Source organism: Plecotus auritus (genome assembly GCF_963455305.1).
Source record: "Plecotus auritus genome assembly, chromosome: X".
Lineage (NCBI taxonomy): Eukaryota > Metazoa > Chordata > Mammalia > Chiroptera > Vespertilionidae > Plecotus > Plecotus auritus.
This window is the reverse complement of record NC_137784.1, coordinates 90,966,916-91,111,094: the sequence shown is the minus strand read 5'-3', so window position 1 is coordinate 91,111,094 and position 144,179 is coordinate 90,966,916. Positions and strand designations below refer to the sequence as shown.

The following is a 144,179-nucleotide window of genomic DNA, read 5'->3' as shown; positions in this document are numbered from 1 at the left end:
GAAAGGAAACTTTATTCTGGTCTTCCAATATTGGAAGTGACTTTTTTCTTTTAGAAATGCTATTGTAAGTATTGTAAACACTATTTTACTTCAGGCACATTATGGGTTAAATAACCTTGGGTGGACTGGTTTGGGAATATGCCCATAATTTATAACATTGTTTATATGGGAAAATTGTTTCTGGGTTCAAAAAAATAAACCTTTGGAACTTGGAGACTTCCTGAATTCTTTTTGGAAGTACAGTGAGTATCTCAATAGGAATCTAGAGATATGTGAAAATGAAGAATTTTAATCAGGGGAAAAGTGACCATGGCTATATTTAACTGTGACAGTGTAAGTATTATGACTATATTACACCAATCTTATTCTGTAGTTTTCAAAATATACATTATTGCAACTAGTATATTTGATAACAAGATAATTAAAATAAGGCTGAAAAATGCAGGTGTCCATTTAACCCACACACAATGCCTGCAACTTTGCTTCAGGACACAAACAGCCTGTAAAAGTGACGCACCCTCTCTCAAGCACTTTCACAACAAAATGTCAGACCATGAAAATGACTCACTGACTTAACAGTTCATCATTAGGGTAAAATATTCCCTGAAATAAAAGTATTCTAGGTAGGGACCCTCTGTTCATAAATAGATGCATTTGAAAGCCTATATGACCTAACTGGTTATTTCTGGCCATCCCCCTTCCCACATCCAAATGTTTGTGATATATCACTGTGCAGTTGAAGGCTGCAAGGCACTATGCATGATTTGAGAGGAAACAGTTCATTTACTGACATTACACAGAAGAGTTGAAGAAAGAGGCCTTCTTCTTAAAAAAAAAAAATAGAAGCAGGAATCTAAAACTGCTTTAAAGAATCACCATTTTCTTGTTAGAACAAAACAATCATGGATATCTGTCAAATACTAATGACAGTCTGTCAATCATACCCCAACTCCGCCCCTCCCTGTTTTCAAGAGCTTGCCTTCTTATTGTAAAACTAGCTTTAACTATTTCAAAGCAACATAATTATATTGCTGCTATGTGTGAATGAAATGTGTGACAGGTTGTTTGGATTGTATGACCCTACCAGTGAACACACTCTCCTCATTCAATAGAGCCTTGTGTCTACATAATGTCAAACAAATGGTAGGGCACTAAACAAATAATGAGCTGATTCAGTAACCTGTGGAGTGTCTCAGGTCATGCCTACACCATAGGTTGGCAACTTGAAATAATTATGAGCACAGTCAAGCCTGCCCCATAGCAACGGTGAAGTTGTGAAATTGTCTGGGCCACCCTCTCAAATCCCCTCTGGATACACAGTACCGAACATGTAGAACAGATTCATTCACTAAATATTTAAGTGAATGAACCTTAAGAAAAGGCTCTCAGGTCTTTGTAAGATGGGCTAAAGTCACATGATATTTTTTTCCTATTTTAACCACCTGATTCATAGTTATTTAAAGGAATCACCTACTGAGACATACAATATTTTCTTGTGTTCTCCCAGAGACATTTTAGGCAAATTAAAGGGATTTCTCTGGATTCAAAGGAATACATATATTAAGGGTGGGGCCTTTGGAGGGTGGAAGATGTAGGCAATAGGCTTAAGTGTTCAGGGAAGGTGACAGAAGATATGGGCCTCCGGCCCTGCTTTTTAATAGGAGTAAACTTGGCCTCCTTACCTCTGTTTCTCTCTATCTCTGAATCTGTGATTTCATCATTCCCTCCAATCTCAAAACAATACGTGCACCCAGTCATTGTCCAAGCTCAACCTTCCTGCCTTCCTATGAACATTTCTTGCATTTACTGTCACTTTTTGTATGGACAGCTCTACTAACACAGCCAGTACCATGGCTTGTCCACATAACTGAATTATAAGCTACGAGAAGAGAGGGATCTTGATGTCTACTTCTTAAAATAGCTGTATAATGCTTCTCTTACAGCTCTTGCTAGATGTTTTAACTTGCTTTTTTCTTTGTTTACCAGCAACCATAGGACCTTCTGACTGGCAAAACAATAACCATAAAAACATGACTCTGCCTTTCGTAAGATTTTATCATCAACCTGTTTCTCTTCATACTATGTTCTTGTCCTTAGGTGATATTATCCAACCTCAGGATTTCAACTACCAATTATGAAGACTGTCTTCAGCTCTGATTTTACCCCAGAATACCTGTCATACCTCTCAAAAGTGACTTATGTCTTAGATAACCTGCTGTAGTTTCGTACTTGGCCTAGGAACCAAATCTCCCTATACTTCCCAAATTGACTTTTGCTCCCTGATATACAGATTTCTGCTAATGGGTCAATGGGTCATAAGTCTCCAAATAGTTCTATTAAATGTAGTTTATTTAAACAAATATTAATTGGGTGCTCAACATGAACAATATAATGAGCCCAGAAAGCATGCTGGCATCTTTAAAACTTCCTTCTAAATATCCCCTCTCCTGCCGAAACCGGTTTGGCTCAGTGGATAGAGCGTCGGCCTGCGGACTGAAGGGTCCCGGGTTCGATTCCGGTCAAGGGCATGTACCTTCGTTGCGGGCACATCCCCAGTGGGGGGTGTGCAGGAGGCAGCTGATCGATGCTTCTCTCTCATCGATGTTTCTAGCTTTCTATCCCTCTCCTTTCCTCTCTGTAAAATACCAATAAAATATATTTTAAAAATAAATAAATAAATAAATATCCCCTCTCCTTCTCTGTCTTCAGTCTATCCTGAAGTTCAATAAGTTCTTCCTTTGAAATGTCACCCAAATGCAAACCTTCTTCTCCATGCCCTTTGCCACCCACTCCAGAGTCCCAGAACTCAAGATCATAAGCTTGCTTTGTAATAGCCTTCTAGTTTTCTCATGGTAGTAACTCCTTTCTCCAGTGCAGTGTTTCTCAAACTTTTAGGCATATTAGGAATAACTAGGCATCTTTTTAAAATCCTAAGACACAGGTTGTAGAGAGCACCTGGGAAGGCACATGGGCATTTCTTTAAATTGTCAGCTGAACCCAAGGCGACAGGCAAAGCCAGGCCCTGGGAACAAGCTTTGCCAAAAAGGCAAGGGTGTTATCAGCTTGACCTTCATTTCAGCCCAGGTGTCCGGTAGTGGGTTTTGATATGTAAATCCAGTCAAGCACCAGGAATGCTCAGGCCTACTCAAGAATGCAAATAATCTCCTTTGTCTTGACTTTTGGTGAAACTTCCTGGTATTTGGAGGTATAAAATAAATACTGTGCATGGGCTCTGGGTCTCTCCATCAGAAGAGGGCAGTGGTCCACCCGGCCCCAGCTTTTCTTTCTATCTCTGTGTCTTGTCTCTTTCTTTTATTTCTCGATCCCCAGCTCCTCTACTCAAGAACTGGACCCACTCTAGCCGCGATGGACGCAGAAAAGAGAGAAAACAGTTACAACAGGTAATATCCCATTCCATTAAATCAGAACCTCTGGGGTTATAACCAAGGTATCAGTATTTTGTAAAGCTCCCAGGTGGTTTTATTGTGCATCCAAGTTGTGAACTAGTACTTATTCCATTTTACTCACAACTGCCAGGACTTCTACAAACACTGCTTTGATTCTGTGACATATTGGTTCAAAACATTTTTTTTTTAGTTTGAAAACTACTGGTAGGTCTTTCTTTTTGAAAAAAGTTATCTTTATTGTTGAAAGTATTACAGAAGTCCCCCCCCCATTGACCCTTTCCAGCCCGCACCCACCCCCCACCCCAGGCCTTTACCACACTATTGTCTGAGTCCATGGGTTATAGATATATGCATACAAGTTCTTTGGTTAATCTTTTCCCACCCCCTGCCCTTCACTCTTGGATTCAACAGTCTGTTTCATGCTTCTATGTCTCTGGGTCTCTTTTGTTCATCAGTTTATTTTGTTTTTTTAATAAATGAATTCAGCAATGTAGCAGGATACAAAATTAACACTCAGAAATCAATGGCATTTTTATACACCAATAATGAACTCTCAGAAAGAGAAACTAGCCCTAGCCAGTTTGGCTCAGTGGATAGAGCATCAGCCTGTGGACTGAATGGTCCTTGGTTTGATACTAGTCAAGGGCATGTACCTCAGTTGCAGGCTTGATCCTCAGTGTGGGACATGCAGAAGGAAGCTGATCAATGATTCTCTCTCATCATTGATGTTTCCATCTCTCTCTCCCTCTCCCTTTCTCTCTGAAATCAATAAAAATATATTAAAAAAAGAAAGAGAAACTAAAAAAAATACCATTTACCATTACAACAAAAAATTAAGATATGTAGGAATAAACTTAACCAAGGAGGTAAAAGATCTGTACTCAGAATTGATATACATACACTACATTGTACAGCACTTAGTACATGATAACTGCTCAGTAATGTTAGCTATATCAATTTTCCTATGATATCAATGCCAAATCAAATGTATTTAAATTCACTGTGTACCTTTGACTTGCAAGATATTTTACTAAGATCAAGTCAACACTTAAAGAATCATAAAATATTGCACTCCAAAAGTCCTTAAAGATCATTGCTTCTTTAAAAACTATATGTTTATATTGACTTTTAGAGAGAAAGGAAGAAAGAGGGAGAGAGAGAGAGAGAGAGAGATCTCTGTATCACAGGCCCTTGAAAATCTGGTAAACTCTATGTAACTACCCTCCCCCAGGGGAAAACAATAACAACACTGTCGTGATTTGAAATGTGGCTCCCCGAGATTAAAAATGGCTGCAGAGTAAGTGGATGCTGCATGGACATGCTCCCAGGAACAAACTGGAATTACAACTAAAATACAGAAAAACTTCCTGAATAATCAATGGAAGACTCACAGGAGAGAACCCTGATGACCAAGGACTGAAAGGGAGACCGCATAGAGACTGGTAGGAGGGCGAAGGCACGAAAGGGCTGGCTGGGCACCCACAGACAGCAACTGAAGTCCTGGAGACATATCTCAGCTGTGGGAGGTTACCACTGAGAATTCTGAGATCTAATCCCCAAGGTGTGCCCCCCAGTGGAGAGCACCACAACTGAGAAGCACCACAACATATCATCTGGCTGTGAAAAGCAGCGGGGTTGCTGTCTGCCAGGGAGAGACAGCTGAAAATTCAGTCACCCTCTTAAAGGGCCAACACACAAAATTCCCTGTGGAGCCACCCACCTTGTGTTCTGGCAGAAGGAGGGCAGAGTGGACTGGAGCTATGTGAGCAGAAGCCAGGATTGGGGACTTGGGGATTAGACCTCAGAAGGCAGACACCTCCCAGTTTCCTGTGCTGAGTCATTCCCTCACACAGTGGAAGACATCTTCCCCACACAGACATTTGCCTTGCCTGGGGGGATAAGACAGTTGACCCACCCTAGTGGAAAACACCTTGTCCTGAGGCCACTTAAGAAACTAAAATAATAATTAGCATCCAGGCAGAAGCAACTGCCTCACCCTGTTGAAAATAACTCTCGGGAGACAAAATGGCAGTGGAATAGATGGATGTGTCCTGAGCCTTGTCCCAGAGCAAATAGAGGGAGCAGCTGAAACGAGTGGAATCCAGCCCAAATTGGTGAAGGAGGCACAGCTGGTGAGACAGTTTGCAGCCAGGAAGGGCAGAGATCCCCCAATAAAGGTGCAGCAGTGAAAGCTGAGTCTGCCCACCCCATAACTATAGAAATCTTGGCAACACAGTCACGCCTTTCTAGAGTGCAGGCCCCGTGAGCCACATCACCCTGACAGACAGTTCCTTGGTGCCACTGTGAGTCCCCACTGGGCACGTGTGATTTCAATTAAGGGTGCAAGACGGCAAAAATTGGGATACTCCCCTCCACGGCTGTTGACTTTTAGACACCTCAGTTGTGCCTCTCAAGCTCACAGGCCTACATCAAGAGAACCCAAATAGCTCAAGTAGGGAGCCACACTAGATTACCAAGCCCAAGAGAACTGAGAGATTACACCAGTAGCACCATCACCAAAAGAACCTGGGTAGCAAAGCAACTGGATCTACAATTAAAACATTACAGGAAAACATGGGAAGACAAAAAAGCAATCCCCAAAGGAAAGAAAAAGAGGAATCACCAGAAAGGGAGTTAAATGAAATTGAGGCTAGCACAGCCTTGGGCAAACTACGGCCCGCGGGCTGGATCCGGCCCGTTCGGCTGTTCTATCCGGCCCGTAGAGCCGAAAGAGCAGAGGGTTCTCTTGCTCTCCCCTCCGCTCCTTTACTTTGAATTTATATTAGTTCACACAAACACTCCATCCATGCTTTTGTTCCGGCCCTCTGGTCCAGTTTAAGAACCCATTGTGGCCCTCGAGTCAAAAAGTTTGCCCACCCCTGGGCTAGCAGCTTAACAGAGAAAGAATTCAGAGTAATGGTTATAAGGATATTTAAATGGCTGGATGACAAATACACACAACTCAATGAGAACTATAGGAGCTGAATGAAAATGTCACCAACTTGAAAAGAAACCAAGAGGAGATGAAGAACAACATAGCTGCAATAAAGAACACATTGGAAGGCTTAAACAGTAGAATAGAAGAGGCTGAGGACCACATCAGCGAATTAAAAAACAAGGTAGGAAAAAACACACAAACACAGCAGCAACTGGAAATAAGACTTAAAAAGCAAGAGGAGAGCCTAAGGGAGCTTTGGGACAACACAAAACGAAACAATATTCGAATAATAGGGATACCAGAAGAAGAGGAAGAGAAGAAAGGAATAGAAAACCTGTTTGAAGAAATAATGACAGAAAACTTCCCTGATATTGGCAAGAAAAAAACTATGCAAGTCCAAGAAGTACACAGAGTCCCAAACAAGTTGAACCGCAAAAGACCGACACCAAGACACATCATAATTAAATTGGCGAACACTAACGACAAAGTCAGAATCTTAAAGGCTGCCAGAGAGAGACAGAAAGTTACCTACAAGGGATCTCCTATTAGAATATCAACTGATTTCTCAACAGAAACACACCAGGCCAGAAGGGAATGGAATGAAATATACAAAGTGGTGAAAAGCAAGGGACTGAATCCAAGAATACTATACCCAGCAAGGTTATCATTCAAAATTGCAGGTGGAATCAGGAGCTTCACAGACAAAAAAGGGCTAAGAGAGTTTATCACTACCAAGCCAGCAATGCAAGAAATGCTAAAGGGACTGCTGTAAAAAGAAGAAAGAGAAAGGCAAAAAGAAACACAAACACTAAGGAAAAATATGACAACAAACATATACTTGTCAATAATAGCATTAAACGTGAATGCATTAAATGCTCCAATAAAAAGACATAGGGTAGTGGAATGGATAAGAAAACATGACCCATATATTTGCTGTCCACAAGAGACCCACCTCAGAGCAAAGGATTCACACAGACTGAGAGTGAAGGGATGGAAAAACATTTTTCAGGCAAATGGAAATGAGAAAAAAACTGGGGTTGCGATACTTATCTCTGATAAAATAGACCTCAAAGTAAAGGCCATAACAAGAGATAAGGAAGGCCACTACATAATACTGAAGGAAGCAATTCAACAAGAAGATATAACTCTGGTAAACATATATGCACCCAATGCAGGAGCACCCAAATACATAAAAAATCTCCTGGAAGATATCAAGGGAGAGATGGACAACAATACAATCATAGTAGGAGACTTTAATACACCACTGACATCACTGGATAAATCCTTTAGACAAAAAATCAGCAAAGAAACAGCAATTCTAAATGACGCACTAGATCAAATGGACCTAATGGACATCTTCAGAGCATTTCACCCCAAAGCTACGGAATATACGTTCTTCTCAAGTGCACATGGGACATTTTCAAAAATAGACCACATATTGGGTCACAAGCAAAGTCTCCGCAAATTCAAAAAGATTGAAATCATATCAAGCATTTTCTCAGACCACAATGGCATAATATTAGAAATAAACTATAGTAATAACATTCCAAAACATTCAAACACTTGGAAGCTGAATAGCATGCTATTAAACAATGATTGGGTGATCAACGAGATCAAAGAAGAAATTAAAAACATTCTGGAGACTAATGATAATAAAACACAACAATGGAAATGCTATGGAACACAATGAAAGCAGTCCTGAGAGGGAAGTTTATAGCTCTACAGGCCTACCTCAAAAAACAAGAAAAAATGGTAATAAATGATCTAACTCAACAACTCAAAGAATTAGAAAGAGAGCAACAAGAAAAGACCACAGTGAGCAGAAGGAAGGACATAATAAAGATCAGAGCAGAAATGAATGACATAGAGAACAAACAAAAAAAAATACAAAAGATCAACAAAACCAAGAGTTGGTTCTTCGAAAGGATAAACAAGATTGATGAACCTCTAGCCAGGCTCACCAAGAAGCAAAGAGAGAGGACCCAAATAAACAAAATCAGAAATGAAAGAGGTGAAATAACAACAGACCACACAGAAATACAAAGGATTGTTAAAAAATACTATGAACAACTCTATTCTAACAATCTACACAACCTGGAGGAAATGGACACATTCCTAGAAAAATACAACCTTCCAAAACTCACTCAGGAGATTCTAAAAATCTCAATAGGCTGATAACTATGGAAGAAATTGAAGCAGTCATCAAAAAGCTTCCAGCAAAAAAAAAGCCCAGGGCCAGACAGCTTCACAGGGGAGTTTTCCCAAACATTCAAGGAAGAACTAAAACCTATCCTCCTCAGATTATTCCAGAAAATTCAAGAGGAAGGAACACTTTCAAGCTCCTTCTATGAAGCCAGCATCACGCTAATACCAAAACCAGAGAAAGAAAATACAATGAAAGAGAATTACAGGCCAATATCCCTCATGAATATAGATGCCAAAATCCTCAACAAAATTCTAGCAAATCGAATCCAGCAGTACATCAGAAAGATCATACACCATGACCAAGTAGGATTTATCCCAGGAATGCAAGGATGGTACAATATCCGCAAATCAATTAATGTGATACATCACATAAACAAATTGAGAGATAAAAATCACATAGTCATATCAATTGATGCAGAAAAAGCATTTGACAAAATCCAACACCCTTTCTTGATAAAAACTCTCACAAAGTGGGAATAGAAGGATCATCCTTCAACATAATAAAAGCCATATATGACAAACCCATAGCCAACATCATACTCAATGGGCAAAACCATTTCCCCTAAGAACAGGAACAAGACAGGGATGCCCACTCTCTCTTTTTTTTTTTTTGTCTCTCTCTCTCTCTCTCTCTCTCTCTCTCTATATATATATATATATATATATATATATATATATATATATTAATAAATCTTTATTGTTCAGATTATTACAGGTGTTCCTCTTTTTTTTCCCCCATAGCTCCCTTCCACCTGATTCCCCACACCACCCCATGCCCTTACCCCCTGCCACTGTCTTCATCCATAGGTGTAAGATTTTTGTCCAATCTCTTCCCGCACCCCTCACACCCTCTTTCCCCTGAGAATTGTCAGTCAACTCCCTTTCTATGTCCCTGATTCTATTATATTCACCAGTCCATTCTGTTCTTCAGATTTTTTATTCACTTGATTTTTAGATTCACTTGTTGGTAGGTATGTATTTGATGTCATTTTGTTGTTCATAATTTTTATCTTTACCTTTTTCTTCTTCTTCCTCTTCTTAAAGAATACCCTTCAGCATTTCATGTAATCCTGGTTTGGTGGCGATGAACTCCTTTAGCTTTTTCTTGTCTGTGAAGCTCTTTATCTGACCTTCAACACTGAATGATAGCTTTGCTGGGTAGAGTAATCTTGGTTGTAGGTTCTTGCTGTTCATCACTTTGAATATTTCTTGCCACTCCCTTCTGGCCTGCATAGTTTCTGCCGAGAAATAAGCTGACAGTCGTATGGGTACTCCCTTGTAGGTAACTAACCGTTTTTCTCTTGCTGCTTTCAAGATTCTCTCTTTGTCTTTTGCCATTGGCATTTTAATTATGATGTGTCTTGGTGTGGTCCTCTTTGGATTCCTCTTGTACGGGGTTCTGTGCGCTTTATGAACTTGTAAGTCTGTTTCTTTCACCAGGTAGCGAAAGTTTTCTGTCATTATTTCTTCTAATAGGTTTTCAAAATTTTTCTCTCTCTCTTCTTCTGGCACCCCAAAAATTTGGATGTTGGTACCCTTAAAGTTGTCCCAAAGGCTCCTTACATTATCTTCTTATTTTTTTATTCTTTTTTATTTTTGTTTTTCTTGTTGGGTGTTTTTTGTTTTCTCATATTTCAGATCTTTGGTTTGATTCTTAGGGTAAGTTGATCTACAGTTGAGTTTCTGTATATTCTTTATTTTAGACAGTGTATGCTTAATTTCTGACTGGTCCTTTTCCATTTTTTTTTTTTTTTTGGCATTCTCATTAAGGTCCTTGAAGATCCAAGATGGCGGCGTAGGTAAACACCTAAACTGCTGCCTCGCACAACAATTTTAAAACTACAACTAAAAGACAAAATGTCTATCACCCAGAACCACGGGAAAGCTGGCTGAGTGGAAGTTCTACAACTAGAAGGAAAGAGAAAAGAACATTGAGACGTGCACAAACGCTGAAAAGCTGAGGTACGGAGGCACGCGAATTGGGCTGGCGACTGGCGGCTGGGAGCTATGCTTTTTTCAACCCGAAGGGAGACAAGCTCCCGATTACTCTGAACTCCAGTTTCTGGGGAGATGCGGGGGACCCAAACTCCTAAGGGGAGAAGCTGGACTGTCTGCCATCCGGTCGGTAAGCGAGGGTGGCTTGCTTGCAGGGCTGCGTGCAGGAATAATTGTTTGCTGTGCTGGGGCACGGGATGTGGGGATGCAGTCAGAGACACAGAGCTGGCTAACTGGCAGCCATCGCTGTTTGCCACACCCTAGCCTAATGACACCCTGAGACCCCACCCCGCACAATCTACAAACCCACCCAAGCTCCAAGCAGCGGCTTTAGCATATGAATGGCCTGCCCTATCACAGATTAACCTAGCAAACTTGCAGCCCTGATCAGACAGCTCCAAAACCTCCAAACCCCAAACAAAGAGGAGAAAACTGTAGTTCTCACTGTAGCTCCTGCTGGGTGGCCTCAGATAGTAGCTGACCTGCACCCCAATGGAGATCCAGAAGCCAGTGTACCTAGTGGTCAGTGTGAGACACCAGTTTTCAACTCCTCACATCCATAAGTGACACATCCAAGAGGCAGACTCAGTGAGCACCAAAGCCCCACTGAAACAAGTCCTGCACCATAAGCATGTCTCCAGCACAGCAGTTATTCCATTATAGACACAGCGGGTCCTCACAGCCAATTGGCCTGGAGGTCAATTCCTCCCAGTGTACCAACAGCAATCAAGGCTTAACTACACCAAGACTTTGCACTCAGCCCACAAAGGGGTGTACCAAGAGCACCCACCTCAAGTGATTGGGGAGGCTGAGTTACTGGCCCCTATAGGTTATCTACCACACAAAGCCACGCGTGCACTGCTGGTGGGAATGCAGACTGGTGCAGCCACTGTGGAGAACAGTATGGTGTTTCCTCAAAATACTAAAAATGGAACTCCCATTTGACCCAGTGATCCCACTGGGAATATATCCCAAGAAACTAGAAACACAAATCAGAAAGGATATATGCACCCCTATGTTCATAGCAGCACAATTCACCATAGCTAAGATTTGGAAACAGCCTAAATGCCCATCAGCAGATGAGTGGATTAAAAAACTGTAGTATATCTACACAGTGGAATACTACGCTGTGGTAAAAAAGCAGGAGTTCCTACCATTTGCAACAACATGGATGGAGATGGAGAGAATTATGTTAAGTGAAATAAGCCAGGCAGAGAAAGATAAATATCACATGATCTCACTCATTTGTGGAATATAATGAACGGCATAGACTGATGAACAAGAATAGATCCAGAGACTGAGAAACGTTGATCAGCACATCATACCTCAGGGAAGGTAGGGGAGGGTGGGGGTAAGGTGGAGAGATCAAGCAAGGGACTTGTGTGCATGCATATGAGCCTAATCAATGGACACAGACAACCAGGGGCTGGGGCATAAGTGGGGGGTGGGAGGTTATGGGGGAATAAGGACACATATGTAAAAAATAACAATTAAAAAAAGTTATAAAAAATAAAAATAAAATATTAAATCTAATCCATACTAGTGGTCACCATAACCTTAAGAGAAATTGTTTCATGTGACAAAGATTTTTAAATGAAACTCTCTGTAGCCTGAAAATTATTTTGGAAGGAAACAAAGAGAAGTTTCCTTCAAAAGTCATAAGGATTGTAATTGAAAGTCAATATATTTGGCCTCTTGAACTAAAGTAAGTAATTTGTGTTTTTGCCTCCCTGGCAAAGTTTACATAAAGTTACAAAAAGAAATTGACAGCCAGTTTGAAATTCAATTGCCATGGCCTAGAGCAAAGAATATCCTTAAATGATATTATTCTACAATGTCATTATAATTTTAGATATTTTACAACAGCATATTGTACAATTATCCCAAACAAACTTACAAACTAATTCTTTGAATGTTTGGCAGCAATTTTAAAAAAAGGACATGAAAGGATTTAATCCTTTTCAGAAGGAATTAAGGCACTGGGAAGGCACTTGAGCATTCTATATTGGCCCCTCTTGCCTTTTGTGCCAAGAGGGACCCTCTTCTCACAATCCAGTTGCCCTCAACTGTTGCCTGAGCTTTCTGTTCATGCTGAGCTTGAAGCCTCATGGTGGCTGGTACCATGGATCTGTCTCTCACACAATCATGTGAGCTGGGCCCTCCCTGGAGAAGAAACCTTAGTTCCCTGAGATATGTGATCAGTGCTGGGGCCCTGCCAGCAGGCCAGGGTATCCCAAGGCAGGTGCTGGGCATGGAGGCCACGGGGGCATAGGCTACCAAGGAGACAGAACTGAACCTCACATCACCCTGCTTGGCCCCGGAGGATGGCTGGTTAGCCAGAGATGGGTAAGATTCCTCAGGGAAAGGACAACCTAAGACAGGCACAGCCGCAGAGGGGCCATCAGGAGAGAACTTGGAGATCAACAGAGGTGGGGCACAGACCCTCACCCCCCCAACCGTGCAGGGGCCTGAACCCTCACCCCGTCTGAGGGTGGTCTCCTGCCCCCATGGCTGCTTTGCTTCCCACGCCCAGCTCAGATCGGGACACAGGTGACAGACAGTGACTTGGCCCAGCTCGGATTGGGACCCAGGTAACAGACAGAGACTTGGCCGACAGCAGCTGCCCTATATCTAAATCCGGCCTAGCACCAGGAATGCTCAGGGCCTACTCAAGAATGCAAATAATCCTTTCCACTAATATTTACAGGGTAAACTAAGATTGTTGGTAGAGTATTAAATTTGACAGTAAAATAATAATTAAGTGTTCAGATTAATTTAAATAGGCTAATTGAAATAAGTGAATATTCAAGAAAATTTAATTGTACTGGACAAAAAGCTGTTCCTAAAGTAGTAACTAAAATTTCTATTGGTAGTTCATCTCATGGTAAAATTCCTGAACATGCAATGAACCTAAAGCAGTCATGTTTTTGTGCAAAAAATTAAAATTTAAAGTTATCAAGACTGCATTATAAAATTTACAAAAGCCTCCATTAATCAAAAAAGGGGGGATAGTAGGGTAATATCATGTAAAGAAAAATATCCTATAAGTAAATTACATCTAGAAAATTTTTACTTTACAAAATTAACTTTCATTTGTAATGCTAACAGCAAGACACCCATGAAAAACACACATGGTGTCTAAATAAGACAAAGGAAAATCGTTTGGGCAAAAATAAAAAGGATCCCAAATCAATTATATAGAAAAGATTCCTTTATTAACTTTTGGTCGAGAATATGTTTGTATATTTTCAGAAAACTACTCCAAGACCATGTGGATTCCTGCAACAGAGAGGAATTGACAGGTCTGCTCCAACCACGAAGACAAGAGGAGAAACAGTCCAGAGATGGAAGACGCTGATGACGCCTTGCCATGCTTGCAGTCAGCAGCTGTGTGTCGCAGCAGGTTGCCTAGGACTAAACCAGAGAGGGTCGGATCTGCATTACCACCATGTGCCCACCATCCAGATATCATTGCTGACATGTACACATAAGGACTGTTTGACATTGAAATGGGGACTCAGAACTGTTGGACATGGAAATTGGGACTCAAACATTTTTTGTTATTATATGTTTATTTCTAGTCTGCAGAGGCAAGATTTTTTAAAGGAAAGAAATGGGGAAAAAATAGATACAGAGGCAAAGAAGCATTGAACAGACTGTCAAACTACAGTGGGAAGGCAGGGGAGGTTGTGGGGGGGCTGTAAGAGACCTACCAAAGGACTTGTATGCATGCATATAAGCATAACCAATGGATACAAGACACTGGGGGGTGGGGCAGGTAAAGGCATGTACTGGGGGGTAGGGGAGGCTGGGGGGGAGGTCAATGGGGGAAAAAAAGGGAGACATATGTACTACTATTTGTAATACTTCAAACAATAAAAAAAAAAGAAAATAACTCTCGCCACACTGGAGGGCGATTGCCTGGGGCCATTCAACTTGGAATCCTATTAGTCTGTAGGCAGAGGTAGTCTCTGGGGGTTTGAGTCTTTGCCTGATTTAATCACTCAGAAACAGCATTTGACACTGTCCTGTACTAGAGGTTGAGAGGCATAGAGGATCTACCTAATACGTAGTCACAAACCCAAACAAACAGCCAAAATGAGGAGACAAAGAAACAACCCCCAAATAAAAAACAAGAGAATTCTTCAGAAGAAGAGATAAATGAAGTAGAGATAAGAAATTGATCTGAAACAGGGTTCAGAGTAATGATGGCAGTATAACTCCAATCTCTGCCTTCCTCTTCACATAGCTATCTTTAGTTATGGGAGCAGGAGGGATGTTGGTATGAAAGAAGATATAGTAACTATGAAAGAAGATATAGTAACTATGAAAAAAGAACAGTCTGAGATAAAGAATGATATAACACAAATAAAGAACACATTGGAAGGAATACACAGCAGATTAGGGGAATCTGAGGATCAAATCAGTGAATTAGAAGACAGGGTTGAAAAAAACAATCAGAGAACCAAAAAGAAAAAAAAATCACAATTAAAAACAGGAGGACAGCTTAAGGGAGCTGTGGGACAACGTGAAACGTAACAATATTGTAACAATATTAGAATAGCAGGTGTGCCAGAAGAGGCAGAAAGGGAGAAAGGAATAGAGAACATGTTAGAATAAATAATGGCAGAAAACTTCCCTAACCTGGTAAAGGAAAAAGTCACACAAGTTCAGGAGGCACAGAGAATCCCAAGCAAGAAGAACCCAAACAGGCCCATGGCCAGTCCCATCATAATTAAAATGCCAAATAATTAAAGACAAAGAGAGAATCTTAAAGGCAGCAAGAGAAGAAATGAAATGAGGCTCCCTAAAAAATATGTTCATGTCCTAATCCCCACAACCTGTGAATGTGACATTTTTAAAAAGCATCTTTGCAGCTGTAATTAAATTAAGGAGTTTGAAATAAGGAGATCATCCTGGATTATCCACGTGGGCCCTAAATTCAATGACAGGTGTTCTTATAAGAAACACACAGAGGAAATGGGAGATGAGGAGGAGGCAGAGATGTAGCCAAAAGTCATTTAATGTTGCAAGCCACCAGAAGCTGAAAGAAACTAGGAACAGAATCTCCCCTAGAGACTTTGGAGGGAGCATGGCCCTGCCGACACCTTGATTTCAGACTTCTGGCCTCCAGAACTGTGAGAGTATAAACTTCTGTTGTTTTAACAAAACTGTTGTTTTGAGTCGCTAAGTTTGTGATACTGTGTTTCATCAAACTAACAGAAACACACAATCTTATAGATTTCAATTAATCTGTGAAATCCAGGTTGAGAAACCCTGTTCTTTTATATACTATATATAATTGATTTCAGAGAGGAAGGGAGAGGGAGAGAGAGAGAAACATCAATGAAGAGAGATAATCATTGATTGGCTGCCTCCTGCACGCCTCCTACTTGGGATCGAGCCCACAACCTGGGCATGTGCCCTTGACTGGAATCCAACCTGGAACACTTCAGTCTGCAGGCTGATGCTCTATCCACTGAGCCAAGCCATCTAGGGCGAGAAACCCTGCTCTTATCCTTTCTCATTTATGGATCAGGAACCAGGGACTCAGGTAGGACCCAAAGCAAGGTATTGAAATAGGAGGAGGGAGGGCTGACTCTGGCAACTCAAAGTGTCTGATGTGGGACAGGATATGGAAGGATCTCAAGGAACACAGACATGATATCTGGGCTTAGCAAATCAAGGAGTAGAACTGGTACTTTTTCTGTGTACTTCATTAACATCTTGGTTCTTCCTTCTTCCACAAGAGCCCTCCTTTCCTCACTCCCAATATTTGCAAACTAGAGAAAATAAACATGTGGTCACATTGAAATAATTTGAACAAAGAACACTTAAAAAAAGAAAGTAAGCAAACCTAACACAATGTGGATGGACATACCATTTATCCAAGTAAATTAAGATATTAAAAACATAGCCATTCAAAAAAGATTGTACATATATTCCCCCCCCCCCAAAAAAAAAAAAAGAACATTAGGCAGAGAAAGTGAAAACTTGGCCATGGTAGAGATCAAGCCTGAAGCTAGGTTTAAAGAAAGATTATGTTCTCCAATCTTAATAACCAGGAAATACTTTTAGGGACCTGGGCTTATTTGGACCCTGCTGTGGGTTTAATTGTGTCCCCAAAAAGATAAGTTGAAGTCCTAACCCCCATTACTTGTAAATATGACCTTGGAAATAGTGTCTTTGCAGGTGCAATGAATTTAAGATGAGGTCATTAGAGCCCTGACTGGTTTGGCTCAGTGGATAGAGTGTCAGCATGAGGATTAAAGGGTCCCAGGTTCAATTTCAGTCAAGGGCACATACCTTGGTTACAGGCTTGATTCCCATCCCTGGTTGGGGTGTATACACGAGGCAACCAATTTATGTGGCTCTCTCAGATGGATGTTTCACTCTCTCTTTCTCTCACCCTCCCTTCCACTCTCTCTCTTAAAAAAAATATCAATGGAAAAATATCTTCTGGTGAGGATTAACAACAACAAAAAGAAAGGAGGTCATTAGAGTGAGCCCTAATCTAATATGGTTGTCATTCTTATAAGTGGAGAAGAAATAGCAAGAGATACAAGAGAAAAACACTATGTGGAGACACAGAAATGCACAGAAGAAAGATAGCTATGTGAAGACGGTGGCAGAGATTGGAATTATACTGCCAGAAGTCAAAGAACACCTGTGGCTACCAGAAGCTGGTAATGGCAAAGAAAGATTCTCCCCTAGAAGTTTCAGAGGCAGTGTGGTCCTGTCAACACCTTGATTTTGGACTTCTGGTCTTCAGAAATGTGAGAGAATACATTTCTGTTCTTTTAAGCCATCCAGTTTGTGGCACTTTGTTAAGGCAGATGCTTTCTTGTAACCAAAGTCTGAAAGTCTTCCTTCTATAAGCACTATTTCTCTCTGGGTAAATAGTAGCCTCCTGTTAATCTCCAGTATTCTGCTAACCTCCTGCCTCCTGGAAGTCAGCTGACTCTCCTAAATAGGTTGCACTTTTTCTCTGTTGAAACACAAATTCCTATATCATCAAGGCTTGCTGTCTCCAAGGATGGGCATTTTCTGTGGTACCTTCAGTATAACTTTTCCTCTGCTCATAGAATCCCCTAATGCTCTACATACCAACACCCCCCTTGCTCCCATATTTTCAATCCTCTGTCACCATCATGCTTTCCCTTATCTGTACCTACAAAACCTGCTCTCCAGAAGGGATCAGGTCTCAACCTTTTACATATCATGTGAATATGTTCAAATTCATTCATCCATTCTAGTAACGGATGTACTATATGTAGACATCATTGATAGAAAAAAAAAACACACCAATTTTCCTTAAAGAGCTCATTTTTCTAGTGGAAAAAATAGATCAAGATAATATAGTAGAATAGCATTAGTTTTATATTCAAAGCATAACCATAGTACCATCTAAGTCAGGGAAACATCTAACCCACAGTAGGAGAATTGAAGAATAGTTTCTCAAGACGGTAATGGCTGAGTCTCCAAGAATAAAGTAGTAAATAAATAAGCACACAAGAGGTGAAGATTTTCAGAGAGAGTGAGAATGAAAGAGATTTGTAGGTCTCCTGTGATTTTTGTTTGGGCAATAAGGTAAATGGTGGTGTCATTCATGGAGATGGGTAATAGTAGAAGAGAAGTATGGGTAGGAATGGAGGCAGATGATATGTTTGATTTTATATGCTAATTTTGAGATGCCTATGTAATATTCAGTAGATTTTAGCAGGCAGGTTGATACATGGATCTTAAAAGAATTGTGGCAGGTGGTATTGATTTTGGAATAATCATGGAGTCAACATGCCCCCTTGGTTCTCTGTGATATCATAAAAATGTCTTTGGCTTCTGAATCCTCAATAGCAGATGGAAAAGATATTTTTATTGGGAAAAAAACTTCCAGATATCCTTGAAACACTTTCCTGGCCGTGGCCACTTGCTGGCCTTCCCCTCCCAGCTCAGTCTAGATGCCCTCGAACCAGGATAAGTTTGTGGACTTTGGTTGTGAAATATGATATATGCAATGATTAAGGTATTTTTCAGGGAGTGGTGAAAGACACAATAAAATCAAACTTGGCACCTGACAGTCATGTTCCCTCACTAAATAGCACTTATGCATCAAGGAGAAAAGGATGGAATAAATAAGAGGTTGTATATTCCTGGCTTTAGTCTTCTTTGTTCTTAACGCTTTGTAATGTCTGTCTGACCTTTAGTTTATACACCCTCTAAACCATTCTGTACTACCACCAGGTTATGCTTCATAAAGCAACACTTTCATCAGTCTCCCAAGCCTCCCCCCCAAAAGGTTCTGATTATTCTAGTTGGCATTCAAGTTCCTCAAATATCTCGTCCTACCAAACTGCCATAAAAAGGTTGCTGCCACCAATCCAATGCCAACAAGAGTTGCCAATCTGGGGTGCAGTAAAAGGAGAGACTTTGTTCAGGAGAACAGCTTATAAACTGGGGAAACACAGCCTCCAGTGGAAACTGAAAGTGTGCTCCCAAAGACAAAGGGGTGGGGGGCTACTTATATGTTTACTAGTGGCCTGGTACATGAATTCATGCACATTGAAAGGACATTAATTAGCAGGTGGCTGGTGGGGTGGGACTAGGCAAAAGGGGCCAGACACGCCCTGGAGCCAACCTCCCACGGTCCCTCCCCAGCCTGCTGCACCTGGGGTGGTGCCATGGCTCAAAAGGCCTCTGTGGAGTGAGCAGGGGTCCCTCTGGCAGGTGGTGTCCCTCGGCCTGGCCTGCAGGGATCGGCTAAAACCAGCTCTCTGACATCCCCTGAGGGGTCCCAGAGTGCAAGAGGGCACTTTGCAAAATTGCTGTTGTACAGGGTGTGGAACGCAAATGCAAGTGTGCTGTAAACCAGAATCAGAGCGACAGTGCCCCAGCAACAACATAACCCACGGCTGAGGATGGAATTGCATGGCCCCATGAAGAATCTGGTTCCCTCCTCTCTGGTTTCGGAGTGTGTCACCTGAGAACTTCTGCTGCCAAGTCACTGCAGCTCGGCAGCTCCTGCATTGAGCGTCTGCCCCCTGGTGGTCAGTGTGCATCATAGTGACTGGTCAGACTGAGGAAGGGACACTTAACATATTAACCCTTTATATATATATATAGATATAGAGGAAGTGCCTGCCCTAATCCATGATTGGTCTATTTTTATACAAATGAAGAATCCAAATTTGCACAGTTTGATTAGTCCAAATAGCACTGCCCTGATTGGTCCCTATGAAATTGCTCTGATTGGTTGGTAAAGATGCAAATGAGGATATGGAACTGCACAGCTCCAATTGCATGGGGCATCTCAGCCCTTTGGTAGAAATACAATTCCATGAACTCCTTTATAAAGGTAGGCTCAGCCAGCAGGAACATTTTGTAGGAGGCTTGGCAACCCAGTCTGTGGCTTTTCCCTGAAATGCAACATGAATGAGAGGCCCCCTGAAAACATCCACTGCTAGACTCTGATTATAAATTTGGATCCAGTTAACCATATGAGTCCTTTTTGACAGGTATATTCCTTCTCCAGGTCAACATTAATTACATAGCTGGACTGAACTTTTCCTAGCCTCTACACAAACTGTCTACTGACTCCTTCTGAAAATAAACCAGAGTTTTTCAGATTGTAAACCTTGGTAATTCTATTATTCCTTGAGTTTGGAATGTCCTCTATAACTTGTCTACCTACAGTCATTCAATGAATCTTCATTGAACACATACTATATACCTTTTTTGCCAGTCAAAGTTCACATAGCTCTCTTTCCTATCACAGCAAGCATGGTTACAACAAGCATATATTCAGAATAAAATGACAGTTTGACAAATATATGTGTGCTGTGGGACAATCAGAAGAGACTGTTTAAAATTGAGGTTATTCCCTCATCTGAAATGTATTAGAGAACCTTTGGTATAGTTATTTTAGCATTTGCCTCTCCAGCTACACTGGAGATTTTGGAGACCGAGTCTTAGACTTCTTTGTACCCCAAATGGCACCAGTCACATGCTAGGTATCTAACAGTTGTTCAGTAAGTATTTGTGTTTGGACTAACTTGCTGATGTTCTTTGCTTGAGTCTGACAATAGTCTTTAGGTGTGGCTCACCCTCAGTAACTATGAAGGAAGTGCACAAGGAAAACCAATGAGTAAGATTAAATTCCAGCAAAAAATACATTTTAACACAGGAGATTAGCTCTTTTGCTGAGTAAGCTGAGCCCCAGTAAACTGATCCTGCCTTCTCCAAAGAGCTATGGAAATAAATCACCTGGTGGGTGAAACAGAGTTAGTCTCCATTTGCAGGGGTATTTTAAGTGTCTCCATGGTTTAGTCCTCCACAAAAATCTCTCCTTATTTAACATCTGCTCCGTCTTCAAATTACCTTGCACATTTTTCTAAGACTAGGTCAAAATAAACAAGAATCTTTCACTTTTCAAGTGTCCACCAAAGCCAAAGGGATATTAATTAGAGGCAGAAGGGAAGGGAATGGGAAGCTGGTCTCACCAAAGGAAGTTAGGTTATTCCCTGGGAAAGAAGTGAAATGTGAGTTCATGAGGTACAACAGAAACCTTTTAAACTCTTCGGAGCTAGATTAGAAATTGAATGGAAGAGATAGATGAGATGGTAAAATGTGGCAATAAATAAGTCAGGAATTTCCTATAACGTAGGAGAGAAGGTGATAGGTCAAAAGTGCTTCAAACTCTGTTTTGGAAAATTGCAGACAGTAAATATTTTAGGCTTTGCAGGCTAAAAACCTAGTCTCAGATACACATTCTCCTTTGTTTCTTTGAACAATTCTTTTAAAATGCTAAAAAAAAAAAGTTATTCGTAGAAGTTTATCCACCCCTGCTCTAGAAGATGATGTGTGTATAAATTTCAATTTGATTTCCACTTGAACAATACTTATTGTGGTAAAATCAACTCTGCAAAGTCAGAGGATGAAAACCCCCTAGGATAATGTGAAGAGGATTTTGAATGAGGGAAAGACTAAACTCAAGACTAATTAACCAGGGATCCTCAGCCTGAAAATAGGGCAATTACTCTGAGCATGAACTAACTGGGGGAGGAGGCCTGGTTTGAGTGAATATAAGGGTCTGTGCAAAAGCTATTTAAAGTGAAAAAAAATTGGGGAGTGTGATTTGAGCAGGACATTGAGCATCTGGCCAAATTGAAGCTGGCGGACTCCCCCAGGAGCTTTCAGAGCAGACCCAAATGCAATCTCGAAGCTGGGGTCAAGGAGAGGCAAACCCTGGGGTTGTTTTTTTTTTTTTTTTTTTTTTTTTTTTTTACCACAGAGGCAAGGGGGAAGTCCTGGGCTTTGTAGCAAGCAGTCAAGACTGCACTTTGGGAATAAGTGAAATCTCTGCAAAATGTAACTTACCTGCCTGGGATCAGTCTAAAATACCTTATGGGGTAAGACCCTTAAGGATGTAAAGAAATTATGCCTGAAAAATTGGAGTCTGGGGACCCTGGGAGTTCTGATGCAAGAGAGGAAGAATTTAGAAATGACCCCCTCTCCCTTCCCCCATAGGAACCACTTTTTGCGAGGAAGGGGAAGGCAGGCCTGAAGGTAGAAACTACAAAGTATCTAAAGAGCACCTGACAAATATGCTTTTGAGAAACCAAAGGAGGGGCTCCCCTTGATGCTGACTGAAAAAAACTGAGGGCAATAAGGCTTAAGCTTAGATCAACTTGTCAAAAAGCTAGGAATAACAATGCTTTCCCTCACCCACTGTACTCCGGGGCTAGAGCCTTTAAGACTGAATAAGTGCTTGCTGCCTAATTGAGAGGAGAAAGGGTTAGTGTGGGTGGTAAGCACACTAACCACAGGTCTCCTAAAAATAACCATATATTTCAGTTTCCAAGGTTTTTTTTTCACAAACATTGTTTCATATGAAGCTCACAAAAGGCAGTGTGGTCTTAAAACAGGACAGATTATTCTCTCCATTTTTACAAAGAAATTGAGGATCAAAGGAGTTGAGAGACTTGTCCAAGTTCTCACAGCTTGCAAATAGCAGCATTACACTCAAATTTCTCAAGATTCCAAACCCAATGCTACTTTTACACTACTGCCAGTGAGAAACACTAAGGGGGCAATTGGCTGGCAAAGATGTACATTGCTGGGAGAGGTGACTCAGTTGGGAGCTAGAGCGGGTGGAACAGAAAGAAATTAGAAGGTGAGGAGAGTGGAGTTGTGAAAAATGTAAGGCTTTCAGAAGGCTGGGAATAAAAAAGGCTTTTAAATTGAAACAGTTCTGAATCTTGAGTCTGTGTCCCAAGGAAACGGTTTTTTTTGTTGGTGGTGGTTTTGTTAATCCTCAACCGAGGCTATTTTTTTTCCATTGATTTTTAGAGAGAGTGGAAGAGAAGGAGGGAGGAAGAGAGAGAGAGAGAAAGAGAGAGAGAGAGAGAGAGAGAGAGAGAGAGAGAGAGAGAGAAAGGGAGAGAGAGAAACATCCATGTGAGAGACACACAGTGATTGGTTGCCTCCCGATCACACCCCAACCATGGGGGAATTGAACCTGCAACCCAGGTAGTGTCCTTGACTGGGAATCAAACCTGAGACCCTTTGGTTTGTGGGCCAACGCTCTAACCACTTAACAACACTGGCCAGAGCAGTGTGATGACTTCCTTAAATGTTCATGGTAACCTGGGAAAGCAAGTAAGATGGGATTGGGATGGCTTCAAAGGATTTCTACCTGGGTAGAAAGATACACCAGAGCAATGAGTGTACCTGCCCAGTTGATCACAGATGCTGAGAAAAATAACTTTGATTTTGGATTTAAACAACAAGTAGGATGGGGAATTGAAGAGGATTATAAATGACTCATTTATGCAAAAACCTGTGTTATGAAGTAAATGTTTCTTTCACCTAACAAATATTTCCTGAGCACCAAATTTGTGCCAGATATAGCATGTGTTAGGTGTTGGGACATGATAGCAAATAAGACACTGTCTGTGACCTCTGGGAAACCTAGTCTGGTTGAAAATACAGAGAATAAATAATGACAAAAATAATGTGATAAGTAATTTGATAGAGAGAGGAAACAGGGTGAGAACTAAGGAAAGGGGGAAGAAGAATTGAGGGTGCTGCTAGTCCACAGTGCAACACGTTTCCCTAACACCTGATCAATGCCTGCTGCACTCTACTAGAAATTTGATAGTACATGAAACATGACACCTTGTGAAATGAACTACATACATTGTGAAACAAGGCATGGTTCTATTGTTCTGTAATAAGGTAAAAACTAAACTTTTTATCAAGCTAGAAACTATGAACCATGAAAAACTATGAGCACATTCCCTTTCTTGCTCCCTTCAGATACTATGCTTCTAGAAAGGAGACTATGGGACTAGAGGAGTGGGACATTGAACTTATGTTAAAAGTTGGTTAATGTCACCTGGGTAGCAGCATGACAGGAATGGTTGTAGAAGAATGTCATTATCACAGATTTATGCTCTTTGATCTCCTGGAGATAATGAAGGAGGAAAGTTTATCCAAATGGAGGTTAAACCCACTGCTTAGGGCCACCCTGGGCTAAATTTTGTTGCAGATGGAACTTATACTGAGGAAATCATAGTAGAAAAAATTTACTATGTAGGATGAAAACACTAATACAAGCCACTTGCTATCAGTGTTTTGCAAGAACTTTATTTAAGTCACCTATTATCTCTTGTACAGAAATTACTTGACTTGACCTGAGTTTTCTTCTTTGATTCTATTTAGCAATGCTTTGGATAGAAATTTGAGTTTGTATAGAAATTATCTGGCTTCACAAATAGTGACTGCTTTGTAAAAATGTAATACTACTACTATAGTAATAATAATCATTATTATACATAGATACTATTTATTGAGTATCTACCATGTCCCAGGACTGTGTGGCCAACATCACGAATCCTCAAAGATCCTATATAATAAAAGCCTAATATGCTAAGTGTCTGACCATTCATTCCACTGTTCAACCATTTGCTATGATGCGCGCTGACCACCAGGGGACAGACGCTCCAACCTGTAGGTTAGCTTGCTGCTGGGGTCTGGCAGATTGGGACTGGGCAAGATGGGCCTGACACGCCCTGGAGCTCTCCCATGGTCCCTCCCTGGTCCCGATCATGCACCAGTGGGGTCCCTTGGCCTGGCCTGCACCCTCTCACAATCCGGAACCCCTCGAGGGATGGCAGAGAACCAGTTTCAGCCCGATCCCCACAGGCCAGGCCAAGGGACCCCACCAGTGCACGAATCCATGCACTAGGCCTCTAGTCTTTAAATATCTACCCACTATTACCACATCTCTCCAAAATATAAACTCCATAAGGCAGGGATTTTGCCTATTTTGTTCATCAATTTATCCCAAGTGCTTAGAACAGTGTTGAACACACAGTGACTACTCAATACATATTTGTTCAACCAATAAATTATAAAATTGAGACTTCAGAGGTTAAGTGATTAATCTAAGGCAGGGGCCCTCAAACTTATTAAACAGGGGGCCAGTTCACTGTCCCTCAGACAGTTGGAGGGCCGGACTATAGTTTAAAAAAAAAAACAACTATGAACAAATTCCTATGCGCACTGCGGGCCCGGGACGAGTCGGTTGCTAAGCAGGACAGGCAGCGGCACCTGGGGGGCCGGATAAATGTCCTTGGCGGGCCGCATGTGGCCTGCGGGCCGTAGTTTGAGGACCCCTGATCTAAGGTCACATAACCAGTTGAATGTGTGGATCTTATCCCAGTTCTACTTGAATAAGAAATCTGTGTTTCTGCAACTACACTAGGCTGCCTTTTAATAAGTTGATTTCTGTTTTACAGTTCGGATTGGTGTACAGGAAACAAAATCATCCATAAACTTACCTGGAACCATCTTCTTGCCATCAAAGGCACTGAGCCAGCCAGTCACACTCTAATTAATCTACTCCCTACTGCTCATGCCTACACTGTCTTTCTTCTGATCTCACTTATTTACGAGGCACCAAATAAACATACCACCTTCTGCTTAAACAGTTCACACCCACATTTCTTCACCGCACTTTAAAACTCCCTGTTATATACCAAGATCAAGGAACTGGGAGGCAGGAGGATGTGGCTGACACTTCTGATACAGCTCCCCACTCCAGGATTTTATCAGCATTCTGAAAACTGTCAGCAGTCAAGAGCTACAAGGAACCCTAAAGATTATCTAGTTCAATATTCCCACAAAGGGCAGGAATAACTATAAAAATTACTAGCTCAGACCATCCCATGGTTATCCCTAAGGAAGTAGGCAAGAAGGTGCCATGGCACATAATGCTACAGGATAAGCCTGAAGCTTCTTCCTTGAACAATAATTTTCTATATTGGGAGACAGACTTAAATAACTTACTGATTGAATAATTTAAATATCATTTATATATTAAAACAATTTCTGATATAGTTTATCATAAAAAATATGCAATTCACATGAATGTTTAAAGATAAACATGAGACTGGGATAGAGGTTACTGTTCAGGGGATATCTGCCTGAAGAAGTGACGTTTAAGTTAAGGCCTAAGAAATAAGATTGAGTTAGCAAGTGAAGAATGGGAAAAGAGTGGAATGTGTGTGGGGGTGGTGGGTATGTGTAATGTCACTGTCAGAAAAATAATATATGCAAGGGTTCTAAGGCAGGGGAAAGTGTGAGATTCGAAGAGCTAGGGCCTGAGTATCCCAGGTTCACACTCCACAGTGAGACGGTCCTTTACCCCTAAATCTCTTTAGCAACTCCAAAGGAGTCCCTCTTTTTGCCCACATCCTGCCAAACACTGTGAAAATCTTGGCAGGGGGAGGTTCAACAGGCTGGGGCTGAGATGTCTGCAGATGCTGCAGTACCACCCCAGATTCCTTAACCAAGACCAGGAAACCAGGATCACATAGCTATCATTGCTTAAGGATTTTCAACACTCTTGCTAAAACCATTTACTAGTTTAGAAACTGCTTGGTATAAAAAAGTAAACTCTAGTCAGCCCATTGCACAACACATCACAAATTATAATATCAGATAATATTTGTATATGACTGTTTTATCTTCACCACCACCCTCTAAAATAAGTAATATATTATTGCTTATTTTACAAATGAGGAAACAGACTCCAAATGTGCCCAAATTCACATGGCTTAGTGAGCAACAGAACAAAGATTGTGACACTAGGTCCTTCTGGTACTAAAGCCCCATAAACTTGTGTTAGGGTTGCCAAAGGAGGTACTCACAAGGCCAAAAGTGGTAAGGGATTATAAATTTATTAGGTCATCTGAAGAAATGGGCTGAGCCCCAAAATGGCATCAGCACCCAGGGATGGAGTGTCAGAGGTTTTAAAGGACTCTAGGCAGGCTCTTTTGGTGGGGAACTCTTTGGGCAGGTCTGGATCCTGGGAAAGTCCTGGGGAGAAATGGTCTTAGCAAATGGAATGTGGTCTTAGCAAGTGGAATGTGGTCTTAGCAAGTGGAATGTGGTCTAAGCAAAAGGGAATGTCGGTTGTGAAGTGGTCTAAAAGCCAGTTCTCAGGGGAGGGAATATTGATTCAATTATTTGATCAGGCCTAACACTTAGTATCACATTGCACTACTGAGCAGGGTTAGTAGGGAAGAGTGATTATGTGGGCCTTGATCCACTAAGCAAACCCATTGTCATACACCCTGAAATTCACTAAAAAACAAAAAAACAAAAAAACAAAAAACTGAATGGAGGGTCTTGGCGGCTGTGGCTCAGGGATTAGAGTGTCAGCCCTGGAACCAAAGGTCAAGGGTTCAATTCCCCATCAAGGGTAGGTTTGAACCCCGGTCCTAATCAAGGTTCATGAGGGAGGTAACCAATTGATGTGTCTCTCTCACATTGATGCTTCTCTCTCTTCTTCCCTCCCCTTTCTTCCCTTCCACTCTCTCTAAAATATCAAGGAAAAAATATCCTTGGGTGAGGATTAATAAGAATAAAAAAAGACTGAATGGAGGGGCACACAAAGAAATAAACTGTTAAGTGGCTACTAAATGCCAAGCACCAGGATAGGGTCTCTAAATGTTATTTCAATGAATCCTCACAGCAGTCCCTTATGTAGGAGAAATTATTATTCTAACTTTACAGATGAGGGAACTGTAGTCCAGGGTGGTTAAGTAACTTACCTCATTTGGTAAGTACTGGAGCTGTGACTGGAATCCAGGCTTTAGTGACTCAAAAAGTCTATACCCTTTCCATCAGAGCACACCAAAGATGGTTTAATATTTAACACTTCTCAAGTTATATATTTGCACTTTAACAAGGGTCTTTCTTGTGTGAATATCACAGAACCATGGCAGATCTGAAGAGAAGGCTGATTGGGGTCTGCAAGGTGGGCTTTAAATCACACAGGAATGACATTGACCTACCTTCTGCCTGTAGTTTCTGAAGTTGGGCAGCTTGCCAGAGGAGATAAATCTCTACTCCAGTAACAGCCTTCTTCTCCTCTAGTTGGGATAACAACTGTCAGATACTTTGGAAACTATAGAAACAGAGAGAGCACCAAATCAATCAAGAGTTTATTTGCAGCCGAAACCGGTTTGGCTCAGTGGATAGAGCGTCGGCCTGCGGACTGAAGGGTCCCAGGTTCGATTCCGGTCAGGGGCACGTACCTTGGTTGCGGGCACATCTCCAGTAGGGGGTGTGCAGGAGGCAGCTGATCGATGTTTCTAACTCTCTATCCCTCTCCCTTCCTCTCTGTAAAAAATCAATAAAATATATTTTAAAAAAAAGAGTTTATTTGCAAAGGGTAATGTTGGAGTATGAACTTCCTTTCAATCCTGCCAACTTTGTACATTTACAGTTACTGGCTCAGGAATTTGATTTCTCTTAGACTCACTTTCAGTGATTTCTTTTTTATCATTGATTAAATCATGTTCTCCCTCTCATCCTACCACCTTTTAGAGTGCAGACTTTGATGTGTGTCCTCTGTCTCCCTACCTCCCTCTTGCTCCAGCTAACCTAGGACTTTGCAAACTGAGACTTATGGCCAGTCTGGCCCTTTACAGAAACTCAAGCTTCTGAAGGAGATATGGTATTTAGTTAAGCTGAAGTGGAGCCCTGCATAAATCATAAAGAGGTGAACCCAGGTTACTCAAACAGGACCCTAGGAGGTGCTTGGGGAATAGGCTTGCAGGCAGCTTTATTTTCCTACAGCCGATTTATTTCCAAAATGCTGGGGCCCACAAGTTCCCCAGGAGTAACTTGGCTCCCAAATGCTGCAACAGGTCTTGGCCTTGGAGCACAGTTCTGGTGCTGTTTCCTGAATTCCCACATTGCTGTTTTCCACACATGGATCAGGCTTCAAACTTCCTGTGTCTGGACTCTGTGTGTGTGTGTGTGTGTGTATGTGTGTGTGGTGTGTGTATGTGTGTGTGTGTTTATATGCATGGAAAGGGTGGGGAGAGGGCAGGGGATCCAAAAGGAAGAGCATTTACCTCAATGTTTGTATTGCATATGTATCTCTTTGTTCCTTTCCCATTCAGATAAAACTGCTATTTTCTGATCAACTGGCTTCTGTATGAGCAGGCCTAGTATCCTCCTGAATAAATAGGAGACTGACATTAGGAGGTGTCCTGGAGAAGGCTGCTTGTCAGCATTTGTCTGATATATTTGTAGGGTGCTTTTTTTTTTTTTTTTGGCAGGGGAGGGGAGAATTAGGTAGAGCCATAAATCCTTAGGATTTATTTTCTCTGGTATATGTGCTTGACTCTGCTTTTGTTTCTAAATGCATTTAAATGATTTAGTTGTTCACCAGGCAATTAGAGGAAGATGTGCTCATTTCACACTCACAGTTGACTTGGTGGGTGGGTGAGAATGTCATTCAATACAAAACACTATGATTTTGTGGTCTTTTCTTCTAGATTCTAGAAGAACTTAGCCAGGGATTGAGGAATAGACTGCGAGCTGTGTTCTCCTTCCTATTTTTCCTGTACATTGGGCAAAAATATTGGATGCACAGGGCAAACTTTTAAAATAAAAACATTTATTAGTTGCTAAAATTAAGAACCAGGAGATTTTACATTAAAACATTTGATTTCTGGTTTCTCATGAAAAATCAGAAGTCCTAACCACATTGGGTCTACATCTTCCATGGTGTTGACTATGGGAAAGCTGCCCCTTTTACATGAGTCCTGCCTTCTTCTTGGCAGCCTTCGTCATTGGCCTTGCCTCCTGACACTTTTGAACCATTTTAAGTGTACAATTCAGTGGCATTAAGTACATTCAAAATGTTGTACAACTATCACCACTATTTCCAAAGTTTTTCATCATCCCAAACAGAAACTGTGCTCATTAAATAAGTTCCCATTCCTCTCTCCTCTCAGGTCCTCAGAATCACTCTGCTACTAGTACTTTCTGTCTCTATGAATTTGTCTATTCTAGGTACCTCATACAAGTAGAATCATACAATATTTGTCCTTTTGTGTCTGGCTTCTTTACTTTTCATAAAGTTTTTAAGGGAGACTGATTCTTTTTAGCACATAGATATCGACTTGTATTGCATATTAAAGGAGGAGTTGTGTTTTATTGAAAACACACACACACACACACACACACAAAAAAAAACACAAAAAAAAACAAAAAACTGCAAGGCCAAACGACAGGTTATTGGGGATGGAGACTCTTGACTTTTAAGCTTAAAATGATCATTATATCCATTACCAATATATGGAGGTTCTTAAAATGTTCTTAGGCAAACCAGTCTCTTTACACAGGTGTTTTACAGTTAGTGGCTAATTCTCCTGGTGTCCCCCAGAAGTTTCTCAATATTTTACAGTCACAATATGAAGACATAGGGATGCTCTGGGAATTAGTTAAATGTGTGTAGCATCCTTTGCTGTATAAACTCACTCTCTGGAACTAGTTTTCACTCCCTGCTTTCCACTTCCACAGATTTTACTGTCAATCCCATTCATTTAGCACTTAGCATAGGATTGTTAGTTGTCTTTTTTTGTATATAACCTTGAAGGCAGGAGCCAAGTCTCATCCCTCTTTGTTTTTTCAGTCTTGTCCATAATAGCAACTCGATCAATGTTTGTTGATGTTGGCTTCCCCTCCCCCTTCCTTTTAAGTAGAACTGGCAAAGCTAGCTTTGAATTCAAACTCAGTTAAAACAAACTGAAGGGTTTTCAGGGTAAAAACAAAAGGAAGTCTTGAGTAGCAGGAGACAAGGAACATCTAAGACGCTTAGAGACCTGGGTAAAGCTGAGGTGCTAAAAAACCTGTTGTTGGCCACAAGCTGAGAAATGACTCTCACACAACCTGATACACCATTAATTTCAGAGCTGTGCTCAGTAGTCTACTCTATCAAAATTTAAATTTGGAAAAGAAGAGTAATGCTCAAGGCAGGATTTGAGGAGGGAGTATTAAGGAATTAAGTCTTATAGGAGTTTCCATTGTATTAAGGCCCCTTAGCTGAGGGGAAGGCAGGTTGGAAAAAGTATTTTGAGGTCAACTTCAAGGCTGGGGGCAGGCATCCTACCAGGCCTTTGCTAGGAGTGTTTGTTTCCCAGCATCTTCTGTAATGGCAAAAGATGGGAAATTGCCAAAATCACCTCTCAATAGGGGGATGAGAAAAAGAATTTTGGCACATCTATGCAATGGAACACTGCATCATGACAAAGAATGAGGTAAAGGAAGTTATCCTGAGAAAAGGTTATTTAAAAGACGTAATATATTTTGAAGATTACACGCAGGCATGGAGAGAAAGAGAGAAAAGGACTATGAGAATGGAGTGGTAGAAAGGAACTCTTTACTTCTTTTAGTATAATTTTAATTATACCATGTCCATACTTTTTTTTTTTACTTTTACCATTGTAACAGCATTGTTAATTTTAACAAGTATCCTGTTGTCATTGTGACTAGTAGTAGTCTGTAGGATATACCTACTCTGCCTAGCTCTGCTGCTGTCCATCTCCCCCTTCCCAAATAACCTGGCAGGAATAATGGGTTTTAATGGCCTAATTTTATTTTATGTTTTTATTGTTGACACTAATACATATGTCCCCATTTCCCCTTCCCCCACACTTTACCCACCTTCACCCAAACCCCATCCCCCTTTCCTCTGGCCATCACCATACTATTGTCTGTGTCTATGGATTATATCTATACTAGAGGCCCGGTGCATGAAATTCATGCATGTGTGCAGTCCCTAGGCCTGGCTGGTGATTGAAATGCAAGTGTCTGGCATGGAAGGGCAGGGCAGATCCCAGCTGATCTCTGGGCCCTGGGCAGCACCTGGGCCCCCAGGTCCCCACACATCCCCCTCTGCCTGAGTCATGGTGCCCGAGTCCTCACACAGAGATGCGGTGATCATGGCTGGGCACCGTGGGCCGAGGCACAGTGTGGGCCTCTGGGCCACCCAGCAGTGCCACATGGAAGCTGGGCTATGGCCTGGCTCACCCAGAAGAGACTGCATGAGTGTGGGGTGGGGCTCATCGCAGGTGCCCGGTACCTGAGCGCAGGGGGGGGGGGGGGCTTCCCCAGTGCATGAGCCCTGGTGTCCTGGGGGAGGGTAGAAGGGGGAGTGAGAGTAGCTCGGTGGACACCCCACATTCTCACTGCACCTCCATCCCCATCACCACCGCACCCAGGTAGCCAGCAAGAGGTCACAGCCCCCCACCTGGGCACCGCGTTGCTGACGCCCACCATGTTTCAAGACACCCCCTGGTGGTCAGCGCATGTCATAGTGAATGACTGAACTCTCGGTCTTGCAGTGGAACTCCTGGTCAAAGACCGCCCAAGGGGACAATTTGCATATTAGGCTTTTATTATATAAGATGTTCTTTGGTTAATCCGTTCACCTTCTTTCACCCAGTCCCACCTTCCAAATAACCTTTGACAGCTGTCAGTCTGTTTCCTGTGTCCATACCTCTGTTTCTATTTTGTTTGTCAGTTTTGTTTGTTCATTAGATTCTGTATATAAGTGAGATCATATGGTATTTGTCTTTCTCTGACTAGTTTATTTCAATTAGCATAATACTCTCTAGGTCCATTCATGCTGTCGCAAAGGGTAAGAGTTCCTTCTTTTTTTGGCTGTGTAGTATTCCATGATGTAAATGTTCCACAGCTTTTTTATCCACTCATCTACTGATGGGCACTTGGGCTGTTTCTAGATCTTAGCTATAGTAAATAACGCTGCTATGAACATAAGGGTGCATATATTATTTCTGATTGGTGTTTGGGGATTCTTAGTATATATTCCTAGAAGTGGGATCGCTGGATCAAAATGCAGTTCCATTTTTAAATTTGAGAAAACTCCATACTGTTTTTCCACAGTGGTTGCACCAGTCTGCATTTCTACCAACAGTGCACAAGGGCTCCCTTTTCTCCACATCCTCACCAGAACTTACTGTGTTTTGTTTTGTTTTTATTGGTGGTAACTTTTCTGACAGGTGTGAGGTAACATCTCATTGTGGCTTTAATTTGCAACTCTCTGATGATTAATGACTTTGAGCATTTTTTTGCATGTCTATTGGCCATCTGTATGTCCCCTTTGGAGAAGTGTCTATTTAGGTCCTTTGCCCATTTTGTTATTGGATTGTTTGTCTTCCTGGTGTTGAGTTGTATCAGTTCTTTATATATTTTGGAGATTAACCCCTTATCAGATGTATCATTGGAGAACATGTTCTACCATACAATGGGTTCCTTTTTATTTTGTTGATGTTTTCTTTTGCTGTGCAGAAGCTTTTCAGCTTGATATAGTTCCATTTGCTTATTTTTTCCTTTATTTCTCTTGCTCTATACATATTGGCAAGAATAATGCTACGAGAGGTGTTTGAAATTTTACTGCCTATGTTTTCTTCTAATATTTTTGTGGTTTTGAGACTTACATTTAAGTCTTCTAGTTTAATTTTTTTTTGCATGTACCTGTACAATTTTCCCAACACCATTTATTGAAGAGCATTTCTTTTCCCCGTTCTTGCCTCTTGTCAAATATTACTTGACTATATAGGGGTGGGTTGATTTCTGGGCTTTTTGTTCTGTCCCATTGATCTCTATGCCAGTTTTTATGCCAGTATCAGGCTGTTTTGATTACAATGGCTTTGTAGTACAGTTTGATATCAGGTATTGTGATACCACCAACTTTGTTCTTCTTTCTCAAGATTGCTGAGGCAATTTGGGTCCTTTTTTGGTTTCACATACATTTTTAGAATATTTGTTCCAGATCTGTGGAATATGCCATTGGTATTTTAATACGAATTGCATTGAATATATAGATTGTTTTGGGTAGTATGGGCATTTTCATGATATTAATTCTTTCAATCCATGAGCACAGTATATGCTTCCACTTATGTGTATCTTCCTCAATGAGGCGAGAATAATCTTCCCTTGATTTAAAAACCAGATATCTCCATGTCTTTAACACTCAAAAAAAATTCACCTTGCTCATGAAAAATCATCCAAATAATTTCACCTCACGCATAAACAGAATCATACCAAGAATACATTCTGCCCATGCTTTTGCTTCTGAATCTTTCAGCAGTCCTAGAGGAGTGCTTTGCATACTGAGGCTACCTCACTACGTGGCAGGGGCCCACTAATTTTCCTGCATTCAGTTATATTCTGCGACCCTGTTCATGGTGAGACTGTGTTCCCTAAGTGCACACTTTCTCTTGCATCCCTTGATCTATGGCCCTTCAGAAAGCTCCCAGTTTGACAGGCTTGATTTGGAGGTCAATTTTTCATTAGCATGAATTCATTATAATAGCTTTGTGCTGTCAAGGTCTTTCTTTACATTTAGACTTGCTTCCTCCTTCTAACATTTTCTAGGAAATATGGACCTGTAGAGAATGGTGGTTTCCATGGTAAATGTTCCCTCATGTTTGTTTTCTCAAGTTCACTTCTGATATACACAGCATGATTTCCTTTTTCAGTACCAGCACCACAATAGATTTAGGTTGTGGCACCACTGCAGAGCTGTTTAAAAAATAAATCTCACCCACCCTGGTTAGAAAGGGGTGATTTATTATTCTAACTGCAGGGAGCCAACTTCATATCCACCCTGAAAACTGTAGGAAAAGGGTTGACTTTGAAAAATATAGTCACAATACCTACACACCTTGGATGTAAATGCTTAAAACAGATGAGCAAAATATTTGATTCTCAGACACAGGTGAGACTCTCCACCATGTGACATGCACAAGTTGAAACAGATACAAGTGTGAGGTGCTTTGTGGTTTACAGGGTTTTCACACACAGTTCATTTTACTTTCATATACCAGTGCCATTAAAGTAATAGGGTATGTCTTACAACCTTTATTTAATAGGCAAATTAAGGCTCAGAGATGTTAAGAGACTTAATTCACACAACTAGCAGATACTGGTAAGTGCTAGAGCCAGATGAGTTCTTCCTTTAGTTCCAAATTCCATGTTATTCTGCTACCCCCTACATGGTTTCTTTGTGTTTTCATATCCCAGGTATAAAGTGGTAGATTTTCAGTGCCCCGGGATGCTGTACTGAACCCAGTTTCTTAGGCAATATCAGTTTTTCGCTACTGTGAACACCACATTGACACTTCACGTACCTTCCCTCCTAGTGGCTTAATGAATTAAAGGGGAAGAAAAGTTACCTATTCCCAGAGGGCCAGACAGCGCCATAAAGGTGTACTGAAGCCGGCCAACACACTCTCTTAGGAGACTGAGAAGCCAAGCGTCTCATCTTTCTCTTCTCAGCAGTAGCTGGGGGAGAACGGAGAGCTAGACAATAGCCTCTTGTTTAGTTTTATTAATTTTGTGGGCGGGTGGGGCAAAAGAATCGGATCGACAGCGTAAGTCACCAATCGCAAGCGAGTCCTAGGCCAGGATTCACCAACCGTTAGCTGCAAGAGAATGGTGGGTGGGACTTACATTTCTTCAGCCTCCACCGGGGACGGCCCTCCCATCCCGCCCTAGAGGCGGAGGCTCTATGGAGCTCCTCCCCCGCCGCCCCCCCCCCCCCCCCCCGTCGGTGGAGCGGCTGGCCACAGGGAGCGGGACAGGGACGGGTCTTGGGGTGGTTGGAGGTAGGGGGGTGGCTAGGGGGAGCGTAGGAAGAAAAGAGGGTGCCTCGCAGAGCTGCGACCTGGGTGGGGGCCTGCTGATAACAGGAAACTAGAGGGGCAGGAACACGAAGGAGCGCAGCGCTCTCCTTCCTGCATTATTTTAAGTAGTCTTTGCGAAAAGCTGCTTTTCAGCATTTTTAGTTCTTTTTCTTCCTTTTACTGTGGGGCGGGGAGCTGTACTGGCTCTCCCACGCGACTCCGCTCCGCTGTTGCCGTAAATAATTATTGTAGTCTTTGCAGAACCCTTTCCTTCCTCCCACTCAGTCCTTGCGTAGACTCTTAGGGACACAGTAACCAAATTGTGCCACGTTAATGAGTGAAGGACAGCCAGGGCCCAGAGCTCCGGCCTGTTCAATTGTTTGAAACTTCCCCGCCCTTTGGCCCCGCCTCCCTCCCCCCCCCACCTCCCTCCCTCCCCACCCCTCCCCCCCCACCTCCGCTCCTGGGTCCAGGCAAACTCCCTCCCTTTTCCCCCGCCCTCTACTCCGCCCCCCCCCCCGTAGTCCACCCCGCCCCCCCATCTCCTCCCGCTCCTGGGCGGTCCTAGCCGCTCACCACAAGAAGAAAAGCCACCCATTCGTCCCCCTCCCCTACCTCCCATCTTTTGCCCAGGAGCTGCCTTCATCGCAGTCACGCCCCTTCCTTCCAAGGAGATTTCTGACTGCCCCAGCTGGTAGACCCCTGATTTATTCCTCCATCTCCTCTCTCTTTCGCTTCATCTTCTTTTAGTTCTCACCGCTCCCTCCACCCCCACCTCCAATCTGTCTCGCTTCCGACCATCCGCTGCTCCACCCTCCGGCCCGGTATCCTGCCTGTCCACTGCCACCAAGGAAAACCCAGAGGAAGCAGCGAAGAGGGGAGCAGCCGGGAGTCGGGGCTTCTCCCCTGCCCATCCCTGGCTTTTGGCCCGGGACCGAAGCCACTTGAAGGAGCAGAGAGTCATCACCTTGTCTTCGTTGCATTCAGGGGTAGGAGACGCCTGGTTAATTTTCGCGGGGAACTGGGGCAGAATCCATGGTGGCATGAACTTGATCGAGCCGTCGACATGAGTCGATCTACATGCGTGTGGGGATACCCGTGTGTTCTCCTTTCTTTGCAGCTGGCCATGAGTTTTTCGACATGTGCAGCAAGTTAAATCGGTTAAAAAGTGTGTGCTCCTTTCCCATCCTATGGAGATGCTAGTGGGTACCACAAGTTGATGGTACTTTTACTTCATTGCCTCCTGGGGTCCTTGTAGGTAGGTCTCTAGGTAATTAAGCACAAAAGAAATTAAAGACCTGGGGGAACTTGAGGTCTACATTTAGCTCAGCAGGAAAGTACGTGCTTATCTCAGATTGCTAGATGCATTCCTTCTAAATGCCTAGGGTTGGGGTGGGGGCTTACACTCCCATCCCCTGGGGGCCTTGAATTCTTGAAGTCTTAAAGTCACGGAGTAATCTACAGTGATACCTGTGTGTTGGTGAGGAGGAGTTGCCCCTTATCTGCATTACATATGTCAGTGACTAGTTTTGCAGGATCATACAGGTGTCTTGAGGGTCCCAAGCCTGGGTCACTGTATGTTGCTGTTTCAACAGCAAGATGGACTTACCTAGTTATGAAACTGAAGAGAAAGAAAAGTGAGATAGAAAGTGACAGTCTTTGTAGGCTGTGAGCAATCCCTGGGAAATTAACACTAATAATAATGTAATAATAATTTGTAGCAAGGGACTAAATACAATTAAATGAGAGAGGCAAGGGAAAGTTTTTGAGAAACAGCATTTCTGATCTCTAGCATGTATTTTAGAAAGAATTTTCTGACACCTTGGAATGTCTCATTTAGTTCTTCTTCCTCCTTTTCCCCCTTCCTGAGGAAGAGTGGAAATTGGGAGACATTTTTAAACTTTTTTGAATATAATCCTCTTCCATTCAGAGAGAAAGATAGTCACCATAATCTTCAGTAATGGAGGGCTAAGGTTATTTAAGTCTCCTTGAACTAGGCTTGTGAATACTTCTTTCTCAGGCCAGCCTTTGTGAAGCCTTCTCAGTTAGACCTTTCAGCACCCTCATTTAGTAGCTAAGAATAGTTTGAGATACCATTTTGGATGGGGGATAAATCTTCACCCATCTACTATCTATCTCCAGTTGGCCAAGCACAGCAAATTTACAAGAATGGTGGTGTTCAAAGACCTATTACCAAGATGTCCCAAACTCATTGCTTATTTGGGAACAAACTATTGACATATTTTAAAATAATTTTGTTGGTTGACTTTAATGGGGGAAAGGAAAGCAGGAAAGGAGAGAAGGAACGTTACAGGGTGACAATTTTAAAGGCTATCATGTTTCAGATCAGCTGGGAGGGAAAAGTTGACCTGACTAGACTACATTTTATAACTAGCCTGGGATATTTTAATAGCCAGGTGGTTGTAGAGTAGTTGCATCTATTTACAGATGATAACTCAGGTCCCAGCTATTCTGTATGGGTTTATCTGGTGTCATTTACAGACAGTTTCTGGCACTACATCATACTTAATTTTAAGATACTTCTTTCTTTGGAAAAGTCTGGGTCTGTAAATTGAAAAGTGCTTTTCCTAACTTCATAGTCTAGATATGAAGCAAACTTCTGACCATACTTGTATGTACAGTAACTTTTATGTAGAAGTTGTGGATCTGTTTACCTATTTAAAATGTTTTAGAAGAGAGTTAAAAAATCATATTCAATACTCTTTTGGATTTGGAAGTTGAAATGTCATTTCTGGTTTATGAAGTATGATTTATTAGACTAATGCACAACCAAAGCTTTTTGTGGAGTTGCATTATCTGAAGTTTTATAAAGAACGAATCAGACTTTCTAGAATGGCTTAAGAACAGTCTATTCAGAAAACAGAGAGATAGATGCTATGACCTTGAGGTCCCATTGAGTGCCAGAATTCTAAGTGGGTACATCTGCTTCTGCGCCTCTCCTAAGAGCTCTCCCAGGGCCTGCGTCTTCTTTAAAAGGGTGTCTTTGTAATTAAGCAGCCCTTCTCCCCCATCCCCCTTTCTTCCTTTGATCCAGCTTTTTAAGGCTTTTTTTCCCATTTGGAGACAAGAGGAATTTCCCACACTCTTCTACTCCCCTCTTAAGGTTTCTTTTCCTTTTCCCCCTAAAAAGTCTCCCCGAATTCTCAGGATGGTTAGAAGTTGTTTTGTTGGTGGTGAGGTTACCAATGAGGATGAGTAGAGGATATATTCCCGCTTTGGAAATGCTTGTGACCAGGTAGCCTCCTCCATGGAGACTGAGCATTTGGAATGCATGAGAACAGTGTATTAGGTACTGTCTGGAAGAAATTGTCCTTTGCACACATTAAGCCCAGCTTAAAACCACTGAAAGGAGTGGAGGAGGTGTGTGTATTTGTGGCCAAGCCTTTTAGGATGGTAAATGGGTAAATGTTCCCAAATCTATTACATCACCTCTTACCCCCATTGGATTCAGTGGGTTGGAGATCTGCTTGACAAGTTAATTAGCTTGGGACTAAACCAATTTGTTTAGAATTGTGCTCCATTGATTTCCTGTCCCCAAGAATTTTTGTTGGTGGCTTACTATGACATATTGGCTTTAGTCTTGCTGACTTCTTCATTCCTTGCTGCCTTATGTAGACTTTGGTTCAAAATTTAGAGTCCCATTCCAAGTCAAAGGTTAGAATTTGGTCCCAGGAATGAAGATAGCATTAATCAGGCAGTCCATACTGCATTACTCTGCTCCGTGGTGGGTTTTGTATACCTTTTAACCCAGAGAAAGGAGGGATGTCTCCCCTTCCACTCACAACATACAAATTCTGGACTTTAAAAAAAAGGAAAATGGGAGGTCATTTGCTTTATAAAAGAATCCACTACAGGTGGTTTTTTTTTGTTTTGTTTTGTTTGTTTGTGTTTTTTTTTTTTTTTAAAAGAACTCGCTTTCCTAGTTAGTGCCTTTGAACTATTACTTGATATATAAAAATTCACTATAGCTGAGCCTTCTCTGAAAGATATTTATTGCAGAAAGGAAGACATTACACATCTGTTGTAATTATTATTGTTTGACTTATGTGAGAACATTAGTTGGCCTTTGAAATCTTTTTGTTGTTTAGTATGGAGTTAATTGTCTAAATCATTTTGGCTTGTAATAATGCTGGTCAACTTTAGCTGTAGCCTACAACCACTTGGAGAAGGGAGCCAGTATGACTTGATGGAAATAAATCAGACTTTACAGACTTTGATAATGATAAGGATGGGAGTCTCTATATAGCTGAAATATTTTAATTCCAGTTATTGTATTTGAATACCTCAAAGGCACAGAAAATTACTTCAGGTAAATAGCAGCGAATTTAAGAAGCTATGTATGATAAGCTTTCTTAGTGAGCGTATTGGTGAAAAGGACCTGGGGTCTTGGCCCAAATCTAACTCAGTATACCACCCTTGGCAAGTTTTCTCCTCTGTAAATTGTAAGGGTTGGACAGGGTGATTTTGAGAACCAGTCCTCAAAAGTTTATGGTTCTCAGCCCTAGCCAGTTTGGTTCAGTGGACAGAGCATCAGCCTGCAGACTGAAGGACCCCGCCCCCCCCGGGTTTGATTCCAGTCAAGGTTGCAGGTTCAATCCCTGGCCCTGGTTGGGCACATGTGGGAGGCAACCAATTGATGTCTCGCTTACATCAATGTTTCTCTGTCTCTCCCTTTTCCTTCCACTCTCCCTAAAAATCAATGGAAAAAATATCCTCGGGTGAGGATCCTATATAATAAAAGCCTAATGTGCTAAGTGTCCGACTGTTTGTTCGACCAGTCGCTATGATGTTCACTGACCACCAGGGGGCAGATGCTCTGACCGGTAGGTTAGCTTACTGCTGGGGTCCTGCTGATGGGGACTGGGCAAGATGGGCCGGACATGCCCTGGAGCCCTCCCATGGTCCTTCCTCGGCTGGCCAATCTCCCCAGGAACCTCCCCGGCCTCTAAAATATTTTTTCTAATTAATTTCCTTTCAATGTGCATGAATCCATGCACCAGGCCTCTAGTTTAAAAAATAAATAAAAATAAAAAGTTATGGTTCTTTTCCTAGGCCTCAGTTTCTGGTGTGAACATGAATGAGTCCTACTAGAATGGGGTGCAACAGTTGTTAGAAATACAATCATGTAGTCATCTGGATAATTTTTAAAAGTCTGTAAGGATATATTAATATGAATGCATTCTGTTTTGTATTTTAACAACATATCTCATTTAAAAACTAAGACTCTGCCCAAAACTTGGTTGAGAATCCCATCATCCTAGCACTTCACCTGCTTTCATTTTTTTCTAGTTCCTTTCAGTCCTTGTTTCTCAACTAATATGGATTTTGCAGAGTCATAGAAATGTCCACTGTTGCTTTTAAATAAATTACCCACCTAAGACTTTGTAAACCTATGTGGAGGAATGAAGTCAGAACCTGACTAAATTTACATGAAGAATCCTATAGGTTTGTTTTTTGAGAGAGTAGGTGTGATCTAGGGGTGCTCATGTATTGAGCAAAGCTGTTAATTCTACTTCCTTGACCTTCTGTTACTCCTCCATCATTCATTTTAAGCAAAAATAAAATGAGGGTCCACTATTTTGTCTAAATCACTAATGATCCTCAAATCATTGTATCATGATATCCCACCAAGAAGGTACAAATTTGGGTAGACTATGGAATTCCTGAATGAGAAGGAAAATCAAGAAAGCACAAACATTTTGTTTTATAGCTTTGAAAATAATACATTTAAATTAGAGTAAAAATAGTAAGGAAACTAAGGACTTCAGACAATTAAATATAAGATATGTAGGGGTAGCAAGATAACTCACACATAATGGGTTCTTCGTTTGAGACCTTCACCATATAGTGAAAGTTCAGTTACAGGGTCCTTTAATTTTCCTTTGATAGCAAAGTTGTAATATACATATTATCTCCAATTTTGGATGGACTCATTCCTGAAAACCAGTGGCTCATCATAAATTAGATTAGATTTCTTTAATCAGATCAGGAAGGTAAAGTATGGGTTTTTAATACTTAGTACCAAGTTCAGTGCAGGGTCGTTTTAAAATGATATGTGTTCATTCCCTAACTGGTTTGGCTCAGTGGATGGAGCGTCGGCCTGCGGACTGAAGGTTCCCAGGTTCGATTCTGATCGGGGGCATGTGCCTTGGTTGCAGGCACATCCCCAGTGGGGGGTGTGCAGGAGGCAGCTGATCGATGTTTCTTTCTCATCGATGTTTCTAACTCTCTATCCCTCTCCCTTCCTCTCTCTGAAAAATCAATAAAATATGAAAAGAATAAAAATAAAATGATATGTATTCGTGGGAAAATGCAGATGGATATATTTGCTAAATCTCCTAAGGTAATTTTTGAAAATATTTTTAACTCTATTGACGGTCCTTCACATTTGTAAAGTCACTTTCACTATTGTCCCCACGCCATGAAATATCATTAGACTGTGTGACTTGAAGCTAGGCTCTGTGTTTCTCTGCCCAACCCTCTCTGACTTGCCATGTTACCAAGGGTAAATGAATTAGCTGCTCTGAGCTTCAGTTACCCTTCTGGGAAGCAAGGATATTAATACTTCACAGAGGTTTTTAGGCATGCTTCATATTGGGCACAAGCTTTGAGGTCATTGGAGGAAAGGTGTTTGCATGATGGCAGAGCAGGCTTATTATAGGGTCCTGAGCAGGTGTTGACTTTTAATGAGCTTTGCTCTCTTACAGTGTCCTTTGCTTCATTGCCTTATTGGCTATAATTGATTGTACCATCATTTGTATTATTGACCCTCTTGGCTCTTAAAATAATGAATTAAACATTTTCATTCTATGTGGTAAGTTGAAGTTCTAGTAGGAGGACTGTAGCATCTCACAGGATGATGAAAATAACTTAAAAAAGACACATTAGTTGAAATGTGCCATACACTTTAGTGAGTTCTTCAAAGCTCTTCCAGAAGATTAAAAAGAGTGAAGCAGATTTCTGTTTGTGTGTGTATGTGTGTGTGTGTGTGTGTGTGTGTGTGTGTGTTTTAAAGGAGAAAGGAGAAAGTTTTGAGTAATATTTGCTTGTGACACATACTGATGATAGCCAGTAACTGAAACCCAGCCATTGTAGTGTTTTATACACAGCTGGTTTTTATTAATGATGGAATATTTATGCTTGCTGTACAATTCATGGCTCATTTCCATGTGTATGTCAGGACTTAAATACCCCCAAAAGCAACATTAAGATAGCATTAAATATAAATGTGGCCAAACTGGAAAGGGTCTCTCTTATTCTTATTGGTGTTGCTTCAGATAAAAATAACTACCCCCAACTTTAGGCACTGATGCCAATCTCTTTTTTTCCCTTTATATAACCCATAGCAAACTCTATATTTTTATCCTTTTGATATGGACAAATGATCTCCCCTCCTTTCATAATGCAGATGAAACTGATGTATGTGTTTTTTAAGAGCATATTTTCCTTGCACATGCTTCTCATTATCCTAGAGGCCTGGACTCAATCAGTAAAGGAGCAGAGAAACCACATAATTGAAAGGAGAATGACGGTGGTGCATACTTGGAATATTTGTGGGAAGGGGATTGCTGACATCAGAAAATTTAGTGGCCCGAGTGTTAACAGCATTGAAGAGAAATAAGCTTTCTGTGTTTCTGTGCATTGAGAATTATTTTTGAGGGGATAAAAATATGGGCCAGGTTTGACATCCTTTTATGAAGTTGCCCTGGAATCTTTGATGAAGATTATAGAATAGTTCAATTAAAACCTTCCCCATTAGGAAGCTAATTAGTATATTACCTAATCATTTGGGTTGTTTTCAAGGGGCATAGATTTTCATTGAATTAATGACATTTTTTCATATGATAGGAAACAAAGATAAAAATCACAGATGGGGAAAATTATTTAGATTGCCTATATTGAAGAAATCTAATTTTCTCCTCATTACATTTAGGTTTTCAGTTCAGATTCTTGTTTCACTCTGTTTATATACAGTGATCACATTTTAGTTTAGTAGCCAGTTTTACTTTCTGGATCATGGGATGTAAACCAATGCTTATTAAATTGAGTTTCCCGTATGAATTGGAATAATATGACAAATGACAAGAAAACCATTTTATTAAGTTAACATTTGTTTTTTTCTTCTATAATTAGTTTCTCTTCTCTCTCTCTCTCTCTCTCTCTCTCTCTCTCTCTCTCTCTCTCTCTCTGTGTGTGTGTGTATGTGTTTGGGAGAGGCAAATTGTTTTTTTTAAAGAAAACAATTTTTGGTGCTAAGAAAATTTTGATGACCCCCTCTACCCCCAAGAACATTCTGTCTGCCTCAGGCTCTCAGTTAGGCTTCCATTAGGGCAATGTGATGATTTTTCTGACCTGGTACTTTTTGTGACTAGGCTAGCAGTTCTCCCTTGGCAGCCTGAAGGACAGTGTTTATGATGGGAACTAGAGTTCTGGATTCCTAGCACGTTCTTTCTTCTGTACTCCACCTTTTTAAAGAGAATGAATACTTGATCCTGAGGTTTCAGGGCCATTTGAAATAGAATAAGTGCTCAGTAGCTAAATATGTATTGTGTGTCTGTGTGGCACTCCTTTCCCCCCTAACTAGCAAGGGAAAGTCATTACAAGGTTGGGCAAAAGTAGGTTTACAGTTTGAATGGAAAGTAATACAATCATCTACTAGTATATACACTGAGTGGCCAGATTATTATGATCTCTGAACGCATAATAATCTGGCCACTCAGTGTATATCCTATATAGTAAAAGGCTAATATGCAAATTGTCCCCTTGACCAGGAGTTCGACCAGCAGGCACGCCGGCCAACCGCCCATGTTCCCTCCCCCTAGCCAGGCTGGCTGGACCCCCCGCCACCCATGCACGAATTCATGCACCAGGCCTCTAATATATATACACTGAGTGGCCAGATTATTATGTGTTCAGAGATCATAATAATCTGGCCACTCAGTGTATATAAAAGGCTAATTGCAAAGTGTCCCCTCAGGAGTTTGACCAGGAGACTGGGAGTTCAATCATTCACTATGATGTGCACTGACCAACAGGGGGTGGTGCGGAACAAAGGAAGGCCCCGGCCGGCAGCCAGCAGCCAGGGAAGGCCCTGATAGGCCCTGATGGCTGTGCAGGCCTAGGGACCCTACCCATGTACAAATTTTGTGCACTGGGCCTCTAGTTACTAAATAATAATACAAGAATAAACTGATTCACATGCTCACAACTGTAAACCTACTTTTTCACCACACTGTATTCCCTGATGCTATACCTGCAGCATATGCCTGCCCTAGAGTTTGTTTTTTTTTTAATATATTTTATTGATTTTTTACAGAGAGGAAGGAAGAGAGATAGAGAGTTAGAAACATCGATGAGAGAGAAACATCGATCAGCTGCCTCCTGCACAACCCCCACTGGGGATGTGCCCACAGCCAAGGTACATGCCCTTGACTGGAATCGAACCTGGGACCCTTCAGTCCGCAGGCTGACCCTCTATCCACTGAGCCAAGCCGGTTAGGGCTGCCCTAGAGTTTTGAAGGGTGGGCAAGTTGGCTGGGTTATGTGATTTGTAGTTTAACTGATTTCACCCTACTTCCTGGGAAGGCAGGGATGAGATTTAGTTTCGAAATGGCAACTCAGTCAGAACAGGTTCTTGGGACTTGCAAGTCAGCATGAGGAGGAGGGGCTGACTCTGGGGAGTGACTCAGGCCCTTTGGTATGAAGATATCAAACGCTGGCTCCTGTTCATGCACCTGCTGGATGCCACACTTGTAGTCAGCACCTGAGCCCTACTCAGACACAAGTCAGATGAGGCTCCCTTCCAAAGGGGTACAGCAAAACAGGGAGCTCCTAATTATGTTAGTGGAGCACCACTGCACATTATATTTAGCCGTTCCAGTATTGGTAAGGGGAAACGTCTTAGATATTTTCTTGTAGGTGCAGTGCACTAGCTTGCTCAAGATGCTGTTGGAGCCCTGGGGAATCTGCTTTCCTAATGAATTTCTCTTGTGAACTGTCCTCTTAAAAACTGAAGAGTCAGTTCTGTAAGGGTTTGTGTCTAGTAACCCAGCACAGGGCAGGAAGTCACAGGACCTGGATTCTTATCCTGGTCCAACCAGTGGGCCACAGTGAAACCTTGGTCAAATTAGTTGTCATTAGCTATCTGTCCTGGACCTAAGCTTCTGCAGTTGTAAAATAGAATTAATCACATCTGCCTTTATTTCCTCACAGAGCTGCTGAGAAGGACAAATAAGATAACAGAAGTGAAAGAGCTTTTGTCTCCTTAGAAGAAAGGCTGAGAAACTAAAGGTAATAATATTACTGTTACTGCTAGTATATCTTTCATTCCTTTTCTTTTTTTTTTTATTGTCTCTAGCAAAGTCTTTGGGAAGTTGTTATTTACTCTCTATGCAATTATTAAGCATAATTTATGTACCAATTAAAGTTTTAGGTGTTAGGAATAACACAGAAGAAAAGCTTGCACTCAGCCCGTGCCCTCTAAGATCTTGCAGTCTAACAACTTCCATTTCTGGCTCAACATATTAAGGGATTTCTGTGTGGGTACTTAGAAGCGTAAAGGACAAGAATGAACTTTTTTTTTCCTCTCTGCATTGTAACTGGGGACTTCCATTCCTGGAGCAGTGTATTCCAAGGTCTAGATTGAAGGTGTAAGGGGAAGGAGGGGGAGCCATAAGTAAATAAAGGAATTTCTCTCGCATGCTCACATTTGCCAAGTACCTGACCCTTGCTCACTTTTTTCAGGGACCCAACCTAGTTTCGTTTTTGATTCTAGTCTGCTCCTACTCTATATGTTCCAGCCCACTCTTTGACCTTAGCTGTTATCCATATGCTAATGAATCCCAAAGATATATCTCAACTTATCTTTGACTCCTCCCTTTCCAACTTCTCCATAAGCAAGTCAGTTATCAGATTACATGTCTCCTACTCAGCTCATACTAGTAGGTCTGTTCCTCTGTGAAGCTTTACTCAGGTGGCTCAGAAGTTTTTGCAGAGTCCTCTGTGTTGCCAGAGTTAACTGCTTATATCCCTGATTTCCTGTTGGATTGTGCCCCACTGCTTGATTGGGAGCTCCTTGAGGACTGGACTCTGTTTTCTCTCTCTCTCTCTCTCTCTCTCTCTCTCTCTCTCTCTCTCTCTCTCTCTCTCTCTCTCTCAATTCACCCTAGGACAGCCGTGGGCACACTACGGCCCCGCGCTCCGGATCCGGCCCGTTTGGCTATTCTATCTGGCCCGCAGAGCCAAAAGAGCGGAGGGTTCTCTTGCTCTCCCCTCCGCTCCTTTACTTTGAATTTATATTAGTTCACACAAACACTCCATCCATGCTTTTGTTCCGGCCCTCCTGTCCAGTTTAAGAACCCATTGTGGCCCTCGAGTCAAAAAGTTTGCCCACCCCTGCCCTAGGACCTTTGCAGTTTCTGGCTATAGTTAAGTGCTTAATACATGTTTGTGGAAAATATGGTATGATAACTGTTCTAATAGAGATGTATACAAAGTCCAATAGAAACTGTGAGGAGAGAGAATTAATTTTCCATATTGAGCAGAGTTGGGGGCAAGGGGAAAATGGAAAAAGATTAGGGGAAAACCTCCAAGGAGAAGGTGGAAAGTACTGTTCTCTTCTGAGAATTCTCACTAAGCAGCCCAGGAAAGATGCCTGTTGTGTCTGCTCTTGCTAAGGCATCTCTGGCCTGTTTCCTCCCCTGCCTTAGGACTGAATGACTTTTATGGTCGAGTTTGCAAATAAACCTCTGTCTATAACACCTTGGCCATTAAAGACAGATACCACTTAGCCATATAATATTAAACATGGCTGACCTTAAATGTGCCACCTTAACTGTGGCTGAAAATAGAGTTGCACAGGTACATTGGTTATATATGCTTAGTTCTATATAGCACAATACCCTGTCAAATATATTGAATATTGATATTGGAAAACTAACCAATTTAATTCTGAGAATTTAGCATGTGGGGTCACTAGAACTGAATGTCTTCAAGCTGACTGTCAGATCTTTCCAAGGGCAAAAAATGAAACATGATATAAGCCATTACAGGCCATGAATCTATTCTCATCCACCTGATACTTTTACTAATGAGCTTCTTGACTGGGTGGCAATTTGGGACAAGTGCATGCAAGCTGGATTCACAAGGGAGTCCACATTCCACTCTGCCATTTTGAAAGTCACTGGGATACTACACTGCTTCTCTTGGCTTCATTCCCTCCCAGGAGTCCTGTTCTGCCCTGATGGAGAAATGGGAGCAGGATAACTTTTCGTTAAATGAAGGAGAGATTTCATGGGACTTTGATGTTTTGCTAGTTTTATTTTTTTAGTGGTTTGTCTAAAAACATTCATGCTCCTTGACCATTAATTTTACTTTTGGGATTCTATCATTAGGAAACAATCCAAAATATTGAAAAAGGCCAAATCAAAAGATGTTTTTATAACATTATTTAGACTAGAACAAAATTGAAAGCAATTTAAATGTCCGAATAATTGGAAAATGGGTAAGTGAATCTTGATACACTCATTTAATGGACTATTACACAGTCATTGCAGTATTTGTTATGAAGTCTATGCTTCAACATGGAGAAAGTGCTTTTGATAAAGTGAAATGTAGGATCCAAAGTTACATGTACATTCATATTTCATTGCTTTGCAAAAACACAAGTATACAAAGAAAAAACTAAAGGAAATATTCTATAATATTAACAATGTTTCGGTTGGTTTGCTAGGATTATGATTGATTTTTTTCTGTTATAAATATTTGCATGTTGTGCTTATATTACTTGTAAAATAAGTAAAAATAAAAGTGAGTAGTATGCCATTGAAGATAGGATATTGGTAAAGTAGATAGCTTCTGGGTATATTTTTAACCTTTTCTCAGTTTATACTCAATATGATTTTATGGACTGCTTATATTCTTTCTGAGGCAAGAAGAAATAGGATGTGATGGTGTGATCTATTTATTCCTCCCTTGGAATGAGTATGTGTGGAGCAAAGTGGAGGAGTGGTGGCAACAGTATTTTTCTTGTTACCCAGTATTTCACTGCTCATGTACATTTTAGGGTTAATCACTTTTGTTGTCTGTTAACATGTTCTACTTAATTGATTTATAGTACAGAAAAGTAAAACTGGGACCAAATTGACCACACCTTTGGGTTGCCATCTCAGAAACAGATAACTGATACTGATCCTCAGTAAGATTTGGAAATGCCAAGGTCTTACTGTGGTTCTTAAAATAAATTTCCAACCTAATCTAGATTGAGGTAGAGCTAGGAGCAAAGAAGTGGGGCTGACTCAAAGCCTTTTCTTAAGCTAGTGCTAGACTTAAGTAACAGTAAGTACCAAGTCATTATGATGTTGACAAGACCTACAACAGGGGCCTGGAAATATTGATCAGTGGAGGTTCCTTCTATTCCCCAACCTATCTCCATATCTTGGCCTACAGAGGAGCTATTGTGTAAGGTCCTTCCACATACTTCTAACTAAACACATACCTCTCACCTGTTTGGATCTCCCCATTATCATTTTACTTGTAATGGAATTGAAAAATTGGTGGTAGCATTAAGCCCCATTCATAGTCTTTTAAAACTAGAGTCAATTCAATTTAATAAATATTTATTAAGCATCTTCTATGTATAAACTAATATGCTAGATAATATATTTTAGTGGAAGGACTGTTCCCTTTGGAGTAATAAAACCTGCATTCTGGCCCTGACCCAGACCCCTTTTAAGCTCTGGCCTCTTCATCTATAAAAAAGGAGGGTTGGACCACTGGATGGTCTCCCAAAAGTCTTTCTTCCAACATTCACTGATTTAAGGACCTCTGCATACAAACTGAGTTGCAAATAAAGATTTTACAAAATCAACCTTACTTTATAAAATTGTAGAGCCTTCTAGAAAAAAAAAAAGCCAGTTTGAAATAATAATATTAATAGCTATCTTTTACTGAGTCTTTACTATGTACCAGGATCTGTGTTTATACTTTACATGGATTACCTCCCTTCAGCTTTATGAAACCCTATGAGGCATGAGCACCATTATTCCTATTTTGCAAATGATGAAATTTGAGACTTGGGGAGGTCAAGAGACATGTATGAGGTAAGTTAGTAAACCATAGATCCAGAATTTGAACTTGGATAGAGTAACTCTAGGCTCTGGCTCTTAACCATGGTGTTTATACTGCCTGCCCATTACCCATAGAAAGTTTAGGGCTAACCTGCAAAGGGACCATTGTTTCTTACCTCCCAGAGGAAGTGAATTAGTATCCTGAGTTGCAAGATTATTGGGAAAGGTGTTCCCTAGGACACTTCAGGCCACAATATGGACCAATCTGAGAGGACATGAGAGAATTCAGTGGGCCATTTTGCCTCTCTTTGTGTGGGATGGTGTGTGTGTGTGTGTGTGTGTGTGTGTTATGCACAAATATGTGCATGCAGATACAGGGAAAACTTTGAACTGGCTTATTTCCAGAGAACTGGAGGTAAAATTGTATGAACAAGTTGACCAAGATTTAGCAGAAAAACAGGTTTCCTAGACTTAGATTCTTCATCATGGTTGGTGGAGTGAGGGGTGGGGGTAGAATAGGAGGAGATAGAAGGGACAAAGAGAAGATCTTATAGGCATATTTCAAAATTTATTTGAAGGGGGAGAATTTGGCCACCTTGTCATGTTGATTTTCTGGGACTTGGGTTGGGAAACATCTGGGCTCTCACTAATGTATTTTGGCTCAGTCTCCCAGGTATACTGGGAGAGGCCAACGACTGCAGATGGAGTAAGAATTTAGCTTGGCCTTGCTGACCTGTTATTACTACAGAAGAGTTGAATATATAGATTCAAATTGCATTTTTAAAGAGAGAACCACAGATATCCTTTCTTCCCCTATCAGATATCCTCAGGGACAGTCTGCTTGTCCAGGAGAAACAAGGTTATTTTATTGATTGAAGATGATGTCAGACCCCTGACAGTTGGGGTGATTAAATCTGTGGGAAGATTAAAGGTTTCAGAGTTCATACTATTTTAGTTCTTGCACACGAGACAAGAATATTTTCTTTTCCTTTCTCTAATAAATAAATGGAGTAGTGTTTTCATTTTTATGTGACTCTTAATATGTAGATGAACATAAGTTTTTTAAGAAGCAATCAGCAAGCTGGAGAGAAATCAGCAAAGCTTTTTTCTTAGGCTAAGTTCTTTTCCTCTTCTAAACAGAAACAAAAAAGGCCAGGCGGTGGGGTAATGGGGAGGGACAGTCTGTGTCCGGTTGACTTAAAATGATTTGAGTTTTGAAAAGGATATGTAAGAGAGAGGACAAAATTAAGGAAAGAGAGTAAGACTTTGGACAAGTAAAATTTTTATGGTGAGGAGCTGGGCATTAGAAGCAAGCCAGTCAAGATTGGCATGAAGAATCTAAGTAGTACTGGCAAAGAATTGTATGGTGGTTTCTCTCCAGGGGTCCAAGTTTAGAAGCCTGGGGCTGTTTTCTGCGTGCTTCAGTTTTTAAAAAGACAACTTTTTTTGTTGTTGTTCAGAATTGGACAACAGAAGCACAGTGGTTATTTACCATAGCTCTGTTAATAGTCCAGCTTTGATTCCAATTAGAAGTTGTTCCTCTCTTTGAAATTAGGGGAGACACCCCAAAATAATTACCTTGCAGATGGGAGATGCTTTTGCTTTTGCTTATGATTACACATTGGGCCAAAACAAGATGGAAAGGCAAATTTCCATGTTTTCTCACTCTATATCTGTTCATTTTATTTTTGGCAACATTGCAAGGAAATAATGTTAAATTAATCACTGTGCAGTTTTGTGGATTTTTAAAAAACTCCAGTGTTTTGGACATGCTCCCGAAATGCAGAGATGCTTGTGTGCTTCTTTTGCATTGCCTTGCTCCACAAATGGTGTCTCTGGTGCAGATTAAAGCCTTTCCTTTAAGTGATATGAGTGAGTCATGCCTAAGGCAGGACAGAAAATAAGAATGTGGATCATCTGCATGCCACCTAAACACAAACTCTTCAGATTGATAACCATTTTGGTTGGACCTGCAGGGCCTTTTCTGAGGGTCAAAGCAGTAATTAGAAATGAGGACTATCTCAAACCCATATCTGGTGGGTGTTTGCAGTTAGTCTTGATTGTGTGAGTCTAGCCTTTCCTTTTTAGAGACACCGGGGCTGTGGAAGTGCTGAGAAAGCAAGTGGAGGCATCTTCTTGAGGGAGAGGGGTTGCTGCTATGCACTGAGAAGGGCAGTTGCCTTTGCTGCTCCAGGAAGCATGGATGGGGCATCGATCAGATTGTAAGCTCTGTGAGGGCAGGAAAAATATGTTGTGTGTCTGTTGTATTCCTCTAGCATTAGGCTGGAAAGTATCTGGAATAGCCAGTATGCAATAAATACTTAATGACTTGGGTAAAAAAGAGTTTGGGATTGCTTTTGCCCAGCTGAGGCTGTAGCAGTTGAATTTTTGACCAAAAACCTGCCCTCTGATGACCGCCTTTTCCTCTGGGATGCAGGGCCTCACTCAACTGTCCTGCTACTGATAGCAATTTAAAGGAAACACCCTAAAGGTGACTGTGGTTATGGCTTCTGCCATCACCCATCATTCCAACTCAGAATTGAAGCAGCGGCTTTTGGGGCTGTGAGGCTAGAGCAGAGCAATCTCCCAGTCTCAGACCTGGACATTTCCATGTCCTGGAGACTGGCCGATCTGAACATACTGCTGGATAGTGACATTTCTTTTTGTCTTGGTGGAAATGGATTCTGCCACTCATATAAAAGGCAAGCACATAGGAGGATAAGTCATTCCCTTGGAAGGACTGGTTTGGTTAACAGTTGGCCATTGGTGGCAAAATAGAAACGACGTTTTTATTTCTCCTCCCTCCCCCTCCTGAACATTTCAGAGTGACCACTGGTTGGACTCTTGGCGGCGCTTAACCTGAACCTGAGTGTTAGGGGAGAGGGAATCTGCCGTTGCGGTTTCTGGAGCTGCTCATAAGCAAGAATTCCCTATCCTGATCAAGGCTTTAAGCCTAAAAGAAAGCAGAAATAGGTATGGATCACCAATGTGTGTGTGTGCCTGTGTGTGTGCGAGCCTGTGTGTGTGCAGGATGGGGTGGGTGTGGAATGGGAGGGGGTGGTATACTTACTCTTCAGGGTCTGGGGTAGCTCAATGTCTGGATTTCATTGCCTTGCAAGAGGGGTTTATAAATGATTTTCCTGTGACCATACATACTCCTGTTTCCATTTTTTGAGAAAGGAAAAGTAGTTTTGTAGTCATTTTTCCAGACACTAAAAGAGATTTATATGTTATATTTCTCAGCCTATCAGAAAATCCCAATCTGACAGTTTAAATACAGGACCCCCAGTGGGTCACTGGGAGGGAGGGAGGGAGGCAAAGGGAACTTGAGGGCAGTTTGCTCAGCCCCTTGGTGTGCTCTTCCCCCAAAATACGATTAATGAGATTTAAAAAGGGCCTTTGGAAGGTTAGCTACTCTGTACAATAATTGGAAACCAGGTAGCATAATGATGCAAGAAGTGTGAGAGGAGAGAAGATGACTGTACTTTATCTACCATACACGTCTTTCACGCCCTGTAAGGCTAAAGGAAAGGGGGTCATGTTTTCAGAGGCTATTTAATATAGAAATCAGGTCCTTGTAACCAGGATTCCAGAGTTCTCATCTAGGAACCCAAGGGTGGATTAAGTTGACCTTTATTGTAACTTTTTGTGTGACATCATGTCCATTATCCAACACTACTTAAGATCCTTAGAGTGAAAGTTTCATTATTGAGCATTAGTATTAAATTATAGTACATAACATGAGGCAGAGTCTGTCCAAAGATTTTTTGAGCCTGTAACGAGTTTGTATGTATTACTTACTATACTATGCAGAGAGAGAGACAATGTAAGAGGTCACCTATATTATTTTTTAGGTGGGGGAATAGAAGGTAAGAAAAGAGGAATCCGTTGTTTAGATTACCCTGTAAAACCATGGCATGCTTAGAATTTGAATCTTGAGTTGTCTTACTACTGATGTCTGTTTCACTCAATCCATATTACTTCTTTAAGAAGAATTAGTTGGGGAGGGGGTGTATTATAATTATACCCTTTCCAGGAGGATGACCTTTTAAATTTTCAATTTCTAAATGCTGTCAGAGGCCCTCTTAAATGAAAGAGGGTTTTCCTTTAAGCTCCTCCTACCCAGCAACAACAACAACAAAATATCAAAGACAATTCCTGGATGGCTGAAAGAAAAACTTATCAATAACAATGATTCCAAGCCCTTCTCTTACTAAGCCAGGGAGCATCCAAAATGGACAATACAAAAAAGGATTCCTTTAAAAAAAAATACGTTTCGGAGTTTTATGAGATCACAGAAAATGATATCCATCGAGCAGGGATCATTTCTATCTGGTGCAAGCCAAGCTCTCATCACCTTTTATGTATTTACTTATTATTTGGCATTTTATAACTCCCTTCACATGCTGAACTGCTTTACAGATCCTGTCTACGGGACAACTTCTCTCCACTGTCCTGCCCCCACTGCCACAACTGTATTTTTCATTGAAATAGAATATAGAGAGACGAACCTTGTAAGTAAGGTCCTAGGAAAATTGTCCTCTCTGATCACCCTACTTGACTGCTCCAGATTTGTCCTATTCTCTTCAGAGTTAAGTTAAAATTAAATATTTAACCCATGCTAAAAGTGAAAGAGGAAACAGAGAGCTCTTATGCCTCCAAGTTCCTCATCATATCAAGGCTAGAGTCAGGAGTCACCAACAATTAATCTATTAATTCTTGATTGAATTCTCTACTTTGTATCTGCAATGGAATCCGCACCCCCCAATACCCATTTTTCCCCTTTAGAGGAATGATTTATCCATCAATTGGGTGTTAAGCTTCCTGTTTCCCCTTCCTAGGTCAAGGGCAGCCCAGGTGCCCAATTTCTCTCTCTCTTCACAAGGCACCACCAGCAATAGAGATGAGAAATTCTGAAGAACAGCCAAGTGGAGGAACCACAGTGTTGCAGCGTCTGCTACAAGAGCAGCTTCGCTATGGCAATCCTAATGAGAATCGCAACCTGCTTGCCATACACCAGCAAGCCACAGGGACTGTCCCTCCTTTCCCCAGTGGCAGTGGAAACCCAGGTCCTCAGAATGATGTGTTGAGTCCCCAAGACCATCACCAACAGCTTGTGGCACATGCTGCTAGACAAGAACCCCAAGGGCAGGAAATTCAGTCAGAAAATATCATCATGGAGAAGCAACTTTCCCCTCGAATGCAGAATAATGAAGAACTCCCAACCTATGAAGAAGCCAAGGTCCAGTCCCAGTACTTTCGGGGCCAACAGCATGCCAGTGTTGGAGCTGCCTTCTATGTCACTGGAGTCACCAACCAGAAGATGAGGACGGAGGGACGTCCATCAGTTCAGCGTCTCAATCCTGGGAAGATGCACCAGGATGAAGGACTCAGAGACCTTAAGCAAGGACATGTCCGCTCTTTGAGTGAACGACTAATGCAGATGTCACTGGCCACCAGTGGAGTTAAGGCCCATCCGCCTGTTACCAGCGCTCCACTCTCTCCACCACAACCCAATGACCTCTACAAGAATCCCACAAGTTCCAGTGAATTCTACAAGGCTCAAGGGCCTCCCGGCCAGCATAGCCTGAAGGGCATGGAACACCGAGGCCCCCCACCAGAGTATCCCTTCAAGGGCATGCCACCCCAGTCTGTAGTGTGCAAGCCCCAAGAGCCAGGGCACTTCTATAGTGAGCATCGTCTGAACCAGCCAGGGAGAACAGAGGGGCAACTGATGAGGTATCAGCATCCCCCTGAGTATGGAGCAGCCAGGTAAGAGAGTTCCCTTTCTATGATTTTCTGACCTCCTCCCCCAACCAGCTTCTGCTGTGTGTTAGGAATCTTAAGGGAAGGAATGGGCCTGTCTTTGGTATAACAGACTCTGCAATGAATGACTGGCTCCTGACTTAGTAACTGTCAACCTGAATTTCTAGCCATAATTAGTACTGTATTAATATTCCCTAAACTCTATAGGTTGAATATGGCCTCAACTGCCTAGTGGATGAACGGGAGCACAAATCTTGATTTCAGCAGTTATTTGCTGTCCTGTGTTCTAGGATATTGAAAGAAGTGTCAGTGTTCATCTTATGAGTTTTAAGCCCTTCCTTTAGAAGCAGAAGAAAATTATCTTGGACTTAAATTAGTCTGGAATATCCTATCACTTCTACTTATCCCCCTCTGCAAAACTCTCATCATATATTTTTGTGAACACATCTTTTGGAGGAATTATTGTGATTCTTTTGGACACTAAACAAACACCAAAATGTTATTGTGGGGGAACATGCAGGTTCAGAATATAACTTGTCTTGTATATCCTTTCAGTTTATGAAATCTGGATTGCTTCATCTTTCTTCTGTAGGGACTTTGTTAGTTACCTGTTGTGTTTTTAAGCATGTAATTTAAATTCACATCATATTATATAGAAGCTTTGGTCATACGCTAAAATGTAGAAGGCAAAATACACCCATGACTTCTCTACCATTTGTCCTTAGTTCAGGAGTACTGTTTTATATATTCAGTTCTTCCTAAATACTCAGGTGGGCAAAGATAGGTTTATAGTTGTGAGTACACGAAACACATAGTTTATTCTTTTATTATTATTTATTAATAATTCTATTATTTATTTGTATTATAACTGTAAACCTACTTTTGCCCACCCATATATACTTCTGATTTATTCAAGGGTCCATTGTATCTACCAGATGTTATGATTCCATTATGCAGTTCATTGTTTCTATTATTGCTATTGGGATGATGTCTCTGATTAGTAGATTTCAGTATATGGGCAACAATGATGGAAGTTACACGGTATTCCTGCCCCGTTACCCTGGGTAATTATGGGTGGCCATGAGATTTGAAGTGCCTGGACCTTGGGTGGTCTTTTCCTTAGGAGGCCCTCAGACTAGGTTTGTGAATCTCTTTGATGTCTAACTCTTTGCCTCCTGTCTCCTTCTTACTGCTTTGGGAAAAAGCCTCTTGGCTTAAAGTTCTTCATTGGGCGACTGTGGAGACAAGGCAGTCAAGGGGTGGAGTTAGAGGTGAGGTGAGAGAATGCACCTGGCATTTCCTGATATTTCATTATTTTCCCCTTCCAGGTTCATTTTTTAGCCAGAGACAATTCACTTTGGGCTCCACCCCTAACTTTGCCAGTTTAGGATTTTTTTTTCCCTTAACACTTCCGTGCAGCTTTCAGAGGGCAGGAGCCTAAGTTCTGATAAGTGGCTTGGAACAGGAAATGGGGTAACGGACAGGGCCCTTCCGGTTTAAATGAGATCAAGAACCCAATTCCCATCTGTCCAATGAAGCGGAAGACCCAGGGAGGGGTTGGTCTGTTGGACTGCTTAGCTTAGTGGAAACCCATCCAAGCCAGCAAAATGTCAATGAAGCCAGGGTTTTTGTTTTGTTCTGCCCATTAGTATGGAAAGAGTCTGTGGGACTCCCTACCGTATGTGGATGGGCTGACGTTGGTTGCCTTGTGGGAGGGTAGTGTGTTGGCTGGGGTGTGGAGCAGAATCCAAAGCCCCACTCAGCACATGGCCCGCCTCCCCAGGAAAGCTATTTTCAGAACTCATTCACCAGTATTGTTCGTGATCTGAAATGGCTCCCACAGTGTTTGAAGCTAGTTGGAAAAGTCCTTTGATCTGCCTAAATAAATAACAAGGAACCCAAAGAGGGATTTTTGTTCTTCCCATACTGATTAAACCACCAGAAAAATTTAGCTGCATCTGTTTTACAGGAAGATACTTGTATTTTCTCCTCCCTCCTACATTATCTGTGATTCTATCTTCCTGTCACCAAAAGCAGTAGAGCTCATGCTGCTTACCCTCTCTTGAGCAGCATTTTAATAGACAGGTTTGCTCTAACATTTTTTCTTTTTTTCTATGGGAGAGGAACAGGGTGCTTGATATGCTCGATGAATAACAAAACTTAAAAGATGTTCTGTGTGAAGTTTGGGTCTGCATCAGAAAAATTCAGGCAATAAAATGTTTGCAGGGCATGGGACTGAGGACAAATTGCTGGCAGGGGGAGGTAGTTGAATTGCTTTCCTGAAGTATACACTTTCAAGTGGTGACACATTTGTCCTCCTTATTTGCTTTAACAGTTTGTGAATACCTTTCCAAGGAACTGCTGTTAGCACCAAACAATTATAAGACTAAATTCCTAGTTCTTAATCCACAAATTACAGATAGGGATGCAAAGCAAGCTCTTTGAACAAATTGCTGTTCAAAAAACCTTTGTTTGCCTTTCAAGGTGCAGTGAAATGCTAAAGATTTGCTGTTAAAATGAACAAAATGTTATAAACAATCTTTTTATTACTTCATCTTCCCTATGCCCTCCTCCCCACTTAAAAAAATAAATATCCTGAATGCTCAGAACTCCAGATGGGAAACAAAGCCAGGACATGTGAAGAATCAAAAATTCTCTGAATCTTTTGTCTTTTTAAGTGCTGAGCCTTTTCTGCATTTGGTGTTTATACATTTATCAACTGTTTTTAAAAATTAAATCTTCTCTGTAAAGCAGCCACCTCCTTTCAATTTTTGAAATTGTGCCCAGATCTGAGGTTTCTTCAAATCCTTGTTTAGTGGAATCTAAGGGTGACCTAACTCTGTAGTTCAGAGCAGAGCTGGTTGTGCAAGAGAAACAAGAATTTGCAGCTCAGTCCAGGATTCACAGCTTCACTACCACGGAGCCTGGGAAAGGCACTGTTTCTGTGGGGAGAATAAATTGGGTTCAGGCTGTTGGTGGCACCTGCTCTGGTGAGAGTGTAAGTGTGGGCTTGCACAAGTGTGGACCAGGAGTGTGCACTATGTGTGTGTGGAGTATGTGGCTGGGGAGGGTAGGGGCTTCCAGTCAGTGAGGTAGCAGGGTGGAAGGTGGTATGTCAACTCAACGGACCGGTTTTTGCTTTTCTTTTGTGTCTTTGCAAAGCTGTCTGTCTCTGGGAGGGAGTTCTCTCTGCTTGGGGGGATGCTGCTTTTGGCCATTGGCCTCTGTCCTGCATATATGTCCTTTCCCCTTTTCCACAGAGCACTAGGGAACCAGATTGTCTTAGGAAGGGGCAGAATGAAGGGAGGGAAGGGGCAGGGATGCAGGTCAGGGCTTCCATGGGATCATGTGATTCTATTGTCTGCTGGCAGCTTATTCCTGGTTAATATGTCAGTGGGGAGTGATTCATGCTGCTGTGCTGGGGAGAGTGCCGCTCACCCAACTGCCACCTTTATTATTGCTATTATGCGTATTATTTAGTCTCGAGTGTGCTTTTGCTTCCCCTGACATCCCCCAGCTTTCCCCTATCCCTGTCATTTCTCAGTCCCTTCCTCTCAGTGGAAACTTCACAAGAGTGTTAATACTGCCTTGATTTTTTTGTGGTGGGTGGATGCTGGAGCCCAGATGTAGTTCGTTGGCTAGAGGGCTTTCTCTCTCTTTGCAACTGCCCAAGCCTTGCTTCATGTTTGCAAATCTGCCAGGGATGGACTGCCTTGGTTTTTCCAACATCACAGTGCACTGAAATCTGCTTCCTATTCCAGCCTGGAGAACCTGAGGGGCAATTGCCTTATCTCCTAACAGTGCCCAGAGTCATGATGGCCAGGGCCACTACAGTTCTGGGCTTATTTGACTCTGGTGACCGCTCTTCACAGATCTTGTGGTCTTCTCCTTCCCGAGGTCCCCAGGAGACCATGAGCTGTTCAGGGCAAGGAAGGGCCTTTCAGCCTCCAGACAGGAGGGAGACCAGTGGCCACTCTGGTTGAAGGAGAGGCCTGGGTTGCTGATGGAACCCAGGGGAGCTGGGAGGAGGAAGCCCAGTTTAGAATGGGCATTCAGTCTTTAAAAGAGAACACATCCCAGGCCTTGGGTTTCCAAATCCTGACAATGAGGATGGAGGTTAATATGCTTGTTTTTCCCTTAAATTTTGAGAGATGGATTGGAGAACATGAAATATAAGCCCCTCTTTTCTACCCAGGATATCCAATAGCCCCAACAAATTCCAGGACATTAAATTTATATGTAAATTTAAGATTATCATATATGTGTGTGTGTGTGTATATATATATATATATATATATATATATATATATATATATATACACACACACACACACACATATATATATATATCACATTATCATATACATATACACATATACACATATGCACATATATATTTGTAAACAGCTCCCAGGCCTTTGATTGGGGGAGTGCTTTGAGCTCATGGAAAGAAAGGTTATGTGAAGGTAGTAACTTCCCATTTGTAATCAGGAGAACCATGTAAATTCTTCTATCCACAAATAGTTCTCATGCCCGCTTCAATATTTAGTAATTATTTATAGTGACATATGTATGAAGTTGGAAGAATATGGGTACACCAGAGGCTTCGATGGGGCCGAGAGACAGAAACTAGGGCTGGAGTAGGTTTGAGGGCTCTGGTGAACATCCAGGTAATTGGGTGTCCATGAGCAAGTGGTAGGAATGATTTTGTAGCAGTAAAAATCCCTAATACTGAGGATCTCTTGTCGGGTTATGTAAATGAACAATAATGATAACTGGAGTGTGTGTGGGAGAGATGTGCTTTAGCATCTGGAATACCAGTTAAAAGTTAATTGCTCCTGGTGATTTGTCTCAGTTCCACCATGAATTGCTTGCAATTCAGTGCAAAGATTAAATGAATATCCGATAAGTAAAATCACTAACAGGATCAACCTATCTTTCTGGGAGGTAGATAAGAGACTCTTGTAATTCCTATTGAGAAACCAAGATGGTGGCATAAGGTATACACCTGTACATGCTGCCTCTCACAACCACACCAAAACTACAACTAAAAGACAAAACGTCTATCACCCAGAACCACGGGAAAGCTGGCTGAGTAGAAGTTCTACAACTAGAAGGAAAGAGAAAAGAGCATTGAGACATGCACAAGTGCGGAAAAGCTGAGGTACGCAGGCGCATGAATCGGGCTGACGGTTGGCGACTGGGTGCGCTGTTTCTTTCAACCCGAAGGGAGACACAGCTCCCCATTACTCTGAACTCCAGTATCCGGTGAGACTCTGGGGACCCAGACCCCTACAGGGAGAAGCTGGACTGTCTGCCATCGGGTCAGAAAGCGAGGGTGGCTTTCTTGCAGAGCTGCGCACAGGAATCATTGTTTACTGCACTGGGGCGTGGGACACGGGGGACTTGGAAATGCGGAGACCCAGAGACAACTGACTGGAACCATAGCTGTTTGCCATGCCCTAGTGACTCCCTGAGACCCCGCCCCGCCCAATTTACAAACCCACCCAAACTGTACGCAGCAGCTTTTACATATAAATGGCCTGCCATATCACAGCTTAACCTAACAAACTGCAGCTCTGGTCAGTCCAGGATAAATCTGTAGACCTCGCTGTAGCTCCTGCTGGGTGGCCTCAGACAGTAGCTGACCTGCATGCCATTGGAGATCCAGAAGCCAGTGTACCTAGTGGTCAGTGTGAGAAGACACCAGATTTCAACTTCTCACATCCATAAGTGACACATTCAAGAGGCAGACTCAGTGAGCACCAAAGCCTCACTGAAACAAGTCCTGCTCCATAAGGGTGTCTCCAGCATAGCAGTTCTTCCATTATAGACACAGCGGGTCCTCACAGCCAATTGGCCTGGAGGTAAATTCCTCCCAGTGATACCAATAGCAATCAAGGCTTAACGACAACAAGACTGTGCACTCAGCCTACAAAGGGGTGCACCAAGAGTATCCACCTCAGGTGATTAGGGTGGCTGAACCACTGGGCCCTATACATCACCTACCACACAAAGACACTCCATCAACACAGGGAAGCAGCCAGAATGTGGAGACAAAGAAACATGTCAAAATGAAAGAAATGGAGGAAAGCAAACTACTGGACATACAGTTCAAAACCACATTTATAAGGTTACTCAAGAATCTGCTAAAAACCTCTGAGGAACTTGGTGAGACCTTTAAATATCTTAATGAGAATGCCAAAAAAATGGAAAAGGACCAGTCAGAAATTAAGCATACACTGTCTGAAATAAAGAATATACAGAAATTCAACAGTAGATCAAAGGACCCCAAGAATCAAACCAAAGATTTGAAACATGAGGAAAAAAAAAACACCCAACCAGAAAAACAAAAAGAAAAAAGAATCCAAAAATATGAAGATAGTGTAAGGAGCCTCTGGGAGAACTTTAAGGGTACCAACATCTGAATTATAGGGGTGCCAGAAGAAGAGAGAGAGCAAAATATTGAAAACCTATTAGAAGAAATAATGACAGAAAACTTTCACTACCTGGTGAAAGAAATAGACTTACAAGTTCAGGAAGCACATAGAACCCCAAACAAGAGGAATCCAAAGAGGACCACACCAAGACACATCATAATTAAAATGCCAAGGGCAAAAGACAAAGAGAGAATCTTGAAAGCAGCAAGAGAAAAACAGTTAGTTACCTACAAGGGAGTACCCATACGACTGTCATCTGATTTCTCAACAGAAACTATGCAGGCCAGAAGGGAGTGGCAAGAAATATTCAAAGTGATGAACAGCAAGAACCTACAACCAAGATTACTCTACCCAGCAAAGCTATCATTCAGAATTGAAGGACAGATAAAGAGCTTAACAGACAAGAAAAAGCTAAAGGAGTTCAGCACTACCAAACCAGGATTATATGAAATGCTGAAGGGTATTCTTTAAGAAGAGGAAGAAGAAAAAGGTAAAGACAAAAATTATGAACAACAAAATGACAACAAATACATACTTATCAACAAGTGAATCTAAAAATCAAGTGAATAAAAAATCTGATAAACAGAATAAACTGATGAATATAATAGAATCAGGGGCATAGAAAGGGAGTGGACTGACAATTCTCGGGGAAAGGAGGTGTGAGGGGTATGGGAAGAGACTGGACAAAAATCTTACACCTATGGATGAAGACAGTGGCGGGGGGTAAGGGCATGGGGTGGAGTGGGAAATCAGGTGGAGGGGAGCTATGGGGGAAAAAAAGGAACATATGTAATAATCTGAACAATAAAGATTTATTAAAAAAATGAGAAGAGTCCAGTATTTTTGTAATTAAGTTGCAACTTCAGGAAGCAAACAGGCTCTTGCAGATAAAGTAATTTGAGCGATGTTATATAGCTAGTAAGCAGTAGAAAAGGTCTCTCAACTCTGTTGGGATCCAAATCCCATGCTCTTAGCCATCTGTCTTCCCTGAATTAAGAAATATAAATTGTAGGGTAAGTATCCACAGGATGTGGGAGTATATGAGGTGCATTGGGCATGGACTTGGGGTGGGGTGTATAAGCTTTTTTTGTGTATATTGATAGATGTTCTTCCTTGTGGTGATGATGGTGGAAGTGATCCATTCACATATTCTGATTGTTTCTCTTAATGGACAGTAGTCCAGTTTTAGGTATAAAAATGAGAGAACCACATTAAACAATGTACCAAAGTTCTCTTCCTGGAACTTTCTGGAATCAATAGGCTATGAATCTGAACATCAGCATGAGGAAATCAATATACCATGGTAGCGGATAGAGCCTGGAAATGGGAATTGGGAAACAAGGGTTCTACCCTGGCACCCCCATAACTCACTCTGTAATATCTGGCATATTGCTTCCTTTTTTTGGACCTCATTTTCTCCCTCTCTCCATTGACAGAATTGGACTAAATTATTTCATTGAGGCCTTTCCATTCCTTACATTTTGTGATTCAGTACATCAAAAATCATACAGTAGTGTTGCCTATAATCCCCTTGAGGCCATGGTATTATTACTACTATCCACAAATAGAGTTAGATCCTACTAACTATAGGATCTAATTCTAAATGCCACCTAATAGCTATCAGTCAGTTATTAATAACTATAATCAATAACAATTATTTGGTATCTAAAGAGTATTTACTTATCATTTTTGTGAATATATGTATTATCAAAGAGAGTTACAGATAGCAAGACGAGGGATGTTTTTGACTGCTGTTCACTATTTCCTTTTGGGCAAGTAGAACATATTTTCTAAATTTGACTCTTTACGTGTGCTGGACCACATAGAGAATGTCAGAAAAGGTTTAGTTTAAAATGAGGTGAGGTGAAAAATTAACTTGAAGAAGACTCATTTAAAATGTTTCTACTTGAGCACCAAGTGTACAGGCATACATCACTTTAATTTTCACAAAGTGACCTTTGAGATCAACTGGTTCAATTTTCTATGGGATGATGTCTCTGTCTGTCAGGCAGTCATAGAAGGTCAGACCTAGAAAGGACTGTGGAGGTCTTTGCAGAGATTCCATAGTCTAATACTGCCTGCTTCTCAGGTTGCAGGTGTCCTGGGGGGACTGAAAGCCTCCTCATGTCACTTTCTTGTGCCCTTCTCCCCCAGTGCCTTCAGAGAGAGCTTAACCTTAATATACCCTTCATGTTTTACAGGCCAACACAGGACATCTCATTGCCGTTGTCGGCCAGGAACTCTCAACTTCACAGCCCTACTTCTTCCCTCACGTCTGGGGGTTCCTTGTCCTTGCTGCAGTCTCCACCATCCACTAGATTATCTCCTGCTCAACATCCATTGGTCCCAAACCAAGGAGACCACTCGGCTCACCTACCTAGGCAGCAACAACATTTCCTTCCTAATCAGACTCACCAAAGTGATCTTTACCGTCTCACCCAGCCGGGCCTGAGTCAGCAGCAGCAGCAACACCACCACCACCATCACCAGCAGCAGCAGCAGCCACAGCCAGGAGAAGCCTATTCAGCTATGCCTAGGGCTCAGCAGTCTTCTGCTTCTTATCAGCCAATGCCAGCAGACCCTTTTGCCATTGTTTCCAGAGCCCAGCAGATGGTTGAGATCCTCTCAGATGAGAACCGGAACTTGCGGCAGGAGTTGGAAGGATGCTACGAGAAGGTGGCAAGACTGCAGAAGGTGAGGCCCCAGTATTGGGATATTAGAGGCTCCTTTAAATCTTATATGTTTAATATCAATGTAAAAGTCTCCATTTGTGGGAGCCTGAGTGACTTATGTGCCGGTCTTAAGGATTCTTAAATCTTTTTTTTTGTTTGTTAATCCTCACCAGAGGATATTTTTCCATTGATCTTTTAGAGAGAGTGGAAGAGAGAGGGAAAGACAGAGAGAAACATCAGTGTGAGAGAAACAGATCAATTGGTTGCCTCTGGCATGAGCCCTGATCAGGGCCCAGGCCAGGGAGGAGCCGGCAACCAAAGTCATGCCCTTGACTGAAATCGAACCCGGGACCCTTTGGTCCACAGACCGACTAGGGCAAGGATTCTTATATCTGAAGGTTATATATACTTGAAACTTTAGGAAACGCCTCTACCTTTCTTTCTAGGAGACGTAACATTTTATATTTATGTGAGGAGGAAGTTTTCCTAGACACCATAGCCTTAAGAAAACGTGATTGATTATTTTAGAATCCCAATAGGCAAAGAAACTTCTTCATAAGGTCAAAAACACTGGTGATGTCTGTGGAGGTGAAGAACCTACCAGCATAAAGACATTTTGTCTTGCTTATAGTTAATACTGAACTTGAATCCTAAGTATAAAATCATAGTTTCTAGAAAAATCTCACCACTGAAGTTAGATCCTGCCCTGCCTTGTTCTGGAAAGGGCTTAGAGCACTTTTCCAAGTGGAAGTTTCCATGGTAACTGTTTTTCAACACCCGCTTCCTTATCCTCTTTTTTCCTTTGGTCCTTCCCTGCAGCTCACAGCTCACATTCAACATCTGCACGCATCCTCTCTCTCTCAATCTCTCTCTCTCTCTCTCTCTCTCTCTCTCTCTCTCTCTCTCTCTCTCTCTCTTCTCTCTCTCTCCCCCCTCTCGTGTGTGTGTGTGTGTGTGTGTGTGTGTGTGTGTGTGTGTGTGTGTGTGTAGGAGAGGCTTAGCACCACAGCTAGGTGACAGGTGACAGCCCTAGGCTGAAGAAGTAGAAAAAGGAATGTATGTCCCCAGTTCACATTCTTTCCTGGGCCCTTTGTGTCTCCTGTAGCTGGGACTTGAACTCTTGAGTGCTCTAAACTAGGAACCTTAGCTCTTGGATTCCAGTGGCTGTTGGTGAATAGGATTATGCCTTTGGCAGCCATTTTGCAGCTTTTGTCATTGTAGAGCTCCGGTGGTTTGATCTCCCTACAATGCAAATGGTTTAGGGAGGTGAGGGTGAAAATGGGGGAGGGGATGGAGGTTGCCTGGTATTGTTCAACTCTATCCTTAGGAGACACCTGCAAGTGGAAATTTAAGGGGCCTGGATCAAGCTGAGAATTTGTAAACACCAAATATGGGTTTTAAAGGAGAGAGGAAGACTTACTGTCAGCTAAGTATTTTCATGAATTTAAAAATTCCCCCCTTCATTCATTTAACAATACCCCACCCCATCACATCGGTTCATTAAATGGATCATATTCACACACTAGAGGCAGACTGGCCCAGTTTGGCTGATTAGGTTTAACAGTTGATACCCTTCCCAAACTCTCTATTCAGGGTGGCCCCAGCCACATCTTTGATGTAGTAACTGAAGATTGGACCCAGATCTTCTGTAGTCCCTCTTCACCAATGGATCCATGGTGATTTTTTTTTAGGGGGAGCGTGGGTGGCAGGAAGAGGGGCAGAATAGGATTTGTGATGTTTGTTCCCAAGTATGGGTAAAGATGCCTCAACTGAGTGTGATTGACACACCTTGAGTGCTGGGGGAAGCGAAGCCAACCCAGTGCTGCAATGGACGAGAGGCACAGGTGAGGTAGAAGAGGAAAAGGAAAGTGAGGAGAATGAGGTGTAGATACCAGCTGGTCTAGAACAAATAAGGAGGCCCAAGGTTATGAGGGGTATAAGTAGATAGAATAAGTCTGGAAACTCACCACCACCCTCCCTCTCCCCGGCCACCACCATTGCGTAGATCAGATTAGTGGATATGCCCTCCTGTGACTTCTTTTCCTGGAAGGTTCTGTTTACGGGTGTACAACTTGCCCTTTTGGAGGGTACAGTATCTACACAGGGGGGCAGGGAAAGGATTGGTGTAAGATCTTGAAATAGTACTCTGAACAACTTGAGTAGAGGGACTGCCTTCCAGGTGTGGCATTCTGTGGAGAACTGGAAAGCCTTGTTAAGACTGCCCAGAGCAGACAAACACCAAGCTGCTCTTTCAAATGGAAATGTTTATTTTCTCTACTCAGCACTTGAATTTCACGCAGAAGCTTTATCAGGCCCAAGCCTTGCAGATCATGTCTCTAAATGCCATTCACCAGTTTTTCCCTTCTGTGCTGTTATCTTGGTGCCATCTGCAAGGAGAAAAACATTCTCAAGTCTGCTCTTTTCTGGGGTTTAAGCCTCATTTGTTTGCAGGAAGTCCTGCATCAGGCATAATTTTGGAGCTGGGGCAGGTGGAATCTGAGTTGTTTGGTAACCACACCTTTCCCCCAGGCTTTCAGCCTGAGATTTCTCCCTGTAAAGCACCCTGAACTTTGTTAAGCAGGATAGTGGAAAACTGAGAGGGAGTGCAGAACGGTTGCAAGAATCACATTTATTTTGAAAATTGCTTAATAGACCATGGGGCTTATTTGTCTTATTCAAATTATATGCATAGTCCTGTGGTTATTATATGTGCAATGAAGCTATACTGGTCACAGAAAGACTTTGGAGTCTAATTTCTTATTTTCTTGCTGTTTGGGCTGATTCAGGGCAAAACTCTTTCTCTTTGATGTTTTGTGTTGTTGTTTTTTCCCATTTTATAAGATTTGCCAGAGTGTCATAAAACACAACTCTGATTATGAATTTCTGTTAAAAATCTGCACTGGCTTCCCACTGGCTATGGGATAAAGTCCAAATGCCTGGCATTAAAGCCTGTTTATGATCTGAAACCATTCTATCTTTGCAGCCAGATCTCATCAGCTTCCCTCTGTGTACCCCAAGGTGTCCAGCCAAATAGAACTACTGGTCACTCTGGGAATGCATTCACAAACTCAGAATAGAATACCCTTCCACTCACCTGTGCTCATTGAAATCTGATCCAGCTTTTAGAATCTAACTCTAAATGCCACCTCCTCCCTGAAATTGTCCTCCTCTCCCCTCACCCCCAACCAGGAATAACCTCTTCCTCCCTTACACTTAATAGGACTACTCTTACTGTATCTTTTGTCCCCTATAGTCTTTTACTTGATTAGCTAAAAAGCTTCTTGAGGTCAATGATAATATCCTCACTCATTTTTAGATATCCCATAGTCCCTTATTTGGCCATTGGTAAATATTTGTTAAATTGAACTGAACTACTGCATGAGTGTGAGGCTTAGAGTTTTTACAATTTGCTTCTGCCACTAGTGTCATGTTCGAAAAAGCAATTTCGCTCTTCTCTCTGCTAAAATGGGGAGAGGTGTCCTTGTGAAGGCAGATATTAAGGCGAATCAAAATAAACATGTGAAAGCCCTTTGAGCACTCTAGAGTAACATTACCTACATACTATATACATTATTATTTTCAAATTTAAAAAATTCTTAATTCATATATGAAAATCATTTATATTATTAAATTTATTCTCTCCTACTACCTTCTCTTAAGGCAGAAACTGTATTTTTTTTAACCTGTGGAATTGTCCTGAGCCAGTGAGATAATTGTCCTTCTGCGAAACTTTTATAATCTGTGTTATGCCTCCTGGCCATCAATAAAGCTCTGGGGGAAGTTGTCATTAAGGATTTGCATGTATGTTTTCAGACCATCTTTCCATCAAGCTCCAACCTTCCCCACTATCTTTCCTTTTTTTTTTTTTTTTTTTTGCAGGTGGAGACAGAAATCCAGCGTGTCTCGGAGGCATATGAGAACCTTGTGAAGTCATCCTCCAAAAGAGAAGCCTTGGAGAAAGCCATGAGAAACAAGCTTGAAGGGGAGATTCGAAGGATGCATGATTTTAACAGGGATCTGAGAGGTGAGGGAATCACTTCTGAAACATCACACAAGATGTAGAAGGGAAGGGCTATGGAGCACACATTGAGGCTCTTAGGTTTGTTCAGTCCACTAGTATGATTAATAAATTGCAGGGCATACACCAGGTCAGGTTTTTGTGACTATAATAGTACCTGGTCCCAAGATTGCTTAATCAAAGTGGGATGAGTTGATATGTTAATCAGTTGGTACCTATCCTGGGACTCCTGGACTCACCCAGCTCGCCCCCACAATTGGTGCTGCTTCTCTTCCTTTATAGGTTTTGCAGAGGCCAAGTGTTTTGGCAGAGCAAGCTTGAAATAGTGATATCTTCCATTATTTCTAGGACTCCCTCCTTGTATTTTTACCTTAACATGATAATATTAAAGATGGTGAGAAATAACCACTTTCAACACTTTCAAAATTGATGATCTTAGCAATGTTGTTTTCTGTCTTTGGATTTAGGTTATCTTATCTGTAAAATGAGGGAACTGAACTAGATGCTGCCTATGGTCCCCTTCCAGTTTTGACAGTACAGGGTTTTAAAGACTTTATAATAACTCTGATGCTTTTTCTCTAGGTGAATGAAAGATATATATATGTATACACACACACACACACACACACACACACACACACACACACACACACACACACACATTCAGGGATAGATTCCTTTGTTGAAATGTAGAATTCTGCACTTAGGTTTTGTCAGCATGGACCAAAAGTGTTAAGTATTCAACTCCTCTTTCCCTGCGATGTTCTAGTTTTGTTTGGGGATCTACACTTACAAACGTATGTCTGTGTCACCCATTTTTGTGTAACAAGAAGAAGCCGGCTTGTTTGCCCAAGTTCAATATTGAGAGAGCCAACAGCATGTGCATGGAAGTTTGTGTATGGGACTCTGTTGATTGTGTCCGAATTCCACAGAGCGTCTGGAGACTGCCAACAAACAGCTTGCAGAGAAAGAATACGAGGGGACAGAGGATACCAGAAAAACCATCTCTCAGCTCTTTGCAAAAAGTAGGTCTGAAAGCTTTAGCAGCAGGTAATAATGTGTGGATGGGAATGAGGTGTGGGAAAGGGCACACAGTTCTGTTTAGCCTTGAAAAGTCAGGGCAGAGTGGATGTCATCTAGGAAGTATTTTTTCCTGTTCAAGCATGAAGTTGGGAGAATTTGTGTGTGTGTGTGTGTGTGTGTGTGTGTGTGTGTGTGTTTTCTAGGCCAAGAAGGCTGCTTTCCACAACAATTAGTGATATTCATATGGCTCCTTCTGTATAAAACCAGAAAAGTCCCTTGAAGTCCCTGCATTTGTCGTGGCTATCTAAAAAGAACCTTAGTGACCATAGGGTCTTTTCATGTTGATGGGATTTGTTGTTGAAGGCTCCATGTGCTGGCTCTGGTGGAGATGGGATTAGCTTGCAGGATTGATGATTAGTGTTTGCAATACCACCTGCTCCTGGGGCTCCCTTAGTTAAAACACCTTATATTGTCATATCATCATACCTTGGTGGATTACAAGGGTAGCTAGAGGGGGGCCATTGCTATGGCCTGAACTAGTGACTCTGACTACAGAGTTGGAGGGTATGGGGAAGGGCAGAACTATGTCTTCCTTAAAATAGTGTTTCCTTTGTCTTGAAATACTCCCAAGACCAGGACAATGAATTAATCCTCTTCTTTATCGCTCTCCAATGGACTCCACCCAGCAAGACAATGCCTTATTCTTTCCAATTGCCACAATAAAACCAGCAATAAAAATTACACAGTGGATTGAGTCCATAGGGAGAATGAGTTCGGGGGAAGCATGAACTACCCCCACTTCTGCAGATGTCCTTAGTTGGTGTCCCTACCCCCAGCCTCCCTCAGTTTGGCTCCCAGCTGGAGTAGCACTTGGTGGGACTTGTCAGGCCCCATCTTTGCTGGGCCTGCACGTGACCCTTTCAAGTCATTCCATGCAGCTTCCAGTCAGCTTTTACAAGTGTGTTTGATCTCCTCTTGCAATATCCCCCTCCCTTAATGGTTGCTCCATTGTGCTCTGGCTTCAGAACAGGGAATTTTTCTTCATCATTTCCCTGAATCTGCTGTTCCTTTGTTAGTATGTCTTAGAGTAAGGAATGTGGTTTTTCTGGTGTCATCAGTGCCTACTGTAAATCATTTTGAGGTTGCTTTCCCGGTGTCACGTTTACTCTGGAAGCTAGTTCACTGGTGGACAGGGTGGCAGCCTCCCAGGAAAAAACAAAACAGAAAAATGTATGGTTTCTCACCCTGGTTCTGCTAGTTGGCACTCCTCTCTATGTGGAGTTGGTATTTCGGGTGTCCTAGTAGTTCTGTTACGGATGTAGAAAATGTGATAATTTAGCCGGTTAAACTGTACTAACAGCAGAGTGAAAGACTGTTAAATGGTTCTAGAAGGGAAAAATGGACTCCACCTCATAGGCACGAAGAGGGCATGACTTGTGGCCCTTTAATTTCTTTTGCCTTTGGACTTTGCTTTTGGTTGGAACTGTGGCAGGAGCCAAGAAAGCCCTCTTGAAAAGCCTCCCTGGGGAATGTGCTCAAACTACTGTAGAGGCCAAACCAACTGGACCCTAGTATAAGGTAGTCTGGTATGCTAGAAAGAGCTTAGAACAACTTGACCTTAATTATGATCTCCAGTACTTACGTTACCAATTGTGGGACTTTGTGCAAGTTACTCAACTCCTCTGAGTGTCTGTTTTCTCATATGCAAAATGGAGAAGAGGAGCATAATGCCTTCCTAATATGGTTGTCCTGAGGATAAAGTTCGTGCAGTATTTGGTACACAATAAGTATTCAACAAATATTCATTTCTTTTCAAGGTGCATATCAATAGATTATATATCTATTGATATGCACCTTGAAAAGAAATGAATATGAAAAGTCAGAATAAGAAGGAAGGTGAGGCTGCCCTATTAAAGTTTCTCCTACAAACTTAAGTATTAAAGTCTCGAGAGGAAGAGTACTCTACCTCCAAATGAGAATCAGAACTGCTCATTTGAGTTTCTGGAATGAAGTCTGTCCTAGTTAGAAGGGAAAAGACCTAGAAAGGCATGGAGAATAATTAGATGTGTCACTGTCATCTGTAGATACAGTGCGATTATAGATTGATCTCAGTTAAAAAATAATGTTAGTAAAGGCTGGGATTTGAGTTTTTTGTGCATTTTGTGAAATATAATTTTTAGATTGATTTTATAATGAGGAAACAATGGGGAAAATGAGGGGGGCTGCTTCTTCTTCTTCATTTTTTTTTTTTTACCAATACAAGACCATTTGAAGATATAAAATTGAGGAGTCAAGCCTACTTATTCTTCTGATGTGTGTATGTGTGTGTGTGTGTTCTCCTTTGTGTAATACTTTACATAACAATTTTTGTTTCTACTTTCTCATTGCTTCTGCTCAACAGCCACTGTTAAGTGACTGTTCTTAATTTACACAGCAAGTTAGTGATAGAGCCAGTGATAGAGTCCAGATCTATCTGGTTCATTTATCTGTGTGCTAGAACACTACAATGTTTAGTAATGGGTATGATTGACAGTTATGCTCAGGTAAGGTTTTGAGACAGCTTCAGAATGGTAGTGTTGACATTTCATGTCCTTATAGATAAAGAGAGCCTGCGGGAGAAGGAGAAGCTGGAAGCCGAGCTGGCCACTGCCCGTTCTACCAACGAGGACCAAAGAAGACACATCGAAATCCGAGACCAGGCCCTGAGCAACGCCCAGGCCAAGGTGGTAAAGCTGGAGGAAGAGGTATGTGTAGTTTCCTCAGGTAGCCTAAGGGTGGAAGAACTGGGAGATCAAGGGCACTGGGAGTTCCCATTTTGGTGAACTGGCAGTTGCACCATCTTCCAACAGAAAGGTTCCACCTGCTACTTCTAGTTATAGCTGTGCTGATGTGTGTGGCTTTTGATTTCTTTTCTCTGCAAGTTCCTTCCTTTTGCTCCAGAATAGAAAATCACCAAGGTCAAGGAGCAGTTTCCATTTGCTTATTCATATAGTAAGCTAACACCTTCCACCCAAGTTCTTACTATGCACCTAGCCCTGCCTTAGGTTTGTGACTTGTAACAGATATATATATAATTTTATTTTATTACTAGAGGCCTGGTGCATGAAATTCATGCACGGAGGGTATGTCTCTCAGCCCAGCCTGCACCCTCTCCAATCTGGGACCCCTCGAGAGATGTCCGACTGCCCGTTTAGGCCCAATCCACTGGATTGGGCCTAAACGGGCAGTCGGACATCCCTCTCACAATCCAGGACTGCTGGCTCCCAACTGCTCGCCTGCCTGCCTTCCTGATTGCCCCTTACCGCTTCTGCCTGCCAACCTGATCACCCCCTAACCACTCCCCTGCCAGCCTGATTGATGCCTAACTGCTCCCCTGCCAGCCTGTTTGCCCCTAACTGCCCTCCCCTGCAGGCTTGGTCTCACCCAACTGCTCTCCCCTGCAGGCCTGGATCCCCCCAACTGCCCTTCCCTGCAGGCCTGGTCACCCCTAACTGCCCTACCCTGCAGGCTTGATCACCCCCAACTGCCCTTCCCTGCAGACCCCGTCACCCCCAACTGCCCTCCCCTGCTGGCCATCTTGTGGCGTCCATCTTGTGTCCACATGGGGGCAGTTATCTTTGACCACATGGGGGCAGCCATCTTGTGTGTTTGAGTGATGCTCAATTTGTATATTACTATTTTATTAGATAGCATAGAGGCCTGGTGCATGGGTGGGGGCCAACTGGTTTGCCCTGAAGGGTGTCCTGGATGAGGGTGGGGGTTCCCTTGGGGCGTGGGGCGGCCTGAGTGAGGGGCCTGTGGTGGTTTGCAGGCTGGCCACGCCCCCCGGCGACCCAAGCAGAGGCCCTGGTATCTGAGACTTATTTATCTTCTATAATTTAAACTTTGTAGCCTTGAGTGGTGGCCTGGGCCCACCAGGGCAGGCAGAAAGCTTGGCTTCCTCCATTGCTGGGGGCAACTCAAGCCTCCAGCTCTCTCCAGCTCTGTGGCTGCCGCCATTTTTGTTGGAATTTATTTATCTTCTATAATTGAAACTTTGTAGCCTTGAGCAGAGGCCTGGGTCTGCCAGGGCAGGCATAAAGCTTGGTTTCCTTCATTGCCGGGGGCAACCGAAGCCTCCTGCTCTCTCTGTGGCCTCGGCCATCTTGGTTGAGTTAATTTGCATACTCGCTCCTGATTGACTGGTGGGTGTGGCTTGTGGGTGTAGCAGAGGTATGGTCAATTTGCATATTACTCTTTTATTATATAGGATTATTATTTTATAATTTATATATCTATAAATCATATATCTAAATCATAGCTATAAATAATATATATGTATATATATATCATCTATAGTAATAAAAGCATAATATGCTAATTAGACCAGACGTCCTTCTGGATGTCCTTCCGGATGAACCTGGGGCTGCGAGGGAAGCCTGGGTCCTGGGTGCCAGAGGGAAGCAGGTGCTGGCAGCTGGGGAAGGAAGGCCTATTCTTGCACAAATTTTGTGCATCGGGCTTCTAGTATATGTATAAATTCCTGCCCTTACAGGGCTTTATTTTGGAAGGGTTAGAAAACTATTTCAAATAATTTAAAGTACTCCTAAAATCTTGAAATTGGAATGGTTCTTGTCTCCTTAAGCTCAGTGGGATATTTGTCCCCTCAGGTAAAAAATGAATCTTGATGGCTATGCCACTTGTCCTTGGACTTATTTTTCAGATTTATTTTAGGATAAAAGCAATGTGGGGTGTCTCCAAAAGGATGAGACCCAGGGACAGTTTACATTTTATGGCAGGCCAAAAGTTGTGTCCTTGCTCTTACTGACTAGGTTCTAGAATGTAGGTATGTAGTGGGGTGAAGTTGTCAGTTATTTGTGTGCAAGGATGGAGCCTTCCCTTGACAAATGCAAGGGCCCCCAAAACTACTAAGCATATGATTAATATGTATCTGATTAGTCTTCATGTAGATGTTACTAGATCTCCACACTAAGCTGTGCTCCTGGGAAATAGAGGGAGCTTTGCTGCTGGTTTGTCATTAATTGATCTTGGATGTCAGTTGTCATTGTATTGGAGTAATACTAACTCTTAGATGTTTTGCACTTCTGGGAATTGGTATGTTCCAGCAAAAAATTGGTGCTAAAGTACAACTTTGTAAAGAAAATTGCATGTCTCGCTGACTTATCTATTCTAAAATTAAATTGTTTTAAAAAATATTTTTATTTATTTCAGAGAGAGGGAGAGGGAGAGATAGAAACTTCAATGATGAGAGAGAATCATTGATTGGCTGCATTCTGCATGCCCCCCCCCCACACACACACTGGGGATCAAGCCCACAACCTTGGGCATGTGCTCTGACTGGGAATCGAACCGTGAACCCCTGATTCATAGGTGGATGTTCAACCACTAAGCCATGCTAGTCAGGCTAAAATTAAATTGTTTTAAGAGAAACAGTAGCCCCCATTAAAACAAGCTGAAAGCTTTATAAAATTGAAACCAAAGTATTTAGTGAAGAAGCCCTCAGACACTGCAAACACAGCTTTCTAACTATTGTGAGATATCTTTCCTACCTTCACTCATTGCCTGTTTTTCTCCCTCTCAGTAAGAATGGTTCTGGTTCCTAGAGATCTGATTTACAGGTATACTTTGCTTCCTTTTTTTGGGTATTAAAATGCTTGTTGGAGCTGGATTGTGGGTTTATACTTTTTCAGTAGGTAATAACATCTAACCTTTGATGTCCTTAAACCTGAATTGCTTAATTATTAAACTTCAGGTTGTATAAAATTAGGCTAATGTCCTGCTTCATGGATTGTCTACATCAGAAATACCACTAAGATGCTTTATTGTAAATGAGGAATACTTACATATTCCTGGTGTCCAAGTCTAAGGAGCTTAGCACACCCTTTAGCCTTTTGCTACACTTCATATATACCCTTCCTCCCGCCTCTTGCAAGGAAATCACAGAGTAAATTACAGGATGAGGTTAAGACTGTATCCTTTTAAAGAAGGGAAAACTGAGAGACGCGCTGAGAAGAAGTAGCTTGCTGGTGGTCACATGGCAAGTCTTGGGTAGAGCCAGGAATAAAACTAGAATCTCATGACTCTTCATTCCCTAGACCCTGCTGCCTTTCTCCCTGTCTGAATCATCCTTTGGTTCCACTCCCAAGAAGAAAATGTGGGCGCTTGTTCAGATTTAGTAACCTCTGCATCTTTCACTTTAAAATAATTGCTTTACCCATTGGGCCCCTCTTTTTCAGCAGACTATGAGAAGCTCATCCACACTGCTCTGAGGTTGGGGTGTATAAAACAACCTTGCTCTGCCCCTCCAGGAAGGGTATCCATCTAGCTGGAGATAGATGGGGACAAAGATTCTGCAAGTATCTTGGTTTGCAGTGTCTGAAGGCTTGGTGGTTACTGGTTATTAATTATGTAAATAATATACATGTATGGAGAGCATGTTAATCTGTAGTTCCCACTGGGCAGCCCTTACTGAAACAGTTGCCTGAAATACATTTCTGCTTTCCAACTTCTGAGGCTTTCCTGGGCATTTGTTCCAGAGATTTTTAGTTGTTTTCCAGGGCCCTGCCCCCAAATACATAGATTTACAGTTTATAATTTAAAGGAGAAGTCCTAAATATTGGCCTAGGGTTAAATGATGGCATCTAGTGGCCAGATATCTCAAATGAGCTAATCAATTATTGTTAATTTTTTTTTAGTCCTAAGCTTACTTGTACTTTTTCACAGAGTCTAGTTGTTGGGAAAATGTGAGTTGCTGTTGCTAAAGGAGGTGGAACATTTGATGGGGAGAGCAGGCTGGGAACCTTTTCCCTGACAGAATCCAGAGGCGGAGGCCATGTAATGTCTCCCAGACTCTCAAGTGAGACCACCTCTAGCACACAGAGAGGCTTGAAATCACATCTCAGGGAACATAAGATGTTTCTTATTTCCCTTTTTGTTTTAGCAGCCTATCAGAGCAAGATTTGCTCATAGGTGGTGTTAGTCCTAACTCCTCTATAATATGCAAAGGAAAACATCTCTTCCCTTGTCCTCAAATACAGAAATTGATCATTGAAGTTTTGCTTTTCTACTGTGACTCAACCCCCATTAGGCCTTGTTCTTCTTGGGGTAAAATTTTTAAGTATGGAACATTAGGGAGGTATTTAAGGTGAATAGGTAGCTCTGGAACTAATCTAGTAAGGGATCTTTATTGTGATTCTTTAGTAAAATTAGTAAATATTTTGAAATCAAGAAGGGTATCATGAATAGAAAATATATTCCTCTTTCTGAGATGGCTCAAGTAAGGTCATGTCTGAAGGCAGAGTGATATGTCAGATGCCTACCTATGTCTCATATAAACAAATAATTTGGTTATGGCTTACAAATGATAGCATGGATTTTCCTTAAAAGTTCTTCCAAAGAAAACTTAGTCTACTTGGTAAATGAGAGATAGGGAAATTTACCCAAATTAAGCCTTTTGTCTAAGAAATATTTTTTTAGCCTACTAAGTACAAGGTCACTCAGGTAACAATTTTGCACTGCATCAAGATGGTCAGATCAATATATATGTCGAATCGTTATATCATACACCTAAAACTAATATAATGTTACATGTCTATTATATATCTCAATTTTTAAAAGATGATCAGGGAAAGATCATGACTACTTTAATGGTCTGAGGACCCTTGCATGCATTTATGTCTTTCTCTCTACAAAGTCATCATTTAGATGCTTTTCCTGAAATCCATTCCACCTTTCTAATCCCATTAAGTCTCTTCCCCATGATATTCTAGTCACTGTGTTCTAAGCTCTACACAGAAATGGTGCCTGGGGCTTACAGAGAACTTTCTCTTGCAATCACAACTTCCTCTTTGCATTTCAGCACAGATTCTCTCATGGACCCTGCTCTGCTGACATGGAGGGAGATATCTTGCCAGGAAGGGGATAGCACTCTAGCTAAAGAGCTGACCTTTTCTTTTTGTGAGTCACTATGATCCAGGTCTTGCCACCAATCTTCAGCCTTTGCAGTAGGCAGCCGGCCGAGGCAAAAGGTGCCTTTCCATCCTTGCCCTTATCTTTCAGGACACGTAGGTTCTATTGAAGTGGCAGCTCATTAAACTCTTAAGTCAAAAGAACTTTGTGTTCTACAGCAACCATGGTATTCTCCCATTCATAGAGACCTTCCCCTGCCCCCACTAATTTGACCTCACTGGAGGGTTTCGACAGATGCCTGGCATATTCACTCAGAAGACTCAAGACAGCTCAGGCTTCTGGCTGGCTGCTGTCTTATGATCCAGAGCTGAGCCACCACTTGGGTAATTGTTTTAGGGATGGTGGGAAAGAGGCGCTGGCAAGATCAAAGAGGGAAGATGCTGCGGGTGGGCTGCTTACTGAGCAAAGTGCACAGGAAGAAACAGAGTAGAATGTGGGAGGGCTGGCAGAAAGATCTAGTGAGTCTTATTCTTTAGCTTTAGGCGAGAACGACAGCCACAGAGATTCAGGAAAAAGGGGCCCAAATGTTAACCTTTTCTGAACTGCAATGGCTGGTGATGATTCAGACATCACAGTGATAGCTGTTAGTAGTAGTGCATTTTCCAGGCCCCTTTTGACACTCCATTCAATTCACCAAACTAAATTCATATTGTTTCACTGCATTTCCACCATAACTATATATGGCTAATATTTTCTGTTATTTCCAGATCTCTCGCCACTTATTTGATTTATCTGTTTTGGTTTTAGCATAATTTCCTGCTATTATTCCACACAGCACCATAACTAGTCTCCTCGTTTCTCCATATTAAAAGAGGATGTTATAGGCATAGACATTGATATGTCTAACCCAAAATACTTTTCAAACAATAAGATTTTATTGGTGTAGGTAATACTCATACAATGATTATTATGGATTCTAAATATGGATGGAAGATCCAAGAGTATGGACTATGTATGCATTTAGGGTGTTGATAGGAATTCAGATAAAGTATGTAACTACCAGGAATCTTCCAGAATGTTTGGATGAATTTTTTTAATTACTTGAAGGACATTTCATCTAAGGATGAAATTTCTTATATTTATGGCAGCATATTTTCTTTGAAATAGATCTTGCTTCACCCAATATGTTAAGAAATTATGTACCCACCCCAAATAGAGATGGATTGACTTCTCAGAGCTTGATTTTCGCAGTTTTCCCTGATGATTTTGGCTTTTGAAATTCCCAAATTTGAAGCCTTTTGTATTTTTCTTTTGCCACTTTAACACAATGAACTTCATTCCCTTGGTAGCAAGTTTCTAGAGATGATTTCTACTCTTTAATTCTTTTAATATCCATCAGTGGACCACAGTCTTTTGGCAATGGACAGAGACAGCTTGCTAATACCAGGGTAGTATTTCCAAATTGCTTCAGAGGGAACACTTACTTTGAACCAGGGACTCCTGGATAAGGCTAAATTAAATAAAATGGAAATCACTGAAAGTTCATGGAATAGCATATAACTAGTTGTATAAAGTTCATGGAGTAGCATATGACTAGTTGTATAAATGTCAGTTGTCATATCTGTGATACAGTGAGTGTTTGGAGTTGTAGGTAATAGATGGGAAAATGAAAATCAGACATAATGAACGATGTTCTCTGTGCCACTGGACTTAGTTCTGTGTTATTAGTCTCAATGAAATTTAGCCAATGGAATATTTGTATATGTTGGTGTTCATCCAGCTACTAATAATAGTCCACCCCCTCTACCTATCCATCTATATATTTCTTCATGATTTATTAAGACTTTTTTTAGATCATTTGTAGGTTCACAGCAAAATTAAGGGGTAAGTACAGAGATTTTCCATATTCCCACTGCTTTCCATGCATGGATAACCTCCACCATTGTCAACATTCCCCATCAGAGCAGTACATTTGTTACAATTGAATCTATTTGACACATCACAATCACCCAAAGTTCATAGTTTACATTATGGTTCATCTTGGGGTTGTACATTCTATGGGCTTGAATAAATACAGGGGTTGGCAAAGGTATGTCTACAGTTGTTTGTATGAAAAATAATACAATATTTAACAAATAATACAAGAATAAACTGTTTTGAATACTCACAACTGCAAATCTACTTTTGCCCACCCCTGTATATAATGGCATGTATCCATCAATATGGCATCATACATGGTATTTTCACTGCCCTAAAAATCCTCTGTGTTCTACCTGTTTATTTCTACTCCCAATATACTTTTTAACATTTTGAAAATATTTCCAAATATATTATTGTATCCCACTTTACAAATCTTTCAAGTTTTATCTTCTTTAGACAAATTAAGAAATTAAAGTGGACACCGATTATACAATTAGTGATAAATTTAGTAGAAAACCCAGATCTCTTAATTCCAAAATATCCCACCCTACCCTTTGTTCATTGATGAATAAATGGAGAAAGTTAATTAAATCACTTCCTTGCAAATGGCTGAGACAAATGGGTAACTTTAGGGGCCTTAGAAGTAATTTTGTACATAACCATCCTTTAAAAATTGAATTTGAAAGACATCCATAATTGTTGGAAGGAGGGAAAGATGCCATCACGTGATGCTCATTTGCAGGGATCAGATTTTCCTGAGTCAGAAAGGGGTTAAGGGATTTGCCAGATGCTTGGGAATGGGTTCAAATTGTTTCAGAAGTGCAATGGAAAAGTATGATTGATTGAGCTCAAGAGTATTTGTTCTATTCTTCAATAGGTTGCTTTCCTGCTGTTCTTTCTCCCAGTTTTCCCCTTTAAAAACTTATCTCATAACAAGAATTATTTGAAACCCTTATCTTGACTTGCCAAGCAAAATAAATATATTTAACAGAGTGTTAAATATATTGTTTGTATATTTGCAGTTAACTAAGCTATGCTATGCTCATATTTGTTTTTGTACTTGATAGTTATTTAATATTAACTGGTCACCAAGAGTATAGTGAACAATGAATTAAAAATAGAAGGCCCCTACCCTTAAGTAGTTTATGGAATACTGTCCTCAAATGGGGCAGGGGCTTTGTCTTGCTTCCCATTGAGTCACTACTGCTCTCAGATGTAAAATAGGGCCTGGCATATGATAAGCATTCAGTAAATATTTGTTGAATGAATGACTGAATATATACATGAATGAAATCTTATCAAATGATTGCTAATAGAGTACACATTATGGATGAGAGGCTCTAGGGAAGAATAACAGCCAGGATCAGGTAGGATTATTCAAGGAAGAACTCCTGGAGAGTTTATTGATATGTTAAGGAAAGATGAAGAAGTGATCAGACTGATACAAAAGTTGATCATTTGCATTGTAAGCCTGGTTGAATTTTAAGGCAGTAACAGACTAGAATATTGATAAAGACATTTATAAGAGCCACACTTAGGCTGCACAGGGGACAATTTGACAGTAGACTGTGGGTGAATTGAAAAGCATTAAGTGGTTTGAGATATAGATGAGAGAGAAGAGCTCTTATCTAAAGAAGTAAGAGAGGAGGTGTAAAAGTGTAGGTACCTAATCAATACAGCTTGAATGGCTATGCTAGTAGTAGATTGGTTTTGTTCTTAAATAAGGCAGTTTTATAATGTACTACTTGGGAATGTCTGTTATAGCAAATATATGTAGAATAGACTGATTGTGTGTGTGTGTATTTGTGTGTGGACATGTGTGCTTGTGTATAGATGGGAGAAGGTAACTGCAAGTAAGGAGATAGGTTATTATAATAATTTAGCTGTGAAATAAGGACTTAAACTATATAAGCTATAAAAATATAAAGAAATGAAAGAATCTGAGAGATAATAGTTAGAATTAAGACATAGTGATAGGATGTGGTAGACAAAGGAAAGTGAGAGTAGCAATTCCAAAATTTTGAGACTGGAAAAATAGGATAAGTAATGATAATGACTGAACTATCCAAAGGAAAGCATTTTGGGTGGAGATGAAAGCAGTCTGGGGCTTATTAAGTGTCAAAGTGAGAAATCTTGCAGAGGTCTGTGATGAAAGAGAGCACGATAACCTTAAAAATAGGCATATAAGTAGCTGTTGAAAGTGCGGCATGAAGGAATCTCCAGTAGTGCTGAGGTGTAGAGCAAAGTTTCTCAAGCTCAGTGTTGTTGACATTTGGTGCCAGATAATTCTTTGGTGGTAGTGGTGGAGGAGCTGTCCTGTGCACTGTGGGATATTTAGGAATATCACTGGCTTCTACTTATGAGGTGCCAGTAGCAACCTACCCCCAGCTGTAACTACCCAAAATGTCTCTACCCAAAATGTTCCCATGAGGGAAAATCATCCCCAGATAAGAACCATTGGTACAGAGGCAAAAGAGTAAATTACCGTAAATTGGACCTTGGGGTATAGCAGAAGATGGGAGTTGGGTTTGGAAGGGAAGGTGAGTCTAAATGATTAAGACAGAAAGTAAGGGTGATTAAAGGAATCATATTAAGATAACATATAATTAGGAAAAGCAAGAGAAAGGGGACTTTGACAACTTTTTGAAAATTGGCATTTGGTAAGAAAACGTGAATGGATAGAATGATTTCCCCCATTTGCTGACTATCTGAAGGGAATTTGGTTTAAATGATGGGTTTACCTGGCTTATTCTAGGGACCCATGGGTACTCACCTCTAGACTGGAGTCCCTACCTTGGCTTTGGAAACCTTCCAAATGGACTTTTACTTCCTTGAATACTGAAAACATAGAAAAATAAATCATCTAAGATCCTATGGAGACTATACACATTTATGTTCTGTCTCTGGCATGCATGTACATGCATACAAATTAAGGCAGGACTTGTGTTTTTATCTCCAAGAATGTTCCTGTAAGGAATTCTAGGATCTTATTTTACCTAACCCTCTTACTTATTTGTCAGTATTGAAGGTGAAAAGGGGAAGCTTAGATTCATAAGATATTTGTGAATTAAAAGACTATTAGAGAACATCTGAGAGCATCTGTCTAGCCCAGTATTGTTGTTTTAACCTCATAAGAGCCAGTGCACAAGGTGTTCCTAAGAGATAAAATGATAATATCCCATGGCACTGAGGGGAGAAATACCATGGGATCCTCAGGAATCTTTTTTTGTTTGTTTGTTTGTTAGTCCTCACCTGGGGATTTATTTTCTCATTGATTTTTAGAAAGAGTGGAAGAGAGGGAGGGAGGGAGGGAGGAAGGGAGAGAGAGAGCGAGAAAGAGAAACATCGATGTCAGAGAGACACATCAATTGGTTGCATCTTGCATACGCCCCAATCAGGGTGGCGATAAAACCTGCAACCCAGGTACGTGCCCTTGACTGGGAATTTAACCCATGGTGACCCTTTGGTGCACAGGCCAACACTCTAACCACTGAGAAACACTGTCAAGGACAGCAATCTTTTTTTGAAATGAAGTTTTATGTAAAACGCTAATATATAAAACACGTATCAGAGGAACCATTTGATACAACTCACACATTAGTGGCTTCTGAAACACTCAACAATACACTAGGCCTCTGAAACACGATCTGAAAATCACTCCAGGGGCTGGCACTATATATGTAAAGGACCAGAGAATAAATATTTTCAGTTCTATTGACCATACAGTTTCTTTTGCAACTACACCTGGTCAACTCTGCCATTATTGCAGGAAGGCAGCTATAGCTAATACATAAATGAATGGGCATTTGGCTGGATTTGGCCCACTGCTGACCATTTCAGTTTGCTGACTTCTAAAACCCCCATCATTTTTAAAAAATAAATAGGGACTCTGAGGCTGAAAACAGGTAAGCAAGTTGCCAATAAGAGTAGAGCCAGGACTAGTATACAAGTCTCCTGATTACCACCTTGTTCCTTTCATTAAGTATTTGAGTGCTGATTTTATATGTCCTTCTAGGAAAAATTGCTGCATTTTTAATGTATTAATTAGATATTGATGTGATAATTAGAGCTACTGAGATAATGAGAACCATATCAAGGCTATCTGGAGTGAATGTTCAAAGTTGAAAGGACTAGAGTATGCATGACTTGGCAATAACTTTTCTAAAAAAAGAAAAATAATCCTGAGTACTTTTTGTGCCAGACACTCCACTAAACACTTCATATGTTATCTCCTTTGACCTTTATAAAGGTGTATGGTATTATCATCTCTATATTATTGATGAATGAGTAAAATAGAAGCTTGGGGAGATTAAATAGCTTGCCTAAGGTTGCATGCTTAGTGAGTGAGATAGCCAAGATTTGGACTTGGGCAGTCTGAGGCCAGAGCTCATGACCTTTACCATTTTACTATATGGGCTCTCTCTTTACCTAAGAAGGAACCACTGACACTTCTGATGGCATTGGAAGGTGTATTTGAGGGCCCAGGATGTCCTAGATACTGATGTAACATTTCAGAAGCCTAGCACAAGAGGTGAGTTTGTAGAAGTGAGCCAGAAGAGGGGGTTTATCATGATGAAGGTAAAAGTGAAGCATATAACATCTGGGATAGTAGAGGATTTAATAAACCACATAAGCCTTTGTTTCTTTCTACTTATTGAAGATATCTAGAAAACAGAGTATGTAACTTAGAAGATAGTTGACCTTGTTGTTTGTATTTATAGGGTCTTGCATTGGTAGCATCCAAAAGTTGTCTTTTCCTATCCTTACTTATTTAGAGATTAAGCATTTACTAGGTGATCATATGCTTATGGGTGAGCTGCACTCTTTCTTTTTAAAAAAGAGGTAGAATTATTCCAGCAACAGAGGTCCTTGTACCTTGTGGGAAATCATCCCAGTGACAAAGAAAGCATAATGGGATTTTTCTTGGCCTGCTTTGTGGAAGTTGTCTGATCTGCATGTCTATATTCAGCCAACTGAGAAAACTCTCTGTTTCTTTATTGTTTTTCCATTTCAGAGGGGTGGCTCAGCAATAGAAATTGCTGGGAATCCCTTTGGTAAAATATTGAGGTTTCCTTTCTCAAGAAAGACAGAGCACGGAGAAATTCACCTGTCCATGGAATGCTTATTTTTTAGTTGTCTGAGTTTACATTGCTGTACTTTATCATTAATACAAGAACTGCATGCTATCTAACTTTAATTGCCTTTAAGTATAACTGCTGTAAACCTCAGTAATTATAATTAACACTAGAGGCCTGGTGCACGAAATTCGTGCACTGGGTGTATGTCCCTCTGCCCAGCCTGCACCCTCTCCAATCTGGGACCGCTCGAGGGATGTCCGACTGCCCGTTTAGGCCCAATCCAGTGGATCAGACATCCTCTCACAATCCAGGACTGCTGGCTCCCAACTGCTCGCCTGCCTGCCTTCCTGATTGCCCCTTACCGCTTCTGCCTGCCAACCTGATCACCCCCTAACCACTCCCCTGCCAGCCTGATTGATGCCTAACTGCTCCCCTGCCAGCCTGTTTGCCCCTAACTGCTCTCCCCTGCAGGCCTGGATCCCCCCAACTGCCCTTCCCTGCAGACCCGGTCACCCCCAACTTTCCTCATCTGCTGGCCTGGTCACCCCTAACTGCCCTCCCCTGCAGGCTTGATCACCCCCAACTGCCCTCCCTTGCCGGCCTTGTCCCTCCCAACTGCCCTCCCCTGCTGGCCATCTTGTGTCCACATGGGGGCAGTCATCTTTGACCACATGGGGGCAGCCATCTTGTGTGTTGGAGTGATTGTCAATTTGCATATTATTATTTTATTAGATAGGATTAGATAGGATAGAGGCCTGGTGCACTGGTGGGGGCAGGCTGGTTTGCCCTGAAGGGTGTCTCGGATCAGGGTGGGGGTTCCCTTGGGGCGTGGGGCAGCCTGGGTGAGGGGCCTGTGGTGGTTTGCAGGCCGGCCACGCCCCACAGAGGCCCTGGTATCTGGGATTTATTTATCTTCTACAATTGAAACTTTGAAGCCTGGAGCGGAGGCCAAGGCAGGTCAGGGCTGCAGAAACTTGGCTTCCTCCATCGCCGGGGGCAACTCAAGCCTCCTGCTCTCTTCAGCTCTGAGGCTGCCGCCATTTTTGTTGGGATTTATTTATCTTCTAATAATTGAAACTTTGTAGCCTTAAGCGGAGGCCAAGGCAGGCCAGGGCAGGCGGAAAGATTGTCTTCCTCCATTGCCAGGGAAACCCAAACCTCCTGCTCTCTCCGTAGCTGCAGCCATCTTGGTTGGGTTAATTTGCATACTCGCTCCTGATTGGCTGGTGGGCATGGCTTGTGTGTTGTCGAGGTATGGCTTGTGTGTTGTGGAGGTATGGTCAATTTGCATATTACTCTTTTATTAGATAGGATTCTCTGCATTAACATTGCATTGCTCCCCTAAGGTTTTCAGAGCAGTTCACAAATAAATACATTCAACTTTAAATAGCTCATGAGGATTATAGAACCCAAAAGGTGAAGGATAAAGGATATTTTCTGTTTCCCAATTATTCAAAGCTTAGCAAATAGGAAGGCAGAGGCACCTATGGCCTAAAAGTCTTCATTGCCCTAGTTTAGTCAGTGTTGTTATAAATAGTCATGTATCCAAGGAAAGGAAGGTTTAAGCTTATTGAGGCAAAGAGAATTATGACTTTTATTTGTTTCTTTTATTTCTTAGGTAAAGGTCTAATGGATACACACATCTATATTTATAACTTGTGACATCTGGTTTATAAGGTTAGATTGAACTAGGCCTTGGAATAAAAGGAAATGTCAAGAACGTATAGAAAAAAAATTTAAGTCTTCTTTTTTTATTCACCGAGGCAAAACATACTACAGGTCTGGTAGGAAAATACTAGTATAACGTGGGTTTTTTTCTACCTGGAGAAAGTTCAATTCCAATTTGTGGAAAAGGCTGTTAAAGACAGGAGAGTTTCCCCACTAGCACAAGCCTTTGGCATCTGACTGGACATTTCATATAGCAGTGATTTTGACTCATTACCATTAAGGAGTTACCTAGTTTCTACAATGGGGTAGTCAGGTTATGCTTGCTTGGCCCCTGCTAAGTGGGTATGGGCAATGCTGGTAGAATGGGTAACCTCTTACATTGAAACTATCTGCCTATGTAGCTCAAGGGCTTGGGAATTTGTTGAAAAGTTAGAGTTTAGCTAAATTCTTGAATTTCCTTTTGACCAAGTTATTAATGTTTTCAGAATTAAATCACAATAATAAAAGTAACCCTAACCTTAGCCTCCATGAAAATGATGATGACAATTTGGAAAATTTTCTGCTTTATAGAGAGTCTATGGGTTGATTTTATTAGCAAGAAAGGCATTTTACAAGTAGTATGAAAAGCATAATATGCTCACTTACTAACAACTTTGGAAGGATGTACTTTCCCTATTTTCTTAGTTGTATGCATACCTTCTTTAAAGAGTATTTCCTCATTCTTTCATTCCCATGGAGCCAGGATTTAGCTGGTAAGTTGCAAGGGTATAAGAATTTAAATTTGTTAGTCTCAGCCTACTCCTACTTTTGCTTTGGGATATGGCTCATAGGCTTTCAGGGAAGAAGAGGTGTTTGACTTATTTAGTTTTATATTTGATTCATTAGTTTGAGTCTTTAGGGTTCTTTAAAGGTCTCCCCCCAAAAGCTGAGAGATTACAGTCCAATAGTATCAATTCAGGCTCATGAATGAGGCAGAAATTGCACATACTCTCTGTTGCTTTAATAAAAGGTAATTACCAGGACTGCAGGCTTCAAAAAGACAATTACAAATTCCTTGTACCTTCAGCAATTGATCTGCATAAAGGGAGTCAATTGCATAAAGGGGAGAGGTGGGCTTCCTTTCCATGCCAAATTAAGCTTTTTTCTCTGGAGAGCCCCCCTATTTTTTAGCATTTCTCTATTGTATTGACCAAAGTAAGCTATACCTTCCCCCAGTATATTCCAGATTAGAGTGAAGAAGAGCAGAGGTGAGGACATCCAAACATTTTAAGAGCTTTCCATCTACTATTACTTCCATCGTAGCGTCTGTCTGATTTTACTCGTGGAAATAGATTTGGGATAGGGAAGGAGAAGGAGATTACAAAGGGGCTCCTAATTCCTGTCACTTATTGCATTCTCTGTATGATAAATGCCAGGCAGCCTACTATTCATCATTAAGAACCTTCTCACAATGCACTCATTTTTAAAGTTGGACAGGAAGAGAGCTAAACAGGCATGGGCTGTGGGGGAGTGCATAACTGATCTTGTTATCTTTCCTTCATCCTGTCTCAACCTGATTTTTCAGCTTAAAAAGAAGCAGGTGTATGTAGATAAGGTGGAGAAGATGCAGCAGGCCCTTGTACAGCTCCAGGCAGCATGTGAAAAGCGTGAGCAGCTGGAACACCGTCTTCGGACACGACTGGAGAGAGAACTGGAATCCCTCAGAATTCAACAGGTTTGGGGAACTTAAAGAAAAGGAGTATTCCTGATTGCTTATTTTTCCCTTGGTGTTTGACATGAAGACCAAAACACACTCATGCTCATCTTTAGGATTTTTGCCTCACCCAATCTTACTCCAGAGTACCTCTTAATTGTAAAGGTGAAGCTTGCTTAGTTAGCTTCCTATCACAGCAAAATCCTTAATGCCTATTATCTTGCACCTTTTATTTTTCACATGAACCCCAGAAACAGTAGACCCAACAAGAAGTGAAGATGCTATAAAAGTAGATTCCTAATCATTTTCGAATTGGAAATGGTCTTTAGAATCATCTGACCATACCCCTCATTTTTACATGAAAGTAAATCAAGACCTAGAAAAAGTTGTATGACTCATTGAAAGCCAAACAACAAGTTAAGGGCAAGGTAAAAACCAAAGCCTAGATTTGTAATTCCAATTTTAATCATGTACCATGCAGGCAGGCAGGCATGGTGCTTTGTAAAACATTTATCCACTTTCTGGGCAGCATGACAATTTGATATTGCACGCTCTTTCTTGATCAAGGGAGTCTCAGATTGAAGCCCAAAATAGACAATCCTGTGGTCTTAGGAGAAAATCTGTATTCCCTTTTGCTTCAGAATCAGAATCCAAACTGAAGTGGCTTGGGCAGTAATTCTTTCCAAATATAGAGACTCTTCAAAATGGGACTTGGCCACCACAATTATTTTCCTACTAATCTGAGGGGTGTTGGCATCTCCCCCAACAGCGCCAGGGCAACTCTCAGCCCACCAACGTTTCGGAATACAATGCTGCTGCACTGATGGAGCTCCTTCGTGAAAAGGAGGAAAGGATCCTGGCCCTGGAAGCTGATATGACTAAGTGGGAACAAAAGTACTTAGAGGAGAATGTGATGAGACATTTTGCTCTGGATGCTGCTGCAACTGTAGCTGCACAGAGGTACCTACTTGGCTGGTACAGTCACTCCTTGAAGGGCATGGGGCTGGGGGTAGGAGAAGAACAAAAAGGTGACTAATTAATGGATTTTTCATTGTGTTCTTTTTTCTTCTCTAATGTTCTCACCCCTCCTACTTTCTACTTAAGTGTGTTTTCTTTCATCTGGTTATGCAGGGACTGAATGACTGTGGGGGCAGAGGGTCAGGGATTTGAGAATGAAAGTTACTTATAAACTTATTGGAATCATAGTTCAGCTTTCCTCAGAAGCCAGAACAATCACAGATGGAATCAACTGAACCATTTGCACATCTACATTACCAGAGCCACAGTTTCTTTCAGCCAGATGTGTAGATTTCTTTGTTTAGCCCCCGAACTGGAGTGAAAGACTCTCCAGCGAAATGTACTCTGAAACTAAATGTCACTCAGGAGTGGCTGCTGCCATTTGATACCTCTGGCTTGTCCAAGGTGTGCCAAAGGCTATGCTTAATATGAATCCATCTTGCCCTTTGAGAAAGTCTATATTTGAAGGATACATGCTCTGTGTCCATGAGTCTATCACATGTAAGCAGTCACATTCTATTTGATAAGGGAAAGTGGCTGGAGGATTTTAAAAATATTTCAGCTTATTTGTTCCCCTTTTCACATTATAAATAGTAATTTTTGATCTTTGGAGGAAACTGTTCTTATCCAGTTTGTTTGGCTCTCTGCTAGTCATACTCATCATTTGGGAAAGAATGAAACAATGACAAAACTAAATTCGTGCTCAGCCGGTGTGGTTCAATGGTTGAGTATTGACCCATGAACCAAGAGGTCACTGGTTTGATTCCTGGTCAGAGCACATGCCCAGGTTTTGGGCTCAATACCCAGTAGAGGGCATGCAGAAAGCAGCCGATCAATGATATTTCTCTCTCAAAATCAATAAAAACGTATTTCAAAAGCACACACAGAAAAACTAAATTCAAATAATGAGGTGACATGTGTTGTGGAGATACAGGCAGAGCCTTGATCTGGAGCTGGGTATTCAAGGTGGGCTATATAGCATATTGCACCCCTCACAGTCTCTATCCAGGAAGTTATTAAGAACCGCAGTGTTATTTTTAAGATTCTCCTAAACATGGTGAGCTGGAAGTCTGGAAGCACTTGCCACACTTTGAGCTGGTATGTTTGTGTGGAGGGGGCAGTTGATACATTTAGTTTTGAGTCTTTCTCCTGCTGAATCAGAGGGAGGTCGGTGCTTAAGAGCTGGATTGGTGGTTTCTAAACTTATTTCCAATTCTCCAGGAAGACATCTTATGTTTCTCTGCCTGCCTCCTGGTGTCCTCTATAAACCTTAAAGAGATTAGAATCACCTATGTCTTGACTTTGAATTCCTCATGGGCTTAAGCTTACTTGTTTTTGTTTTCTGAGAAGTGTGCTCAGTACATGTCAATGTAGAGTGCACAGACACTCCAGTTGTGCTACTCAGATGGCCGAGAAGTTTATAGGTAGATTAGAAGCAGAATTAATTCTAATTTTATCTCCTCGCTCCCAAGAAAATACCTGTGCCCAGCACTTGTTCAGAACTTATTCAGGAAACCCTAACACTGAAAAGGAGATGCAAGGTAATTTTGTTGTCTTTGCACATAAACTTAGAAAGATATGGCTCATGAAGGTATGCAGTGTGAGTAAATGTTAGAAAGCCAGGGTTCTTGGTACTGGGAGGTTCATTGCTGAAACTGACTTCAGAATAAGACTCCAGGTCAAGATTCAGGAAAGTGAGGAAGTTGTCATGGGCCTGGTATGAAGAAGCTACCCCCTTTCCTTCCTTCCTGGGAAGTTTTGAGTATTGGGGGAAACCCCTTTCAAATGGATCTCTTTCCAGAATCTGTTGGCTCCACGAGGTAGATTTAATTTAAATAGAATTCCTTTAAATCACCAGGTGTAGAAAGTTTTCACTGTTTGCGGTAAATTGTGTATGCTTATCATTTAATGTGATAAAAAGCAGTCAGTTCCCTCCTGGTAGGACCTTTATTTCAGAACCTGTGGGCTCTTCTGCCTTCCTTCCAACATCTCCTGCTATTCCTTTTCTGTCCAATGGTTTCATTCTCCCTCCTGAAAGCCCTAAATAAAGGTATTGACCAAGGTCTGCTCCTTGACTCTTTTCATAGTAAAAGCTTTGTACACTATCCTATTTTCTTCCAAAATAATTTTAAGTGCCCAAGATATTGGGTGCAGATGGAAACTGTCCAATATATATTTGAGTAAGGATGGAAGTAAAAATGAATAAAGGAAGGAAGGAGAAAAGAAGAATGAAAGAAATAAGGTGATGTCCAACTCTATAATTAAAATGCTGAAATCTAGTGCCCCATTTTAATGGCCTGCTTGGTTTCTTTGTATTCTGCTATTATCTCAAACTTAATATATTCCCATCATAATAGCTTATAGGTAAATAGCAGGTTGCAGATTTAGGACATGTTGTTTGGATGGTATTAATGGTAGTTGTAGTTTTTTTCAATTAAGGTTTATTTTACATATTCAAAATCACCTATTTTAAGTGTATGTTTTGATGAATGTTAGTAATCGTATACAATTATGTAGTCACGACCAAAATCATGATAGTGGACACATTCTAAAGTGTCTTTGTGCCCCTTTAACTTGATCCCTTCCTTCCATGCCTGCCCCCCGCCCCCGACAAGTAATCTGCTTTTTGTCATTATAATTTTGCCTTTTCTAGAATATCATATAAAAGGAGTCATAGAGTATGTACTCTTTGCTTGACTTCTTTCTCTCAGCATAATTATTTTGAGACTCATCCAAGTTGATGCTTGTATTAATGGTTTATTCCTTTTTATTGCTGAGTAGTGTTCCATGATATGGATTTACCATTCACTTGATAATGGATAATTGGATTATTTCCAATGTTTAGCCTTTATGAAAAAAATAAAATACATATTTTTAACATAAGACTAGACAACTATCTCTCCTCAGGTTAGAAGACATATTTAATAAGTAATAATACCTATTTCATCATCTTTGAAATCATGATATCTGGGAGGCAGCAGAGTAGACATTAAGGTATCAAAAATGTAGATTAAATCCTGATTCTTTTACCTATTAGTAGCTGTGTGTGATCTTGGGCAAACTATTTATACTTTGCCTCTATTTATACTCCTTCCAGCATTTTGATTCTCTGAAACACCTCTTGTCAAAGTGAAAGATGTCAGTGCAAGAAATCACATTGAGTATATACTGTATAAGATACTCTTCTAAGCACTTTAAAATTATTGCTCATCCTCACAATAATTCTTTCAGATAAGTACTATTATCCATTATACAGATAAGGAAACTGAGGCACAGTATAAATAGTTAACCCAAGATCACACACAGCTACTATGAGGCAGAAGAATCAGGATTTAAATCTACATTTTTGACACCTAGCCACTATACTCTGCTACCTCCCAGATATCATGATTTCAAAGATGATGAAATAGGGATTACTACCTGTTCAAGAGTTACTACCAGTATTTGAGGCTTATTATTTACTCACTTAGAAATATAAATAACCCTGGCCGGTGTGGCTTAGTTGGTAGAGCGTCATTCCGTGTCCTGAAGGGTCGCTGGTTCAGTTTCCGGTCAGGGCACACACCTGGATTGTGGGTTTGATCCCCGGTTAGGGTGCATACAGGGCAATTGATCAATGTTTCTCTCTCCCTCTCCCTTCCCCTTTCTCTAAAAATCAATAAGAACACATTATCAGGTGAGGATTAAAAAGTATTATAAATAATCACACCATATTATAATTTCATGTTATTGTGTCCCTAAGATTGATTCCTCTCTAGATGCTTAATATAGATGAGGAAAATTATTACCACATAGGAATTCAATCCCAGAAGAACCCAGTTGGCAGTGCAGTTGGTGAATTATTTCTGAAGAGCAGCAAAAGGATAAAAAGATAAAACACCTGATCAGCCTCTCAGAATGTGCAAGTTTCATTGTTATTTGGGGCCAAGTAAATCTTGGAAAGAAGGAAGAAAGAGAAGCAGGAGATAGAAGCTGGTCACACACATTACTTGTATCTACCTTTTCCTTCATCGTAGGCCTTTCTCAGTTTCTATCCTTAGCTTTCTTCCCATTCTACATTGTCTTAGTTATTTTGTTCTGTAGTATAACTTCAAGTAGTAACTCTGACATCTCTAAAATTAAAGTTAGAAATTTCAACAACTTTTTGGATATTGTTATATGGCTATTTGTAAAACACTTTAACTCCAATGTAATTAAAATAAAAACCCATTATATTGTGTTTTCTTGGGGAAAAAAATATCTCCTCCGTTTTCCTGTCTCAGAAAATGAGTGGTATGTCATCTCTTCTAGTAATTTGAATTAGAAATAAAGTTCTCCTTCATTCTTCCCTCACCTTAACACACAAATTTAAGCACTCTCCAAGTTCTAGCAATTCTGCCTTCTGTAGTCTGTTTCTATTTCCCTTACCATTTCACTGGTTCCTGTTTTAATTATATCTTGCTGGGATTATTTCAATATAACCTTTCTGACTGGTCTGCCTGTGTCCAGTATTATTGCTCCTCTAATCCCTCCATCACATTTCAGTAAGAGATAACGCTATCGTCCAATCCTCTCGAAAAGCTCTAATTATTTTCAGTGCCTATTGGAGTAAAGTCCAAACTCATTTCTGTAATCATTAATTATTAACTTTTTTGTTTCCCCTTACAAGTTTCCTACAGTCAGGAACTAGTCTTACTGATATCTAGCCACTCTCCAGCCTCATAGTAACTTCAAACACAGTGCTGTACTCATGTCTGAGTTTACATAATTAATAAAAGGATGCTACCTATATGAAAAGATAGACTTGAAGTTTACAAGGCCACTTGATGTTTTAATTTGGAGGTCACGGATGGTATTCTAGAAGGCAATGTAAGTAATGTGATGGGGATAACTTTGTTGGAGAAAGGAAGGAGAGAGAAGATGGCTAGAGAGACAGTTGCCAGAAACTGTTTACTTAAGAATTGGAGATGGGGCATGGCAAATTCATGGATTTAGGGTTTGGGATTTGCAGGTTGTGTTTTCAAGCTCAGCATCTCCCTATGAGTGTGCTTAAGAATCATTTCACAGTATTGAAAGTTAGCAGGTCAAGGTGCTCCTTCAAACACTGTGCTTGCTTGCTTTTGCCTAAACCATTGGCTTAGTAGCCCATCTTCTAGAAAGAAGATTGATATTGAAAGCCGTCCTGGCAGCTCTGTAGGAATTCACTAAGTGCCCCACATTTTCAAGCTCCATTCCTGAGCAGTTCACAGTGTCCATATCAATTAGCTGGCAGGGTACTGAGTCCCCCAAATGGTCTTTTATGCAGTGGATGTGGCAGTAAGCCAGCACTGGCTCCCCTAGTGACAAACCAATATGCTCAAGTTCCCAGTGTCCATAGATACCATGCACTTTTTAGAGAGGTCTGGCTCTGAAGCCTCAGCCATCACACTGGAACTCTGTACTGCAGGAAATGCCTCCAGGATTATAGCAAGAGCTGGAATTCTTTCTAGTCATAATCTCCTTTATATATTCTCCTTCTACCTATACTTTTCTCTCCTAATAATAGATAACTTTGTTGAGTATTTTTACTGTGTCTGGCACTATGTATTTTACATGCATACTTCGATTTTATCCCCTAAAGATCCCATGAGATATAGGTACAATTATTATTTCCATTTTGCATATTAAGAGACTGAGACCTATAGCAGTTAACTGACTTCTTGAGCTCAGAGAGTTTGTTAGTGGCAGTGAACTTGGGAAGGCTGGGGCTTGACCCTGGTGTGGTCTATATTCAGAGCCCATGCTCTCAACACTATACAGTGCCATTTCTTCTTGGGTACTTTGGAGCACAGGAGCCATTTCCAGTAGGACTTCAAGCAAGTGAACTGCACTAGAGCAAGTGTAGAATTCTGAGATGCTAAAATATTTTGAATTTAGCAAATGATGAGAGCCATTGTAATCCATTAATTCGTTACTCTCCAATTATTTCCCTATTCAAATAAATTGTTTCAGCCTTGTATATAAGGTGCAAGTGTTTTGGGGGACAGTATTTTTGCAAAAGCACACCAAAATTTCCCAACTTTAATACTAACTTTCTGCCTCTTCATTCCATTGCCCCTTTGCTCCCATCTGCACTAGTCACAATCTCTAAGCTAAGAGAACACAGAACTATCTGCCAGCAGAAAATATGTCTGGAGTTCTCCCACAGATCCGTGTTCTCATAGGAAATATAATGAAGCAGTGCCAGTTCATTGTTTTCCCAGCCTATTGTCTGATTTTCTTTAAGAGCAATATAATTACATTAATATTCTTCCTAATCTCTTTTCTTTCCCTCCACATTACTCAAATAAGATCCAGTTTTCTTTGTTCCGTTTCCCTTCTTCTCTACTACTAGTTGTAAATGAACCAAAGAAAGATGCAATGACCTCACTTATCAACAGAATAAAGGAGTCCCTTGTTTTTGACTTGTGCTAATTAGACATCAGCCTTGCCCATGGGCTAGACCCTCTTCTTTTTCTCGTTCTCCTCTCTCTCTCTCTCTCTCTCTCTCTCTCTCTCTCTCTCTCTCTCTCTCTCTCTCTCGTTTCTTATTAAATAGTTGTTGAGTCAATGGCCTGAGCCACTTTTAGATAGAACATGATGGTCCCTCATGCAGTTGGGATTTTGGCAAGAGAACAGTCACTTAGTTGGGGGAGACTCAATGGTTTGGAACCAGAACCTTTCAGATGCAGGTTAGATAGTACTCACGTGGCACTGACACAAAGACCCTGCTTCTCACATGCCCTACCTGTTGACATGTCTATAGTTTGTTTCTAGCACTCAGGTGTAGTTAATGCTGTTCATCTGTCACATTAAAAATCTAGCTTTTTTTCATTTTATGACTCTCATGAGAATAAAATGGAAATATAAAATATCTTATATGTAATATAAATAATATAAAGTGGAAATATAACTATCCTCCTATTGCCTGGCCAAAATGTGAAAATCAGAATGTTTTGGAAGGATGTCCACTTAGTTTTGAAGGCAAACCTGTGCACACCTCTCATAGAATCTCTCACTGACTTTTGCATCTACTTCCAGGCCAATCACCTCTTCTAGCTCTGAAAGTTGGAGATTCTTATCTTGAAAGCTCTTATCAGTTAGCCACCCATAAACTAATCTGGCCTAATAAGTTTGATTTCAGTTTAGGGCTTTCCCAGCAATATCTTCTACTTAGGAAGGGGGTTGGATTTATTGATTTTGCTGTCCTCTCATGATCATACTGCCATTTCCTTCCCAGGGACACAACAGTCATCAGCCACTCTCCTAACACCAGCTATGACACAGCTCTCGAAGCTCGCATCCAGAAGGAGGAGGAAGAAATCTTGATGGCCAACAAGCGTTGCCTTGATATGGAGGGCAGGTAAAATGTTGATCTGGACCCCGGGTTGGTATGGAGACCAGATATGTCAGTAGGGAAGGGTGAGCATCTTCGTTCACAGTTGAGAAACCTGATAATGTAGCCTCCCCGACCCCTACACTCCTGCCAGCCTGTTACTTAGGATATGAGATGCAATGACCTTTACTTTGATCATTCCCACTCACTGTGGAATTCCAAGTAATGTTGCTTTCCCCTTTGGCCTTGGTAATTGCTTTCTATCTGCCTTCTGCCAGAACTGAACCGTTGGTATTTGCACTCTGGGGTATTCTTTCTAGCACTGTACCACAACCCTGTTATACTGCACAGTGCTCAGTAAAAGAACATCTAGTCATGCTATACCTGATGTCTCTTATAAACTCATAATCATTTACTTATTACTTGAATGTTATGGCCCATTTACCAGTATAGAAGTTCCTATCTTCTCACTGACTTCATTTCTGTTCACTCAGATTCTTCACTATAGCACCCACTATATAGGTTCACTCTCATATACGGCCTTTCCCCCCACCAATATTGTACTTTGGCTTCCTAAAATTTAAGCAACAACTCCTGCATGCTCTGTTTTATCCATTTGGGGGTATAGAAAGGCATTTTTTAAAATGTAGCACTGTCCCTTGTCTTACCACTCAGAAATAACTAGACCACCACTTAGTCAAAAAGGTCATGGAAGTTCAAGTCCATGTTGGTAGTGAGAGTAGAACATGAAGATGGCAACAAGATCTTTATATGTTCTTTGTCTTTGGCTCCTAGGATTAAGACCCTCCATGCCCAGATTATTGAGAAGGATGCCATGATCAAAGTACTCCAGCAGCGTTCCCGGAAGGAGCCTAGTAAGACAGAGCAGCTGTCATCCATGCGGCCAGCAAAGTCTCTGATGTCCATTTCCAATGCTGGATCGGGTTTGCTCTCGCACTCTTCCACCCTGACTGGCACCCCCATCATGGAAGAGAAGCGGGATGATAAGAGCTGGAAAGGGAGCCTAGGTAATGACAATAAATAAGGAAGATTAAAGCGACATGTTTAAGAAGAGCCCTGATTTAGATATGTGCCCACACAGCAAGGGAAAAGAGTGATAGTCCAGATTCTAGACAGGAAGATATCGCAGGTTGGGTCCTCCTGAGAGGCTATCAGCCGTGGGCAAACTACGGCCCGCGGGCCGGATCTGGCTGTTCTATCCGGTTCTCTTGCTCTCACCTACGCTCCTTTACTTTGAATTTATATTAGTTCACACAAACACTCCATCCATGCTTTTGTTCCAGCCCTCCGGTCCAGTTTAAGAACCCATTGTGGCCCTCGAGTCAAAAAGTTTGCCCACCCCGCTAGCTGCATATCAGGAGCTCCTCCACACTGTGAGGTCTCATGGAGAAAACATTGGTTGAAGCCATGGCCTTAGAAGATAAGAATCCTGAGTTCTATTTGGTGGGGAGGAAAACAACTTGTTTCCTCTAAAAAATTCTCATATTTGGCCTTTACCATGTGGGACTTTTTGTTCAAAGCCCATGTAGCCTTTGGGCCATTAAAAATTTTAAAATTCCAGCTTTTTCTGTGTTCTTTTATCCCATAAAATTCAAGGACTCAGAGTTCTAGTTAAGCTAAATGGAGCTGGGTGACAAGTTTTTGTTATCAGAATGTTCTGAGATGAGAATAGAATGTACTTTTTCATTTCTTCCCTGTCCATTCCTTCCGTTCTAATCAAAGCCCCAGAAGTATTTGTGATACCACAAGGCACTTTGTTCAAGCCTGAGGAAACAAGCTGTATATATTTTAATTTTAGCTGTTTTTGTTGCTTCTAATAACTTCCTTGGTTCTGTGACACTTGCAGTGCCCTTTAGTTACAGTAGGCACTTTGGGGACCATGGTCATGATTAGAACCTTAGATCACACAATTATTATCACATTCATATGTGACCACAGACTTCTTCCACCGATCCTTTCCAGCTGTCTAGTTTGGATGGTGTCATTTATAGGTGGAAATCAATCACCATTGGACAAATAAATCAAAACACATACCCAGGACACTTAAGGTTTAATACGATGTGCTGGGGCTTGGAAAATGAGAATCAGAAGGGGTCTACCAAGTCTGAAAGAAACTTTTAGATGGGATGAGATGTGCGTGACAAATTGGTTTCTGGGTTTGAATGAGGACAAAGTAAAGAATTAGACCCATTCACATTTCTCCTGAACCTCCTACAAAGAAGAAGAGGTAATGAGATGTCTGCATTTGAAGAAAGTATAGTTTTCTAACCTCTTTCCCATTTTCCTTTGTAGGCATTCTCCTGGGTGGAGACTACCGTGCAGAATCTGTCTCTTCTACACCCTCACCGGTGCCGCCCTCGACTCCCCTGCTTTCAGCTCACTCTAAGACGGGCAGCCGAGACTGCAGCACCCAAACAGAACGGGGAACTGGAACTGAAGCAAACAAAACTGCAGCTGTTACTCCAATCTCTATTCCTGCTACAGTTGCTGCCGCCATCACTGCCAATGCTGCCACCAACACCACCACCATGGTAGCTGCTGCTCCAGTGGCTGTTGCTGCTGCTGCTACTCCATCTCCAGCAACTGCTACTGCTGCTCTTGCTGCTGCTGTTTCTCCAGCTGCTGCTGTTCAGATTCCAGCTGCTGCCTCTGCTGTTTCTGCTTCTATTGTTGCTCCTGCTTCTGCTGCTGCTGCTGTTCAGGTTGCTCCAGCTGCTCCAGCTCCGGTTCCAGCTCGGGCTCCAACTCCAGTTCCAGCTCCAGCAGCAGCTCAGGCTTCTGCTCCAGCTCTGACTCAGACACCGGCTCCATCTCCAGTTGCAGCTGCTACTCCAGCTCCAGCTCCAACTCCATCTTTGGCTCAGGCTGAGGCTCCTGCAACTCCAGCCACTGCTTCTGGACCACGGCGCTTGTCTATACCTAATTTGGCCTGTAATCCAGACAAGACAGGTAATAATGCTCTACCAGGTAGCTTTTTATTCTGCTCTCAATTACAGATTTGTTTTTTGTACCTGCTGTTTGGGCACAGTTGGTCATTTGGAGGGAGGTTTTCCATATTCTAAAAAGGATTAATCAGAGGAGATGAGGGCAAAGAGTCTGTAAATAACTTATCTGACACTAAGATGGGAACAGAAATGAGTCCAGGCCTTTCTCCCAGTAGAAGTAAATAAATGTTCAAGGGAACAAGGCAGGTGACAAGCAAGTCTCACCTGGCCATTGACTTCATAGGGGCTTTAAAAGCTGTCAATTTCTAGAAATTTGTGTTTTTATGTTATCTCTAAGTGTTTTCTAATCCCTTATTTCTACTTAGATGGTCCTGTTTTCCACTCCAGTACTCTGGAAAGAAAAGCTGCTGCTCAGATCCTGGGACAAGAGCCTGATGCAGAAATGGTGGAATATCTCATCTAAATGTCCTAATCAATAGCTGCAGTTTCTCAGCAAGAATGCTCTTAATGATTTTTCCCTTTTGTTGTTGTTATTTTGAGGGTGAGCACAAGGGATTGGGGGAATGTTTTTTAAAGGGACTTTTTAATTGAGACATTATAGTACCTACGTAATGCCATATGAACTCCAGTCTATTTTGGTGCACTTAGAGAGTACCTCTAAAGACAAATCAATCAGAGTGTGCTCTAAAGGTTATTGTTTGGACTTAAAAGAAATACTGGGACTATTAATAGCTGGATATTCACCAATGTTTTGCAATGTGCTTAAATTTTTTTGGCATTTCCATATTCCAGATCATTTTTTTATTGAAGAGCACAGTATGTTTGGAAGACAGTGTGTAAAAGGTAGTTCAGAAATGGGAAGCTGGAGAGAATTTGCACATGTGATGTTTTGCAGAGTTACCATCTAGGCAGCATCCAGAGAGCTCTTGCCTTGGGCTTATGAAAGGGAATAGTTTTTGGAGCCATGTAAACTGGAGGAAAGGTAGGGAGAATTGGGGTGTGGAAGGGTGCTGGAGCTAATTTTCCCTTCCAAATTCCCAGCTGCCCTGTGCCAAGGGATTGTTTTTATCTTCATTTCAGTGGTGCTTTGGAAGTCGATTATTTTGGTTCCCTCTTGGAGATTCATACATTCATATATATACTCTGGAATAATTTATGCATTTGGGTAATTAATATATTGCTTTCAGCCACTAGGAGAGTTAAATTAACTGAAACTTCCTCTCTCTTAGGGAGTTAAACCACCGGAGGCCTTGATGGATAGTTGCATGAGGTGCTTGCACATTCAGAGCCCAAAATGTAGACCTTTGTGGTCTGTGTCTAGCCATGAACAGCTTTCTTGCCTTTCCTGAGACCATTCTGCTTAGTGTATATTTCTTCTTCAGCACAAATTCACTGGCTGTGTCACCAGTCTCAAATTGTCAATTATTTGCAAAACGAGGAAGCACTTTTGGTGACAGGTTGAATGCTTTCAATTTCTGGTGACTACTTTGAAATAAATCATTTTGTTTCCCAAATTCTTAGACATATTTGACTATCAACTCCAAGGGAAAAGCATCAGAAACCCAAAATACTGTGCTGTAGTCAGGGGAGAGGTGGGCTGCAGCAGAGTCCTCAGCTACCTCTTTTCATGGCCAGTGACTCCATCTTGGAATACTTTTGGAGAGCAGCAGGAAATGTACATGGGGGCAGGGACCAAGGAGGCCATGACTCCAAGCTTTGCCTAAGGGCTGCCTCCAGGAACACAGAAGGGCTGCACATTGCCATAGGTCCCTGCTCTGTGTCATTTATCTACCCTTTATTAAGATGATAAATCTACAATCAATGTCATTAATATCAGTTTTCAAGGGTTTGGGGGGAGGTGAGGGGATTGGGGATGTTATATAAGGGTGGGGGGTAGAGGTTTGGGGATATGCTAGTTAGAAAGCAGATTAATAGAAGAGTAGGCCTGATATATTACATTGTGAGGCATAGTGGCTGGGAGGAATTTTAACAATACAATAGCCCAACCCCGTCATTTTAGTGATGAAGATTCTGAGACCTGGAGACTTTAAGTGACTTTTTCAGGATCATACAACACAACTTCCCACTCTGCCAAATACCATGCTTATTTTGGGAAACCCTTATATACAAAAAGCCCCGTTTTAAGAAAAGGTATCTTCACAGTCCAGGGCATATGTATTTTGTAAAGTGGCCCTGGCTTCAGTAGTTTGTACAGGGTTCTGAGTTCCTATCTTGCCTTTCCTGCAGTGCCTTTTGCAAGGTTTTTCCTTTCCTGATTCTGATTTCAGTATGGAGTCACATGGGACATATGCCCTAAAATATCAACTTCACTTCTTCTCTTGCTATGAGATTGGCTGTCTTGGATCATCTTACAGAGTTCCTCTGTAAGTATAGGAATGACCTACTTAACAGTATTCTTGTGTCATTCCCAATGAACTTCCAAAGGAATTATTTTGTGGGGGGGGGGGGGGGAAGGAGGAGATAAGAGGGAAAGTGATGTGGTTTTTCAGGCAGTCTTGACATTTTTAATAATGAAGTGATTATCATACACATTAGTCCTCAGTTATTTAGTGAATCCCAAATAGAAATTAAAAGTGCAGTTGTGTTGATGCTCATTAATATTACCCTTTAGTCAAAGAAAAAAACTCAAATAGTAAAAGCAACAAGTAGCAAACTTCAGGACTGCTACTTTCTGTCTAAATAAATGCATAAATAAATAGAAAAAAAATAAACCTTTCATTTACTCCTTTCATGTTTATAACATATTGCCAGCATTTTTGCTAGCTCTGGGAGCCATGGTTTTATTTACATTCTGTAAGGTGACAAATGTCATACATTCCACACTGTGTGGCAGCCATCTCTTTAGGCTCATGTATTTTGGGAAAGGAGGAAGTTCTTAGCTAAGTATTATTTTGAACTTTCCACAACATCTCTGCCCCCCTCACACCAGAGGGGTTCCCTCTTGGCTCAGTTTTTAATCCCAGGTAACTTGCTCAAATACATTGTACATTTGAGAGATGGAAGAAGTCCATGTCAGTGTATTATGTTTACGAAGAATATTGATTCAGCCTTTTCAGAAGATCCCTAATAGATGACATTTTAAAATTCAGGTTTATGGGGGAAATCTCAAGGTAGCCACCTTTTCACAATTGTGTCAATGTAACACTTGGGGATGTTTCTGGACTCCCACCTATCTATGCATTTTACTGGCACCTCAGAACAGGAGGGTGACATTGTTGTCTTAACTTGTACTGCATGGTGGTCACTGGGGACCTTGTAAGTCAGTTGTACTTCAATGTCCCTTGGACAGAAAAATTTCATTAGAACAAACTTTACTTGATATGAAATTCTTATTACCATTTTTTATTAAATAAAAGTAGCTTGAGCTTTCTTATAAAATCATGTATCTTAATTGTTGTTTTAATGAAGGATTTGTTTTCAGTGCTGCTTTTGAGCTTCAGGTTGAGAGGATAGTAGGAACCTGAAATATTTGCCATCACCTGCCATAGGAAACATACTAAGAGACCCATCACATTCTCTTTTTCTTGTTACACAGTTGGTTGTGCACAATAGTTGGAAAATGAACAACTTTACTGTGCAAACTACTTTTTATGAAGAGCCTAAAAACTAATAATGTAGCAACTTAAAGTGTATTCATATGCACTAACTCTTATAAATTATATTATCATGTCTGTTAGCCATACAATCTCCTGTTATCTCAATTGCTCATTCACATATGGAATTTGTTACTTAAAATGTGTGCAGTCTTACTGAACATGTTTTCAAAGGAAGGCATTAGCTATGGGCTAATTGCCACCAATTCCAGCCTGGCATGATCCTTGGAATATATCTTCCAAGTGCCATCCATCATCAGTCGGACCAGTGTCAGGAGTTTGTTTTTTTCTGGTAGCAACGATGGGTTTTATGAAGCCTTCAAACCTCCTTCTGTGGCCTCCCTTGTGATTAATGGCATGTATTTGTAAAATGAATAGCTGAGGTTGGCAGATGGCTAGAGAAGAATCACCTTTGGTTTGAAATGTATTTGGCCTCATAATGATTAAGACCCCATTCTGTAATCAACAGAGCTAGTTCCAATAAAATTAAGCAGGTGTGAATCCACTCTGTGCCTATCTTTTCACTGACAATAAAGTTAGCTATTTTAAAATGCAGTACTGTGTGGAAAATGCTTTGGTGTTTACCTGACAGATGTTTTAGTTGAGCTTGTACCAGTGATTGCTTTCAATTTAGTATGCAGTGAAATTGCCTTTCAAGGGCAGCGTGCAGAATTTGCATTTGCTTAAAGTATGGAATGTGATTATAAAGTATTAAGATAACACCACTGGCTGCACTGGTTTCTTTATATATTCAGGCAGCATATATTAAAAGCTTTGCATCTTTTTATCTCCTGGTTTCAAGGGATAAAATGATGGCCACCCAAAACAGAGAATTAATCATTTGGTTAGCATGTTGGAAGGCCCCTTGATGTTCCTTTTGTACACTTGTTCTTATGCCAATTCATCAGTTTTGGTTGAGGAAGCTTGTTATTAAAATCAAATCAGTACCACATACAAGTTGGCTCTTTTCACTGAAAATGTTAAAGCTGCCTTTACAATGCCCTCCTTGTGCCTCCTGTTTACCACTGAGGCCCAGCCTCACTGGGAGATAAGATCCCCACAGGCTTGGAAATGACACTTTCACAGTGAAATAAGCTTGATGTGTGTTGCAAAATAAATGGGGAGAGGGTATAGAACTCATTTTAAATTTTACTCTTTAATTAAGGTGGGCTGCATTCCTCTTCATACTTATGAGAAGCACTTTGAAAACTATATGTGTGAAAGCCCACTCCTCTTCTTCAGGACAAAGAGGATGGTCTTAAGTTAACCACACCTTCTTACAAAGTTTTGTGAAGCATTCCTTTCAGATATATATTGTGCCCCGTTCTTAATAAACAGATGTTCCTTCAAAAGATCGCTCTGTATCAGCCTTTCTAGATATTATCTAGCATTATAACTGACGTGATTATCTGTGTGGTACTTCATCTTCCTTCCTGTGGGCCTACTTTACTGTGACAAGTGATTTGCACAGTCTATGATTTGCACAACTGCAGAAACAAACACCTCCTGCTTCCCACCTTCTCCACCTCCATCTTATCCTACAGGAGGGTTTTTATTAGAGGAAAAATACTATAAGTGACTTGGTCTTAGAACACTTTCTACATTTATTGGCATTCATCCTGATATTTGAATGAACACCTCTGAGTGACTTAGTTTCCAAAAAGGAAAATGTTCACAACCCCAGATTTTCATACCACGTCATAAGTACTCACTCCTCAGATGCACAAATAGGCCAAGCCCAGGGCAGTTATTTTGGTTCCTTTTTTTTTTTTTTTTTTTTTTTCATTTGCCTTTGCCTTAGACCAATAGTTTCAGGCATGTGTGAGTTGTTGAATAGCTACATATTACATGTTGTCATTATGTAAAAGGCCCTGAAGTTTAAAAAATAAAGTCCATGATTCTAGTTTATTAGAGAAAATTGCACACACACATGCACTTACACATATTTAAAATTCATTGTAATTGATGAAATGGAAAAAAGTTTGAACAAGATACAGAACAAATGCAAATAAAGGAATGATTGTTGGGATGGCACAGAGAGTATGTGTCAGGGGACTGAGTTGAGCTTTGAAGGATGTGTAGGAGTTAAAATGGTGAACTAGGAGATGGAACAAATATTCCTTGAAAAAGGAATATGTGCAAAGGCAGTCTCATTATGTCAAATGAAGACTATGTTTCCAAAATCAAAGACCCTAGAGAACTACTCTGAATTTTAACATACTCTTCATGGAAACTTACAAACTCAACTCAGGTGGTAGACATACTGGCCCAGAAGTCAAAAGAACATGGAGACCTAGTCCTATGTCAGCCTCTAAGCAGACGTTTACCCCTGAACAAGTTCCTTAAGATCAAAGAGGTTTATCAATAAAATGAGGATAAATACATATCCCTATGGACCTCATGGAGAGTGGACAAGAAGCTTCACAAAGTGAGACTATAAAAAGATGCCAATCCAAACAATGGGCTGCATCTATAAAGATAAACTGGTTTCTTTAATTTTTTATAAAAGAAAACTTCAAACATACACAAAAACAGAATAGTGTAATGCATTCACATGTGTCCATTGCTGGGGTCTTCAAGCTATTATCAATGGATCAATACTTGGCCAATCTTGCTTCATTTATCACTTCTACCCATCCATCCTCTACTATTTTGAGGCACATTTCAGACATCAGAGCATTTCATCCAGAAATATTTCAGTGTTCATGAATATGAATTTCTTTATAATGACAAATTTGAAGTGCTGCTCCTGGAACCAAAATATATATCTCAACAACCAAACAAATAGCATGTCTGTGCTCTGGTGCTTACAAAGATTTTTTTTTAAACCTAACCTTTTGCCTTAAACCAAAACCTACTGTCTCAAATATGGAGGGGTTCATTCTCTCACAATCCACATATCAAAGGGGAAGATATTTTCTTTAAAGGCACTCCAGTACAGGCTCTAAGCTATTTTTCCTCTTACATTTGGTCATCCAACTATTTCTTGTTTTCTCTCATCAACTGATTTGGTCACTATCCCAAACTTTTGGCCTTTGAATCACAGTTGTCCACTCCAGTCCCAAATGACTCAATCAGCATCCTGGCCTATCAAGTTCGTCAACCTCTCCAACTCCACTGACTTCCACATCAGTATGCTGTTCTCATGGCTAACCCAGGCCTGGCCATCACATAGAATTGCTCCACCATGGAAATCAGATATGCCAGTACCTCACTGTCTGGCCACAGTCTGCCATCCTCCCAGTTCTACTCTGACCCTATTTGTCCTTTGATTTCTGAGAGACCTCTAGTCCTTTATGCACCATTTCATCCTAGTATTTTAGCCCTGACCTACCTGATCTGACCTCGTGTTCAAATATCTGAACCCTCAAATCATTATTATCCCTTAAAACCTCAACCATTCATCAGAAGTCATCAATTCACTGATCCTAGCAAAATAAATCTCAAAACCCATTCACTACTTTCTAGTTCTACTGTCAACAACCTATTTTAAGCTAGTATTATCTTTTACCTAGACTATTTCAATAGCATATTCACCTAACTTGATCTGCCCCTAACTTGTTCTACGCTTTTATTATATTTATTCAGCAACAAATATAATTAACAGCATGTCATTCCCTTGCTTAAAATCTTTCAAAAGCTTGCCCTTGCAATGAGGATAAAATGGGAACAGAGGAGGTGAAACAATGAACCCAAAATTTGATAGTTGTGGATTTGAAACTAAAACCCATATATATTGGACTCTTATAGTAGAATCATTATCATGCCTTGTTCTAAGTATTTTTCTTATGCTTACAAGATGTTATTGCTATGAAATCATTTTCTCTGTAATTAACCTAGAATAGTACTTCTTGAAGTCCTATCCAAACCATCTGCATTGATATCACCTCAGGTATTTATACAATATGCACTCTCTTAACTTGCCCCTAGAGAAGTTTATCCTATAATTCTAGAGTAAAACCCAGAAATTTGCATTCTAACAAACTTCCCAGGAGTTTTAATGCAGTTTACTAGTATCCTGAGACTACATACTTTGATAAACATTGACCAAGGATTTCCTGGCATTTATCTTACTTTTTTGTTCTTCACTTCTCATAAAACATAATAGACTCCAAACTGCAAATAGTTAATTTCACAAGTCCCGTTTGAACATTAGCTATCACGCACATCCTTACTTCAGTAGGTAGCCATTTTTATTTTCTTCATTAACACTTAGTACTTTTGGTAAAATAGATGCCTTTTCTCCACAGATAGGACTTTTTCTCCCTTATCCAGCTATGACTCTCAACTGGTTGAATTTAATGCTCTAATCAAACAAGACATGTTGTTGGTTACTTTTGGTTTATAGTCCTTGAGACAACCACAACCACATTTATGATCTTGGCCAGTTCATTTAGCTCCAATGACTGTTCTGTAATATGAGGTCACTGGATTATGATCTCTAATATGCTTTCTGGCTCCTACATTCTCTGATTCCATGAGACTAAATACAACCTCTGAGGTCAGAAATTCTTTCACATGGATCCAAAATTGGCTATGCAGAACAGATAAAATATGTTTTTAAATCTCAATATACTGAACTATTCTACAACCTTAAGATCTATTCATCAAGCTTCAATTATTTTCAAACTGGTTCTGCCCACACTTGACATTTTATTCTCTTGTATTAGCAATACCTACTCCATTCTCCTACTGTGCATGTCATTCTCACCCAAAGAATTCATGTCCACAAGAATAAATTTTCCCCCAAAAATATGAAAGATCAAAATAGAGAAAGGAAGGACAGTTAACATTTCTTTTAAAATATGAATCTATGGTCATTTGCATTTATCCAGTTACTAGAGGCCCGGTGCACAAAATTCATGCACGGAGGGGGGGGGCTGTCCCTCAGCCCAGCCTGCACCCTCTCCAATCTGGGACCCCTCGAGGGATGTCCGACTGCCCGTTTAGGCCCAATCCCAGTGGTATCGGGCCTAAACGGGCAGTTGGACATCCCTCTCACAATCCAGGACTGCTGGCTCCCAGCTGCCTGCCTGCTTGCCTTCCTGATTGCCCCTAACTGCTTCTGCCTGCCAGCCTAATCACCCCCTAACCACTCCCCTGCCAGCCTGATTGATGCCTAACTGCTCCCCTGCCAGCCTGTTTGCCCCTAACTGCCTTCCCCTGCAGGCCTGGTCACCCCTAACTTCCCTCTCCTGCAGGCCTGGGTCCCCCCCAACTGCCCTTCCCTGCAGACCCCGTCACCCCCAACGTCCCTCCTCTGCCGGCTGGGTCACCCCTAACTGCCCTCCCCAGCAGGCTTGATCGCCCCCAACTGCCCTCCCTTGCAGGCCTGGTTCCTCCCAACTGCCCTCCCCTGCTGGCCATCTTGTGGTGGCCATCTTGTGTCCACATGGGGGCAGGATCTTTGACCACATGGGGGCAGCCATTTTCTGTGTTGGAGTGTTGGTCAATCTGCATATTACTCTTTTATTAAATAGGATAGAGGCCTGGTGCATGGGTGGGGGCCAGCTGGTTTGCCCTGAAGGGTGTCCCGGATCAGGGTGGGGGTTCTCTTGTGGTGTGGGGTGGCCTGGGCGAGGGGCCTGTGGTGGTTTGCAGGCAGGCCATGCCCCCCAGCGACCCAAGCAGAGACCCTGGTATCTGGGATTTATTTATCTTCTACAATTGAAACTTTGTAGCCTGGAGTGGAGCCAAGCCTTCTGCTTGCTCTGTGGAGGCAGCCATTTCTGTTGGGATTTATGTATCTTCTATAATTGAAACTTTGTAGCCTTAAGCGGAGGCCAAAGCAGGCCAGGGCGCAGTAGCTTGGCTTCCTCCATCGCCGCGGGCAACCCTAGCCTCCTTCTCTCCAGCTCTGAGGCTGCCGCCATTTCTGTTGGGATTTATTTCATCTTCTATAATTGAAACTTTGTAGCATTGAGTGGAGGCCTGGGCCGGAAAGGGCAGGCGGAAAGCTTGGCTTCCTCCATTGCCAGGGAAACCCAAGCTTCCCTCCTGCTCTCTGTGGCTGCAGCCATCTTGGTTGGGTTTATTTGCATATTCCCTCCTGATTGGCTGGTGGGCATGGCTTGTGGGTGTAGCGAAGTGATGGTTAATTTGCATATTACTCTTTTCTTAGATAGGATAGGGATCTGAGTAGCACCAACAATGGGGGTTAAATGGGAAATAATCAAGATATGTATTATGTTCCAATAGATGGCTAAAGAAGAATGGCAGTCCTTGAGACACCATGATACCTATGGTACTAACTAGAGCTATGAAAAGGGAAATAACATTTTTGCAACCTGCTATGTGTTAGAAACTAGTTATGTGACAAACACATTACATATGTATTCTTCCCAAAAAACAAATTTAAAAGATCAAAAACAAAATGCATATGCTTTTTAAAACTTTTGTTTTTCTCTTACATCCAGGGGCCGATACACATCTTATGAGCCTTGAAGCCTTGACAATTTGGAAGGCTCTCTTTATGAAAAAGAATTTTTAAAAATTATAAATACAAAACCAGAGACAGAGAAACATTGATCAGACCATCAAATCTCAGAGGGAAGGTAGGGGAGGGTGGGGGTAAGGGGGAGAGATCAACCAAAACACTTGTATGCATACATATAAGCCTAACCAATGGACACAGAAAACAGGGGGGTGGGGGCATGAGTGGGGGGAGTAGGGTGATAATGGGGTGATAAGGACACATATGTAACACCCTAATCAATAAAGAAATTAAGAAAACAAAACCATATATTAAACTGTTTATTTAGGATTTACATATCACAACTAACTATGAATTTTGAAAAGCTGACAAATACACAAACATGAAAATAATAGAGAAAGAAACAGAATTTTTTATTAATTAACTGCCCAACACACCTCCATAGTCAGTGCTTTTTCTACATTTCATTTTGGCTTCATATTTTTTGTTTGCTTCTTTTTGTAAAATTATTTATTGTTGAAAGTATTACATATGTCTCCCTTTTCCCCCACTGTCCTCTACCAGCCCTCCCCCACCCCTGCCCCCCAGGCCAGGCATTTACCCCCCTATTGTCTGTGTCCATTGGTTATACTTATATACATGCAAGGTCTTTGGTTAATCTCTTACCCTCTCCCCCTGTCCATGCCCCCCTTTCCTCTGAGGTTTGATGGTCTGTTCAATGCTTCTATGTCTCTACTTTTGTTCATCAGTTTATGATGTTCTTTATATTCACAAATGAGTGAGATCATGTGATATTTATCTTTCTCTGACTGGCTTATTTCACTTAGCATAATGCTTTTCAGGTCCATCCATGCTGTTGTGAGAGGTAAGAGTTCTTTGTTTTTTTTACAGCAGCGTAGTATTCCATTGCATAGATGTACCACAGCTGTTGTTTTTTGTTGTTGTTTTTTACAGTGTAAAATTTTTATATTTAGAATTAGGCAGCTGGACTCAGTTTAGATGATCCCAATTTTGTTGGCAACATCCAAAGCATCATAGTCAGGAGCCAGTCAAACATATGCCTTCTCCTCTCCATCAGGCCTTATCAGGGGGTTGACCTTGGCCACATCAATGGCATAGATCTTCTTCACAGCCTGTTTGATCTGGTGCTTGTTGGCCTTGACACCCACAATGAACACAAGTGTATTGTTGTCTTCTATCATCTTCATGGCTGACTTGGTAGTCAGGAGGAAGTTGATGATGGCATAGTGGTCAAGCTTGTTTCTATTGGGTGCACTATTCCGAGGATATTTAGTCTCCCTTTGGAGCATTGGTGTTTTGGCCATCAGAATGTGGGTGACGTGTGGATCTTCTTCTTCTCCTTTTTTTTTTTGTGGCTGTGGATGCCTTTCAGCACTGCTTTCTTTGCCTTCAAAGCCTTTGCTCTGGTTTTTGCTTTGGGAGAAGCAGGGGCTTTCTTCTTAGTATTGGCAACATCTTGGTAATAAGGTGTACCACAGTTTTTTAATCCACTCATCTTCTGATGGGCACTTAGGCTGTATCAAAATCTTAGCTATTGTAAATTGTGCTGCTATGAACATAGAGGTGCATATATCCTTTCTTACTGGTGCTTCTGATTTGTTCGGATATATTCCTAGAAGTGGGATTACTGGGTCAAATGGGAGCTCCATTTTTAATTTTTTGAGGAAACTCCATACTGTTTTCCACAGAGGCTGTACCAGTCTCCATTCCCACCAGCAGTGCACGAGGGTTCCCTTTTCTCCACATCCTCGCCAGCACTTGTCATTTGTCGATTTGTTGATGGTAGCCATTCTGACAGGTGTGAGATGGTACCTCATTGTTGTTTTGATTTGCATCTGTCAGATAATTAGTGTCTTTGAACATTTTTTATATACCCCTTGGGCTTCTGTATGTCCACTTTTGAGAAGTGTCTATTTAGGTCCTTTGCCCATTTTTTCATTGGATTGTTTATCTTCCTTTTGTTAAGTAGTATGAGTTTTCTATAAATTTTGGAGATTAAACCCTTATCAGATTTAACATTGGCAAATATGTTCTCCCACACAGTGGGCTTTCTTGTTATTTTGTTGGTGGTTTATTTTGCTGTGCAGAAGCTTTTTATTTTTATGTAGTCCCACTTGTTTATTTTCTCCTTAATTTCTATTGTCCTAGGAAATGTATTGGTAAACATATTGCTATGAGATATGTCTAGATTTTGCTGCCTGTGTTTGTTTTTTTTCTAGGATTTTTATGGTTTCACAGCTTACATTTAAATCTTTTATCCATTTTGAGTTTATTTTCATGTATGGTGTAAGTTGGTGGTCTAGTTTCATATTTTTTGCATGTATCTGTCCAATTTTCTCAACACCATTTATTGGAGATACTGTCTTGACTCCATTGTATGTTCTTGCCTCATTTATCAAATATTAATTGAGCATAATGGCTTGTGTCGATTTCTGGGTTCTCCATTCTATTCCATTGATCTATATGTCTGTTCTTGTGCCAGTACCAGGCAGTTTTGAGAACAGTGGCTTTATAATATAGCTTGATATCTGGTATTATGATTCCTCCAATATTGTTCTTCTTTCTCAGAATTGCTGCAACTATTTGGGGTCTTTTTTTATTCCACATAAATTTTTGGAGAGTTTGTTCTAGGTCTGTGAAATATGCCATTGGTATTTTAATGGGGATTACATTGAATCTATAGATTGCTTTGGGTAAGTAGTATGGACATTTTAATGATGTTGATTATACCAAACCATAAACAGGGTTTATTCTTCCATTTGTTTATATCTTCCTCTATTTCATTTTTCAACGTCCTGTAGTTTTCTGAGTACAGGTCTTTTACCTCCTTAGTTAAGTTTATTCCTAGGTCTCTTAATTTTTTTGTTGTTGCAATCATTAATGAGATTGTTCCTTTAGTTTCTCTTTCTGTGAGTTCATTATTGGTGTATAAAAAAGTCATAGATTTTTGGGTGTTAATTTTGTATCCTGCTACCTTGCCGAATTTATTTATTAAATCTAGTTGTTTTTTGATGGAGTCCTTAGGGTTTTCTATGTACAATATCATGTCATCTATGAATAATGACTATTTTACTTCTTCTTTTCCAATTTTATTTATTCATCTTGCATGATCATATGGCTAGTACTTCCAGTACTATGTTGAACAGGAGTGGTGAAAGTGGACATCTCTGTCTTGTTCCTGTTCTTAGAGAAAATGGTTTTAGTTTTTGCCAATTGAGTATGATGTTGGCTATAGGTTTTTCATATAAGGCTTTTATTATTCTGAGGTGTGATCCCTCTATTCCCACTTTGCTGAGAGTTTTTATCAAAAAAAGGTGTTGTATTTTGTCACATTCTTTTTCTGCATCAATTGATATGATCATGTGATTTTTGTCTTTCAACTTGTTTATGTGAAATATCATGTTTATTGATTTGCAGATATTGTACCAGCCTTGTATCCCCGGAATAAATCTCACTTTGTCATGGTGTATGATCTTTTTAATGTTTTGCTGGATGTGATTTGCTAATAATTTGTGGATGATTTTAGCATCTATGTTCATCAGGGATATTGGCCTGTAATTCTCTTTCTTGGTAGTGTCTTTATCTGGTTTTGGGATTAGGGTAATGCTGTCTTCACAGAAAGAGCTTGGAAGTGCTCCTTCCTCCTCAATTTTTTGGAATAGTCTGAGGAGGGTAGGTTTTAGTTCTTTGGATGCTTGGTAAACTCCTCTGTGAAGCCTCCAGTCAGTCCAGGACTTTTGTTTGCTGGACATTTTTAAATTACTGCTTCAATTTTATCAGTAGTTACCAGCCTATTCAAGTTTTCTGATTCTTCCTGATTGAGTTTTGGAAGATTGTATTTTTCTAGGCATATGTCCATTTCATCTAGGTTGTCCAGTTTGTTGGAATAGAGTTGTTCGTAGTATTTTTTTTTTTTTACAATCCTTTTTATTTCTGTGGGGTCAGTTGTTACTTCACCTCTTTCATTTCTGATTTTGTTTATTTGGGTCCGCTCTCTTTGCTTCTTGGTGAGCCTGGCTAGAGGTTCATCAATCTTGTTTATTCTTTCAAAGAACCAGCTCTTGGTTTTATTGATCTTTTGTATTGTGTTTTTGGTCTCTATGTCATTTATTTCCACCCTGATCTTTATTATTTCCTTCCTTCTACTTACTCTGGGCTTTTCATGTTGCTCTCTTTCTAATTCTTTAAGTTGTAGGGTTAGATAACTTATTACCAGCTTTTATTGTTTTATTATCTTATTATATTTTTTCTATTTTTTTAGGTAGGCCTATAGTGCTATTACCTTCCCTCTCAGGATTGCTTTCACTGTGTCCCATAGATTTTGGATTGTTGTGTTTTCATTGTCATTTGTTTCCAGAATGTTTTTTATTTCTTCTTTGATCTCTTTGGTAACCCAATCATAGTTTAATAGCATGCTATTTAGTCTCCAAGTGTTTGATTGTTTTTATTGTAGTTGGTTTCTAATTTCATACCATTGTGATCTGAGAAGATGCTTGATATGATTTCAATCTTCTTAAATTTGTAGAGACTTAGCTTGTGTCCTAATATGTGGTTTGCTTGCTTTTTTAAATGAAAAATGTTTTGTCTTTCCACTAGCATGAGTGATTAAAATGTAGTTTTTCTTATTGATAGTAGAAAGCCAAAGCATGCAACTTCACACACTTGTAGTAGTACTGATATTTGTAGAACTTATTCAGGTTTGTGCTATACAAACACAAGAATTCTGATAAATTATATTTTATGGAATTCCCATCACCAAATAAATAAAAGTGTATGCATAGTTGAGTATTTTTGAGTTATTATGTATTACTGAGTATATTACTAGCCAAGGAAAACTTTGTCTATGTTTAGGCATTAGGGAGAACTGAATACTCTGCATAACATTTTGCACATCAGGTTATTGAAGGAATTTTCCGCAGATTAGCTTCTGGTCTCAAACATTTCAAACCTTATTTCAATACCCACATACTTTCAGTGCCAAGTAACATAAGACACATTCATATAGTGATAGGACCTCTGGCTTTGCACATTTGCATAGCCATGTTGAATAAGCCAGAAGAATGAGCAGTAGGTGTACTTCTGGAAGTCATTTCTTTAACAGAACAGTTTAGCAATGATTTTTCTATACACAGAACTGACTGCAAACCACATATATATATGTTACTAAATACAAACAAAATATACACTGAGTGGCCAGATTATTATGATCTCTGAACGCATAATAATCTGGCCACTCAGTGTGTGTGTGTGTGTGTGTGTGTGTGTGTGTACACTGAGTGGCCAGATTATTATGACCTCCTGATGTTTGTAGGCAAATTAGCCGTACACTGCATTGTATGGGATATGGAAGCCGAAGGCCTGTTCAGACACCTTTGCTGTCTGCAGTTACCAAAATAAAATGTCTCCAATTTGCACAGGAATACAAGGATTGGACAGTCGAGCACTGGATAAAAGTCATGTGGTACGATGAATCACGTTTCCAGTTGCATCATGCAGATGGCAGAGTGAGAATTTGGCGGAAACAGCATGAAAGCATGTACCCCACATGCATGAGTACAACCCTTCAAGCTGGTGGGGGCAGTGTTATGGTTGGGGGCATGTTTTCCTGGCATGATTTGGGCCCTTTAATTCATGTGGAACAACGTCTGAATAGTACAACATACCTAAGTATCATTGCTGATCAAGTTCATCCTATCATGTTGATGGTGTATCCCAGTGGAGATGGCTTCTTCCAACAAGACAATGCACCATGCCATGGTGCTCATATTGTGCAGGAGTGGTTTCAAGAACATGAGGGAGACTTTACCTTGCTTAGGTGGCCCCCACAATCACCAGATCTCAATCCAATTGAGCATTTGTGGGACGAAGTTAAAAGAGCCATCAGGCAACTGGTTCCACAACCATCAAATCTCACAGAACTGGACATTGCTATTCATCAGGCATGGGGTCAGATTCCTCGCATCACCTTTCAACATCTAGTGGAGTCAATGCCAAGAAGAATCGCTGCAGTATTGAAGGCAAAAGATGGCCCAACGAAGTACTGATGGGGTGGTCATAATAATCTGGCCACTCAGTATATATATATTAGAGGCCTGGTGCATGAATTTGTGCATGGGTGGAGTCTGGCCAGGGGGAGGGGACATGGGCGGTTGGCCGACCTGCTGGTCAAACTCCTGGTCAAGGGGACAATTTGCATATTAGCCTTTTATTATATAAGATATACACTGAGTGGCCAGATTATTATGCATTCAGAGATCATAATAATCTGGCCACTCAGTGTATATCCTATTGAACTCTCCCTTTGCTGGATCTCAAATATCAGAGAAAGTGTAATGGAGAGAAATCAGATTGGAAAGAGATAGCAATTACATTAATTAGGGTTCCACAGAGAAACAATAATTAGATAGGTGGTAGACAGATACCAGTAGACTGATGGAGAGAGGTGGGATAGAAGTTGGCATGTCTGACATATTGAGACAGTATTTCTTTTACTCTGTGAATCCTCAGTGTTAGCTCTTATAACCTTTAACTGATGATGTAGAGCCCACCCATACTATGAAGGGTTATCTGCTTTACACAGAGTCTACTGATTTAAATGTTCATCACATCTAAAACATATCTCCTTAGCCACAACTAGACTGGTGTTTGACCAAACAACTGGGTCCCAAAGCCTACCAGTGATCGGCAAACTCATTAGTCAACAGAGCCAAATATCAACAGTACAACGATTGAAATTTATTTTGAGAGCCAAATTTTTAAAACTTAAACTTCTTCTAACACTACTTCTTCAAAATAGACTCGCCCAGGCCGTGGTATTTCGTGGAAGAGCCACACGCAAGGGGCCAAAGAGCCACATGTGACCATGGGCCTAGCCAATTTGGCACATAAAGCTAGCAATCACAGTAGTCTTAACCAATTTTATTTTTATTTTTAAAAAATATATTTTTAATGATTTCAGAGAGGAAGGCAGAGGGAGAGAGAGATAGAAAGATCAACAATGAGAGAGAATCATTGATCAGCTGCCTCCTGCATGCCCCACACTGTGGATCGAGCCCTTAACCCCAGCATGTGCCCTCACAGGGAATTGAACCATGACCTCCAGGTTCATCGGTTGATGCTCAATCACTGAGCCACATTGGTGGGCTAATATTAACCAATTTTAACCAGTAAGTTAAGCTCTTTTATTTTTGTAAATATGATAGAAATACAATACTACTAGGCGTACCGGTTAATAATGAAGATTTTTTTCAATATATGGAGTTACACATATGTTGATATATATGCAATTTGATATGTATGCTATTTTGTTGTATTGACAGCAAGCTTCAAAACTTCATATGTCAAATTTTCTGAGGGTGTTAACATCATAGATATTTTTACGCTTAAAAATGTCAAACTTCGTGCCCAAAAAAAGAGCATTTGCGGGAAGTTTAAATTCATTACTTTATTTTAAAGAAAAGTGCTGCTGAAAGTTATTATATACTTTGGGAAGCTTATGGTGAACATGCTCCATCTCAAGATACTTGTGAACGTGGGTTTAAACACTTTAAAAGTGATGATTTCTATGTGAAAGACAAAGAACGTCCAGGTCAACCGAAAAAGGTTGAAGGCCAACAATTACAAGCATTATTGGATGAAGGAAGATGCATGTCAAACTCAAAAACAACTTGCAGAAAGATTAAACGTTGCTCAGCAAACAATTTCCGATTGTTTACAAGCAATGGGAAAGATTTTAAAGAAAGGAAAATGGGTGCCACATCAACTGAACAAAAGACAAATGGAAAACCGAAAAGTCATCAGTAAAATGTTGCTTTAACGGCACGAAAGAAAGTCTTTTTTTGCATCAAATTGTTACTGGCGATGAAAAGTGGATTTATTTTGAGAATCCCAAATGCACAAAATCATGGGTTGGTCCAGGTCAACCATCAACTGCAAGGCCAAATCACTTCAGAAAGAAGACAACGCTCTGCGTTTGGTGGGATCAGGAAGGTGTGGTGTATTATGAGCCTCAAAAACCAGGTGAAACCATTAATACTGATTGATACTGACAACAAATTATCAATTTGAACCAGGCTTCGATCGTAAAATGACCATAATGGGCCAGAAGACATGGCAAAGTAATTTTGCTTCATGATGACGCACCATCACACACTTCAAAACCAGTTAAAGACACATTAAAAGATCTTGCCTGGGAAGTATTAACCCACCTGCCTTATTCACCAGACCTTGCTCCTTCAGATTACCACTTGTTCTGATAGATGGCACTCGCACTTTCTGAGCAGCACTTCAAAATGTTTGAAGAAGTGGAAAATTGGGTCTCTGAATGGTCTGCCTCAAAACAAGAAAAGTTCTTGCCGAAACTGGTTTGGCTCAATGGATAGAGCATCAGCCTGCGGACTGAAAGGTCCCAGGTTCGATTCCGGTCAGGGGCATGTACCTTGGTTGCGGGCACGTCCCCAGTGGGGGGTGTGCAGGAGGCAGCTGATCGATGTTTCTCTCTCATCGATGTTTCTAATTCTCTATCTCTCTCCCTTCCTCTCTGTAAAAAATCAATAAAATATATTAAAAAAAAAAAAAAAAACAAGAAAAGTTCTCGCCCTGACTGGTTTGGTTCAGTGGATAGGGCGTCGGCCTGCGGTCTCAAGGGTCCCAGGTTCAATTCCAATCAAGGGCATATACCTTGGTTGCGAGCACATCCTCAGTAGGGGGCGTGCAGGAGGCAGCTGATCCATGTTTCTCTTTCATCGATATTTCTAATTCTCTATCCCTCTCCCTTCCTCTCTGTAAAAAATCAATAAAATATATTTAAAAAAAAACAACCAAGAAAAGTTCTATTGGGACGGTATCCACAAATTACCTGAAAGATGGGGGAAATGTGTAGCTAGCGATGGACAGTACTTTGAATAAGCACTTTTGATGTTTCTCTTGAAATTATTGTGTTTTCTTTGATTACAAAATTCGCATTATTAACTGGTTAACAGCTAATCTGCATTATTAACCAATTAACAATGAATCCAAATTATTAACCAGTTAACAGTTAATCTGTATTATTAACCAGTTAATAGCTAACCCACATTATTAACTGGTTAATAGTTAGACCTCATTATTAACCGGTTAACAATTAATCTCTATTATTAAATAGTTAACAGTTAATTCTCATTATTATCTGGTTAACAATTAATTACAAAATCTGCATTACTACCATATTATTAACCAGTTAATAGTTAATCCGCATTACTAACCAATTAATGATGCGGTAATAATGTGAATTTTGTAATCAAAGAAAACACGATAATTTCAAGAGAAACATCAAAAGTGTTTTATTCAAAGTAATGTCCATCGCTAGCTACACATTTCCCCCATCTTTCAGGTAATTTGTGGATACCGTCCCAATAGAACTTTTCTTGTTTTGAGGCAGACCATTCAGAGACCCAATTTTCCACTTCTTCAAACATTTTGAAGTGCTGCTCAGAAAGTGCGAGTGCCATCTATCAGAACAAGTGGTAATCTGAAGGAGCAAGGTCTGGTGAATAAGGCAGGTGGGTTAATACTTCTCAGGCAAGATCTTTTAATGTGTCTTTAACTGGTTTTGAAGTGTGTGATGGTGCGTCATCATGAAGCAAAATTACTTTGCCATGTCTTCTGGCCCATTATGGTCATTTTACGATCGAAGCCTGGTTCAAATTGATAATTTGTTGTCAGTATCAATCAGTATTAATGGTTTCACCTGGTTTTTGAGGCTCATAATACACCACACCTTCCTGATCCCACCAAACGCAGAGCGTTGTCTTCTTTCTGAAGTGATTTGGCCTTGCAGTTGATGGTTGACCTGGACCAACCCATGATTTTGTGCATTTGGGATTCTCAAAATAAATCCACTTTTCATCGCCAGTAACAATTTGATGCAAAAAAGACGTTCGTGCCGTTAAAGCAACATTTTACTGATGACTTTTCGGTTTTCCATTTGTCTTTTGTTCAGTTGATGTGGCACCCATTTTCCTTTCTTTAAAATCTTTCCCATTGCTTGTAAACAATCGGAAATTGTTTGCTGAGCAACGTTTAATCTTTCTGCAAGTTGTTTTTGAGTTTGACATGCATCTTCCTTCATCCAATAATGCTTGTAATTGTTGGCCTTCAACCTTTTTCGGTTGACCTGGACGTTCTTTGTCTTTCACATAGAAATCATCACTTTTAAAGTGTTTATTTAAACCCGCGTTCACAAGTATCTTGAGATGGAGCATGTTCACCATAAGCTTCCCGAAGTATATGATAACTTTCAGCAGCACTTTTCTTCAAAATAAAGTAATGAATTTAAACTTCCCGCAAATGCTCTTTTTTTTGGGTATGAAATTTGACATTTTTAAGTGTAGAACATTTGACATATGAAGTTTTGAAGCTTGCTGTCAATACAACAAAATAGCATACATATCAAATTGCATATATATCAACATATGTGTAACTCCATCTATTGAAAAAAATCCGCATTATTAACTGGTACACCTTATGGAATGGACAATGGGCACATGCAATTCATATCTCACATCCAACTCATCAGCAAATCCCATTAGTTTCACCTTCAGAATATACCCAGAATCTGATATCTTCCACTGTGTTCTGTTAGTTTTGCCTTCTTCTGTTGTATCACCATCTCTTCCATAGTTTATTCTCTGCTTTCTGTTTTTCTTTCAGAGTTGATTATCTCATTATTTTTTAAAATTTTATGGAGGAATGTTTGGATACAATTTTCATCTACTCAGTGGCAATATTTTGTATGATGCTTGTTTTTGTTGCACTTTTCCGCCCTTTAAAAGATAGTATACGAGCCCTGGCCAATTTGACTCAGTTGATTGAAGCATTATCCTGTGTGCCAAAGGGTCACGGGTTTAATTCCCAGAGGCAACTGATCAATGTTTCTCTCTCTCTTTCTCTCTCCCTCTCCCTCTCCCTTCCTCTCTCTCTAAAATAAAAAAGGTATATCCTTTGGTGAGGAAAATAAAATATAGTGTACTTTTAATAGTACTGTGTTGGATTGCTTTTTATTACCCATCTTTGAACGGTTTGGATTATTTTGTCTCAGCTATTTGTAGGAGATTCCAGTGATGAAAAATGGGCCAGAGTAGCCTTCTTCCATGCTCCACTGTTCAAAACCTGTATTCCCTGCATATATATATATATATATATATATATATATATATATATATATATATATATATATACTGCAAATATGGCTCCTTTGTGTGGTACTTTGTCTAGTCCTACCTTATCAGTCATTCTGAGCCAAACCTAGTCCTGGATGACATTTGGACTAAAATTACTGCTTTACTCATCCCAATTCCTGGTCCTGTTGTTCCAAACTAGGGAAATAGCTTTGACACCTCAGGATGTACCCATCAACTTCAGGAAGTACATTTTTGTTGAAGCTTCATAAGATCTGTTGTGTCCTTTCTACACTCCCAGTACTTTGTCTCTTCACTTCCCATCCCTTTTTCCCATTCTCCTCCTATCTCAGATTCTTTTGGCAGCTGCAAGTTTATTTTTGAGTCTGTAATTTATTTCTGTTTAGTAGATAGAATGAAGCTTGTAGGCTTTTTTTCAACCTCCTTATTGCTTTTACATGATTTCTAAGAAGTGAAAAGGAAAATGCTGACTTATGCAGCCATTTTTATGTAAATTTGTTCATCATTATATCCTCACAGCTTAGAATAGTGTCTGATATAAAGTGGGTGTTCACTATTTTTTTTTCAAATTTTTATTAAGGTATTATATGTGTACATATCTTACCATTGCCCCCCACCCCCACCCCACTCCCATACATGCCCTCACCCCCCAATGTTTTGCATCCGTTGGTTACTCTTATATACATGCATATAAGTCCTTCAGTTGATCTCTTATTTCCCCCACCTCTCCCTAACCTTACCACTGTAATTTGACAGTCTGTTTGATGCTTTACTGCCTCTGTAACTATCTTTTTGTTCATCAGTTTATAATGTTTTTCATTATCCCCAAATGAGTGGGATCATGTGGAATTTTTCTTTCATTGACTGGCTTATTTCACTTAGCATAATGTTCTCTAATTCCATCCAAGTGCCTACAAATGGTAGTAATTCCTTCTTTTTTACGGCAGCATAGTATTCCATTGTGTAGATGTACCATAGTTTTCTGATCCAGTCATCTGCTGATGGGCACCTAGGCTGTTTCCAAATCTTAGCTATTGTAAATTGTGCTGCTATGAACATAGGGGTGCATATATCCTTTCTGATTGGTGTTTCTGGTTTCTTAGGATATATTCCTAGGAGTGGGATTACTGGGTCAAATGGGAGTTCCATTTTCAGTTTTTTGAGGAAACTCCATACTGTTCTCCACAGTGGCTGCACCAGTCTGCATTCCCACCAGCAGTGCACGAGGGTTCCTTTTTCTCCACATCCTCGCCAACACTTGTCATTTGTTGATTTGTTGATGATAGCCATTCTGACAGGTGTGAGATGGTATCACATTGTTGTTTTGATTTGCATCTCTCGGATAATTAGTGACTTTGAGCATGTTTTCATGTGTCTCTTGGCCTTCCTTCTGTCTTCTTTCGAAAAGCTTCTATTTAGGTCCGTTGCCCATTTTTTTATTGGATCATTTATCTTCCTTTTATTAAGTTGTATAAGCTGCCTGTAGATGTTGGAAATTAAACCTTTATCAGTGATACCATTTGCAAATATGTTCTCCCATACAGTGGGGTTTCTTGTTGTTTTGTTGATGGTTTCTTTTGCTGTGCAAAAGCTTTTTATTTTGATGTAGTCCCATTTGTTTATTTTCTGTTTGGCTTCCATTGCCCTAGGGGCAGTATCACTGAAAAAGTTCTTTTGGCATATGTCTGAGATTTTGCTGCCTGTGGATTCCTCTAGTATTTTTATGGTTTCCCGTCTTATATTTAAGTCCTGTACCCATTTTGAGTTTATTTTCGTGTATGGTGTAAGTTGGTGATCTAGTTTCATTTTTTTGCATTTATCTGTCCAATTTTCCCAACACCATTTATTAAAGAGACTGTCTTGACTCCATTGTATGCTCATGCCTCCTTTGTCAAATATTAAATGCGCATATTGGTTTGGGTCGATATCTGGATTCTCTATTCTGTTCCATTGATCTATATGTCTGTTCTTGTGCCAGTACCAGGCTGTTTTGATGACAGTGGCTTTGTAATACAGCTTGAAATCTGGTATTGAGATCCCTCCTACTTTATTCTTCTTTCTCAGGATTGCTGTGGCTATTCGGGGTCTTTTTTTATTCCAGATGAATTTTTGGAGAGTTCTTTCTAGGTCTGTGAAATACGCCGTTGGTATTTTAATGGGGAGTGCATTGAATCTATAGATTGCTTTGGGTAGTATGGACATTTTAATGATGTTGATTCTACCAATCCATGAACATGGTATGTTCTTCCATCTGTTTACATCTTCCTCTATCTCTTTTTTCAGTGTCCTGTAGTTTTCCGCATATAGGTCTTTTACCTCCTTGGTTAGGTTTATTCCTAAGTATCTTAATTTTTTTGGTGCGATGGAAAATCGGATTGCTTTTTCAGTCTCTCTTTCTGTAAGTTCATTGTTGGTGTATAGAAATGCCATAGATTTCTTGGTGTTAATTTTGTATCCTGCTACATTGCCGAATTCATTTATTAAGTCTGTTAGTTTTTTGATGGAGTCTTTCGGGTTTTTTATGTACAATATCATGTCATCTGCAAATAAGGACAGCTTTACTTCTTCTTTTCCAATTTGGATGCCTTTTATTTCTTCTTCTTGTCTAATTGCAGTGGCTAATACTTCCAGTACTATGTCAAACAGGAGTGGTGAGAGTGGGCATCCCTGTCTTGTTCCTGTTCTTAGGGGGAATGGTTTTAGTTTTTGCCCATTGAGTATGATGTTAGCTGTGGGTTTATCATATATAGCTTTTATGATGTTGAGGTATGATCCTTCTATTCCCACCTTGTTGAGAGTTTTTATCAAGAAAGGGTGTTGGATTTTGTCAAATGCTTTTTCTGCATCAATTGATATGACTATGTGATTTTTATCTCTCAATTTGTTTATGTGATGTATCACATTTATTGATTTGCGGATATTGAACCATCCTTGCATTCCTGGGATAAACCCTACTTGGTCATGGTGTATGATCTTTCTGATGTACTGCTGGATCCTATTTGCTAGAATTTTGTTGAGGATTTTGGCATCTACATTCATGAGGGATATTGGCCTGTAATTCTCTTTCATTGTGTTGTCTTTATCTGGTTTTGGTATTAGGGTGATGCTGGCTTCATAGAAGGAGCTTGGAAGTGTTCCTTCCTCTTGAATTTTTTGGAATAGTCTGAGGAGGATAGGTTTTAGTTCTTCCTTGAATGTTTGGTAGAACTCTCCTGTGAAGCCGTCTGGCCCCGGGCTTTTGTTTGCCGGAAGCTCTTTGATGACTGCTTCAATTTCTTCCATAGTTACTGGCATGTTGAGCTGTTTAGATTCTTCCTGATTGAGTTTTGGAAGGTTATATTTTTCTAGGAATATGTCCATTTCCTCCAGGTTGTCCAGTTTGTTGGAATAGAGTTGTTCGTAGTATTTTTTAACAATCCTTTGTATTTCGGCGGGATCTGTTGTTATTTCACCTCTTTCATTTCTGATCTTGTTTATTTGGGTCCTCTCCCTTTGCTTCTTGGTGAGCCTGGCTAGAGGTTCATCAATCTTGTTTATCCTTTCAAAGAACCAGCTCTTGGTTTTGTTGATCTTTTGTATTGTTTCTTTGGTCTCTATGTCGTTTATCTCTGCTCTGATCTTTATTATTTCCTTCCTTCTGCTTACACTGGGCTTTTCTTGTTGCTCTTTTTCTAACTCTTTGAGTTGTTGGGTTAGGTAATTTATTACCCCTGTTTCTTGTTTTTTGCAGTAGGCTTGTAGAGCTATGAACTTCCCTCTCAAGACTGCTTTCGCTGTGTCCCATAGATTTTGGATTGTAGTGTTTTCATTGTCATTTGTTGTCATGATGTTTTTTATTTCTTCTTTGATCTCTCTGGTAACCCAGTCATGGTTTAATAGCATGCTGTTTAGTCTCCATGTGTTTGATTTCTTTGGGTTGTTTTTATTGTAGTTGATTTCCAGTTTTATGCCACTGTGGTCTGAGAAGATGCTTGATATGATTTCTATCTTCTTGAATTTGAAGAGACTTTGCCTATGTCCCAACATATGGTCTATCTTTGAAAATGACCCATGTGCGCTTGAGAAGAATGTATATTCTGTGGCTTTGGGGTGAAATGTTCTGAAGATGTCAATTAATTCCATCTGGTCTAGTGAGTCATTTAGGATTGATGTTTCTTTGCTGATGTTTTGTTTAGAGGATTTGTCCAATGGTGATAGTGGGGTATTAAAGTCTCCTACTATTATTGTATTGCTGTCAATGTCTTTCTTGATATCCTCCAGGAGTTTTTTTATGTATTTGGGTGCTCCTGTATTGGGTGCATATATGTTTACCAGAGTTATTTCTTCTTGTTGGATTGCTCCCTTTAGTATTATGAAATGGCCTTCCTTATCTCTTGTTATGTCCTTCAGTTTGAGATCTAATTTGTCAGAAATAAGTATTGCTACCCCAGCTTTTTTTTCAGTTCCATTTGCCTGGAAAACCTTTTTCCATCCCTTCACCCTCAGTCTGTGTGCGTCTTTTTTTCTGAGGTGGGTTTCTTGTAGACAGCAGATATATGGGTCGTGTTTTCTTATCCAATCTGTTACCCTATGTCTTTTGATTGGGGCATTTAATCCATTTACATTTAAAGTTATTATTGATAGGTACTTATTTGTCGCCATTCCTATTCTTTACCCCTGTGTTACTTCTTCGCTTCCTGTTTCTTTCTTTCTTTCTTTCTTTTTTTTTTTTTTTTACAGCAGACCCTTTAGCATTTCTTGCATTGCTGGTTTGGTGGTAATAAATTCCCTTAGTCCTTTTTTGTCTGTGAAGCTCCTGATTTCACCTTCAATTTTGATTGACAGCCTTGCTGGGTACAGTATTCTTGGATTCAGCCCCTTCCTTTGCATGACTTTGTATATTTCATTCCATTCCCTTCTGGCCTGATGAGTTTCTGTTGAGAAATCAGTTGCTAGTCTGATGGGGGTTCCTTTGTATGTAACTTTCTGTCTCTCTCTTGCTGCTTTTAAGATTCTTACTTTGTCGTTGGTGTTTGCCTATTTAATTATAATGTGCCTTGGCGTCGGTCTTTTGGGGTTCATTTTGCTTGGGACTCTATGAGCTTCTTGGATTTGTGTGGGTTTTTTCTTCCCTATATCTGGGAAATTTTCTGTCATTATTTCTTCAAAGAGGTTTTCTATTCCTTGCTCAGCTTCCTTTCCTTCTGGAACCCCTATTATGCGGATGTTGTTTTGTTTCGTGTTGTCCCAAAGTTCCCTTAGACTCTCCTCCTGCCTTTTAATTTTTTTTTCTAGAAGTTGCTTTTCTTGGGTATTTTTTTCCATCTTGTCTTCTAGCTCACTGATGCGGTCCTCTGCTTCTTCTAGTCTACTCTTGATGCTTTCTATTGAGTTCTTTACAGCAGCGATGTCATTTTTCATTTCTTCTTGGTTCTTCTTCATTTCCTCTTGGTTCTTGCTCATATTGTCAAATTTGTCTTCCATTCTTTTCAGCCACCTTATGACCATTTCTCTGAATTCTTTTTCTGGAAGGTTGCTTGCCTCCATTTCGTTTACTTCCTTTTCTGGTGATGCCTGCTTTTCTTTCATATGCGGGCTGCTTCTTTGTCTCCCCATGGTCTCTCTTCTCTGGGTGTCTGGTTATGTAGTTCTCTCTCTCCTGGGTTGATTTAAAGGCACAAAATACAGCACTACCAGGTACAACTCACAAGGCACTGAACAGGAATGTATTCACGATATTAATAACCTCCAATAAAGGTGACCACCAGAGAAAGGCAAATTAGGTGATAGGAGAGAAAGAAGAAGAGGAAAAAAGAAAGAAAGAAAAAAAGAAAAAAGGAGTGTGAAAATGAAATTGGGAAAAGGGAAAGTAAAGAGAAAAAAAAAAAAGTAAGAGAGACAAGAAATTGACTAAGAGAGAAAGGGGAACAGACTATATATATTGGGGATAAAACTCCAATAGAACAATCACTAATCCCAGCAAATGCCAGCAACAAGTGCCTGGGGATTAGTACAAACTACAACACCAACTAATATGGAGTGAGGCAAGGGAAAGCTGAAGCACAAAACAAACAAAAAAATAAACAAAAGAAGAATAAGCAAAACAATCTCACAAAAAAAGCATAAAAATTGGATATAATCTACATTCAAGCAAACAACAACAAAAGGACAGAGATAAGGACAAGTTTATGGATAACTCAGACAGCGAAGGGAGAGGTGTATGTGGACTTGGAGCAGGGGATTGGAGATTAGATATGTAAGTAGGGTGAAATTTTAACAAGGGTTAAACAGAAAGAATAGGGAAAATCTAAAGCAGTAAAAGGGTAAGACAAACAGGACACTGAAAAGGGGGAGGTTAGGAAGAGAGTGATGGCCTAAAGGTAGAGTTGAGATAGAGTAAAATGATGCTAAAGGAAAGATAAAAAATAGAATGTAGAACCCTAATCCCAAAATAAAATGAAGAGAAAATAAAATGACACTTTAAAAAAAAAAAAAAAAAAGATAAAATAGCAGTAGTAATAATACGGATTGAAAATAAAAATGTAATCATTAAAAAGGTAAAATCAAGTGATGAAAAAAGAAAAAAAAGTTTCTTGATTAAAAGATGCAAAAAATGAAAATTAAAAAAAAATAAAAAAAATAAAAGGTAAAAATAAAATGTGGAGTAGTGAAGGTCATTCACTTCCTCTGTTTTTCTGTTTGGCACGCCTGTTTCTCAGTCCAGACAGTATTGCAGTTCCCTGCGATCCACTGCTCTTCGGTGTTGTAAGCCAGTCCTGATTTTAAGCAGGCGGTGTGTCTTAATTTCTCGTATTCCTTTATTTTTGATTACACAAGAGTCAATTTGTGATTCAACCCCTGGGTGGCAGTGTTTCTGGATTGACTTCCGGGTCTATCTATGGCCTCTCTAGGCAGTGTTAGAGCCTTCTTTCCCTGTGACACGGGCCTGTGGGAGTGGTCTGCCTCAGAGCTGACTCTCTGATGGTCACTCCCCGCTCCGATCCCCAGGTTCCAGAAAAACAACCTTCCCCTGCAGTCTCCCAGGGTGTCCCCAACTGGGTGATCCTATGTATTGGGCTTAGTAATCAGAAGCAAGGATTTGAAGAGGAAAAAGCCCAAGTGTGCGAACTCCGGGACTGCGAGTAAGCCCAGGCACCCAGGTAGCGCACGGGCTCCGCGTAAGTCTGGACTGCCTGAAATTCTTAGGGTGTCCCTGCACTTCAGATCAAAATGGGTTGCTTTTTAGAGTGCCCTTCTCTTAGCAGCTCTGAGGACCCCTTTCCACAGTCACAGATCACGCCAGCCCCTACAGCCACGGATTTTTCTAGGCACAGACTTCCCTGGTCCTCCAGCTCCCGCAAAACGCGCGTTCCTCTCTCCCGCCGGGACCAGAGACCTCACCTTATCCCAGGCGAAATCTGACCTTTCCGTGGTGGAGTGTAGAGCTTCTCTGAACCCGTGTGCTTGCGCCAGTTGGGGAGCGTTGTTCTGGGGCTCGCAGCTGTTCCTGGGGTGCCGCAGTTGTGGATTCTCAGGCTTCAGATAAGCTCCACTTTCCGGATCAAGATGGCTCAGACTCCGCGTCCAAGCCCGCACCACTATTTTTTTTTTTGATAAATGAATGAGTGATCATTCCAGCAAACTGCATTCTTCACTTCTGTATCTGAGCTATTGTGGTTGCTGGAGAAAGATGAGTAAATGGGTGCCGCTACATATGCTAGAGGCTCCAGTTTCAACTGGGAACTTCTGTATTTGTTCATGGCCAATTTCTTAACCCCCTCCCCAGAAAGTATTCCACACAGAGCCCTCTTCTCACACAGCCTATAAATATTCACCTCCCTCACTCACAGATAACCTCAACTCCACTTCAATGTGAAAGCAGTTTTCAGTTGGCAACCCAAGGTTCATATTAATATATATATATATATATATATATATATATATATATATATATATATATATTTCTATCTATCTATCTATCTATCTATCTATCTATCTATCTATCTATCTATCATCTATCTAGCAATAGATAGAGCACTGCTTCTCACCACTCAGAAATCACTTTAGCTGTCTGTAAAATCAGCTCAAAATCAGCCTTAGAAACAACCTTAACTTCCAGCCTTTTCAAATAGCAAACTTACCTACAGCTCCATTCAACTCATCTTTTTTTCTTCCACTCTCTGATAAGGCATCCTTTTTCCAGATCAAGATTGACACCACTACTAACACCTTTCTCTGGACTTTACCCTCATCTCTCTGGTCACTTTGATCCACACATGAAGTCCCCTCTTTCCCTCATCTGCAACCTCTCCCCTTCTTCCTGGTTCCTCCTCCAGATTGAATTAATGTGCTCAAGCTGCAGGTTCATCTCTTGTTTTACAAACTAGGACAGAGCTGGGGAAAGAAGTTGGAATTCAGAAACTAACAGATGAAGGTGAGTGCCCTAATGAAAAACCCCAATGATTGGAATTTGAAATGCAAGAGGCTGAGGCCACCCACTTGAGCACTTCCAAACCCAGGTCTTGGTTGCTCTGAAAACTGGGACCAGGCTGAATCCTTGGAGTAGATCAGTGGGTCCAGTTATGGGGGATTTGGTGTGGCAGAGGCAGAGACAAGGATGTTAAGGAGGGGTGACTGATAATAATAGTTGCCTTCACATATTTGAAGGGCTTTTAAGTGAAGAGTAGGGTTTACATTATGTCTCCCCTGGGCTAGGTCTAGGAGCAAGGGACAGAAGCAAAGGGAAGATTTATGAAGGTGAGGAAGAGCTTTCTATTAGAACTATCTGATTAGAGGATGATTAGATCCTCATTTAATGTATAGACTAGAGGCCAAATGATCACTAACAGACATTCACCAAACTGCATTGTAATTATTCACAAGGCTCCTTCAGGACTCGGAAACATATAATTTATTTTTGTATTCTTAGTATTTGGCACAGTGCCTGGTTCAATGCCTATTGCATAGTATGTGCCCAATCATTGTTAGTTATCCTAATATATAAAAAGCTAGGGGCTGTCATGACCTAAACAACCAGACGGATGACCGAACAGCAGGCTGGCAGCAGGAGGGGGCTGTGGCTTCAAATCCAAAATGACCAAACGGTCACCAGGAGGTGCATGGAGGCGGGGCATCTCACGGTGGGAGGCGGGAGGCAGGAGGTGGGAGGTGGGGCATCAGTCTGTGTCCCGCCTCCCACCAGCACGCGGGAATCAGTCTGGGGAAACTCTCTCAGACTTGCTTGGTGCTGGGACTGGATGCATCCAAGCTCACAGCAGGCTCCACGGAGGTTCCTGGTGGCTGAGGTTGCAGAGCTGGAGTGCCGGCGTGTGTGTGTGTGCATGAGCGTGGACCTGAGTGACACACACTCACATGCCCACACCCACACAGGGCCCTCGGCAGCACCACCCGTGCCTCCCTGGACTTCACCCTCCAGCCCAGATCCTCCTGGTCCTGCGCCTAGTGGCCTGTCCCTGCCTAAGGTTTCTCAGTAACACAGCATGCGAGATTCAGGAGTCAGGACTGGGAGCGATGACATGGTCTCCCCACCACCCGCTGTCCCTGCCTGCCTGCCCAGGGGAAGGGGACAGAGAAGGGCGCCGGGGGCTCTTACAACTCAGAGCTGGCAGGGACGCAGCCAGAGGGAAACACTGCCAAGCTGCCCTGCCCCACCCCACCCTGCAGCCTGCCCAGGGCTGGCCCCACTCTGTGTGCCCTGCCCCAGCCCCGGAGCATGGGGGGCATCCAGGCATGCCCCTCCCCTGGCTGGGAGGGTCCCCGCTGCATTTCTACCTCCTAGGGAAACTTTGCTTTTTCAGCTCCATCCCCACAGGAGAGCCATAGGGGCACTGGATTCCTTTTCTTCCTTTAAAAGTGCCCTGAAAAGCATGCAGACAGCTATGCCTGGAAGGGGTCACTCAAGTTCAGCAAGAGTTTGCGATTTCCAGAAGGCCCTTTGAACAGTTTTCTCTTACCCCGTTTGTGGGACTGTAATCTGATTTAAAACCAATGGACTAAACAAACAGAAGCACTTTCTAGAAAGTCAATTTGGAAATGTGGATCAAAATTCAAGTGAATTAGCTTTGGGCCAGGAGTTCCATGTTTGTGAATGTGTCCTAAGTAAACAGTCAAATAAGCAATTATGTTTACTGTAGTTGTTGATGCCAGAGGAAACTGGAAACAACCTTCCCCACAATAGAGGGTTAGTGAAGTAAACCATAGTAATGTCAAATAGTCAGGGATAACACTGTAGCCATTAAAAATGATGTCTGTACATCCAGTTTGTTGACATGAAAAGAAGGCCATAGCCAAATATTAAGTGGAGGGCAGGGGAAGTTCAGAAGAGTGCATGTATATTTATATGTATGTATATTTTATATGTCAGGGAAATAATATTTTTAAAAACAGTGATTCTTCCTGAGCTCTGCAATTGTGAGTGTTAGCAAATTGTGTTTCAGGTGTGACAGGTGTCCTTTGGTGTCCCATACACACAGACATCTTCTAGCCTCTGGGACAGCCTGAACCTTTGCCGCACCTGCCCCCCTCTGCTGTGGCAACAGCCCAATCAGACATTCCCTTTTATAGGGCTGGTTTCCTTTTCTCCTTTGCCCAAACCATGCCTTTTCAACAAAAGAATATTAACCAAGCAATCCTAACAACAAGTTTTGTTGCTGACTGAAACTTATGTCCTTTTACACAAATGTTGTTGTTTTCAAGCCTACCAGGCTGTATTTCAAAACTTTTATTTTTCTGCAACTTGACCATTTTTTATTCATTTAAAATATTCTGGAGTATTTTAAACACATATAGAAAAGTAGAGAATAATATGACAAATACTTATCTATACTAATAAAAGGGTAATATGCTAATTAGACCGGACATCCTTCCAGAAAAAGCCACGGTGGTGGGGGCTGAGGCAGAGGTGGTTAGGGGCAACCAGGCCAGCAGGGGAGGGAAGTTAGGGGAGACCAGGCCGGCAAGGGAGGGCAGTTAGGGGTGACTGAGCTGGCAGGGGAAGGCAGTTAGGGGTGACCAGGCCAGTTGGGGAGGGCAGTTGGGGGCGACAAGGCCAGCTGGGGAGGGCAGTTAGAAGCGACCAGGCCGGCCAGGGAGGGCAGTTAGGGGTGACCAGGCTGGCCGGGGAGGGCAGTTAGGGGCAACCAGGCAGGAAGATAGGTGAGCGGTTAGGAGCCAGTGGTCCCAGATTACAAGAGGGTGCAGGCTGGGCTGAGAGACCCCCCCATGCATGAATTTTGTGCACCGGGCCTCTAGTTAATAATAAAAATAATGGTAAGTTATCAGTAAATGTTCCATAAAATAAATACATTAAAATGTAATTAAAATTAGCACTATGAGTCTGAGAAGACAAAATTACTTTTCCTAAACTTACATTCTGATAGTTGCCATAAAGATGAAATAAAATATATGTGAAAGCATTTTGCAAACTATAAAGTGCTATACCAACATTTAAGTATTATCAGTAAGTTCATAATCTTGGACCAGTGCTATGCTAAGCTTATATGCAATTCAATAATATACAAACCTAAGTCCCTGATTTTGAGAAACTTACAATTCAAGGAGACCAAATAAATGTATATGAAATAATAGGAAAGAAATTCAGTGCTAAATTGTTTGGTGCTATCTACATAACAGCACTTTTCGTGTCTAGGAGGCCAGTATAGCCCTTTTATGTTATTAGTGACTGCTGATATTCTTTAAAACTTCACTTTGATTCCAATAGCAACTTGGTTTATGACCTTGGGCACTGACATAGCTCATCTGTATTTGTTTTCTCATCTGTCAAAAGGGAATAATAACCCCTGGTTTACTTTGAGGATCAAATGGTGTAAAGTTCTAAATGTATTTAGTCAGAGGAAACCATGCTCTACAAATGCAGTTATGATTATCATTATACCAGCATTTCATATCTCTACTCTTGTGATATATAGCTAATATTCATTTTCCTTATTTATCATGATAATTGGTACCCAATTTTCCAACTTCCCCTTCTGCTTCTTCTTGGAGGGAGGATAATTGAGCCTTAGAGAGAGTAAATCTACTTGCTGGGGTACCTATTGAAATGCGCGTTAAAGTGGACACACCTTGACAAAGTGTACACATCTAGCTATCAAGGAAGGCAATGAGGGTTGAGGTGGAGGGTGGGTGGTGAGGAGTGCAGACTAGATCTTTGGCAGCTGAGTTTGGGCTCTTTCCCTTGTAGGATGTGTGTCTCTCTTTCTTGGTTGGGCCTTTCCAATAGGTGTTTGCAGGCTGTCCTAGGTGTCTGCTTTTAGTTTTCCTACACTGCCTTCAGGCTATGGACTGAATTGTGCCTCCCCCCTTCCTTTGAATGAATATTTAAAAACCCAAACCTCAAATATGACTGAATTTGGAGGTAGGGCTTTTAGAAAGTAGTTAAGATTGAATGAGGTCATAAGAATGGTGTCTTAATATGATAAAATTTGTGGCTTAATATCTTAATATGATAAGAAAGGCCATATGAGCACACAGTGAGAAGACAGCTGTCTAACAAACTAGAAAAAAGAGCTCTCACCAGAAGCCAAAACCTGCTAAACCTTGATCTTGTAAGTCTAAACTTCCCTGCCTCCAGAACTGTGAGAAAATAATTTTTTGTTGTTTAAGCCACTCAGTCTATGTTATTTGTTATGGCAGCCTGGGATGCCCAACACTTGTCATCAAACTTCAGGCACACCGCAAACTTTCACACAGGGGCCATGGAGGAAAGGGCTACAAATCAGAGAACAGAGACTCCACCCTAATTTGAGGCCTCTAAACATGGGGGGGGGGGCTTCATTGGTGTATGGTGTGTGAATGAGTGGTGCCTATATTTTCAGACAAGAAGAACTGAAAATCAATTTTGGGTTGGTAGAACCAACAACTGTTTTTCCAGCAGGGGGTCATTTGTGTTTTAAAATAAGCCACATTTCTGAGAAAATTGCTGAATCTTTCTGTGGTAATGTTGGCTTGATTGAAACATGAGAAGCTGAGTTGTTGAAGCAAGGAACAGTCTGTTTCTTTTTTTAATGGTCAAGTTCTGTAGAGGCCTTCTGTAACAGATGGGATTATTTCTGCACCTTCTTTGCTATGTTTTTTCCCTGATTCTTTAGAACTAGAAGTAAAATAAAAATTGAAGTTGATTTAGAAATTAAACTATTTTTCTTTTTTTTTTTAAGTATTGATATTGCTGCTTCTGATTCTGTGCTCCATTTAACAGATCTGTTTATTTCCAGACATCTGAAGGAACAGTGGCTCCTTCAGACTATATCACCTTAGCAGTCAATGCATCAAGTTGGAATGAAAAAAACCACAAGCTTGGGGACTGCTTCCTGCATAGGCTTCACCAAGCTGCCCAGGAAAACATTTGGTTTCCAGATGTTATGTATGACAGGACCCTTGTTCTCTTTCATGGTCAATGTGACCTGAGGTATGGATGAATCTAGGATACGGTCAGAGCTGCTTGCTATAGACAGTTTTTCAATAAGTGTGTAAAGGCTGGGAAACAGGCAGGTAGGCTGGGAAGGATTCAGTGACATCTACTGGCCAATCTTCACTATCCTTAAGGCACTGCTTTAGATACATTTGGGCAGATGTCTAAAAATACAGTCTTAGAACTATGTTACCAAAGGATATGATTGAGTAGGTCTTTTATGGGACCTGGGTATCTATATATCTAATAAACATAAGTTATTCTGATGCACTGTGAGCATTGAAAACCCTTGCCTTAGAAGACCTCAAAAATTAAGAGGTGAACATAACTATACCAGAGCCAATCACAGCTTTCTTTATCTAGATCAGTTCCAGACCCTCATACTGCCATGATTTGAAAAAAGGAAGCTATTTCATGCTGATGCTTGATATTTAAGGTGAAATGAATAATTTCTTGTGCTTGCTTTCAGATGAAGAACAATGAGGTAGTGTACTGAGCTAAATGAAATGAATATGCCATTTGCATATTGCATTTAAGTGTCATTTATTAAAAATTTAATAAGTTCCCAGAGTAGGCAAGAAGGAATTTTTCCTTCTATTATTTGGTCAAAAAAATTGGTCCTACATGCTGATGTTATAACAGCTCCAGAATTTCAACCAAATTTTTCATTCTTTTGCTTATGTTTTGATTCAAACCCACTCATTCATTCATTCATCAGACTATGTTTCAGAGATTATGCTAGATTTGGTAATGTAGTGAAGATGTCAACACTCTGCCTGTAAGGACATTCATGATTAAAAAAAGAAGAAGCACAGTTTGACACAGATGTTCCCCAAACAAAGTTGCATATAGGGTGAAACATACACATGGGTAGAACAGGCAAGAACATAAAAGAAATACATTTTTTATTATAACCCAACAGTCACGTATGTACTTACTAAGTACCAGGCAGCATTCTAAATGCTTTACATTTATTAATGCATTTTATGCTCAAAATAATCCTAAGAAATAGATGCTATTATTGTCCCATTTTATAGATGAAGAAGCCAAGACACAGAGAGATTAAATCACTTAGTTTTCATGACACAGAGCTAGGAGTCAAAGTCTTTCTCTTAACTACTCTTCTTTATTTCCTTCCCTTTGATATCTCCACCATTAGAAAGTCATTGTAGTTATTCACTATAACAATAAACATGGTAGCATTTATCAAATATTTAGTATGTATCTCATTTAACCTTTACAACAAGCATGTCAAACTCATGGCCCGCAGGCCACATGTGGCCCAGAACAAATATTTTCACAGCCCAGCCAATATAATGGTATGTAAGAAAGATTTTAATAAAAATTTCACAACTTAATTTTTACAATATCCTGTTATACATATTTATTAATAATGAACTACAACATTCGTTAATGACTGATTACTATAATTGTGTTGCATTCATTTCCCTTATGCTCAGGCGCACCATTTCTCTCCACTAATACTAGCAGTGAATATTTTAGCAGCCGATTAACACGTCATTAATCTTGGACTGACTCATTTGGTGTGTGCAACATGAAATATTTCACTTTCAGAGAACAAGAAAAATAGGCTTATTTGTGCTATGCTTATTAATTTGTGTAGTTATTCAGTGTGTGGTAAGTTAATGTTCAAGAAAAATATTAATTTTTATTAAAATGTTCTATTATTTTTTGTTAACAATTACTCATTTATTTCAGCCCTTCGTATTCAGCATGTCTATCGAAATAAATCTATGTTTCTATGAAAATTGAAGCTTTAATTTTTTTTTGCAGCCCACATGAACTTAAACCTTGTTTATTTGGCCCATGTTAGCCTTTGAGTTTGACATGCTTGCTTTACAACAACTATCCTCACTTTAGAAACAGGAAATTGAGAATCAGAGAGGTTAATTCATTTGCTAAAATTCACACGGCTAGCAAGTGGCAAAGCTTTGATTTGAAACAAGTTCTGTCTGAAGAGCCCTCACTCAACTGCTATACCATATTGCCTTCCACAAAGTGGTGACACAGTTAAGGCAATGTGACACCAAGAGAGCTGTGGTTAAGAACATAGAGTCTGGACCCAGAATGCCTGGGTTTGAATCTGCTCTTAAATGGGTTACATAAGAAAACAACTAGAAGAATAGCTGTCACATGGTAATCACTATATACATAATTATTGGCTATTAGTAGTATTATTCTTTGACAAGAAGTAGCACCAGCCATTTCAGTATGAATGTCTATCAGATGTAACCTAGTTTGTCACCTAACAAAGCTGTGATAAGCTATGCTATCGAATTTGTAGGGGGGGTATGGAAAAGGGCACTCCAGGCAAAGACATACAGGTCAGAAATAGCATGGTGTGTTTGCAGTTGAGACATTCAAGGTACTCAAAAAAATTGGGGCAGGACATAGTTGAAGAAGTGTCTAAAGCATAAGTCAAATTCTACAGAGCTTTCCATGACACACACTTATACTTAACCCTCTGCAGAGTAACAGAAGGTTTTAAGCAGGAAAGGGACATAACCAGCTTTGCATTTTAGAAAAATTACTCTGTAACAACCTGGTGGATGGATTGAAAGGGGTCAGACTTGAAGCAGTTAGTTCCCATAGTTGTTTTTGTTTGTTTGTTCTGTAAGTAATAATAAATGCCTGAACTATGGCAAGTAATAGCAATGAGAATAAATAGGAGGGATAGATTTCAGAGATAATTAGGAAATGGCATTCACATGACATAGTGAGTGAGTGATTGAATGTGGTAGGGGAGGGTAGAAAGGAATCTAAGATTACGCCTAGGTTTCTGGCCTGGATGTCTTGAGAAATTATGGGGAAATGCACAAAGAGTATCCAGGAAGAGAAGGTTTGGAGAGAGTATGAATCATTGATTTTATTTGGGGACATTTTGAGTTTGAGATGCCTTTTGGACATCCAAGCTAAGACGACCAGTAGGCAGATGAATATATGGGTCTGAAACTCAGGAGAAAGATCTATACTGGATATGAAGATTTTGGCTTTATCAACCCTGTATGCTGTATTTAAGACCACAGGAATGGTTAAGATTGCACAGGAAGAGTATATAGAGTGCAAAGAGAGAAAGAGCAAGGTAATAACCTTGAGTCACAGCATCAAGAAGAGGGGTTAGCCCTAGCCAATGTGGCTCAGTTGGTTGGGTGTTGTCCTGTGCACCACAGGGTTGCCCAGGTTATGGGTTCAATCCCCAGTAGGGTGTGTGCAGGAGGTAGCTGATAGATGTTTCCCTCTCACATCAATGTTTCTATCTCTCTCTCCCTCTCCCTTCCTTTATCTCTCTAAAAAAAAAGTAAGAAAAAAAGAGGGGTTAATAATGGAGTTTGGGGTGGAACAGCCTCAGAGGAAAGAAGAGGACCAAGAGAAAATGTTTCTAGTGAGAATTGGGGTGAGATTTTGCTGGTACATCTTTGTCATTTGTTTATAGTACCTGATAATGTTGAAATCCTTTGCTGCCAATCATGCTTTTCCCCTGATGAGAATCCCTAGGGAAAGATTTGGAAAGAACAGTTTCCAAATGGGGAGAAAAGATCTAGGAGGAGGAAAGATGGCAACCGGCAGGAAGGTAGGGAGGGAGAGTGTGTGAGAGAGTGAGGGAGCGATAGAGGTGTGTGTGGACATGTGTGGGTGTGTGTGTGTGAGTGAAATAGGGATAGTTAGACCCTGCAGTTCTTCCAGGGGGCTGCCAATCCAGGCAGTCTTAGACGGCAAAACCCTGCTGCCACCGCAAACACTCCAGGGAGGACACCAGCGGCACAGAGACCACGCCATCTTGAAGAATAGAACTGCTTGAGACTAGAATCCTAGCCTCACCAACACCCAGTCTGGTCTCAGAAGCAAACCAGGACCCTACAGCCACTCTGGTAAAAGACCTGCAATCACTACTGCAGACCCAGGGACACCAAGACTCCAGGCACCACAGCCACAGATTTCTGTGAATCACAAAGCCAATCCTCCTCCCCCACTGCCCCTGCAGCAGCAACATAGAAACTACCAGATCCCCACTGCACAATAAGGCTTTCTGCACACGCAAAGCAGTGGTGACTCTGCCTGACTTTGAGCCTTGGTGTCGGACATGGGAAGTTTGTTTCCCGTGACTCCTCTCCGCGCCCAGGTAGGGAGACTGAGCTGAATTTGAGCCTAGCTGCTCATTCTTAGGGAGGTAGTTTTCTGTGACCAGATCCCGCTCCCACGCAGGGCAAGGAGACAGCGCTGAACTTGAGACTGGACTTGCGAACTCTGGGATTTTGTTTTCCGTGACTCATCTCCGCGCCCAGGCAAGGAGACTGAGCTGAATTTGAACTTAGCTGCTCATTCTTAGGGAGGTTGTTTTCTGCGACCAGATCCCACGTCCACGCAGGGCAGGGAGACAGCCTGAATTTGAGCCTGGACTTGAGAACTCGGGGATTTTGTTTCCCGTGACTAGTCTCTGTGCCCAGGCAGGGAGACTGAGCTGAATTTGAGCCTAGCTGCTCATCCTTAGGGAGGTAATTTTCTGCGACCAGATCCTGCACCCATGCAGGGAGACAGTGCTGAATTTGAGCCTGGGGGTGCAAACCCGGGGAGTTAGTTTCCCATGACCAGACCCTTCACCTTAGCAGAGAGGTTGTGCTGAATTTGAACCAGGATGTGCGGACTCGGGGAGTTTGTTCCCCACAACCAGACATTGTGCCCACACAGGGAGGCAGCACTGAATTTGAGCCTGGGTGCATGGACACGGGGAGTTTGTTTTCCACAGTGCACACCCGCATGACCAGATCCCACACCCACACTAAGTGGCAGTGCCACCTGACTTTGATTCAGGGCAAGCACACACAGAAGGCTGTTTACCGCAGGGCAGAAGTGGACCTCCTGCCAACACAGTGGGACTGAACAGCCCAGTCTCCCAAGCAGATCTGAGACCCTGAATCTCCACGCAAGAGGCAGCAATGAGGACCAGTGACTAGACTCTGTTCCTCATTGCGTGTGCCTGGGATCCCTGATTCCCAGTACATTCACACTAAGAGCCAATGACCCCAACTCTTGGTGCATGTGCACACAGGGACCCTGATTCTCAGTGCGAGGTAGCACCAAGCAACAGAGACTCTGATACTCAATTCTCAGCATGGACAGAGGGAGCCTCTGACTCCTGATATGCAATAGGGGCCTTTGATTTTTGGCACATGCCAGTGGGTTCTCTGTTTCAATGCGGTGCAGGCCACACTAAGTCCCTGATTCTAGGCGCACAAAAGAGGCCACACTAAGCGCCTGTGACTCTGACCCAGGGTGAGCGTGGCTCTCACCAACCCACAGCAACCGCATGTATTGGTGTCAGAGCTCTTCAGTGACACTTGGGGGGGTGCAAAACTCCCACTGCACATAGACCATGCCCCTGCAACTTGACATTTGAACCTTCTGGTGATAGTCAGAATTGGGAGACAATGAAGCAATCTCCACAGGAATGAAAAGGAGGAATCACCAAGAAAGGAAATAAGTTAAACAGAAGCATGCAACATGAAAGAAAAAGAATTCAGAGTAATGGTCATACACTTCATACACCGGATGGATGAAAAAATCAACAACCTATGCAAAAATCAGGAAGAAATGAAAAATGATATAGCTACAATAAAAAACACCATGGAGAAAGGAGAAAAAATGGCAGCGGAATAGATGGACGTGTCCTGAGCCTTGTCCTGGAGCAAATAGAGTGAGCGGCTGAAACGAGTGGAATTCAGCCCTAATTGGCAAAGGACACACAGCTGGTGAGACAGTTTGCAGCAGGAAGGGCAGAGGTCCCCTGGATAAAGGTGAAATCAAGGTTCTAGGCAAGAGAGTCTACCGGACCTCTGTGCCCAGAGGGTCAGGGGGAAACTACAGGGCGCCAAGCTGCGTCCCTGAGGACAGGCAAAGTGTCTGACTGTGAAAAAAAAAAGGGACCACGGGACTGCAGGAGGTAGGGGATTTTGGACCTTGGGGTCTGGATTTTGGATCTGAGCTCAGAGGCAGCCCTGAAGGGCTGGCCAGACCACGCTGTGCCGGCAAGAGAGGAGCTTGCAGAGACACAGTCCCTCCTCGCGCTGGGGCCTGTGCTTTTCTCCACTGAACCTAGTAGGACCTTTCGGATACAGACACTTACCGGTGGCTGAGGTGCGGGAGAAGGTGTGGACTTGTGGAATCAGGGGAGAGTAGGCGGCGGTACAAGAGAGGTGGTAGCGACTCTGGTGCTGAGTCATATCTAAGCTCCAGTAGCCATTTTCTCCTGAGAGGTAGCCCCTCTCTCCAGTCTCCAGGCAACCAATATAGCCACACCCAGATCCCACCCTGAATAATACAAAGGAATCTGAATACTCCCTGAGGTCATAGGAACTGGCCTAAAGAGAAATCTTTAGCCCCAGCAACAAGAAACTGAGAAATAGTACAGTACAGACGACTGAAATCATAAGCCAGCCAAAGGAACGACACTCCATTTTTTCACTTTTATTTTTATTTTTTCATTATCCCATTTTTCTTTTTTTTCTTCTTTTTTTCTTCTTTGTTTTCCTGTTTTTGTTTGTTTCTTTTTTTTCTATTTCTTTTCGCATTATTTTTCCATCACTATTTTTTATTTGCTATTTTTAATTTTTATACCATTTTTAAATCAATTTTTTTTGTAAATTTATTATTTTTTCTTCTCATTCTCTTTCTTCTCATCCACTTATTCCCTTTCTACTTCCTCAATACTAAATTGAGGTCCTCCTCATATTCATCCAATTCTTAATCTTATTTTCACTATATAAGCTCAGCCTCTACAGATTATGCCCCAATCCTCTTTGCTGGGTGTGTGGTGTTTGTATTTTTTTTGGTTTATCTATTGGTTCTGTGGTGTCTTACCCCCACATACATATATATATTCTCCTTTTTGTTCTTTTGTCTATTATGCCTTATCTTTTTCTCTCTCTTCAATAGCATTTGTGCTGTCTTTTCTCTGCCCGAACTCTCTTTGTTCAGGTGGTCACTTATATTGGGGTTATTGGTGTCATGTGTACATTTGTGCTTAGTTCCCTCTGTGTTGTGTCTTGTTGAGGTGAATTTTATCCTTTCTGGTCAAGGGGTTTGAGAGCAATCCACATAACCAGACACCTGGAGAGGAAACTCCATCCACGAACAGGTCAATAACACCCCAGACCCAACGATAGAGGCAGGAAGAATGCGTCAGTGAGGGAAAGAGCATGAGTGAGGGAGAGAGTAAAAGAGGAGTGTGTGGTCAGGTGGGGTGTGTGTGTGTATGTGTGTGTGTGTGTGAGAGAGAGAGAGTGAGTGAGGCACAGTTAGATCCCACAGGACCTTCAGGGGCAGGCTAATCAGGCTCGCCTAATTAGGCAGCTTCTGCTATCATTGCAAACAGTACCGGGAGTCCAGCTTCTTCTTAGAGGCCTAGCCTTTTTGAAGGGGAGAGCTGCTGTAACTGGGTTCCCAGTCTCAACTCCACCCAGAGTGCCCTCAGATAACACCTGGGACTCTACAGCCACACCTGCCAGGGACATGCTACCTAGGTTGTGATCCCATGGTCAACGAGGCTCCAGCCACCGTGGGCGCAGGCTCCTGTGAGTTAGGAATCAGGTTCCCCTCTGACCAGCCCAAAGCTTTAGCCCAGGGCACTGCAACCACGTGAAGAGCAGACACGTGAGCATCCCACTCCTGTTCAAGGAGAAGCAGCCCTGCGAGCAACCCGCCACAGGCCTAAAAGCAGCAGCTGCATGTGGCCTGCCCCTGTCCAAGGAGCAGCAGCTGTGTGCGCAGCCAGTTCCCCCATCTGAGGAGCAGCAACCATGTGAGCAGCTTGCCCCATCCGAGGATCAGCAGCCGCTTGAGCAGCCCACCCACTACTGAGGAGCGGCAGCCCCACGCAGCTGGCCCCCCTCTGAGGAGCAGCAGCTGCGTGCAGCCCATACCCTGCACCTGTCCAAAGAGCAGCCCATCCCCTTCCAAGGAGCAGCAGCTGTGCAAACAGCCCGTCCCCTTCCGAGGAGCAGCAGCCACACGAGCAGCCCACCACCTTCTGATGAGCAGCAGCTGTGCCTCACGAGCAGCCAGCCACCTTCCAAGGAGCAGCAGCTGTGCAAGCAGCCCGTCCCCTTCCAAGGAGCAGCAGCTGTGTGAGCAGACCATCCCTTTCTGAGGAGCAGAAGCCACACGAATCACTTGCCCCCATCCGAGGAGCAGCAGTTGTGTGAGCTGCCTGCCCCCATCCGAGTAGCAGCACCTGTGTGAGCACCCCACCCCCTTCTGAGGAGCAGTAGCCACATGAGCAGCCTCAAACCATCTGAGGAGCAGCAGCCACATAAGCAGACCACCCGCGTCCAAGGAGCAGAAGCCCTGTGCAGTCCGCACTGGTCCGAGGAGCAGTACCCACATGCAGCCTGCACCTGTCCGATGAGAAGGAGCAGGGTGAGCGGCCCATCACTGTCCGAGGAGCATCAACAGCACGAGCAACTCACTCCCACGCGAGGAGTAGCAGCCACATGGGCAGACCACCCCCCCCTTCCGAGGAGAAGCAGCTGCATGAGAAAACTGCACCCGTAAAAGGAGCAGCAGCGCTGCAAGCAACCTGCCCCTGTCCAAGGAGTGGTGGCATCATGAGTAGCCCGTCCCATCTGAGGAACAGCAGCAGCATACCACCAGCCCCCATCTAAAGAACAGCAGCCACACAAGCAGTCTGCCCCTGTCCGAGGAGCAGCAGCCATGTGAGCAGGTTGCCCCCGTCCAAGGAGCAGCGGATATGAGCAACCCGTCCCCATCTGAAGAGCAGGATGCTCATAATCAGCTCACACCCATCCAAGGAACAGCAGCTATATGAGCAGCCTCCCCCACCAGCCAGAGGAGGCACAACTTCTGGGAACAGCACCAACCAGAGAAGCCACTGCCAACTGAGAAGCAGCTGCTACCATAAGAACCCGAGGAGCAACCACAGCCAGAGAAGCCACTGCCACCCAAGGAGCAGCCCCTACACAGCTCGACATCTAGATCAGTCAGTGAGACCAAAAATGGGTAGGCAAATAAACTCCCAAAGGAAAGAAAAGGAGGAATTGCCAGAAAAGCGCTAAGTGAAACAGAGGCATGCAATATGTCAGAAAAAGAATTCAGAATAATGCTCATACAGTTCATAAACCAGATGGAGGAAAAAATCAACAACTTATGTAAGAATAAAGAAGAAATGGATGAAAAAATCAATAACTTATGTAAGAATCAAGAAGAAATGAAGAGTGATATAGCTGCAATAAAAAACACCATGGAAAGTTTCAACAGTAGACTAGGAGAAGCGGAGGACCGAATTAGTGAACTAGAAGACAAGGAAGCAAAACACAGCCAAACTGAACTGCAACTGGAGAAAGAAATTAAAAGACAGGAGGAGAGCCTAAGGGAGCTATGGGACAACATGAAACGTAGCAACATATGAATAATAGGTGTGCCAGAACAACAAGAAGAGGAACAAGGGTTAGAAAACCTATTTGAAGAAATAATGTCAGAAAACTTCCCTGATGTGGCAAAGAAAAAAGTCACACAAGCACAAAGAGTCCCAAACAGGAAGAACCCAAAAAGACCCACACCAAAACACATCATAATTATGATGGAAAATATTCAAGACAAAGAGAGAATTTTAAAGGCTGCAAGAGAGAGACAGAAACTTACATACAAGGGAGCTCCCATTAGATTATCAAATGATTTCTCAACAGAAACACATCAGGCCAGAAAAGAATGGAAGGAGATATAAAAGTGATGCAATGCAAGGGACTGAATCCAAGAATACTCTACCCAGCAAGGTTATCATTCAAAATTGAAGAGGATATCAGGAGCTTCACAGACAAAAAAAATAAAAATGGATACAAATATGTTCCTTTCTATAATAACTTTAAATGTAAACGGACTAATGCTCCAATCAAAAGACATCAAGTGGCTGAATGGATAAAAAAACATGACCCATATATATGCAGTCTACAAGAGACCTCCTTCAGAACAAGGGACTCACACAGACGAAAAGTGACGGGATGGAAAAACAACTTTCAGGCAAATGGAAATGAAAAAAAGCTGGGGTAGCAGTACGTATTTCTGACAAAATAGACTTCAAAGTAAAGGGCATAACAAGAGATAAGGAAGGCCACTACATAATACTAAAGGGATCGATAAAACAAGAGGATATAACCCTGGTAAACATATATGCACCCAATGCAGGAGCACCCATATACATAAAAAAACTCCTGGAAGATATCAAGGGAGAGATTGACAACAATACAATCATAGTAGGGGACTTTAATACACCACTGACATCACTGGATAAATCCTCTAGACAAAAAATCAGCAAAGAAACAGTAATTCTA

General features: G+C 41.3%; 1 protein-coding gene across 3 annotated transcripts; it reads left to right on the top strand.

Annotated features, from left to right (window-relative positions):
• The first annotated feature begins 36,144 nt into the window (after positions 1–36,144).
• AMOT (angiomotin) lies at positions 36,145–103,316 on the top strand. Of its 3 annotated transcripts, XM_080653717.1 has the most exons (14): positions 36,145–36,547; positions 45,792–45,869; positions 52,470–52,618; positions 54,487–55,417; positions 64,053–64,545; positions 68,403–68,547; positions 69,474–69,566; positions 72,163–72,308; positions 87,703–87,852; positions 88,601–88,791; positions 96,086–96,208; positions 96,977–97,209; positions 98,495–99,151; positions 99,513–103,316. In XM_080653717.1, the coding sequence occupies exons 4-14, from the start codon at positions 54,549–54,551 to the stop codon at positions 99,608–99,610; spliced, it is 3,198 nt and encodes a 1,065-aa protein (XP_080509843.1). In that variant the 5' UTR covers positions 36,145–36,547; positions 45,792–45,869; positions 52,470–52,618; positions 54,487–54,548; the 3' UTR covers positions 99,611–103,316. The 3 variants fall into 3 exon arrangements, with proteins under 3 accessions (XP_080509843.1, XP_080509844.1, XP_080509845.1); XM_080653718.1 differs by lacking the exons at positions 52,470–52,618; positions 54,487–55,417; XM_080653719.1 differs by lacking the exons at positions 36,145–36,547; positions 45,792–45,869; positions 52,470–52,618; positions 54,487–55,417 and adding an exon at positions 62,305–62,341.
• The last annotated feature ends 40,863 nt before the right edge of the window (positions 103,317–144,179 follow it).

Coding starts and splice junctions, on each gene's coding strand:
- AMOT (XM_080653717.1), top strand. CDS start 54,549: ATGAGAAATTCTGAAGAACAGCCAAGTGGAGGAACCACAGTGTTGCAG. Junction 69,567..72,162: donor CTCTCAGCTCTTTGCAAAAA/GTAGGTCTGAAA, acceptor ATGTCCTTATAG/ATAAAGAGAGCCTGCGGGAG. Junction 99,152..99,512: donor CTGTAATCCAGACAAGACAG/GTAATAATGCTC, acceptor ATTTCTACTTAG/ATGGTCCTGTTTTCCACTCC.